The 120000-nt window shown below is 44.7% G+C and overlaps 8 protein-coding genes, 1 long non-coding RNA gene and 1 pseudogene across 18 annotated transcripts; 5 read left to right on the top strand and 5 right to left on the bottom strand.

Annotated features, from left to right (window-relative positions):
* Nucleotides 1–3441: 3441 nt before the first annotated feature.
* On the bottom strand, nt 3442–6023 carry LOC147233223 (uncharacterized). 3 transcript variants are annotated; one of them, XR_015106256.1, is made up of 4 exons: nt 5888–6023; nt 5668–5731; nt 5184–5306; nt 3442–3625 (listed from the first exon to the last, which is right to left on the bottom strand). It is a non-coding gene; the product is annotated as an uncharacterized LOC147233223 (long non-coding RNA). The 3 variants fall into 3 exon arrangements; XR_015106257.1 differs by having other exon boundaries at nt 5668–5747; nt 5888–6019; XR_015106258.1 differs by having other exon boundaries at nt 5668–5785; nt 5888–5998.
* A 389-nt stretch (nt 6024–6412) lies between these two features.
* On the top strand, nt 6413–10850 carry LOC147233222 (cilia- and flagella-associated protein 100-like). Of its 2 annotated transcripts, XM_086147833.1 has the most exons (4): nt 6413–6881; nt 7003–7174; nt 7638–7702; nt 8042–10850. In XM_086147833.1, exon 4 carries the CDS (start codon nt 8902–8904, stop codon nt 10342–10344), a length of 1443 nt encoding a protein of 480 aa, XP_086003959.1. In that variant the 5' UTR covers nt 6413–6881; nt 7003–7174; nt 7638–7702; nt 8042–8901; the 3' UTR covers nt 10345–10850. The 2 variants fall into 2 exon arrangements, with proteins under 2 accessions (XP_086003959.1, XP_086003960.1); XM_086147834.1 differs by lacking the exons at nt 6413–6881; nt 7003–7174 and adding an exon at nt 7244–7273.
* A 2728-nt stretch (nt 10851–13578) lies between these two features.
* arhgap1 (Rho GTPase activating protein 1) lies at nt 13579–27506 on the bottom strand. Its single transcript, XM_086147829.1, has 13 exons — nt 27383–27506; nt 22005–22190; nt 21586–21687; nt 21374–21461; nt 20117–20248; nt 19829–19915; nt 18331–18429; nt 18065–18172; nt 17784–17860; nt 17626–17703; nt 16881–17009; nt 16399–16502; nt 13579–14867 (listed from the first exon to the last, which is right to left on the bottom strand). Exons 2-13 carry the CDS (start codon nt 22126–22128, stop codon nt 14700–14702), a joined length of 1296 nt encoding a protein of 431 aa, XP_086003955.1. The 5' UTR covers nt 22129–22190; nt 27383–27506; the 3' UTR covers nt 13579–14699.
* Nucleotides 27507–30079: 2573 nt separating this feature from the next.
* Nucleotides 30080–38157, top strand: arl6ip6 (ADP-ribosylation factor-like 6 interacting protein 6). Its single transcript, XM_086147450.1, has 4 exons — nt 30080–30322; nt 36609–36662; nt 36968–37073; nt 37156–38157. Exons 1-4 carry the CDS (start codon nt 30154–30156, stop codon nt 37238–37240), a joined length of 414 nt encoding a protein of 137 aa, XP_086003576.1. The 5' UTR covers nt 30080–30153; the 3' UTR covers nt 37241–38157.
* A 1722-nt stretch (nt 38158–39879) lies between these two features.
* Nucleotides 39880–45801, bottom strand: LOC147233219 (zinc finger BED domain-containing protein 6-like; annotated as a pseudogene).
* Nucleotides 45802–46898: 1097 nt separating this feature from the next.
* On the top strand, nt 46899–56318 carry slc19a2 (solute carrier family 19 member 2). Of its 2 annotated transcripts, XM_086147827.1 has the most exons (7): nt 46899–48127; nt 51173–51727; nt 51871–52117; nt 52745–52875; nt 53143–53297; nt 53556–53697; nt 54482–56318. In XM_086147827.1, exons 1-7 carry the CDS (start codon nt 48005–48007, stop codon nt 54680–54682), a joined length of 1554 nt encoding a protein of 517 aa, XP_086003953.1. In that variant the 5' UTR covers nt 46899–48004; the 3' UTR covers nt 54683–56318. The 2 variants fall into 2 exon arrangements, with proteins under 2 accessions (XP_086003953.1, XP_086003954.1); XM_086147828.1 differs by lacking the exon at nt 53143–53297 and having other exon boundaries at nt 46901–48127; nt 52745–52937.
* Nucleotides 56319–58661: 2343 nt separating this feature from the next.
* On the bottom strand, nt 58662–69288 carry atg3 (autophagy related 3). Its single transcript, XM_086147823.1, has 12 exons — nt 69062–69288; nt 68182–68223; nt 68037–68086; nt 66286–66356; nt 65328–65435; nt 64765–64817; nt 64401–64482; nt 64285–64319; nt 62408–62560; nt 59689–59816; nt 59380–59448; nt 58662–58974 (listed from the first exon to the last, which is right to left on the bottom strand). The coding sequence occupies exons 1-12, from the start codon at nt 69131–69133 to the stop codon at nt 58893–58895; spliced, it is 945 nt and encodes a 314-aa protein (XP_086003949.1). The 5' UTR covers nt 69134–69288; the 3' UTR covers nt 58662–58892.
* On the top strand, nt 68882–75894 carry cars2 (cysteinyl-tRNA synthetase 2, mitochondrial). 4 transcript variants are annotated; one of them, XM_086147819.1, is made up of 16 exons: nt 68882–68958; nt 69867–70089; nt 70170–70220; nt 70294–70411; nt 70506–70577; nt 71967–72072; nt 72177–72323; nt 72394–72523; nt 72609–72742; nt 72904–72971; nt 73056–73122; nt 73550–73688; nt 73979–74102; nt 74255–74350; nt 74767–74976; nt 75058–75894. In XM_086147819.1, the coding sequence occupies exons 2-16, from the start codon at nt 69875–69877 to the stop codon at nt 75127–75129; spliced, it is 1749 nt and encodes a 582-aa protein (XP_086003945.1). In that variant the 5' UTR covers nt 68882–68958; nt 69867–69874; the 3' UTR covers nt 75130–75894. The 4 variants fall into 4 exon arrangements, with proteins under 4 accessions (XP_086003945.1, XP_086003946.1, XP_086003948.1 ...); XM_086147820.1 differs by having other exon boundaries at nt 68883–68958; nt 72177–72257; XM_086147822.1 differs by lacking the exon at nt 68882–68958 and having other exon boundaries at nt 69637–70089; nt 72177–72257.
* A 128-nt stretch (nt 75895–76022) lies between these two features.
* Nucleotides 76023–81063, bottom strand: ddrgk1 (DDRGK domain containing 1). 3 transcript variants are annotated; one of them, XM_086147824.1, is made up of 8 exons: nt 80876–81063; nt 79497–79637; nt 78556–78692; nt 78050–78151; nt 77855–77977; nt 77744–77782; nt 77565–77670; nt 76023–76455 (listed from the first exon to the last, which is right to left on the bottom strand). In XM_086147824.1, the coding sequence occupies exons 1-8, from the start codon at nt 80961–80963 to the stop codon at nt 76295–76297; spliced, it is 897 nt and encodes a 298-aa protein (XP_086003950.1). In that variant the 5' UTR covers nt 80964–81063; the 3' UTR covers nt 76023–76294. The 3 variants fall into 3 exon arrangements, with proteins under 3 accessions (XP_086003950.1, XP_086003951.1, XP_086003952.1); XM_086147825.1 differs by having other exon boundaries at nt 78556–78689; XM_086147826.1 differs by lacking the exon at nt 77744–77782.
* A 20552-nt stretch (nt 81064–101615) lies between these two features.
* On the top strand, nt 101616–113593 carry atp1b1b (ATPase Na+/K+ transporting subunit beta 1b). The gene is made up of 6 exons (XM_086147817.1): nt 101616–101821; nt 105109–105237; nt 108997–109152; nt 111075–111259; nt 111778–111861; nt 111957–113593. Exons 1-6 carry the CDS (start codon nt 101731–101733, stop codon nt 112215–112217), a joined length of 906 nt encoding a protein of 301 aa, XP_086003943.1. The 5' UTR covers nt 101616–101730; the 3' UTR covers nt 112218–113593.
* The last annotated feature ends 6407 nt before the right edge of the window (nt 113594–120000 follow it).

Genomic DNA, 120000 nt, shown 5'->3' with positions numbered 1-120000 from the left:
ATGCCGAGAGATCATGAATTTCTTTGTTCATTTCAAGCCTAAGCCATCCAACCCTCCCGCCCTCCAGGAAGAATCTAACACCCCCCCTTGCAGGGGGACTGATCTTCCCACTCAACCCTCCATGGCATCCAACACGAGACCGCCCACTCTGTTCAGAGCAAAATCCAAAACACCACCAAAATAGAGAAATGCCTTGTTGGATGCCTACTGTTGCCTTGTGGAAAAACACTTCTAGAATTCTTAACAAAAAGAGAGAATACAAGAATTGAAAAATTTAAAACAAGAAAATAATGTGGTGATACAAAGTGCAGATAAAGGTGGAGCTATAGTGATTTTGGACTGCACAGATGATGATATTGAAGTGAGGACACAACTTTCCAACATCAGACAATTGTCCCACAATCCCACGGTGGAATTCAAACGACATATACTGTACATGCTAAACTCTATTGGAAAAAGGACTTATCACCAAACAGGAACACCATTTCATGAAGACTGACTCCCTGGTAACGCCAATGTTTAAACATTACCAAAAATCACAAATAATTCACGTACATTCCCCCAGGCAGACTTATTATTCCAGCAACAGGCTCACTCACTGAAAAAATATCAGAATTATAGATCACTTTCTTTAACCTCTGGTCACTCAACTATCCTCAAACACAAGGGATACAATGGACTTTATTAAAATAATTAAATCCATTACACATATCAACAGCAGTTATATCTTGGTGACAATGAATATTGAATCGTTATATACAAATGTTTCTTTTGATGGAGGCATCCTGACCACACAGTATTTCCTGGATAGGAGATCAACTCCTAATCCCAATACAAAGATCATTTTGGATCTCATTAAGGAAATACCAAGAATTACTTTTTGTATTGCACTGATTTTTTCTTACAGACCTCCGGAGTGGCCATGGGATGCAGATGCAGGGAATCCAAAAGAGAAACGGTGTGTGCCATTCAGTATTCATCAGTATCAAAAGCCATTGAAAGGATTATTAAAAAACCCTGGCATGTCATCAACTCTGATCCTGCACTGAAGGACTGCTTTTCAGATCCTCCCAGGGTAGTCTTAAAAAGACCCCCCCCCCAATCTGTGGAACATCATTGTTAGCGCTTATCTGCCCCCAGTATCACCCCCTCATTTTTTTAGTACTATCCCCCATAGTAATTAGCCCTGCGAGCTCACATAGGGAAGAAATATAACATTAGAGATGTGATTTCATGTCCCACCACACATGTCATCTCTATGCTCAAATGCCCTTGTGGTTTAGCATACCGCAAACAAATTGACAGCTAAAAACCCACATTGTTGAACATCGAAGCACCATAAGAAATCATGAGACGTTGAGCCCTGTACCAGTACATTACAAAGAAGCGAAACATAATATCTGTACCTTGAAGTACCAAGGGATTGAGGCCGTAAGATGTCCTCGCAGAGGGGGGGAACCTGAACTCCATCCTTTTGACACGCAAACTAATATACACAATGGGAACACTAACCCCACAAGGTTTAAATGAAGATTTTGATATTTGACCTTGTCTATACGGATATCTGTTCGTTGTCTATTTGGGTTGTCCTTGACATGTTCTGTTTGTTCTGTTTGCTCTATTTCTCTTGTTCTCCTTCCCCCGTATATAGTGTATGTTATATATTGCATGCTCAAACCCACCGATCAACAATGTTAAATTCCATATCTGTACATATGTTAAGAGTATTTGTTTCTTGGGCCTGTTCTCAAAAGAAGTTCAAGATAATGTTAAAATAAAATTATATATCTAACAAGAGCTGCAAAAAAGGAGGGAATCAATCACATGATCATTACCTTTATAGATTGAGCCGCAATAACATTTTTATTAAACATATTTTGGTAAGCATCACGCTATAATGAATTTTCTGTCCTCTATGTAATAAAGTTATCTTTATTTTGGAGCACTCTTGGTTGTGCTGATTTTTTTCAAACCTTTATTCTGTTAATTTCAATAACATTACTTTAAATTGCCGTTTTCCTTTGTATAAATCAGGTGTAGAATATCCCTCTACTCCATGTCTACAGCAGAGGACAAGAACTAATTGATTAAATAATTGATGCATTAATTAATTAATTGCAGTGTACTGCAAGACAAACTTGTATGTTATACACAGAATGATCCAGCCCGAACGCTCTGTGAGGATTATTTAATCCAGACTAAACCCTCTGTGTGTATTATGAAATCCAGACTGCACCCTCTGTGAGGACTATGTAATCCAGACTGAACCCTTGGTGCGGATTAGTTAATCCGAACTGAACCTTCTGTGAGGATTAGTTAATCCAGACGATATTCCAATATCATCCTTTCATGGCCTTGGTGTTTCATCTATTTGCACACACACACACACACACACACACACACACACACACACACACACACACACACACACTTATACACACACACACACACACACACACACACACTTATACACACATTCAAACACTCACACGCAGACACATCCCGTCTAGCAGAGCTGATATGCAAGGTCCTAAACCAGACCACCTGGAGCAGCTGGGAGTTGAGTGCCTTGCTCGAGGACACTCCCACACACTCCCACTCCCTCAATATGAGGCGGGAATTTAACTGCCAACCTTCCAACTGGAGGGACGCCTGTTCCATCAGCTGAAGACAGGTAGAACCTCTTGAGACAGGTGATATCTATCCAGTTATCTGTTTATGCATTTATTTAACTATCCATTTATTTATTTTTCATGTATTTATTTATATGTGTATATGTTTATCTATTTATCTATTTGTTTTCTTTATCATTTATCTATTTCATTATCTATGTTTGTTTATTCACGTGTTTGTTTATGTATTTATCTATCAATTCATCTATCCTTGAGTTTATTTATCTGTTTCTGTTTATCTCTCCCTTAGGGACAGGCCTTCACAGTCTTTAGGGTGTGAGTCCATCGAGTCCACAGAAGGTCCCTCCTGCATATAGTCTGTGTTTGTAATTCCACCTGCTGATGAAGGAGTTTCTCCTAAACCCCTGCAGACGTGGACATGTGTTTGGGGTGGAGTGAACTTCTCTGGCTTTGGTCCGGCGTTCATTCACAAGACTGACTATTGGACCAAAGCCAGTGGAGCTCTGATGACTGCTAACTGGAGCTCAGCTGGTTCTTAGGAGGACATCTACCCTCACTCCATTCTACTCCTTACATTTGCATATACCTCACCCTGCAGGAACTTTCATCAGAGCCCAGGTGGAACAACACTTGCTCCAGCCATGGGCAGCCTTCATCTCCTGACATCTTTTTTTCCCATTTATTTTATCTCCAGCTCCCGGTGCGCCATTAGGAGTACAGATGCCTTCACGGAGCTTTGCTGCCCCCCGGTGGCTGCAGGCATACAGACACCGGGGACACCAGATCTCACATCTCAGAGGACAGAAGATGGTGACTGCACTGAAGATCATTTATTTGAGAAGCTCTGCTCTCAGATCAACACCAGAAGGAGAAGAAGCTGAAGAACCAGGCTCAGTTGCAGAGGTCGCTGGAGCAGCAGGAGGCGAAGGCCCCGGGCGTGGAGATGTAGCCCTGACACACTGCCATGCTCATGCATTGCCGGAAAGACCTGTCTGGAAGGAGAAGAAGAGGGGTTCATTATCAGGGCAAATGGAACACCCGGATGGTTTCCTGGTCTGGAGAAGATGACCAGATGAATTATGGGATGCACTGGCTTTCAGTCACGGTAATGTATCTGCATAGACGTTTGACGGATTCGAGAATGTTGGGACTAGCTGAAATATATACTCACCAGCCACTTTATTAGATACACCTGTCCAACTACTCGTTTACACTTAATTTCTAATCAGCCAATCACATGGTGGCAACTCAGTGCATTTAGGCATGTAGACATGGTCAAGACAATCTCCTGCAGTTCAAACCGAGCATCAGTATGGGGAAGAAAGGTGATTTGAGTGACTTTGAACGTGGCATGGTTATTGGTGCCAGAAGGGCTGGTCTGAGTATTTCAGAAACTGCTGATCTACTGGGATTTTCACACACAACCATCTCTAGGGTTTACAGAGAATGGTCCAAAAAAGAAAAAATATCCAGTGAGCGGCAGTTCTGTGGGCGGAAATGCCTTGTTGATGCCAGAGGTCAGAGGAGAATGGCCAGACTGGTTCGAGCTGATAGAAAGGCAACAGTGACTCAAATAACCACCCGTTACAACCAAGGTAGGCAGAAGAGCATCTCTGAACGCACAGTATGTCGAACTTTGAGGCAGATGGGCTACAGCAGCAGAAGACCACGCCGGGTGCCACTCCTTTCAGCTAAGAACAGGAAACTGAGGCTAAAATTTGCACAAGCTCAACGAAATTGGACAATAGAAGATTGGAAAAACGTTGCCTGGTCTGCTGAGTCTCAATTTCTGCTGCGACATTCGGATGGTAGGGTCAGAATTTGGCGTAAACAACATGAAAGCATGGCTCCATCCTGCCTTGTATCAACGCTTCAGGCTGGTGGTGGTGGTGTAATGGTGTGGGGAATATTTTCTTGGCACTCTTTGGGCCCCTTGGTACCAATTGAGCATCGTTGCAACGCTACAGCCTACCTGAGTATTGTTGCTGACCATGTCCATCCCTTTATGACCACAATGTACCGAACTTCTGATGGCTACTTTCAGCAAGATAATTCGCCATGTCATAAAGCTGGAATCATCTCAGACTGGTTTCTTGAACATGACAATGAGTTCACTGTACTCAAATGGCCTCCACAGTCACCAGATCTCAATCCAATAGAGCATCTTTGGGATGTGGTGGAACGGGAGATTCGCATCATGGATGTGCAGCTGACAAATCTGCGCCAACTGTGTGATGCCATCATGTCAATATGGACCAAACTCTCTGAGGAATGCTTCCAGCACCTTGTTGAATCTAGGCCATGAAGAATTGAGGCAGTTCTGAAGGCAAAAGGGGGTCCAACCCGTTACTAGCATAGTATACCTAATAAAGTGGCCGATGAGTGTATATACAGATCAAACTGGACCTGCTGGAGAAGATGTGGAAACTGCCTTCTCAGCAGGTTCCACTGAGGATAGAACACACACTACAAGATCTTCACTTCATACCCTCATCATGGAGGACTGTGGGGTTCATGACCAGGGGACAGGATCTTCTCAGGCAAACTTACTCAAGGGGGCACCCAGAATGACGGCCCCACAGGTGTTGTCCAAACGTGAACAGCTCTGGATCTCGGTGGCTGTGCAGAGCTCCGTTCCACTGGAGAAGCAGTAGTTACACTTCAGTGCTTCACCTGCAGGCAGAGCATGGAGAATATGGTTGCCCGGAACATCTGCTCAGAGACACACACCTTCCTGGTCTCCAGCAAGGATCTCAAAGACACACAAACACACCTCTTGATCTCCAGCAAAGATTTTACACACACACACACACACACACACACACACATACACACATACACACATACACACATACACACACACACACACACACACACACACACACACACACACACACACACACACACACACACACACACACACACACACACACACACACACACACACAACTGATCTCCAGCAGGGACCCCACACATACCTTCCTGAATCTCTAGTAATGATGTCTCACACACATACATGCACACACACACATACCTGGACAAAGGGCCAGCAGCAGAAGAAGGGCACACACAGAGGGCCTCATAGTTTAGTCTGGAACCTACAAACAAACATCTCTGATATTGAGGAGGAGAGGAAGTGTGGAGCTTCTGCTCTGATGTCCCACAAAGAGGAGCAGAACCAAGCCCCCGGCAAGCGCTAGTTAAATTCTGTCCATGGTAGGAAGGCAGTCTGACAAGCACCAGGGCAGCCTTACCTTCTCCGCTGCTCCTGTAGTTCTTCGTGGTGTTCTTCTTGGGTCAGCTAGAGAACATGAGCCTTTTATTCCTGCCCCACCCGCCGAGCCCAGGCAGCCTCAGGACATCAGCAGAAAAATGGAGAAGCAACAGAGAAAAAGGAACTTCTGTTGTTTCACAACACATGAGTTTACGGGGATGGAGACAGGCAGACCTTGAGAAAGCTCCACCTCCCTCATGAACATGCTGGGAATCCCCTTCAGTGACAGCAGTTTGGAGGAACCGGGCCCCATCTCCAGTCCTTTGAGGCCTTCAGGTCTCATTAGACCCAGATTGCACAAACATAGAAGATGTGAAGAAGGAACAATCCATCATCGTGCCTCATCAAAGGACACATCAGAGGAGAAATCTGAGGACACATTGGATCATTCGAAACATCATTTGAGACATCATTTGAGACAACTTAAGAGACATTGGATCATAGAGCACATCGCTGTCCTGGAGCTTCTCACTTTGTTGAGTGGGTGTGATACTTCCATCTTCTGCAGAGCCTCTCAAAAACCAGATCTCTATGTTTCTGCTCCAGCGGTTCTGAGAGCTGGGACCTTCTGCACTCGGAGCCTGGACTAGGACAAAGATCCCGATTCTCTGATCTGTGAGCTTGAATGGTTGCTTTTGTCAACAAAGTCTATTTCAGTTTGAGAAAACCTGGATCTTCTTGGTTTCCTCCAAGAAGTTTCTGTAAACAGCTTCACAGAAAGTGTCCTCACAGCAGAACATCCTGTCCTCCTGAAAAGCACTTTGGGGATTCAAATGACATCACATTGGATAGGCCACCCTCCCCCTTTGGCATTCCTCTCATTCTAACGCATCTATTACAGCTGTATGTTCTCTCACAGAGGAACTGCAGAAGAGCCAAGAGGTTCCACAAACCTGTAGACACTGGCTATGAGATCGGCAGATGTTTATGTTTATTCGGACTGTCTGGAAACCATGTAACCTCATTGTATGTTGGTAGGTACCTCCTGTAGAGATGGATAACAACAGGGTAGAGATTTTGCTTTTTGTCTGCACCCATATCCATGTCCCCTGAAGGTCCATCACATGCTCACTGTGACTTTCCCTTCATTCTCAGGTCCTTCTCTCTTTCTCTTCCCTTCCCTGGCGGTTGGCAGCCAAAGAGCTTCCTCTTTCTAGAGACTTTGCAAACGTTGGCATCCAGACCACACAGGCTCCACCTCTGTGGCTTTCATCAAATCCATGAATGGGTCATGGTTCCATTCCATCCGTTCCTGAAGGTTCTCAAGGTGGGTTCACAGCAAGAATCTCTGCTGGAGATCTTCTTACAGAGGTCTTCCCCATCAACAAGCCGTGCGGAAATGGAGTAATAATCAGGAGTAACGACTGTGAGGGACCAACACTGTGTGTGTGTTTGTGTGTGTGTGTGTGTGTGTGTGTATCCCCTTACCCAACAGTTATCTGCTATCAATGCTTAAATCGCCAACTGTCTTGAACACACACCAACAGGATCCAAAGAATAAGACATTACTGTTGCTAAATCTTCTTCCCTCAGCCGCAGGGAATCTTCAATCTTCAATCTTTGTAGTTACAGTTAACAGTTAAGAGAATTCATATTTCATTGTATTTCTTATTCTTCCTCCTTTCTACTATTATCTATTACTGTTATGTTTTTTACTTGAAACTCTGGCACAACAATTTCCTTCAGGATAAATAAAGTTGTTCTCATCTCTCTCAAATGTGTTGCGAAAGGACCTCTTAGTTTCTGCGCTCACAGTGGGCAGGAAATGGAGTCAATATCAGGAACAGTCACTGAGGTAACAGCACTGTGTGTATGAGTGTGCACGTGTGACTGTGTGTGTGCATGCAGGCATATCTCATTACCTAACAGTTATATGCTATCAGCGCTTAAACCTCCGACTGCCTTAAATATAAACTGACATGATTTAAAAAGAATTAACAGTTGCTAAATGTGTGTGCTTGAGTGTGCGTATGTATATATGTACGTATGTATCTCCTTACCAAACAGCTCTCTGCTATCAATGCTTAAAGCTCCCGCTGTCTTGAACTCAACTCACCCTGACAGGATTTCAGAATATGAAATAACTATCACAATTCCATTTGGGAATGTGTTTGTCACGATCTCCTCTCGGCAGCCGAGAGGAGACACGGCTGGGTCAAATTAAGAATCGGCGCCAGCTGCAGCAGCGGCCAGCTGCCGCTAATCAAGATCCCTATAAAGGGCAGCGGCACGCTCTGCCTGGTGCTGGGGGATTGTGGTTGCCCAACAACCCTGTGGATCCCCACGACCCCTGTCACGGCTGGACCTAGCCGTGGTGCCTGGACTTCCCCTTTGCGCAACGACCCCTGTCACGACTGGACCTAGCCGTGGTGCCTGGACTTCCCCTTTGCCCAACAACCCTGACCCTGTGAGACCCCCTGGTGGACCACCGGACCCTGACGCTGCGAGAATCCCGTTACGACCGGACCCACCCACCCACCCAGCCGGCCGGTGTAACCTCAAACCCTGACCTTGTGAGACCCCCTGGTGGACCACTGGACCCCGACCCTGCGAGAACCCCGTTACGACTGGACCCAGCCGGCCGGTGTAACATCGGACCCTGACCTTGAGACCCCCTGGTGGACCACCGGACCCTGACCCTGTGAGAACCCCGTTATGACCGGGACCCCGACCCTGCGAAGACCCCCGCATCCCATGGTTAAAAATAAAGCATCCAAACATACTCTAGCCTTGGTGTGGTTCCCTGCTCGAGTCCGCCTCCCGACCTGTGACAGTGTTGCAAGTGTATGAGACCATCACCCCCCCCCCCCCTCCTCAACAGACCTCTTCTGCCTGTGAGGCCTCAGAAGAGGCTCTGATGTTCCATCACAGTGCCGCCCACCTCATCCCTGTGAGGCTATATAAGGTGTGCAAGGTCCAAGGCTGCAGGTCATACAGAGTCCATGTTTTCATCCAAACCCTGACAAGACAGGACACCCACTGGCTGTAGTGGACATGGCGGAGGACTTTGAGCTGGAGATCCACAGGCTGGACAAGGCCATCGTGGCCAAGGAGTGGGCCATAAAGCAGCTTGAGCGGACATTGGAGAGGGAGAAGCTCAATAACGAGAAGTTCATCAAGAGGGCTGAGAGAAAGTGCTCGGAGCAGAGGGCCATCTTTGCCAAGGAGAATGATTCCAAAAACACCAAGACGGCGGCCATCAAAAAGGTAAGAGATGCCATCAGAGACATGAGCATAGAAATCTCCCGGATCGAGGAGACGCTGAGCCGCTATGACCGCTACAAGACGGTTCTGCTGAAGTTATCTCCTCCAGAGTGGAGGAAGGAGGGCTTGTACTTCACAGACCCCCAGCAGGTCCTGGATGTGATCGAGGAGCTCAGAGAGGAGAGCCTCAGTATAATCAAGAACAGCAACAGGCTGGCCGAGATGGAGGAGGTTCTGCAGAAAGACATCGACAGTGCTAGTAGGACCATGAAGGAAGAGGAAGGCAAGCTGCTGGCACAGATCCAGTGCGTGAAGGAGAATGCCAAGAAACGGAAGAGGCACGCCATCAACCTCAAGCAGACTGTTCACCGCTACGAGTCCTTCAAGAATGAGGACGAGGAGCGCATGTGGGACTCAGTGAGCAAGAAGGTGGACGACGTGTACCGCGCCTGTGTGAATGTTAAGGGGTCTGACATGAGCACTACTGAGAAGATGGCCTGCATTGAGAACCGGGTGACCAAGCTGCTTAACAAGATCGAGAGGATCCCCGAGAAGATTGTGAATGCACTGAGAAATGACAAGAACAACTACAGGCAGCGGCAGGACAAGGAGAGGAGGGACCGGGAGAGAGAGGAGGCCCGGCTGAGGAGGGAGCTCCAGAGGACCATGAATGAGAGGAGGTCCTGTCCCACAAGGACACTTCGGCCCAGGTACTTCCACGGTGCCCAGGACGTCCATCTAACCGTGAACCAGGATGAAGAACACATGGAGCAGGACAAGTTCTACGCCACAGAGATTTTCCCCCTGCCCTCCAAGCAAGACAGCCGTGTTGAGGCCAAGCCCAGTGTGGAGAAGAAAGGTGTAACCATGGCAAGCGATGACACCGACTCCTCTGCCACTCACCAGCAGCCTCCTCCCACCCCAGAGGCCCCGCTTCCCGGGAGCTCCTCGCTTCCTCTTCCCATCCCTGACTGCCACACACTGCCCATTCTGCCCGCCGTGAAGACCAGGAAGGTCGGGCCTCAGAGAACACCGCCCTCTGCAGTCGAGCTGGAGACCTGGAGCTGCTTGCCCCCAGTCCTCTTCTCGCCCTTTGTACCTTGCAGCCGCTGGTACTCCCACCCGCCGCTCTTCGTGCCCGTCGTCATCAGTAACCGACAAAAAGTCACTATCGCTTCCAAGGCCAAACTCAAAGATTGCAGTGACCCGGAGATCCAGCATGAGTCTACTTAACTTCAGGGCCTGTCACCTCCACCCAACTCTCAGGCAATCATCGCCATCTAACCCACGAGCAATTGATCATTTCCTTCAGCTAACCCTCTGATATAATGATACCTACCATGAACACATGATATTTGGTTCTTCAGCTCCATGTTTTACCTGTGATGTCACCGACCAGACTTACTCTTTGTGACATCACAGTGCCCATCGGTCTCCAAGTCTTTATTCTAAAAATAGGACCTGACCTCAGAGACGATGCCTCAGATCAGGTGAGCCGCCTCCATCCATCCATCTCAACGGGTTCTATCAACTCCCTGTCCAAGCAGATCTCCTGTGCCCCCCCTCTTTGCTTGGGTTGATTCCAACCGACCTCTGGTTGCAAGTTCGCCTCTGGCTTCTTCTCAAGTGGTCAGAGAACATTCTTGAGACTCTGAGGCGTGGGACCTTCTTCCTTGTTTTGCTGAAACTCACTTTGTATGAAAACAACAATAAAGTTTTATTAGCGGAGACAAACACAATCATGTACATTTGTTAAATGTCTGGACTTTAGTCTCCATTGAGTTACAAGGTGTTGGTCCAATCAGGTAGTGTTCCAGTGATTCTATTGGCTTGCTCGCTCAGCATGTGCCTTTGAGGAGATGCACAGCCTTGAATTTTCTTAGGGCACTTTGTGAACACAGTGTATACACGGTTTTCTCTGAGAGCCAAGAAAAGAACAGACATGGAAACATTCATGTGGTCACTGAGACTCAGTGTCTTCCAACTGTTTATTGTTACACACTGATGTCACATCATCCATCATCTCTGACTAAAACACAACATTTACAAAGCAAAGGAGAATCACTTAAAAAAAGTTAAGAAAATATCAATAAATCAGCCTTGAAACCTTTTACTTTCTCCAAGAGAGAAACATAGGTCACGGTCACCATTACAACGGTTACAGTACAAAGATCCATATATTATACAGGCCTGGAATGAATCAGCAGAGTTGAGGAGAAACCAAGACACAAATTTATCTGAGAAGGTGAAAAGCTGTTCTGAAATAAAGAATATTGTATGTTAATATGTAAAGAAGAGGAACTATAACCGGTCTGATACACATGGAGATTTGGAACCAACAGTGAGGAGCACTGAGTCATGATGGGATGTGACTGAAATGACTGACATGAACTTTGGTGTTCAGAGGCTTTCATCCTCAGATTCTGGTGGTTCCATTCCTCAAGCCGGCAGGTATTCTATTATAGCCCAGGTGTGTTCAGCCTGCCGCTTTGGGCCAGCACACCTGCTCAGCAACACCAGAAGTTTTAACTGATAGCAGAATGGGAACACTGGCACTTGGATGGTGAAGCACATTATCACTTGGGGTAAACAAATAAGGCACAGGCATGCACACGCCTTCTTTCCACTGATCAATGTTCTTGTCATGAGGTTAGACCATAACCCTGGACCACCTCTCATTGCCAGCCAATCAAAGTCACCAAAAGTGATTAGTAACGCACGCACACACACACACAAACACACACATACCTCTCTTTCTCATGAAAAAAAAACAAAGTTTGGGATGTTGAGCTTCAAGACCATGGTACTTTTAAACCACAAGGTGATGATCAATAATCAATCACAGCACTAATATTAACTGCCAATATTTGGGTCAATGAAAAAAGAAGCAGCAGGTTCAATAGACTGCCATATGGTGACAGGAGGATGGAGATGCAGGGCTGAAGCTGTGGAGCAGTCAGACCAGACACTTGTTTCTTAAGGCTTTCAAACCTGGATGCGACTCTGGGGCAACCAGGCTTGGTGTGATGAGACCTAACAATTCAACTCTGCAGAACCACAAGGTAGATGGATGGTGCAGCAACATCAGGCTGTGGGACAAAACCTCAAGCACTAAAAGGTCCTGTCCAAGACAGGGGCCTTCCTAAGTACCAGGGCCCATGGGGGAGCTTCAGGAGCTCCAGGAATGAAGTGAAATAAGAAACAGAAGAGTCAAGACATGATTGTCACAAGACAGATGGAGGAAAGAACCTAACACCTGTAGTTTTAGTTGGAAGAGGTTATCTTTCTCCCAACGTCCAGGTTGTGCCCACCGTCTCGACATGAAGCCCAAATGTCTCAACACACCACACCACTGGACTTCCTCCAAGGCTATGTCCGAGACAAGGAGCTGCTTCAGGTGACTCAGACATGACGATCCAAATCTTTCCATCCAAAGCCGGTAGGGTGAGTTTTTAGTGCTTACGAATGCTGAGCCGAGCTTCTATGTTGGTCGGCTGGAGGTCAGCAGGAACCAGACCGGGCCTAGTCTACAAGGTCTGCATCTGGTCTGTAGGGTCCATCTGCTCTGCAGAGATTTTGGAGCTCCTTACCAGTTTAACACCTTGTCACGTACATGTTCCAAACCCCTAGTCAGAAGGTGTTCCACTGAGGAACAGGGAACAAAGGCGCTGGGGGGTTTAAGTGTATTGGTGAACAGACCCGGGGGTCTGCTGTGTGGTGTGTGTGTGTGTGTGTGTGTGTGCGTGCATGACGGGGCTCCACCACAGTTTCAGAGAATATAGAATGGGCCTTCTTGGAGGAGATTCTCCAGGTCAGGGATTGGTTCTCCAACCTCCATGTTCAATGGAAACTCCTTTTTCAAAAAGAGAGGATTCAAAGATACAGCTCTGATAGGTTTTAAGACTCAAAAGTCGTGGGGCCTCAGGCAAGCATCTCAGGGTCAGGGACCAACTGAATTGTGTCAGGAAGCTTCAAGCCTCGATCTTACCTCTTCTGCTCAGCTCTACCTCTACAGAAGACATTCAGATTTTTGTTCATGTCACCATGCAAGGAGCATGGTACGGTGGCAGGGAGGAGGAACCACCACCTGACCGTCTACTACTTGAGGAGCCACCGCCCGACCAGCCACTTCCTGACGAGGGAGAGAAACACTAAAAGCACAGGACTATGAACGTTCTGGTCAAAATGTAGGAAGCAACAGGGAAACAACAACAACACAAAATAGTCAGCCTTTAGGAATTATACATCCTGATACGATACAGATTTTTTTACACACACGCACAGTATCATCACAAGCTCACATGCTACACTAAGCTAAGCTAAACTGCTGCTATATAGCACATGTTCTACCCTTTTCTTCAAAGATTTCAAAGATTGTCCGCCATGTTCTTTGCCAAGTTGTTCTCACAGAAACCTGAGACTTTCAGACCTTCTCTGACTCTTGGTTGCTCTTGGTCAACCTGCTTCTTTTCTTCTTTTGGCACGAAGCAGTGGACTTCACACATAGACCCACAATGCACAGGAAAAACTGACAGATCATCTACAGAAGGTGTTCATCTCCTGGCGGAGATGATGACCCACTTAGATAAAAAGACATGCATGCTGGGGGGGTTCTTCAGGGGGATAGCAGGGGTCAGGGGTGGTGGGGTGCAATAGTGTTGAGTCGTGTGTTACAAGTGAGACAAAGCCATTCACACCCTGAGGGAGATCCTACTTTTAACCCCTGGTGTGTGTGTGCTCCCTCCTGGCTTTTGACGGTGTTGTTCTTGTAACAAACCACCAGCAACAAGTGGCCCTTGCCTGTAGGTGTGTTCCTCAGGTGGACCATATCTAGAGGTGAAGCAGTAGAGCACAGGGCGACGGCATTGAAGGAATCTTCTCACAAAGGAACAGTCCCCCACACAGCTGACATGAAGACCAGCCCACACATTTGACATGAAGACCAGCAGACTTTGTAGCCTGCAGCCTGCTTCTGCAGGGGGGGGGGCAGCCCAACTGAAAAAGATGACTGAATGTGAGAAGATGCCTTAAAGCTGCAAGAACATCGAGGCCCTGGATGCCATGGAGTTTCAGTTCTTTCGGCCCAGATGATGAACATGCTGAAGCTCCACGGTTCCACATACACAGAGCTGGGAGGGAGGACACACAACCTGGAGGTACATCTGGCAACAAAACTAGGGGTTCCAGCATCAACTGTTAGCTGTCCTCAGTCCTCCATCCTGCTCCATTGTTGGGTCCTCTCCAGGTAGAAGGAGGAAACCCTGGAGCAGCAGAGAGAACGTGCCTTCTGGAACTCCCGCACCAAACTGAGTCCATTGTAGATGAGGGATGTGCAGTAGGTCAAGAGGGCTAGTGTGCTGCAGTTCAATTCCCCTGCCTCTGACTCAATTGGCCCAGAGCTAAGACTGTACTCTGGAGGCCACAGCAGGGGCAGGTGAATGCAAGTGGTCCACGGCAAATGTCCTGAATGTGGGTGTGAAGGTAGGCTGAGGAGCCTCAGGACTGGTTGATCTGGTTCCCTAAAGACTACACGCTGCAGGGTCTTGATTGAGGGGTTGGATGGGGGGGTGGGGGGCACACACCTTCATCTAGGTGAAGACAAGGTGCTGCTGGTCCAGCAGGGTTCGGGTGAAATTGTTGATAGGTCCGATGGCACTGAGGGACATGGCATTGTCGCGCCCCCACAGCAGGTTTGGCCCAAACACCACGGCAAGATTGCTGTTGGTCATCTTGTTCACATCACTGCTGGATGATACCTGCAGGTAGGAGAGGAGACCGTCAGATGGGACTGGTCTGTACAGCTGCTTCTCGGACTCTAAAGACCACAGCTCCATTCAGAACATACAAAATATACAGCTTCCAGCTTTCATCAAGCCCTTTCTCTGAAATAAATTTCTCCAGAATACCTCCGTCACTGTGATTTGCACTGAAGTTCCACATATTGGGGGGCCTATCCCTGCGGTGATGGGGCAAGAGGGTTTACCCTTGACCGAACAATAGCAGGGTCACATATAGAGAAATACAGCCATTCATTCACACATCTGGACAATGTCAGGCCTCCAGTGAACCAAATACATGTGTTTGGATAACAGGAAGATCCCAGGGGAACCCCATGTGGGCACTGGGACAACATGAAGACTCCACACAGAAAGGTCCCTGGTGTGAATTCAACCAGGGACCTTCTTCAGTGAGGTGGTGGAGCAAACCAGAATTAAATTAGATTAATTAAAAATTAAAAATTAAATTTAGGAATGAAGACATTGAGACCAGGTGCCTTGTGCTTCAAAAGCTGCCTATTGGGCAGCAGTGCTCTGTCAAATCTGTGTACAGTCCGTGAGGGATCCGAGAGTGTGCTCCAACCATAGGGGAATCACACTGCTCATCCGCCCTGGTAAGGTCTATTCAGCAGTGCTGGAGAAGAGGGTCCGCTGGGTACTTGAACCTCAGATCCAGGAGGAGCAGTGTGGTTTTTGTCCTGGTCGTGGAACTGTGGACCAGCTGTACCGGTCAGCCATGGTGAACAAGGAGTAGAGCCAGAAGGCGAAGCTCTCAATTTATCAGTTGATCTACGTTCCCACTCTCACCTATGGTCACGAGTTGTGGATAGTGACCGAAAGAACGAGATTGCAGACACAAGTGACCAAAGTGAGTTTTTTTCCACAGGGTGGCCGGACTCCCATAGAGATAGGGTGAGAAGTTCGGTCATCCAGGAGAAGCTTGGAGTAGAGCCGCTGCTCCTCCGTGTAGAGAGTAAGACAAGGTAGCTCAGGCATCTGGAGAGGATGGCTTCTGGACGCCTCCCAGGGGAGGTATTCTGTGCAAGTCCATCTGGGAGGAGACCACAGGGAAGACCCAGGACATGTTGGAGAAACTATGTCTCCACACTGGCCTGGGAACGCTTTGGCGTCCCCCCTGAGGAGCTAGACCATGTGGCGGTGGAGAGGGGGGTCTGGGCCTCACTGCTCCGGCTGCTGCCCCCCCACGACTCGACTCCAGAAGTCGTGGGAAGATGGATGGTCCAGTCAGTAACTGGACGCATGGACGATAGAAAGAAGGAAAGAAAGAAAGACAGATACAGACAGACGCACGCAAGCACTCACGGACACGCACACACAAAAATAAATGTGTGTATATTTTACAGTAACCCTGAGTTTTACTGATGGTTAACACTGATCCAGAGCCAGTAAGAGGAGGGTAGGTCGTCCTTCCTTCACGGACCTGTTCTCCGTTATAGCCAAAGTGTGTCAGGAAAACTCAGAGAACCTGCAGATGCAGCTGCAGCCTCACCTGTGCCAAGAAGGTGATGAGGTATCTGAGTGAGGCGTAGTTCTCCTCAGGCAGGGACTCCACCAGCACCTTCATTGCTGCTACCTGGTTATCCCCGGTCACCGCTGCAACACATGTCCGCAGAGATTTTAGCTTCTCATCCAGCTGAGTTTATCTCAAACATTGATTGACTTCTTTTAGATTTATCTTCTCAATCTTCTGTCCTGATCCAACAGAATGATGATACACTGCTGAAAAATGCCGAACACCTTCTTGTAATGGACACTGTGTGGAAAAATATCACCCCAAATGACCTTCAAGGATTAGAAAGAAAAGGGCCTGAATTTAGAAAACAAATCAGAAAATGACCCCTGGCAAGGACCAGCAAAAGAATGAGGAGAACATCTGATCTCTACTTTCATCACTGGTTCCCAAGGTCTAGTTCTGTGTTACCGAGGGAGAGGGTCAAAGTGAGGCATCAGCTAAGAGGGCCAAGGACCTACTGGAGAAGTTGACAATGTCGTTGTAGAGCTGGAAGGTTAGCAGGGGCTCGGGCAGCTCCCTCAGGAAGGTCTTCAGGATGACAGCAGCCAAGTGGACGTCCTCCATCTCCCTAAAGTTCACTGCCCCACCTGCATCAGGTCCACACATCATCATGTTCAGAGACCCACACTCATGCTTACCATGACCGATGTGTTCTTCCACCACAACAATCTGCATCTGGGTTAGAACTGGATCTTGAGAGAAGGTCTGACCTCCAGGAATCTGGACCTCAGCGAGAGGTGATAACTCATGATGGCCCAAGCAGACATTTGAGAGCGAGAGGTTCTGCTTCCCTCCTGAGCTCATTATGTGGTACCTCTCTGGCAGAGGACCCCCAGGCGACATTCATGTCCAGTGGACTTCAGAATAGAATACATGTAAAACTGGAAATGATGAGCTTCATGTAGCCTCAAATCTCTGGTTGTAACCTGACATCAACCTTAGGAGCTAGAGATTTGAGGCAGGTTGTTTTCCTTTCAGGTGATGCCTGAAAGTAGAGGCAATATTTGAGCTATTCATCTATATCTTGCATCAGTCACTGTGTGTGGCTCTAACTCTCCTACAGATGCTGCCACCACTAACCTTCTACACCAGTCCTATGAGGACTGTCTCTGTGCTCACCCAAAGACCAGAGGACCTCTAGAAAACCACACCTTTGGACCTTCAAATCCACGCACTCCCTGAAGGAGAACCTTCGAACCCTACCTGTATTGTATCTGTGCTGCACCTCCTTAACCAGGGTGACGTTGGCGGAGCGTCTGAATATCCCTTCGATCTCCAGACCTGAGGAACACAAGCAGGGAGCTGCTGGTGACTGTACTCCAACTACTGCTATGCGTGTGTGTTCATGTTTGAGACATCACCTTGCTCTGAAAGGAAGCTGATGGTGTCTCTCATTACTGTAGGGACTGGGTCTCCATCTGGATTCCTCTGTCTGAGCCTGAGGTACAGAACATAGATGGTCACTAGCAGGGTTCAGACCTCACGCTTGCTCAGATCTTTGGAGATCTTTCTTTTGTCAGATCTTGTCACCTCTGGACCTTTGTGCAAACAGTGAGGACATAGCATCCAAGGTCTGATAGTACACCATTCTTACAGGTGGGAAATGTTCCTGCTGTCTGGAGGCCCAGGGTAAGATACTTACATATCCAGTGGGACCCCGAAGACCTGATCGGGTAGGGGCGGGCTGCAGGGCGGGGACAGCGAGGGCTGGCTGCTGGGTTTCAGGGAGGCCCTCAGCTTGTTGTCATACCTACAAACAGGAGAGCGAGTGAGTTATCAAGATCAGCACCTAGCCATGACTCCAACCAGCAATCCAGGCTGAATGGCCTGGGCAGATGAGAAAGAAGCTGCTCATGACCCATCAGGATCATTTAACCCTAGGTGGAAGGACGACATTGATTTCCTTACTCTTTGACTCGGGCTGGGATGAGCAGCTGATCACATTTCACCACGTCCTCCAGCTCACTCAGGTAACTCACGTAGTTTATCTTCCTGCCGAACTTGAAGCTGCGCACACGCATGCACACACATATGCACGCGTGCACACAAACACACACACACACGTGAACAGAGTCAGCTCTGCTTGCACCACTCAATGCAAACATTCTCATCCTATACTGGAATAATGGAAAAGAATGATATGCTACACCTCATTTTGTACGAAGGAAAATGTCAAAACATATTTTTGGGGGGTTTGAGGGGTCATAACAACTGATTTTTTTGGGTGCCACTCAGTGACATCAAATATTCCATGTCCACTGACATAAGAATAATGTACTTTGCACTGATGGTGGAAGAAGGTCTGAATCGACAGAATGCAGAAAACAGACAACTTTCACAAAGGATGAGTGTGGGCTTCAGGGGCTGAGGATGAAAGGAAGTATCTGGTCTAAGTCTGAAATGTGGAGATACACCTTTCATTTCCTTTTGAAAACCTGGCCTTGAGTTTTCTGCTAGGTTGAGTTTAATGAAGGTCACAACATTGGGTTTTCGTCCTCAATGGTAGGAGAGCTTTGAGAAGATAAATGTAACCCTGATGAGGGTCACACACATAAAGCACTGAATTATAGGAAATGTTCTGTTTATTTGGTGCATTGTGTGTTTTAAAGCACCAACAGATTTTGATTATATTTTTTAAGAGGAACTTTTATTGTAAAAGGCATTGTCAATGGCTGTCAACATGTTAGTTCAGAGCACCATGTAGAACAGAGGGTTCTGCTTGGCAAAAGGGGATATGGTGCACCTCAGCACCTCAGGAGAAAAGGTAACATATTTCATTTCAGTGTGGAAGCACATATCTACTTCTTTGAGTTTTTTGAACAGCCACACTGACATCTGCTGCTTTGAATGCCAGAGACCCTTTGACATTAATCAAGGCCCTTTGGCATTAATCAAGGCAATGTGCACAGTGTTTGCTTTATTACATTTGTGATCACTTGCTCAGACAGGGAACAGATGATGTGTGACCCGTGCTCCAACTGCATGCTGTTGTGCTTTATTCATTATTTATTAATCCATTCAGCTCCTTCAATGTCAACTGGACTTAAATTAATTTATGAAATATGGTTTCCGTCATTCTTCAGAGGCTGGGACATGTTCTCTGCTCAATACTCAATTCTCCCTTGCTATTCTATTTTCACACTATCATGTTTATGAAAAACATTCAAATAAAAAACTAAAAACCAAAAGTAACTGGTCATAAACTGGACTGTGAAAAGGGGACGCCCCATGTTTACACACAGCAATTTCCAGAGTCTGCCACTAGATGTCAGCAGAAACATGTGCCTCCTCAGGCCTCGAGCTCATAGGGATTTGTAGTTTTTTAAACCACTGGGTTTTTAAAGAGGAGTGTTGAGACCCCTCACTGGTGCTCCAGGGACTGGAGATGCTGCGTGGATCATAATACCTGATTATGGGCTTGAATAGGATCAGCAGAGTCTTGATGAACATGGTGGGATGGACGATGTACAGAGCCTTGATGTTCTTCTTGTACCTGGAAACACACAGCCACACTGCACACTTTTATTTCTGCATTACACTCATCTTTCTATCCGTAATTGATTTTTGTCTCTTACAAAAGTGGGGATTTGATCATTAAATAGCACAATTAGCTCCAAAGATTTCTAAATAAAAAAGGACCATCCTTACAAAAGGACAACCCCCTTACCCTCCCAGCCCTGGCTGGGGAACTCACTTCCTGTCAAACTCTCGGTAGGCGTCTCGCAGCCAGCTAAGAGATGGCTTGTTGTCGCTGGTTAGCCCGTGGTGGAAGTAGATGAGGGTGTAGTCGCTCTCCACATACTGGTCCAAGGTCCCCTTCAAATACCTGCACACCATGCAACACACTGTTCATCACTAGGCCTTACAGAACAGTGCTACATCAACAGTGAATTGGACCTGAGCCACATTTCGGCTTTTATTTTGAAATCCTTGTTGCAGTTCCTTGTCACTGAAAGGAGGAGCTAGAGCTATTTCCATGGTTTCATTTGATATGAGAAATCATCAGTGATAACCCAGCCATCCAGATTTTAGACGATTCCTGAGAGCTATACAAAATGGAGTTGATTTTACCAATATAATACCGTTACATATTAACTTTAGCTTCTAAATCAGATCAAATTATCTTGACAGGGACAATCAGATCACAATGAAACTGCTTTGAAAACATGCAGGGAGGTCTTTGATTCCTTGGCCTTCCAGCCAGTATGACTTTATTCAACAAGTCAGTTTTACACTTTCCTCTCTCACTAATTACTGTTATTATTGTCTGTGCCGTCCTGCACTTTCAGATAGTTTAGATTTCTTGTTTTTATAGTGCTGGTGATTTTAAGTCTTTTTGCACTTTTATTTTATTCGTTGTTGCTTGTTTTATGTCCTGTGTTCACCTGCCCTTCAATCTGGCTTATGCCTTTTAAAGTGTTGATGAATAACAGATAGATTCTTGCTCTCTCTATGATGGAATCCGAGCCAATCATAATCATCTTTAGGTTTGAGCTCAGCCACAATCAGTGAAGCAGCTTTATCAGGTCTAATATGTCCTTTTTTAATTGTACATCTAAAATTATCTCCTTTTTATTCCAGCAGATAGTTTGTCAATCCTAACACTGACAGTTAGACCTCAGTGTCATGGTTGCCCTGAGACCCACATAACTGCAGTGCAGAAAACTGTGACTTATTTTCTGCTGTGGCCAAGCACAGAGAAACAGTGGTTTCCTGTGTGAAATGTTGACAAAGGTAATGGTGCTGGCTGAGAGGCTGCAGGGTCCATTTTAGAGCTCACAGACACCTTCAGACCTCCAGCTGAGGTGCGGCTTTCAGAGCAAAGACACACTGTAGGGTCACTTATGGGAATTAAAGGTGGGCTGTGAGAAGAGGCTAGATGCCTGAAGTGAGAGTTGGACTGAATGATGGAGGACAGCCAAGAGAGGGAGGTGGCCATGGTTGTTCTCACATTAGAAGCTTGCGATGATCCAGCTGGTGCTGTGGAGGCATCCGGCAGGCATTGAACACAATCACCTTTCTGCCGAAGTGGTCATCGCCTAGATGGACGGACACACGCAGAGAGAGGAGCTTCACATTCAGCTCCTTTAGATGGCTTTGAGCTTCAGGACCAACTCCGGGAATCAAAGGTCACTGACAGCTGGAGAAGGACAGGAGACTCACCTGCCACTTCAATGATCTGGTGCCTGGCGATGTCATAGAAAGGGTGGTCCCAGGGAAGGTGGGGGGAGCCCGCGTCAAACACTTGAGAAGAAAGCTCCATCTCTGAGGTGGGCGGCACACACACACACACACGCGCACACACACACACCACTGTTTAAATTGCCTAGGTTGTCTCTGTGTGGTATCTGAGAGTGTGGCTGTACAGACAAATTAGAAATATAGAAGTGCATTATGGAGGAGTCTGTGACTCAAAGCCCTCATGTAGACATCTCAGTCTCTGTCCGTTCTGAAGGAAGCGTCAGGAACATTGACGTGTTAAAATGGACACCTCAAACACAATCACTTTGTGCTCGGCACATACTACACGGTGTTTGTGTGTGTATCTCTGTCTTTGAGAGTGTGTGTGCCTGCTTTCTCACCTGACTGGCTGAGAGTGGCATCGTCAGCAGGCCACTGCTGGTCCTCGATGGGGGCCAGCTTCAACTGTCCTAGCTGTGCAGTAGCTGGGTCCTCACCCAAATCTACCAGCAGCTCTGAAGACATGGCACACTCCACAAAAGGCGCTCAGCACACAAGCCTGCAGGTAGAGGCCTCTACAGAGCGTCCTGCAACAGATGGACACACTTACTGACAGGTTCCTTCAGGCAGCATCCACTATTCAGAACACCTCCTCCACCGGTGTGTGAGACAGATGCTTCTCTACCAGGGTTCATTCTAAGACTGGTGTGCATGAGGAGGCCCATGTGGACGCCCTCCTCAACCGGCTGGATGAATTGAGAGAGTGCATGAGCATTAATGAGATACAGATGTACACATGAATGTGTCCTGGACAACCCACTGAGACATCTGATCCTCTGACCTTTGGATCGGTTTATTCAAAATCCACTTTGGACAGAATTTGCCACTCATACAGACAAGAAGGTCCACATTTACAGCTTTGTGCACCTCTACTACTTTTTACAAGTGCGTATTAGTGTGGAAGATTAACCATGGGGCTGAATAAACAAATACTGTTGGCCCTCAAGGAGTTTAACAAAAATAATTAATATATTTAAAGAGGACCTTCCATCTAAATGCTGTTTGGATGAGGGATAAGATGAGGACATGGATGGATAAGCATGACACACGCCACCATTTCCTCCTCATATCCTGTGGTGAGTGACCTGGTGGGCTGGAGGTCCCTAACCAACTCCTGAATGGAGGGCTGAACTGGGGATGATTTAAAAATGCAACAAAAAAACATTTTTCATTTCTTTCTTTGTCTCAAAGGCCTGAGTGTGTCAGAAGGGTCAGAAGATGAGAAGATATTTAAAATCCTTCATGATTCACCTCTTAATGTCATAATCTGAGAGCGGCAGACATGCAGGGAAGAGGAGGAGGATGAGGAGGAAGAGGAGGAAGGCGCAAAGCTCAGGAGTGTTTGGCTCCCATTGAGAAATTGGAGGACTGCCGTGGTCTGGCACCATGACGGAGGCGATTCCAGGTCTGCATGACCATGTTTGGTCCTAAGTGAGGAGAAGACCAGGAGCCATCCCCCCCCCAGATTTTCTCAGGGTCCTAGAGGGCTCCTGAACCCAAATGAGTGCAGAGATTTCCATCCTACAGCTCCCCTACCTTCAGTGACAGCTTAGCAACCTCCCACCACTCTTCACACATGAACCCTGGCACATTCTCACATATTTCATTGTTTTTACACGCTTTCATCTGAATTTCAAGCTACATATTTTTACAAATGATGAAATCAAAGTCTTCATTTGGCAGGTGGTTTTAAAAACAATCGTTAGTCTACCAGAATGTTCTTCAAATGACCGCTGGCAGAGACGGGATCCGAAGGCTGCTAAGGACACAACAGCCTGCTGAACAGAAGATGAGGTGATTCTTGATGTGGGCTGTGAGGACACAGCACAGAGAAAGGCAGAGATGGCAGGTATGTGAGGATGCTGTGGTCCTTCCTGAACCCCAGCCTCTGCAGAACATCCACCAGCAGCTGCTGAGCAACCACGACTCTGCTCCTGCTCCTCATCATGTTTCTTACTCTGCTTTACACATCCTTCTCTCCTGCTCACCCCCCCCCACACATACACACACGTACAGACACATACACTTCACTCTCCCCACTCAGTGATGGTATGCTCTCCGACGGAATGCTGCGTTAAATAAATATCGCAACTAACCAGAAGTCATAGTGGATTGCCTGCTTCGTGCAGCCTGCGCCTTGCTGCCTACTGCCGCAGACCGAGCCATCATGCATGTCGGCAGGAACAAGCCACTGTCACAGAGGACAGTGTAGGGAGGATAGTGATGGGTAACAGTTTGGTTCTCCTTGGCAGGCCCTAAGAGCTCAGCCAGGTCTACTCATCTGCCTCCAAACCTCCACTGGTGGTCTGCATGGCAGGAGTTCTGAACCCAGAAGGGGACATATTCACAGGGCAGGCCCAGACAGGCCGCCTCAAGGACCATCATTTCCCATATCCAGACAGGTGACAAAACCAGACGGGGCACAGAAAAGGGTAAGACGAGACCAACCGATAAATCAGGGACGCAGTCAGTTTCCTTTGTATGCTGATGAGGAAACTTTACATCTCATTTTTTATATAAACTTTATGAACATGTTCTCAGCCAGGCATCACAAACCTGATATTATTAGTATCTAATATTAGTAGAAACCAAACCACCAGCTACCAACCACATTTCTTCTTCCTGCTATTCCCTGCCATCGCGAATCAATAATCTTCCTTAATCAAACCCACATCAAATCACCTCCATCTGCCCCTCTCACACCAACTCCCTTCCTGTCCATAAACCTCCTGTTTTTCCTCTAGACCTCCTGCCTGGCAGCTCCAACCAAAGCATCCTTCTAACCAGATCTTCTCCATCCCACCAACATTACCTCCATCAAACCATCTCTCTTTATCACCAGAACAAGCGTGTGCTGTCTCCCCTTCCTGATCCTCTCCATCCTCCTCACTAACAAAAAATACCAAGAGAAACACACTGCAATCTTCTACGTGTTTCCAGAAAACATTTCCAGCATCCAGAACAACCCCATCTTTGAGCTATGCGAACCAGCTCCCCTGAGGGTCTCGTCTCCTGATTGGCCCTTGTGACTAAACACGCAGCAGCCTGATCCAGACCTCTAAACTGATGGAGGGCAGGGCATCACTCAGTCAAAGGCCTGCCTCTGATCTGGGGCGTTGGTACGAAAACTGTCAGCGACAGGGATGCCAGTGTGTTTGCATATGTGAGGCATAAGGTACGCGCACGTGCACGCGCGCACGCACGCACGCACGCACACACGCACACACGCACACATGCACACACGCACACACGCACACACTGCAAACAGCACAGTGGCCCCAAAGATTTCATGGGGGTGATTAATGTGTTCATCCATAATGTGAACTTTCTGCCTGGCCGCCAGAATTATAAGCCATGACTTGATTTGTACTCGGGCACATATAGGACCTGAGTTGGCCAGTCAACTGAGTTAAAGCAGAGGATAGGCATGCTTCACGGGGCCGAGCCGATACAAATGACAGGAGTAAAAACCATTTTCAGAATTCATTGCAATCTTGCAATGACCTATTTAACCATATTTGTCTAATATTAGTGGAGAATCTCTACTTTATGCTCTTCATCCTAAGAATTCTGGGGGTTTGCCATTCATTCATTCAATGATTGTTTGAGTTATTTTAAACGACTCATTCTTTTACCATCTGAAGAGAAAGAAGATTACGGTCTTGGAGGAATGCCCTTCAAAACTCAAATGAATGCACAAACATACTTTCAGAATGTGCAAGACGTAAGAACAAATACCCATAAATATTGACGACCAGACGGAATTTACCAGAATGTTATCAAGGAGTTTCTCCAAAATATAAAAAAAAAATGACCCCATCATCACTAGACCTCACCTCAGGGAAAGACAGAATAGCAGAATATAAAGGAAAAAAAATAACATACAGCTATATAAAAGACATTATAAGACATTATAGTATAAGCTATTTAACTGAGAATAGGCCGGTGTGTTAGTGTGTGTCTGTGAGAGTCATGTACAAATAAATTAGTGGTCAGAGGTCAGAAGAGCCTCTGATGGGGGTCAGTCTGACCCCGAGGCAGCCATGATCATCTCAGCCTTGCAGCTGCTTCCTCTAACCAGGATCTCTGACCACATTACAACAGGCCAACATCCAGATACCAGCCCTGCCGTCCCCGCACATCACCTGTGCTCCTGTGTCAACACACACATGCACACACACAATCTCTGTCTACATGGGAGCAGACAGAGTCTACACAAGGACCCAGCTCTTCCAGTCCCCTCCATCTCTCCTCTTTATCACAACACTGCAGCAGAGGAAAGCAGCTTAGTCAAAGTTGCTTCAGGGGGTTGAAAATTGGTTTGCTGCAAAATGGCAGAGAAACAAGACTGCGGAAAAGACGGCTCAGACCCTCTGTGGCCCTGTAAGACAGTAAGACAAGAGCTCTTATCACAGCCTGCATCTGTCCAGAGAGTGGGGAGCGAGCGCCCAAAACCTCCGAATGTCTTCCTCAGAAATAATTATATCGATGCTTCACATGAGAGACAGTGGTTCACTCTGCTGCACCGCTCAACTGCCGAAAAAAAGCAAGGGAGCCATGGCTGCCCCAGTTATCTCTGGAGACGGATGTGTGATTTGTCTAATCATTTGGATACACAGCTTCTCAAAATGATCCCAGAAGTCATTTCACAGCCGGTGTCACAGTGGTAGCACACCTCGGTAAGTTGGTGGTGGGGTTTGACCTGTGCTCCGGGGACAGATCTTCTCCTCTAGTAATTTTCCACTCTGCCCAGCCCTGCTGTTGCAATTCATCAAATCTAGATGCCATGGATTAACATATCTCTGTCCACCCTATACAAATACACACATTAGACCACCAGTGTGGTCAAGTCTCTTCTGCTGGAAGTCCATAGGCTTCCAGCAGAAGAAGATGCAGAAGATACAGATGTGGACAACACTAAGATGACTGTGGCCCCCGTGTTACAATGAGCTTCCAAAAACAGCTTCAGATTCATTTTGATTTTCTTGCAGTGGATGTAGGGGTGACAATTCATAAAGAAATACATACATTCAGGTATACTTGTACTCTTTGAGCAGGAGCAGCTACTGTAACAAAAGGCAATTTCCCCTTGGGAGTCAATAAAGTCATTCTGAGTCTGATGGAAATAGCGAGTTACCAATTAATAACCACTTAGGCGTCTCCTCACCTGTAGACTGCTTGTCTCTCAGTCCTGGTTCTGTAGCTTGAATTTCCGCTCAAGGGGGCAATGTATACATAGAATATGTGTTTGTTTGTGGAGCTAGTTTATTTAAATGCGCTTGACTTTGGTGACTCGTCTGATTCACAGAGCAGCCCAGGTACAGAGACTGACAGTTTTTCCAACGCTCACCTGGTTCACCTGCCCACACCGCTCACCTGAGCTGCGAGCACTGCAAGCAGCCGCCGAGTCGCGGGTGCTCAGCGCGCTGACGTAACAAGCGTTACCTTCAGCTAGTTGCTGAGGCTAAAGGCTAAGCTAACCCATTAACCCGCCGGAGGGGCTGCTTCGGTGAAGTCTCCGACCCCGCGAGATACGGCGGGGTTTTCTCCGTGGAATTGCAAAAATTAGCGATCGTATCGAGGCGAATGGACCCGGTGACAAATATATTACAGCCATTAATGAGCCCCGTGACCAGACGGTGGGTGTCTGCTGTCATGACCCGCCCTGCTAGCTTTCGTTATCAAGACATGGGCTTAGAAAAGGCATTTTTGTTTTTACCTCTTTTTCCGTCGCTCCTACGTACTCCCTTCGAGCCTCGACTAGATCGCCGTCGCCCGCTGTCTCCACGTACGCTGTTGACAATCGGTGTGAACACCTTTTCCGGTTTGGTCTTTTCAAAATAGTTTTGCATTTGCACTCCCAGCGCCCTTATCGGGGTGAAGGCTCGTACGTAGTGCGCGCGCTGTCTAGTGGCTTGGATGGAAAATTACACCTACAAGTGTTTGTGTCCGCGCCACCTGTTCTTCTGTTCACCAGAGACAAACGCAACATGAAAAGTTTTTAAAGTGACCCGTAAAGTAATTGTGTATTTGTATCCAGGGCCATTAATGTATGTCATCTAAATTTTAATAGAGAAACAAATTGTGTTAGCATCTGAATTCACCGTATTGTTTGGATTCCTTCTGAACACTCCCTTCATTGTTGAAGAATCACGATTAAATTAGTTAATAAATGGGTGTGCTAAATATGGTCTTCTCATTCACCCATTGGGTAAGCGCACACACACACACACACACACACACACACACACACACACACACAGAGGCACTGAGGATCTAACTGCCAACCACCCTCTGATCGTAGGAAAATGTAATATGAATTACAGAAGACACATCAAGACCAAAGACGGTAATCCACATGTATTGTCGCAAAAACATAAATGGATACTGGTTTTTAGATGCAACATTCTTTTTGACAGATCGTTGTGAATTAAATTAAATGTATATAATATATATGATTAAAGTATGTCTTCAGTCTCGTCTGAGAGCACAGCCTGCCCAGGACCTCCACCAAGTGTCTCTTGTAGTGTCTCTTGGAGTACAGAGGATGCTATATCCACAGCACTGCAGTCTGTAACACCTGGTATAGAGTCTGTACCACCTGCTACAGCCCGCACACCTGGATAACAATAACACCTATGCTAGGATGCTGTTTGTTGACTTCAGCTCAGCATTCAACACAGTCATCGCCTCCAAGTTAATCATAAAACTTGTGGATCTAGGAATCAATGCCTCCCTCTGTAACTGAATCATGGACTTTCTAACCAACGGTTCCCAACATGTCAGGTCAGACTGCAACACATCCACCTCCATCTCAGTCAGCATGGGCACTCCCCAGGGATGTGTGATGAGCCCCTTCATCTACTCCCTCTTCTCTCATGACTGTAGACCAATGTTTGGATCCAATGCCATCATAAAGTGTTCAGATGATACAACAGTGATTGGATTCATCGACGACAATGAGTCTGAATACAGGGCAGAGGTAAACAATCTAGCAGTATGATATGCAGACAACAACCTGCTCCTCAACACCAGCAATAATAAGGATTTATCCTTTATTAATCCCCATTGGGAAATTTGTTCTCTGCAATTAACCCATCATGGATGAACCATGAGTAGTAGGCTGCCGTCGAACAGCGCCAGGGAGCAGTGCCTTACTCAGCAACACACGAGGAGGAATTAAACCAGGAATGCTCAGTTCCTCCCAGCCATGCCACCCCCATCATTGTGGACTTCAGAAAGAAGAAAGGAGACACCCATGCCACATTAATGGAAGTGAAGTGGAACAAGTCTCCAGCTTCACATTCCTGGGGACCCACATCTCTGAGAGCCTGCCCTGGACAACTAGTACCTCCAACCTGATTAAGAAGACCCATCAGCGTCTTTTCTTTCTGAGGACTCTGAAAATGAACCATCTGTCTGCTGACATCCTGGGTAACCTCTACTGCTGTGCGATACAGAGCATCCTGACCAAATGTGTGAGAGTTTGGTATAGAAATTGCTCTGTCACAGATTGCAAGGCATTACAGAGGGTGGTGAAAACAGCCCAATGCACCACAGGCACTCAACTTTCTGCTATAGGGGATGTCTGTAAGAAGAGAATACTGCACTGGGCGCGCAGCATTCTCAAAGACTCCTCTCATCCAGCTAACAGACTCTTTCAGCTCCTTCCCTCAAAGAGGTGTTTCAGGACCCTGCAAACCAAAACAAGCAGCTTCAGGAATAGCTTTTTACCCACAGTGGTCAACCTACTGAACTCTGCCCATAGGTGATCATCATCACCCTCTTATCCTCTTATCCTTACCAGCACCTGTTGGCTGCACTCCTCTCAGCTCTGTGTAGCAATCTGAATTTCTCATAGCTGTATAAGTGGTTATAACATATTCTCTTCAATAGCATTTTGCAGCTGCTCATTTGGTTACACTACTTAAATATTCTGTAAAATTCTGTATAGTCTGTATAATTGTTCATATAGTATCACTATATTATCCATTCTGTAGTTTCATAAGACACTTGCATATTTATAGTTCCATCTGTATATTGCCATCTGTTAATCATACTAATCACAACCTATTTGTACATAATCTGCACATAACAATTATCCGCCATACTTGCAATAGTTGTAAAAAAAAAAGAAAGGAAATTGCAATAAAAAAAATGATAATAATACTGCATTTCTTTGTAAATACTGCACATTCTGTATATATGCACTTCTGATTAGATGCTAATTGCATTTGGTTACTCTACATCTTTTAATGTGTAATGAAAATAAAGTTGAATCTAATCTAATCTAATCATGAGATTTCCTCGGACCTGTGGTAGGCGAAACTAAAGGAACGGAAAGCCCGAGGGACAACCGTGTTTGCGGAAGTGCGGCTGGGAAAACACGAGAGCAAGGGCCCCCTGGGACACCCGGAAGTCAGATCACAACGAGGCGCAGGGGGCGGAAACCGGGAGCTGAACTCGGAGCCGGACACGTAGCGGGAGCAGATGGAGATCGGAGCTGCGGTTAGCCCTGCTGGAGGGGACGCGCCAGAGGAGGACGGAGCTGCTGGAGGAGGACGGAGCGGGCCCGGAACAACGCTGGCGGCGCTCGGCTCCGCCGCATTGGTGTGCGTAGCCGGCTTGGTGTGCGGGCTCTTCTACCCGGTGCTGAAAGGTAAGCGCGCGTGCGCTGAGGCTCACGCACATACGCATCTCGAGTTTGATTGGCGGTTGGCTAGTGTTTCCGGTCAGTCGAGCGTTGCTCAGCCCCCGTCTTTATTTACATAAACACCGGAAAAACGTCACCGTGGACCTGCAGCTCACGTCAGGTGGAGAAGACCTCTGGTCCGTGAGTGGCCGTGACGTCATTGCTCGAAACGTAAGAAATGGCCTGGTCTTCTGAAACCTCACCAGGAGGCCAGCGGGGCGCAGGCAGGACGTCTGATAGAAGTGTAGCACTTCTCCAAGGGGATGTATCTTTTAAAATGGCACACAACACATACCCAGCAAAAAAACATGACAAAGTTTTAGGATTGATATTGATGACTCTGGTGATTTCTGTGGTATACATGTAGAATCGATTTTATATTTATTTTACTTTTGTTTGTACTTCCAACTATTTTGATTGAATGCACAGGTCTTTCTTGATAGGAGAACTGGATTGTCACTGCAACTGCGGGATGAGGAAATTTTTCTCTCCAATGAAGACCTCACCAAGGATAAGGACTTTCTTTTGTACAACTTGTGTTGCTCTTTCATGAACTTTCATATTCACAAAAAGAAATGGATCACAGCAAACCAAACTTCACAGCCTTTCTACAGAAAATTGATCACTACAGCACCACTTTAAATGGACTTCAAAACTGGAAGGCAGTAAGAAATAATTTTATTTTGGATTTTTTTTTTTTATATTTACATTTATATATTTTTTTATATTTGTGTGTAGAAAGCATTTTAGTCATACTCTTTATATGGCTGTCTGATTTTTGTGTATTTATTTTTATGTGTTTCCCTTGGCTAAAGAGATTAGTTGTGTGTATAGATATGTTAAAGAAAAAACAACTTCTCCAATGAGATGCAGGTGCCCAGGAACAGCTGGTCTAATAAGGGTTTTGATGTGTACCATTGCTGAGAGTGTGTGTGTGTGTGTGTGTGTGTGTGTGTGTGTGTGTGTGTGTGTGTGTGTGTGTGTGCGTGCGTGCGCGTGTGTGTGTGTGTCTGGTGGTGGTGGTGGCACTGGTGGTGGGGGGGGGGCATGCTTATTTTTAAGCATAAGTTTAATTGCACATCCACAGTAGGTGGCAGTGCCTCTCTCATTGTCAGAGTGTGCTTAGAGTATTAGCTTTTTTTTTTACATTAACAAATATATATACACAAATCTGCTTAGCCAGGGAAACACAAAAATAAAAATATACAAAATTAAAAAGGCAGAAAGAGTATAACTCGTAAAACACCTACTTTCTACACGGGTAAACACATAACCAAATATGTCAAACAAATTTTTCCAAAATAAAGTCTGTTGGTTCGGGGCGGCGTGGTACAGGAGGTAGAGCAATCATCTTTGGAACTAAACATTCCTGGTCCGATTCCCGGCTCCTCCTCGTGTGTCGAAGTGTTGTTGAGCAAGACAGTGAACCCCTAACTGCTTCCCTGGCGCTGGTCGACAGCAGCCTACTGCTCATGGTTCATCCATGATGGGTTAATTGCAGAGAACGAAATTCCCCTTGGGGATTAATAAACGATACATTGTTATTGTTATTATGTTCTCACTGCCTTCAGGTTCTGAAGTCCATTTATAGTAGTGCTATGTTGATCAATTTCCTATAGAAATACTGTGAAGTTTGGTTTGCTGTAACTCCATTTCCTTTTATGAATGTGAAATTTTCCCAAAAGCAACACAAGTTGTAGAAAAGAAACAAAGTCAATTTCCCTGGTGCAGTCGTCATTATAAAGAAAAATGTTCTTATCCTGCAGCTGCAGTGAGAATCCACTTCTTCTCTCGATGAAGGCTTGTGCATTTGTCCAGAACAGTTGTGAGTACAAGCTATAGTAAAATAAATGTAAAGTAGATTCTTCATGAATACCGCAGAAATCACAGGAGTCATCAATATCAATTCTAAATCATTCTAATGTTTTGGTTTTTTTTTGCTGGGTATTTTTTGTATGTAATTTTGTCACAGACCTCCTACACAAGGAAGTCTGTAACTTCCTTGTGTTACTTCCTTGATTTTATTGTTTTGACAGATTTTTTTACGACTCAGCCATATTTTATTCAAATTTAAATCCTTATATATAAAGAGAACCAAAAATAATTTCATCTACCAAAAGATGCCTAATGTCTTTATTTGAACATTTGTCCTTTGTAGCATCCACCCTTCCCAGAAAGATCCTCATTCAGAATTGACACACGACGCTCTGCTGTGGCACCAATAAGCAGTTGCAAACACTTCTTGAAATAGCATTACATATATATTATTGTCATATTCTTTTTGTGGAACAGCAATATCAAATTTAGCAATAAATTCTTCATATAATAACGATTGACCATTAGCCTTCATAAGTTGTAAAACCAGAATGATACTGTTGTCGATTCAGCTTTTATAATATGACGATTTCTTTTTATACTGAATACTCCTGTTATTCCAAATGTCATAATTTATGGGTGAAAAATTATTTTTGTACAACCCCTTCCATGCCAGCAGAGCCTGCTTGTGAAAATTTGCTAATTTCACTGGTAGTTTATCAGGATTGGAGTCACATTTTAACAGGAGTTTGAGTCCTCCAAATTAGTTAAAAATGAAATTTGGGATGGCATTCCAAATATTATCTTCTTCATTCATTAGTTTTGTTAACCATTTAATTTTAAAGGTATTGTTCAATGTTTCAAAGCTTAGAGCCTCCATCCTCCCATTCTGTCTCATATTACATAAGACCTCTTTTCTAAGATATTGGCATTTATTCTTCCATATGAAATTGAATAAGATTTCATCCATTTTTTTTCTGAAACTTTTTTCTAATTTATTCAACGATAGGGTCAGAGTTTAAATCATTATGGGATTTTTCATTTTTCTCAATGTTAATCCCCAGATATGTGATCGTATCCTTAACAGGAATACCACTTATCTCCGATAGGTTGCATTCTTTTAATTGGGAATAATACTGACTTATTTAAGTTCATCTTTAGTCCTGATGCTTTTGAGAGCGTTCCTGTTAGTTTTCTCGCTATATTTATAGCTGTGTTATTTCGACTGCTCACATGACAGACACACAAGACAGCAGGACATGCGAGCACAAATGGTCTTCGTCCTTAAACAGGAACCTACCCCCATGATTGCAAATTCAAATAAGCATAAAGGTGTTGCAGCTCAGTGGTAGAGCGCGTGCATGAAGTCCTGGGTTCAATCCCTGCCACCTCCACTGTAAGTCACTTTGGATGAAAGCGTCTGCCAAATGACTGCAAAGCAAATGGGAACCTACTCCCCTGAGGTACTCCCCTCCAGACATTGTTCAATGATGTTCTGTATTGTGAAAATCTGGTCTGTGCACCCTCTTCCATTCCTGAATCCTGCCTGTTCTGGCCTCAGTTTGGTGTCAATTGCCTCATCAATTCTGCTCAGCAAGAGTCTGCAGAAGACCTTGGATGGTATGGACAGCAATGTGATGCCTCGCCAGTTGTTGCAGTTTTGGAGATTGCCTTTCTTTGGGATTTTTGGCAATCAGGCCTCTGGCCCAGTCCTCAGGAATTTCAATTTTTTCCCACTGTGTTAATACATATACTAATGCACCTGGGCACATCCTCAGTGATGTTCCTGGGATAATTGGGTGTTTCGGGTCTTTCAACATCATACACTCTCATCCAGGTGACCCAGCCAGGGCTGATCAGACCCCGGCTTGTGTCCAGTTGGCACGCTAGCTACCATGACTCCATGGCTCTCCTCTCTTGAGCCACAGCCATCTTGAGGCCCTCTCTGCCGCTTCGGTGGTATTGTGGATGGCTCTTCTCCTATGCTGCCCGACAATGCCCAGACAACCCAGAGCGCTGGCATAGGACCGGGCCGCAAAGCCCCTGCAGCCCACCTCCACTGGAAGGCATTTTGCCCTCCATCCTGCTTGCTGGCACTCACTGACCAGTCCCGTGTACTTGGATAGCTTCCTCTCAAAAGCCTCTTCCAGGCGGTCTTCCCACGGGACGGTCAACTCCAGCATTACCACTTGCTTGGTGGCCTCTGATACAAGGACAACGTCAGGACGGAGGGTGGTGGTTGCACTATGGCTAGGGAACTTAAGCTGTTTTTCAAGGTCCACTAGCAGCTGCCAGTCTCTTGCAGATGTCAGGATGCCTGCTGGTGTTCTTTTAGCTGTGGCCGCCTGCTCCCCAGCCCTGACAAAGCCAATGGAGTTCTTGGCAGGGCGGAACTGCTTTGCCCAAACCAACCCTGTGCTGAGTGCCTCAGTGATGGTCTTCAGGACCTGGTCATGCCTCCATCGGTAGCGCCCTTCTCCTAATGCTGTGGTGCAGCAGCTTAGGACGTGTTCTAAGGTGCCTCTCTTAGAACACTGGGCTGGCGACTCTGCTAAGCCCCAAGTATGCAGGTTCGATGGACTGGGCAGCACATCATACACTGCCCGGACAAGAAATTTGATGCGATGGGGCTCAGCTTTCCAGATCTCCATTCAGGTAACTTTCCTCGCAAGCGCATTTTCCCATCAGCTCCCTGCTGTCTCATGCCCACCGCCTTGCAAGATGTTGATTCCTCCACAGCTGCTCTTACCTCCTCCTGGACCAGGGGCCTCCTCTCCTTCCCCCTGGTGTTCATTTGGGGGGTTGGGAAGGAACCTAGGCCAGCTCGGCCCCGTGTGACGACTCCCACCAGAGTCCTATGGAGCAGCCTAGCTTCAGCTGTTTGTACAGCCTCTTCTGCCTTCCACTTTCTGCCCGTCCTTACCTGGACCTTCCACCTTCGGATCGCTGGAATCCCTGTACAGCACCACCTCTCTGGCTCTGGCTACCTTGAACTCCTCCTCCAAGGACTTGAAGGGCAATTTTTTCCCAGATGTTCTTGAACAGGTCTGTGAGGATTTTGGCTGCGGTGTTGAGGTCAGCCTTCAGCATTTCGGCGTGAATGGAATCTATGCCTGCGGCTCTCCCATTCTTTGTTGCTTTGATGGCACTCTTGACTTCTGTTACAGCTGGGGGGCTGGTGTTGATGTTGAGTGTGTTGTTTGCAGGTGTTGGGGTAGCAGGGTGTTCTGGCTCGGGGCAGTTGAGGACTTCACTGAAGTGCTGTACCCATCTTGCTGACTGTTCACTCTCTGTTAAGAAGTTGTTCCCTTCATTGTCTTTTATAGGAGCAGATTGGCCGGTTTTCTTGCCACAGAGTTGTTTAGTGATTTTGTATACAGCACTTATTTCATCTCTTGCAGCTGCCCATTCTGCTTTGCGAGCTAACATCTAAACAAAGGCCCTTTTGTTACTCTTTGCTGTCTTTTTAACCTCCTTGTCCTTGTTCTTATAGGCATCTTGGGCCTGTTTCTGGAGCCTCAATGACTTTGTGTCCAGCATCTTAGCCTTTAGCTGTTTCCTTTGCTCAACCCCAAAATCACACAGAAAACATCAATATAAACTCCAACATTCGTGACTCGCTACAATATTGTGCTCCTGAGTTAATGTTGCTGATCAATAAAAATGTATGATTTTTTATTGAGTCTATTATTTTTTTCAGTATTAAATGGTTCAGTCAGTCAAAATAATGTTTATAGTTTAAAGAAGGTTTTTTTTTTTTACATTTCAGACAAATGATACTATTTATAGTTGGGTTGGAGAGTAACTCTAATTCATGCTGGTCTAGGTTGAAGCCTGTAAAGAGGAGACTCAGCGCCCTCTTTCGAGACAAGATCCAGAGAATCCCACTGAGTTCCTTCTTGCTCGGCTTTTTAATGTGTGAGTGTGTTTATTTACATAACAACTTTCATTGGATAATACGGTTCATGCATAGTCATACAGGAGTGAGGTCAGCTCATGCTGCACCTGTGCATAGTTTTTTAAACAGTTCCTTTGTGATGTGTTGTCTAAGGATGATATGCTCAGGGAGGCTAGGTTCCTAGTTCAAGGACAACTGTACTGTGCTTCAGAAACAAAATTATGCTCAGGAAGGATATGTTCCTGTTCACGGACGGCTGTGCTCAAAGAGAGAAAACATGTCTGGTTGTCATCTTGTGAGTAATTGAAATAACATATTTATAAATATAGTGAGAAAACTCTAACAAGTTGCATGGGGGGGGTGTGAAAATTTGGTTTCTTCCTGGGGGGGACGTAACAAAAAATAATTTAGAAGTACTGTTGAATACCAACAAAAGTATACATACATGGAAGTCAAGGTACAGTAGTATGACATCTGAGCTCAGACGTTTTAAAGTCAGGTGGTTGAAAGTTGTAATCCCTGGTGACGTGCCTGTTTCAGAGCTGCGGACGGAGACGGTGAGGAGGCCTGATGGCTTGGAGGAGAGGCTGCTGGGTGAGTAGCAGACATTGAAGGTGTTCATCACTCAGGAGTTGACTGGGTTGGTGCTTAAACACCCACCAGGGGCACTGCCAATGTGCCCTTCAGCATGGCATCAGACCCCTACATTGCTCCTAGATGCCTATGAGATGCAGCCTACTTGGTGTCACCTCTCAGATTATGCAGGTTCCCCACTTGTGTGTGTGTGTGTGTGTGTGTGTGTGTGTGTGTGTGTGTGTGTGTGTGTGTGTGTGTGTGTGTGTGTGTGTGTGTGTGTGTGTGTGTGTGTGTGTGTGTGTGTGTGTGCGCGATACATGTAGGTATCTGGAGTATCATGTTGCTGTCAGTAGTGGCCGGATGTGTCTGCTCTCTGCTCTCTTGGACCCTCACATACATTAAGTGCGGCCCACCCAGCCGGGCCTTCAGGTAAGCCTCGCCATCTGATCACCGTCACCATGACATCATCACACTGACAGAGAGGGAAACCCGTCTCTGTGCTCTCCTCCAGAGACCACCACGCCTACATGGATTATGGTGTCGCTCTCCTCAACGGCGCCATGGCCATGCTCACAGTCATCTGGAGCCTGGCCTGACCACTCTCTCTCTCATACTCACACACAGACACACACACATACACAGTAGTACTTTGATAGGCTCATGGAATGGAATTAAGAGTATGAGATGAAACGGTGATAAAAAATCATTTGTTAAATTGTCCTCACCTGATTGAAAATTGTGCAGGATTTGAAAAGCAATGGACATGGTGATCTCAAAGAAGCCCCAGGCCTCAGCTATTAGTCTGCGTCCTGCAGAGTGGTATGGATCTGAGATTGGGTGAAAACATCAGGCAGGGTTGATTTGAGGGCAGCGAGGTGTTCAGATGGCGATGAGTGCCGCTGCTGAAAAGATGGTCTTCTGAATAGAAGACTCTTCAGATTCTCCCTCAAGCTTATCTCGGGAGCTTGAAGGTGTTTGCTTTTGTGTACCAAGTTACATATCAGATAGCCATTTACCTGTTGGGATGTGCACCCCGACTGTTACTTTTAGGTTGAAGGAAAAAACATGCAATCAAAAGTTAAAAAAAAAAAAAATGTCTAAAAATCATCCAAAATTGAACAACAAATGAAAAGGAGACTCAGATAAATGTTGAAGGTGGAAAAACACGAGTGCTCAGAGGCCCATGCGTATGGTACAGGAAGCAAAATAGAAGAGACATGAAGATGTGAAGTCTACTGGAGAACAGAACAGATGCCGTCTGAGCTGCTGCTTCACATGGTTCCAGGGGTGGAGGATGAAGACTCAGCAGCCTGCTGGGAACATGTGGAAAGACGTAGAACCTCCACATCTCCACAATGACCACATGGGTCAGTCCTGCATCCAACCTGTGAAATGACTGAAGAAATCATTTACTCATTTATTGATGTTCTATTCTGCACTTCATGTATTTGTATTTTTAGTTTCAGGGATTGTGGTTTTTATGTATACATATTAAATTTACTACCAAACAGGTCGTCATGATTCTGTTTTTCCTGAAGTTCAAGATATATCCAGTATATATGTCTAATTTTTAATGGCCCTCTCAGCTACAGGGGTGTTCAGTCCTATAACAGTGGACGTACTGCAATGTGTTCCAGGAATCCCCACTGAGGAAAACTGACAGAAAACCGAAAGCAGAAGTGTTCCTAAAATCCAGAGTATGAATTGAGAGGTTTCCTGTTGGCTCATCGTGAGCCTCAGAAAAAAGCCAAATAGGGTCTAAAAGATGAAGCCACAGATGTGATATGTTGCTGCGCTAGGGGAGGAGCTCACCTGGTGTCTGATGAAGCACAGCACTGCTCCATCTGAAATGAGACAGGTGCAGCAGAGTGGAGGGCCAGCACTAACATGGCCCTAACATGGTGGACAGACAAAATACAGATCTGGGAGACTCAACTGAAAGATACGTCAGAACAAACAACCACAGCATGGAGAGCTCTGCTGTAGCCGGGACTTTCGAATCACGCCGGAGATGTGCTTGCTGCTAACACCCATTCAGGTCACTTGAGGGCTCAGAGCATTTCCTGCACTGCACTGATGTTTGCTTTGTGCTTTGTCCCTGTAGGCTTCCTGAGGAGGCCTTTAGCTTCAGTGTCCTTAGAAAATTGTTTTGCTGGATTCCTTGTGTTTTCTGATCTACCCTTGAGGTGGAGGTCTAGAGGGATATGTCTGCTGAGGTAGGATTAATAAAGGAATTGGGGATAGGAGAACTATTAGAACACTGGGTTGGGAGAACATAGCATGGAGATTATAATGAGACAAAATCACGGACTGCTGAGTGAATGGATGGGCGAATGGTTTGTTTCGTTGTGTCCTACTCTTAGATCCTTTTTGTTATGCTAAATTGGCGTGATGGCATGACCAGCTCTGCCCCCCTGTGAGAACGTCAGAAAGCTGAAGTGACCTTTGTTTTTTGGGGATGTTGAAATGTTCCCTAAAGTTTCACCACCAGTTCCAGGAATCATGACTGAATGTAATTTCTTAAAATGAGTGTCTTCTCTGAGTGTGACCCTGTGGAACATGCCTTTTTTACCTTACTAGAATTAAGTATAATTGCACATCCTCTACAGTTGTTAGCAGTGGGGGTGGGCGATTCGAGGGAATTTTGGTATCGATCCGATACCAAGTAAATACAGGGTAGTATTTGAGTTACTTTATTATTATATTGTTTATTATATAAACACAGCACAAAGATTTTAGGCAATAAAAATGTTTTACTTTTTATTAAATAACTACAATGCAAACTTTAACAGTATAAAAAAATAAAATACTACAACTACAACAACTTTTTCAGAACAAAAGTCAAGAGAGTCAAACCAAAAAGCAGCAATGTAACAAAAATACAAATATAACAATGTCAACATGACAACTAAAATACCTCCTATTGCACAATGTTTTGAAAATAAAGTCATTAGTGCAAATAGTGTAAACAATACAATGTAAAAACCTTTAACAGTATAAAAAAATAAAATACTTTGACTACAACAACTGTTTCAGAAAAAAGTCAAGAGAGTCAAACCATAAAAAGCAGCAATGAAATGAAAATACAAATACTGTATAACAATGTCAACAAGACAACTAAAATACCTTCCATTGCACAATATTTTGAAAATAAAGTCAGTGGTGCAAATAAAGTGCAGACACAATCGGCTCTCATTCCCACCCTTTGGCTCTCGTTGCCATAGTGACAACGGATTTACAGGTTTTTGTTCAGGAACAGTAACATGTTTGCATTTTTCCTTTTATAGCACTTCTTCTCTGAGTCACTAACTGTCCTGCTTTTGAGAAAATCCTTTCTGCAGGTACTGATGTTGCCATCAGTCCCAGCTATTTCTTTGCAATCTTGCTCAGACAGGGAAATGTTGGCTCGTTCATTTTCCACCAAAGAAGTGGGTCTCCATCACGTGGAGTTGGCTTTTCTTCTGAGTACTGGCGCATTGCAGTAATGGCATTAGTACTAGCTGTACGTTGCTGCTGTGATGCTTGGATTTGAGTGTCAAATTCCGTCCATACTCCACCTTTTATTGCAGGTGGGGATGGAGAAGCTCCTGCAGGGTAGTGTGAGGTAGTTACAGGAGCCATTACTGGGGCAGTGCTGGTGGCAGAACTTGTGCCTGGTTCGGGAGCTGATTGTGAATGGACTGAGGTCTGGCTCTCTGATTGCATTTCAGCAGAGTCGTTTTTTCACAGTGTCAACATTTGCAGTGTCCCGGAATCCAAAATTTTTAAATCTTATATCCGGGTAGGGGCTGGTACTAAGGCTATAAAATGTTTCAATAGCCCTGAAATGGTGCTGGCACTGTTGACAGCACAGTAGCTAGCTTGCTGCCTTGGGCCTTATGAGCTGCAGTTGATCTCAGAAGTCATGCAACCAGGGGGATCACCTTTGAAACAGACACATGTTTTTTTCAGATTATATCTCCCTTTGTGAGAGTTTTCTCACTATATTTATAACTATGTTATTTCAATTACTCACAAGATGACAACCAGACATGTTTTCTTTCTTTGAGTACAGCCGTCCGTGAACAGGAACATATCCTCCCTGATCATTATTTTATTTCTGAAGCACAGTACAGTCGTCCTTGAACTAGGAACCTGTCCTCCCTGAGCATATCATCCTTGGAACACATCACAAAGCACAAAGGAACTGTTAAAAAAACTATGTGCAGGTGCAGCATGAGCTGACCTCACTCCTGTATGACTATGCATGAACTGTATTATCCAATGAAAGTTATTATGTAAATAAACACACTCACACATTAAAAAGCCGAGCAAGAAGGAACTCAGGGGGATTCTCTGGATCTTGCCTCCAAAGAGCGCACTGAGTTTCCCCCTCTGCAGACCTCAAAAGAATATTCGCTTGTCTGTGTTATTTCTTATGATAACCTCAGTCTCCTCTTTACAGGCTTCAACCTGGACCAGCATGAATTAGAGTTACTCTCTAACACCCTTGTTACTTCTTCAAATGGCTTCAAGGCATCAAGGGAGAGATCAATCACAGACCAATGTTCCTCATTCAGGCATAGTGAGCTCTTTCCAAGAAGGCAAAGTACAGTTGTAACTGCTTCCTTTTGCTCACGTAGCCTCTCAAACATGTAGAAGACAGAATTCCAGCGTGTTTCAACTGACTGGATGAGTTTGTGCTCTTGAAACTTTAGTTGTTTCTGTCTTTCTTAGAGCTTTTCTGTTACTTTTGTGCTGTGGTGAAAAAAAATACAATACCATAACACAGGTGTTGGATGTCAAGAAGCTCAGGAAGGGTCTTAATGGAGTCTTTCACAACTAGATTTATAGTGTGTGCAAAACATGGATAATGTGCCCAACCTGCTTTGCGTACAGCAGCAACCATATTGGCTCCATTATCTGAGACCACAGCCTGAATTTTGACAGTTAGGCCCCGTTCCTCTGAGGAGTGCGTGTTCGGAAGCAGAGAGAGAGGAGGAAAGGAAAGAGTCTGGGACTGAGAGTAGGGACTTTGAATATTGGGACTATGACAGGAAAAGGTAGAGTTGGTCGACATGATACAGAGAAGGAAGGTGGATATACTGTGTGTCCAGGAGACCAGGTGGAAAGGTAGTAAGGCTAGAAGCTTAGGAGCAGGCTTTAAGTTGTACTATTATGGTACTGACAAGAAGAGAAATGGAGTAGGAGTTATCCTGAAGGAGGAGTTTGTAAGGAACGTCCTAGAGGTGAAAAGAATGTCAGATAGACTTGTGAGTCTGAAACTGGAAATTGAATGTGTAATGCTCAATGTTGTTAGTGGCTATGCCCCACAGGTGGGATGTGAATCTGAAGAGAAGGAGAAGTTCTGGAATGAGTTAGATGAAGTGATGCAGAATATTCCCAGAAATGACAGAGTGATAATTGGTGCAGACTTCAATGGACATGTTGGTGAAGGCAATAGAGGGGATGAAGAAGTGATGGTCAGATTTGGTATCCAGGATAGGAATGCAGAGGGACAGATGGTGGTAGATTTTGCAAAAAGTATGGAAATGGCTGTAGTGAACACCTTTTTCCAGAAAAAACAGGAACATAGGGTAACTTATAAGAGCGGAGGAAGGAGCACGCAGGTCGACTACATCTTGTTTAGACGAGGTAACCTGAAAGAGATCAGTGACTGCAAAGTAGTTGTAGGTGAGTGTAGCCAGACAGCATAGGATGGTGGTTTGTAGGATGACTCTGGTGACAAGGAAGATGAAGAGAACAAAGGCAGAGCAGAGGACAAAATGGTGGAAGCTGAAAAGGGAGGAGTGTTGCATGGTTTTCAGGGAGGAGTTGAGAAAGGGTCTGGGTGGTTAGGGTGAGCTTCCAGATGATTGGACAACAACAGCTAGTGTTATCAGGGAGACAGGTAGAAGAGTACTTGGTGTGTCATCTGGAAGGAAAGTAGATAAGGAGACTTGGTGGTGGAATGAGGAAGTGCAGGAGTGTGTACAGAGAAAGCGGTTAGCGAAGAAGAAGTGGGATACTGAGAGGACTGAAGAGAACAGACAGGAGTTCAGGGAGATGCGGCGAAAGGTAAAGATAGAGGTAGCAAAGGCAAAACAAAGGGCGTATGATGACTTGTATGCTCGGTTGGATAGTAAGGAGGGTGAGAATGATCTATACAGGTTGGCGAAACAGAGAGATAAAGACGGAGAGGATGTACAACAGGTTCGGGTGATTAAGGACAGAGAGGGAAATGTATTGACAGATGCTAGAAGAGTGATGGTAGATGGAAAGAGTACTTTTAAGAGCTGATGAATGTGGAAAATGAAAGAGAGGCAAGGGTAGAAGAGGTGACTTTTGTAGACCACAAAGTAGCAAAAATTAGTAAAAGTGAAGTGAGGAAGGCATTGAAGAGGATGAAGAGTGGAAAAGCAGTTGGTCCTGATGATATACCTGAGGAGGTGTGGAAGTGTCTAGGAGAGGAAGCGGTAGATTTTCTGACTAGATTGTTCAACAGGATCTTAGAGAGTGAGAAGATGCCTGAAGAATGGAGACAAAGTGTGATGGTGCCTATTTTTAAGAATAAAGGGGATGTGCAGAATTGTGGCAACTATAGAGGGATAAAGTTGATGAGCCATACAATGAAGTTATGGGAAAGGGTAGTGGAAACTAGACTGAGAGCAGAAGTCACCATCTGTGAACAGCAGTATGGCTTTATGCCTAGGAAGAGTACTACAGATGCAGTATATGCATTGAGAATGCTAATAGAAAAGTACAGAGAAGGCCAGAGGGAGCTGCATTGTGTTTTGTAGACCTAGAAAAGGCATATGACAGGGTGCCAAGAGAGGAGCTCTGGTATTGTATGAGGAAATCTGGAGTGGCAGAGAAGTATGTTAGACTGGTGCAGGACATGTATGCTAGCTGTGAGACACTGGTACGGTGTGCTATAGGGGTAACAGAGAAGTTCAAGGTGGAGCTGGGACTCCAACAGGGATCAGCTCTGAGCCCCTTCTTGTTCGCAATGGTGATGGATAGGCTGACAGATGAGGTTAGACAGGAATCCCCATGGTTACAACCATGATGTTTGCGGATGACATTGGGATCTGTAGTGAGAGCAGACAACAGGTGGAGGAAAATCTAGAGAGGTGGAGGTATGCTCTGGAAAGGAGAGGAATGAAAGTTAGTCGCAGCAAGACAGAATATATGTGTGTGAATGAGGGGAACTCGGGTGGAACAGTGAGGCTACAGGGAGTGGAGATCAAGAAGCTGGAGGATTTCAGGTACTTAGGGTCAACAGTCCAGAGCAACGGAGAGTGTGGAAAAGAGGTGAAGAGATGGGTCCAAGCAGGTTGGAATGGGTGGAGAAAAGTGTCAGGGGTACTATGTGATAGAAGACTATCGGCCAGAATAAAAGGAAAGGTGTACAAGACAGTGGTGAGACCAGCGATGATGTATGTACTAGAAACTGTTACAATGACCAAACGACAGCAGGCAGAACTAGAGGTTGCAGAGATGAAGATGTTGAGGTTCTCTGTGGGAGTGACCGGGATGGATAGGATCAGGAATGAGGCTATCAGAGGAACAGCACATGTTAGATGTTTTTGAGAGAAGGTCAGAGAAGCCAGACTGAGATGGTTCGGTCATGTACAAAGGAGGGATAGAGAATATATCGGTAGACGGATGCTGGAATTGGAGCTGCCAGGCAAGAGGTCTCGAGGAAGACCAAAGAGAAGATTTATGGACGTAGTGAGAGAGGATATGAAGGTAGTTGGTGTGAGAGAGGAAGATACAGAGAATAGGGTTAGATGGAGAAAGTTGACTCGCTGTGGCGACCCCTGACGGGAAAAGACGAAAGAAGAAGAAGAAGAAGAAGAAGGCCCCATTCCTCTGTGATTCTTTGAAGTTCTGAGCAAATCCCATGAGCGCTGTGCTTACCTGAGAAACTACTGGTTTCTAGCACATATGCTTGCATTTTCCAATTTTTGTCAATGATATGGACAGTTACAGTTAAATAGGCCTCTGTGGCTCTTGATGTCCACATGTCAGTGGTCAATATAACGCTGTGAGCAGCATCCAGACACCTTTTAACTTCAGAGCAACACTTTTCGTACAATGAAGGTATTTTTTCTCCCATGAAAAACGTCCGACTTGGCATCCTGTAGCGGAGATCAAGTGTCTTTAGTAAATTCTTGAAACCCCGTTCAACCACAGAGAGGGGTTGTAGGTCCTTCACGATCATCATGGCAATACTATTTGAGAGATGATGAGATGAGAGATGAGAACAACTTTATTAATCCCGAAGGAAATTGTTGTGCCAGAGTTTCAAGTAAAAAACATAACAGTAATAGATAATAGTAGAAAGGAGGAAGAATAAGAAATATAATGAAATATGAATTGTCTTAACTGTTAGCAGTAACTACAAAGATTGAAGATTCCCTGCAGCTGAGGGAAGAGGAATTAAAATTGTTAATTAATATTTTAATCACAAATCACAAATTACATCACAAATTAATATTTGTGATGTCCTTGGCTCTTTGTGAATTATCTCGGTGAAATGACAAAATGATTAAGATGATTACGTCTGTAACTGTAATCTGAAAACAGCCTAAATAGGAATGCTACTTTTCCTTCAACAGTTAACACTAAAGAGTTATTATAGTCAGCAATATTCATATTTCAGGTTTTAGGTACAGAGCCTATCTTTATATGGGTAGCTATGTTTTTGGGTTCGAAACAAAACTAGGGCGGCAGCTATTCTTCAATTTAATTTGATTTAAATTAGGAAAAAATTGTTTGATGCCAATTCTGTTCCGTCAAGAAATTGTTTAATTATTGCTGCGTACTAGAATTACCCGTAAAAAGCTGGTGCGAAGCAGACAACCAAAACTTTTGCAAAGTTTGTTCGTGCACAGGAAGGAGACTTGCCTGGAAATGTCTGTGGGGCAGAACAAGCAAGCAGAGAAAAGGTGTTAAGATGTATCACTTAAGAAGGAAGCATACAGCACATTTGTCATCAAAAAAACAAGAAATCTGACAAACTCAATGTAGCCGGCTATCAAAAAGGACATACTAGCTTCATATCAATAAAGTTCCTCTTTTCAAATATGTGGGAGCATGCTTCTTTGTATTTTTGTTGGATTGAATTTGAAAGTTATAATGTATGAATAATCTTACGTCCCACTTACAACATTATTATAGTGCTTGTTAAAATGGGAAGACAGTTTTTAATTTGCAGATGAGAACGTTTGACACATGCTACTTTTCTTGTTTAAATAATTTTGTGAAGTACTTGTGAAGTACTGTGTAATTTAGCGTTATTAATTAAACGTTTTTCTTCCATTCAGTAAATCTATCAATCTATATTATTTTACACAGTGTAAAGCTTTACTCTGGTATTTTATTTAGTTTTATTTACATTGAATCCTCTAGTAGTATTAAAATGCAGCCAAAATAAATGTTATTTCAGGCATTAATGTTTGTTTGTTGTATACCTCAGTAAAATATTCTGAAACACTTTAATGTACATGGTTCACAATAAATTAGAGATTATGAGAGACTCATTTTTGGGGTAATAAATATTACACTAATGAAAATTGTGTTTCTTCTCATTCACTATATAACTTTTATTTATATCATTACAACTCAGACCAAATAGGAAAGCAGTCACATAAATAACGATATCAATAACATATCGTGAACATTGTGTTTTTATCTGATTACTTTAGTAATAGAATTAATCAATTGCTTGGGTAATTGATAGCTGCAGCCCATAGTAAAACAAGATTTTTTTCAACCGGGTGAACATATAACCACTGGACCAATCTCCAAAAATTGATACCCAATTACATTGTGAATATTCTTCATCTCATCTGTTATCTGTTATCTGTGATTCACTGAATCACAGATTACCTGAGAATTGTTGATTTTCTGGCCGAAAAGCTTCTGCCAGAGTACATTGTCTCTGTGTCCGCGGGGGTGTTCTGGCTTGGGGTGGGGACCCCCCCCCCGGGACCCCCCCCCCCCCCCTCCTCCTCCTCCCTCATCTTCTTTGCTTGCAGCTCGTTGCTCTCTGTAGAGTGAGCTTTTTTCATATGTTTGTGTAAATTCGTGGTGTTACCACAGTCGCGGACCACTTTATTACACAAATCACACTTGGCACTGTCCTTTTCTGTTGTTGTAAAAAAAAGTCCCAATCGTACTCCGCTTCATGTTTGGCTTTGCCATTGCTTTAGGTTCGGGCTACTCTCTCACTCTCCCGTCGCCCTCTCTGGCAGAGGTGGAGGTGCTGAAAGTGCGCCTGAGTCACTCACTCAAGCAGAGACTCAGAGTAGCGGCCGGCGCTGGGCGAGAGAGAGAGGGGGGTGCGCTATTTGCTCAGAGTAGCGGCGCTTTAAGGAAATTGGTGGAGGAGCGAAGTATAGATCCCAGGACAATAGTATCGATCCGATCCAAGTACTTGCTTCGCATCAATGATATCGATATTTGGATCGATCCGCCCACCCCTAGCTAGCAGTGGCGCTCTCATTGTCAGTTCGCAGGGACTATTAGCTCTTTGGTGTAGGGTTTGTTTTGCACCGAGCAGGCGATATGAGGTAAACAAACCCTCTAGAGACAACATGAACATTTTTAACAGGGCTGAAAAGAAAGTCGGAAAGAGACGAGGATAATGAGACAAAAGAAAGTCACCCGAAAGCTAAGACGAGGAAATATGGCGAAGCGTATGTAGCGCTTAGCTCACTGTGACTGCAGTGGGAGACGAGGAAACTTAACACTTAAAATTGTTAAAAACAATGATATTAAAGTTAATCTTTGTTATAAGTTAAACTATAATTATTTCTTTTTTGTTTTCTTTAACGTTGATAAGGATATAATTTTATGCAGAGGTGTACTTATAACAATTTTATAGACAAATTACATTATTTATTGTCGTCGCGGAGATCGGGGGGTGCCAATTGTTTTCTTCTTGTTGGGGGGGGGCATAACAGAAAATGATTGAGAAGCACTGCATAAAGGCAACATTGACAGCAGGGTGTATCACCCCAGTTGCCTGCTAGTCCATTTCTAGCCAGTTGGGGGTAGTAGCTCGTATGAAGGCTCGGTCATGCTGGAGTGAGTGAAGAAGGGCAACTTTTCGCTTCCTCCACTTCCTCTTCAGGGAGCAGGCACGCAGGCACAGGTAAAGCGAAATAAAGCAGATTACTGTTGAAATAAAATTGTGCCCGCAACTACTGGAGACCAGTACCCGGCTCAGCTTCTGCGCAGGCGCACTAGAGTACTGAAATCCTGGTAGCCAATCAGAGAAGTGGATGGGAACACGAGGTGTCTTGGACGAGCGTCCAGGGTTAAGATCCTAGGGACTCAGGCAGCCGGTCTTCAGTCTACCAACGGCCAACATGTCATTCGTCCTTCCGACACTGCTGTTGTGCATCTACGGCTTTTTCTCCAGTCTGCGGCCATCGGAGCCGTTCCTCGCTGCCTACCTGATGGGACCGGATAAGAACCTGACGGAGACCGAGGTGAGTCTACGCTTCTGTTCTCCACCGCACCATCCACGCGCTCAGCTCACTGCATATGGAGAGAATGTAACTTCAGATCGGAGAGTCCTTCGCCTGTCGTTGGAAAATCACGTTCTCCACTAATGTGCCATTGAAGGTGAATGCATTATGATGCTCGGTCGTGAAGACGACCGGGTTAGACAAATGTCCCAGTGTCGGACTGCGTTTCACGTCCACGCGCAGCTCTGCGGTCACTTTGACTCCAGCCAGCGTGAAACCTCGAATTCAAACTTTCGTGAGTCATTGAAGTACTTTCGCAGAGGACCCTTTGCCTCAGCAACCCCACACTGACCTTTAGATAATGCCATCGTCCTCTGTCCTTTTTCCGTCGTTTATTCTGCTCATCAGAAGGGAGAAGTGAATGACAGGAGTGTCCGCTGTTCTCGAGGCCAGGGGTCACACTGGTTCAGCTGTAAAGCTAAGATGCTAAGATTCTTTGTCCAATGGCACCAGAGATTGCTTTCCTGGCCTCCATTGCATTTAAAGAAGAGGAAAAAGATGTAACAGACCAAAACCTAAACAATAAAAAAGCCCTTTGCGCCCTTCAGCAGTGGCACCAGGCCATTATTCCTGAGAAGTCTTACCTGTGCTTCCAGTTTTCAGGCTGCTGGTTATGTTCCATTTTCTTCCATTACGGATTCTGGAAAAGCTGGAGCCCAAGGAAAACCTGTACACGTTTCCTCATCTGTGCTCTTTTCTTCCGTGTCTGGTGCAATCTCCTGCCACAGAGCTCAAGCACATTCCTAATACTTTTTTGTCAAGTAAAGTTTAACTTCCCTGTAATTGCTATGAAACTTGTATTGAACTTTGTTTTGTCTTCCAGTCCACCCACTAACCTTGAACTAATCGGTCTAATTGGTCTTCAATAAAGTAAAAAGAAAAAGTGAAAATAAAAATAAAAATGTCTGTTGAAAAATAATCACATTACTGACTAAGGGTTTTTCCCTGAACAAGCCAGACTTCACAACCATGACCTTATTTCATAGTGGTTCCTGCTGCACTTGCTAATCAGCGCATGTTAGTAAATGGACCAACAACAAGTTTTCGAAGTACTCCTGGGAGGCAAGCTGCCCTATCTGCAACCAACCCCCCATCTGTGCTCCATCCTGTCAGCTTCTTCTCTTTCACCTGAAAATGCCATTGACTGATTTGAATTGACAGCAGTGGACCCTGGGGTGAAACAAACAGTATAACTACATTTCCAAATACCTGTATTGCCCACATAGTAGGGAGTTTGTGGGTGACCAAAGGGAGTGTGTGTGTGTGTGTGTGTGTGTGTGTGTGTGTGTGTGTGTGTGTGTGTGTGTGTGTGTGTGTGTGTGTGTGTGTGTGTGTGTGTGTGTGTGTGTGTGTGTGTGTGTGTGTGTGTGTGCGCGCGTGTGTGTGTGTGCGTGCGTGCGTGCGCGCGTGGAGGGGGGGGCTCCTGGGGCTGGAATTGAATTACTTATATGTCATGGGGTGTTATATTAAGATTGTGACTAGCTAAACACCCACATACACACAATGAGTGGACAGTGAGATCGAGAACCAGAACCGATCGAAACATTGGAGGAAAGTATTGAAGGTGTACCTAAAGGTATTTCGAGATGCTGGAGCTTACAGTGTTAGTTACCTTTAAAACCTTTAAAAATACCTTTGAAAAATACTAAATAGTCCAGGCTGTAAACACTTTAATAATTTGATTGTTTTTACTGACAGTGGTAAAATTCCTGACAGCTTTTTCACATAGATACTGGAACTGCAGCAGACGGCAGTCCAAACAGATTGTTGACAGAAACAAACAAGAGTGCCAAGTAGATCTTGGGTACTTTGGCTGTAACTTAAGATTTCAGACCAACTGAGAAGTCATAGGCCGAAGCCTGCAGAACTTCAAGGTTACTGGCTAGTTGCAGCTAAGGTCTAAGCCTGAATAATCCGTCCTGAAGAATGGCAAGATCCCTCTGGAATTCATGGCTAATCCTCAAATAATGGTCCCCATCCAGGTATGGATGGGCTACTTGTGAGAAAGCTCAAATCCCTCACACAGCCTCCCCAGAACTTTTTTGTGGCAGTAGCTACCCCTGATGAGTCTGGTTCATCTAGGAGTCACTGCTTCTGGTTGAGCAGCATGCTAGCGAGTGCTTAGTCATGGGGCTGGTTACCTCACTGGCTGAGATGATGCAAGGAGGAGAAACTACTTCTTTTTTTGGAATTAACATGAAAAATACATCCAGGAAATCCATGAAAATGAGCCAAAATCACAAGAAGTGATTGCTTCGGGAGTACTTCTTCAGCTTTGGAGCTAATTTGTGTTCTGGAGAGGAAATTTAGAAAACCTCTCAGAGGTGGAAGTTTTCTGCTCCTCCATTTTTTTATGATAATGTTTATTTTTCTCATATTTTCTGATATTTTTGTATCCTATTGTATTGTAATATGTTTAACTGAACTCCCTCTTTCCTGTACTCTTTGTCCTGCACTCAACTTTCTTCTGTGTGCATGGAAGTGTCCCACAGTGAGGCCATTAAAGGTGCATCCTGCTCTATTCTTCTATTCTATAAAGACTATTCCACTTCTTCTATTGTGTGCTGATGACTTGGGTCCTTTGATCATTTTCTGCGTGTGTGCGTGTGAGCGTGCGAGCGATCACACATTCATGTGACAGAAGGTGGTCCACATCTATGCGTCCTGATGGCACCTGGTTTAAGCTCCTGATGGCTTCCTCAGTCAGGCTCCAGCCTGACTGGAGCTCCACCAGCCTGAATGGAATCTGTGAGCTCACACACACACACGTCGGTGGCGTGGCGCAGGAGGTAGCACAATTGTCATTGGAACGTCGTCAGTTCGATTCCTGGCTTCTCCTAGTGTGTCGGAGTGTTGTTAGGCAAGACACTGAACTGTGGTGGTGGTTCATGGTGGATGGCATGCCTACTGCTCATGGTGATGAGTTAATTGCAGAAAACAAATTAATAAAGGATAAATTAGAATTATTACACAGGACCGACTCATCCTTCTTTTTCTTTTTCTCAGGTGGTCAATGAGATCTTCCCGATATGGACGTACTCGTACCTGGCCCTGTTGTTCCCTGTCTTCCTGCTCACAGACTACCTGTGCTACAAGCCGGTGCTGATCCTTCAGGCCACTGCCCTCGTGGTCACGTATGTGATGCTGCTGAAGGCCCAGGGCCTCCTGGGCATGCAGCTCTTAGAGTTCTTCTTTGGACTGGCCACAGCCACTGAGGTGGCTTACTACTCCTACATATACAGTATAGTGGAGCCGGCCCACTACCAGCGGGTGACGGGCTACTGCCGCAGTGTGACACTCTTCGGCTCGGCCGTGGGGTCGCTGGTGGGCCAGCTGGCGCTCTCCATGGGCAAAGCCCAGCTGGTCCACCTGGTCATCATCACTCTGGCATCAGCCGCTGTTGCTTTCCTGGCCCCCTGGGCTCTACCCATGCCCAGCAGGAGCTTGTTCTTCCACTGGAGTCCAGGCATGGAGGAGGTGCCACAGGACAACAATTTACCCATGGAGGTGAAGATTCTGGACACAGAAAGTAGAATGCCCCTGACTGAGGGGGCCTTCTTGGTGAGGTGTTTACTCCTGTTACAGTACAGTGATCGGTCTGAGGGTAAAATCTAAGGAGAACCCAGGGAGGATGGGTCGGTCCACCAGGGGAGGAAACTGTTGGAGGAAAGGCTCCTGCATTTCAACTGACGTCTCCTTTACAGGTGAATGGACCGTCTGAGGAGCTGAGGAGCCACCCTGGCCTGCTGGAGGTGTTAAAGATGTTGTTCAGGGACTTCCGTCACTGCTACAGCTCTCGCCCCCTGCTGTCCTGGTCGCTGTGGTGGGCACTGGCCACATGTGGATACTTCCAGATCATCAACTATGCCCAGGCCCTGTGGGAGAATATCCGGCCATCACAGGAGTACCACATCTACAATGGCTATGTGGAGACGCTGTCCACTCTGCTAGGTGAGGGTTCCTTCTTGTGGCTGCTAATGAAAACCTTTCCAGGGGGTTATGGTGTGGCCGGTGGTTCCCAGGGTTTCCCTTGTTGGTTTGTGGTGATTTGTTTATGGAAGCTGGTCTGGCAATGTTTGGGTGACTGTTGAATTCATCGTGCTGCTGCCCAGGCAGATAAAGGGACTGTAACCCCCATCTGCCCCAGCAGGTACCTGCTGAAATGCATTGAACTAAGTGGTCATCTATTTTGCATACACATCTTCATCGCCATTGTCCCGGCCCTTGTCTGGGGGAAAGGGGCCTGAGAAGGTCACCCCAGGCTGCCCTGTCCCTGGCAGTATCCCAACTCTTCTGGGGACCATGAGAGCTTCTCAACCTTACAGGATAGTAATAGTCTTTTAGCAGGCGACTGTGCACTGAACAACTCCCGACAGGAGGCTCCAGATCAGGGGACCCTGGGACCTGAAGGGAAAGTAGCCCCCCCAATGGCAAGTGCAGGAATCAGGTCTTCGCTGCTCCTACCAAAGACCATGGGGGTTTGCTCCGCAGACATCTGGTCTCTGAAGCTGCAAATGTTCTCAGCAGCTGTAAAAGTCCTGCATTGACTGTGAACTTTGTGTGCCTCTTGTTCTGCAGGGGCACTGGGAGCGCTGCTGGTGGGCTACCTGGTTGTGGACTGGGCGCTGTGGGGGGAGCTGCTTCTGTGCATCCTCTCCCTGCTGATGGCTGCGTGTGTGTTCCTCATGGACATGCTGAAGAACATCTGGGTGTGTTACAGCTCCTACGTACTCTTCAGAGCCATATACATGCTGCTCATCACTGTGGCAACGTAAGTCCTGGAAGGCTGGGCTGGTGGTCAGGGTATCTCATGATTGTCACCTGGAGGACCTCCTGGTCTTCCTGGCTCCAAGGAGAAGCAAAGGCAGAGGAGTGTTTCTTCCTTTTCTTCTTCTCATCAACCTGTCAGATTGCAGTCCCCCATCATCTGCAAAGATTTCATGCCCATTTTTCCCAACAACATTTCCCTTTTGCAGATGTGGGGAAGCACCGATGTGATCACAGTTCCCTGCCCAACATCACCCCATGGATGTTCATCACTTACTAATACTCCAGTTCTCGAAGTACAGATCCTTTGCAGCTCAGGAATGCCAACATGCAGTTTCCTTCTTTCCACTTTATCTCATACATGGTTCGTGTCCATCTGACTTCCTTCTGATTCTCAGAGTCAGGTTTATTTTCCAGGAAGTTCAGAAAGCTCTTGAGTCCATCTGAAGTCCTGCTGCTCTAGTGCTCCACTCAGGGATGCAGGGGTTTAGTCAAATAGATACCAGAGGACATCTTGACCTCATTGTCTAACACAGAGCAGCCAGTTGCAGGATCTACTGCTGGGGGTCCCGGGGCTGCACATGCATGCTGTAATGTCCATGCACTTTTTTGTGACCTGCAGGTACCAGATTGCAGCCAGTCTGTCCATGCAGCGGTATGCCCTGGTGTTTGGGGTGAACACCTTCCTGGCTTTGCTGCTGCAGACCCTGCTCACATTGGTCGTGGTGGATTCTGCTGGACTCGGCCTTGACATTTTCACCCAGGTGAGAAGAAGCCCCCCGCTCCGAGGTGACACTCTAACCAACCTGAGTTAGTCTAGACCCGCCCTCTGTGGATCTGAGACTGTTCACGAGGACTGATCTGATTTGATAACAGTGTCATTGACAATGGTGGTTGAAGTCCTGGTTGGAATGGGGGTCCAAGACAGGTCTGATGTTCTGGGCTGAGGGCTTACTTTCTACCATTGCATGAGGGTTATGGAAACATCTAAAACAAGGCCTGTTGAGGGGCGTTTGAGGCCTGACCTTCAAAACACCCACAGACTGGTTCATCATTTTCTACTTTTTTGATTCTTGATCACTTTCTAACACCACCAAGAACACCAGGGACTGGACTCTCTGCACCACAGGGGGAGCTCAGGGCTTTGGGTCTGTCCATGGAGTCCAGAACACACATCATCACTCAGCAGACACAAGGACTGGTCAAACGACTCTATAATCAAAGGTCTGGAAGAACGGAGGAGAACCATCAAGACTGTCTTTGAGGAACTAGTACAGAGGTCAGGTCTCTTGGTGCTACCAGGACTTCCTCAGTGCCTTGTACAAGGTCACTCCAACCTCTGCTCCACAAGCATGGAGGTTCTGTCCAGTGCTTGGTTTTGTCTGCTCTGACAACCAGAACAAAGATAGCAAGGAGCAGACATCCTGTGCTATCACACCAGGATTTTGGTTTATGGAAAGCCATCAAGAGATGTTTAGATGTTTTATCTCCTCTGAGGTGTCCTTGTCCTACAGCCTGTATCTGATAAAGTCTTCATTCCTCCACCAGTTCTTCATCTATAGCGCCTACTTCGCTGTCATCGCTGTAGTCTTCCTCATCGCCGGGCTCTGCAAGCTGGTGTCCAGGAGGCGCTCTGGGCAGGAGGAATCCACCCGCCCAGGAGAACCCCCTAGCCACCATGAGGACCCCTCGCCAGAGCTGCCTCCTGTCACAGGAAACAGCTCCTCAGAGGGGCAGCAGGTTCTCTGACACCATTCTGCTGAGGTCTGGCCACCTAAGAATTGGAGGAAACGGTAACAGAACCTGGGAGAAGGAGAGTCATGGATCGACTGTAGGTCCCTCTGCACCTTCTCACCTCCTGAGGAGTGAAACCTCATAAAACTTCATTAACCATTATAGCAGCAGCTCCAGAGCAGGTATCTGAGAGGGAGCAGGTGTGTGTTGAACGTCAAACACCAGACCTGCTACACAGTGAGAGGCTGAAGCTTCTGCAAAGAACCTTCAGCGAGATGAAGTCACCTGGTGTGTGCGTGTGTGCGTGCGTGCGTGTGTGTGTGTGTTCGTTCGTTCGTTCGTTCGTTCCGTGCGCGGAACACAGTGTGGTATTCTGAGCTCCATCAGAAGCTGCAGGAGCGTCGCACTATGAAGACCAGCTGAAATCTACATTCTATTTTCCAAGAAGAAAACATGACAATCAGAAGCAACTGATATTTATGACACCCCATCGTTAGGACCAGCTCCTGGTGTAGATTTGTTTCTGTTCATTGTGTGTAATCCTGGTTCGCATCCAAGTGTGTTGTTTCTCTGCCTGCTCTTAGCCTGTTGGTCTGTCAGACCTGAGTTAAGTAGCTCTAGCAGGGATGAGCAGCAAGAACCATGATTTCTGCACAAAGTGTAGCGTTCCAATTGTGTGAGTTCCTCCCTTGTCTGATGCTGCCGGGCAACCTGCGGCTATGGAGGGCGAAGGGCTTCAGTGTGGCCTCCAGCTTCCTAGTCTGCCAACACCATGAACTGAGACAACAATGCAGCCTTTCAGGCTCAAATGTTTCCCATTTGCTGCCACAATTAACCTCCAGCTGTGCTTTCCCCTCAGAGGCTCAGACAATTAGTCCTAGGAGTTTGGAAACCATGGCAAATATTTTTAGTTTACTTTTTCTAGGACTTTCCCATGGAGATGTCCTCCAGGGGACTGTCAGACTGGTGCCCCACAAGTTGAGCAGACATTCTTCATAACACCAAACTGACCAAAAGAGTACTTTGAGAGTGTCTTAATGCTCCTACTGGGACCAGAAGCTGTACATGTGTCTATGGAGTTAGGTGGTTGGTATAAATCATCTACTTTATTCCAGAAGCTGCGAAGTCAGTGCTGAGGTCTAGGCTGTCCTTCCCAACCTAAAATGGCTGTTTAGCAGCTGCCCTTGAAGGCAGCATGGAACAGATGTGAGCAAATGCCTTCTTAGTCCTAGAAACCCTGGAGGAACTGTATCACCTGGAGGGGCAGCACAGGCTGGATCCAGGGAAAGCCATGGTTTCATGTAGAACATTTACATTGTTTCCATGTACAACATTTACATTGATGCGTCTTCCAAAGAGACAGGATTTGAGAATCTGTAAATATTTGTCCCAAACCCCTGTAAATACACAAATATTTATTAATTAGCAGGGGCTGCTGTCAACCAGGATGTTAAACTGCTGCCTTCACTGTGTGAAAGGGCTTTTTTAATGAGTCCAGCGCTCTGATGGGTCCCAAACTGACTGGTTGTATTTCATTTACAAGGACTGTTTCAAGATAGCTGTTCCAGTGTGAATGTTATTCCTGTGTGCGTGTGTGTATGCGTGTGTGCGTGTGTGGTGACTGACAGAATAAAATAAGTAGTTTTCCCCAGGGTGGTGTCTTCATTCTGAGTGATGTAACTGGTGGCCCCAGGTCATAGATTGTGTGAAGGACATGATGTTGCTAGTAACGTGAGCATCACTGAAGCAGTTTTTCTGAGGTGATGGTCGCCACCTAGATATGCTACATGCCAAGTATAATAGCATAATAAACATTTAGGAAAGGATTCTCTGACTGGGCTGCCAGATTGACAGCTGCAGTGTCCCATAATTTCTGCAGCTGGAGGCCAAGGAGGAGGAGGCTGGGATTGTGAGCAGAGAACAATCTGTGAGAAGACCCTTCAACATGGACTTAGAGAGTAATGTTTGAATCCTCAACGCTTGGACGTGATGCTGGCTTTGCAAAGTTTTTCTAAACTTTGTCGAGTTCCATGAATCAGAAGCAACCCCAGATCAACTCGGCAAAGCCTACAGGACACATCATCCACACAGCGAAAACAGACATCCACATACAACGCATCGCAACAACACACCAATCAAACAGCAATGGCATACCAAATACACGCCAATCACACAGCAACAACATGCTAATCATACACCACCCTCGGAAGAAATAAGGACCTTCAGCCAATTCACATATTTGGGAAAGTTTACTGATAAATGTACATCAGATTACATCCTTGTTACAGCCAATCAGGAGAAGAAGAGAAGCAGAAGAGGACCACCGAAGCAGGAACACCATAAGTTCTCACTAGATGAACCCAAAATCCATTACCTGGTCCACTAAGACCATGGATTGGAGGTACCGCTGACATCCAACCAAAGAAGGGGTTGAATTGATGGTTTCTCAACACTGCCGATCAACAGACAGGTAGCTCCAGAAGTTCAAAGCTCCAACAGCAGAAGCTAGTGGGTACCCCACACTGGGTCAGAATGTCAGCTTTTCAGTCTGATTCTTCTGTCAACATTGAGCCAAAGAACTCTGCCATGACCTTTTGAAAAGTCTGCCAGCAGTTATGGAGAAATCTGGTAAGATGTTTGTGGACGGAAACACGAAAAGGCCTTCACATAAAGGATCACCTGCTTCAGATTGATGTAAGGCTTTTTAACTCCTTCAGGGCCTTGTTGTCTGGTTCTCTCCAAACGATAATGGTAACCAGAACCACACAAGAAGGCAGAGCTTCCTTTTGTACCTGGTGATTTATGGAGAGAAACATGTCTGGATTGGAGCTGGTGCTGGAGCAGCTGGCCCGAGGCCTAGAAGTTCCAGTAGGACAGGAGGCTACTGTGGGGGCTTTGGGAGCAGCCTCTTCTCTATGGCCACATGTAGGAACATCTTCCTCTCCCAACAGCTCTTGGGTTCCTGTGCTGGCATGGGTACATCCCATGTGACCAACTGAACCATCTAGTGATGGGAGATCAGGCAGAAAACAACTGGAGATCTTGCACTCTTCTTTCTAAGTTTCTATTTCATTATCTGAACATTTCCCATCTTATCAGTTGACCTCACGTTTGCTGGTGAACTGTAAGTCGCTTCCTGCCAATCTTTGAGACTTTTTCAAACCTCTAAGACTGGACGTTCAGTTGTTAGTAGAGATGGAACTCTACTAGTCCTAGTCCTTGCAGTGTCATCACCTGGCCTACTGCCAGGTAGGCAGCAGGTCAGTGGAACCACAGTGAGATCTCCAGTGTTCGCCTGACCAGATCTTGGACCAGCATGACATCACTCACACCCTGGATCCACCAACACACACATCACGGTCTGGGTCCTGGAGATACATTCATCTGCTGGAAAGGAATGTGCCTCAAGGTAATGCTGCTGAGAGTCAAGTGGGGGCGGGACATATGATGAAGGTAAAGATGGAGTTGGGGTTATCCTCTTCATCCAACACTGATGAAGAGGAGGATTTAAGGCAGCAGTTCCCTGTAGCTTCTGTGAAACTGGGTAAGTTCTGCTCATTTAAGCATGGGTGGGCAGAGGGAGTTCAGTGGGGGGTCTATTCAGTGCTCAAACCCAAGGCAGGAACAATCTGTTGAGATTTGTTTTTTATAAATCCTTCCATAAAAACAGTTGAGTTCATCTTCATCACAGAGGAAAAGCATGGGCTACAACAATGCTAGAGAAGATGCTACATGGAGACGCTAGTTGGCATCAGCTGAAACATCTGGACAATTGCATTAGCTTCAAATGCGCCAACCAGCAGTGCTCAGATGTCTATCTGTTCCCAGCCGTTTTGAAGGTGAAGCTCAAACACTGATCCTGCTCTCTGGCCTTCATCTCAATGAGCCCACTAGTGGGACAGTTCGAAGACCATCTTCTTCCATCTAAAGTCCTCAGAATTCTGCACTTCCAGCCGAACACTTTCCACCGAAGGACCCGTGAGTGAGACAGCTCTGAATGAGACCAAGTTTATTGTCTTCGACACCTGGTTGGGGTTAGCAGGTTAGTCAACAACACACCCTGGTTTCTACCTTCTCCCGCTTCGCCTTCTTCCCGCCCCCCTCAGCACATGGAACCTCACACACAATACCACAAACCACTTGGAGTTGGAGTAGATGAAGTCTGGCAGGCTGGTCTGTGCGACAGCAGTGCAGAGGGGGCGGAGCTACGTGCAGGGGGGCTGAGCTACATTGTGAAATGCCTGGTGTAGTCGTACTCGATGGTGGGGATGACAGCCTGGACAAACTTCAGGAAGATCAGAAGGTACCTGGGGGATCAGGTTAAGGGAAGCACTAACAATGGGCTTTTGGACAGAGCTTGGCGTTTGTGTGTGTGTGTGTGTGTGTTTGGGGCCGTGCGTGCAAACGCTCTGGCACTGAGCTGTGTGTTTGTTTCAGACTATCAGACAAATGATGAAGAAAAAAAAATAGGAGGTGTGATGTTCTGGACGTTCCTGTAGATCTCCTGGGGGCCTGATGCCAGACTAAAGCTGGGATGGATGGGAAACATCCACTGTCATTAACCAAACACATAAAACATCTGATGAAGAACTTTGTTCTCACATGCACACAGAGGGGAACCAGGCACCTGTTCATCAGGGCGCCTGGACCCTGGTTTTCAAAGGGTTCCACCACAGTCTAATGGTTCTCTGGGTGCGAACCCTGCAGGATACATGTGGACTCCCAGCTCTCCTCCTCCTTCTGCCACCGTCTCAATGATCTTCTTCATCACTTCTGCATGTCTGAAAAGTCAAATGACAGCATGAGTCAGAAGACCACCTTTAATTCTCCGAGCAGCACAGCTGACATGCTCGAGCTGTTAGATCTCCAGTCTCAACCTAGAGGAGCCCTTCCATGGAGCAAGAAGAAACAGATTCAGAAAAAGGCTTTGGCTAAGTCAGGAGGACACACCTGTGCTTCATGTCCTGAGCTCAGGGCCAAGAGGTTGGAGGACCTGTGGGTAGTGAAGGACAGGTTCTCACCTGCAGGGGTGGACAGAGCACATTGCTGGTGGAGGCAGGTGTGGGTGGTTCTCGATGGTGACTGTCTTCTTAACATGGTCCTGGCTGATGTCCTCGTACATGTGATCAACCGTCAAAGGCTGCCTGTCCTGGGAGACGTCACCACAGAGCGGTGGGTTACAGACGGAGATCCTTCAGAATTAACCACAGCTCAGACACACAGGTATTCTCCTTGGAGAGGTGGTCCATGATTTCTAACGACACGATCTAAAATCCATCAGGTGAAGCCTTCTTGGATTTATTTGTATTTCTTATTCTCCCCCTTTTTTTATACTGTTTATACAATTTCCTACTATTATTTATTATTGTATTGTTATGTTTTACTTGAAACTCTGCCACAACAATTTCCTTCGGGATAAATAAAGTTGTCCTTATTCTTATTACCAAACTGAAAACCTCAGGGTCTAAGGTCTCATCCACAGCCAAGATTAGTCATCGTGGTAACAGAATCTGTTAAACCAGCTGAGCTAGGTAGGGAGGTAATTCTTGTTTGGTCTCCTCCTCAGGGGCTACGGCCAATCACCTCTCTCCATCTAACCCACAGCCAATCACCTGCCTCCATCTAACCCTCTCTGCTCATACAATTACCTTCCTTCCTCTTCCCCTCCATCCATAAACCTCCACACTGGTTTTCCTCTAGATCAGGGGTGGGCAATTATTTTGGCTGGTGGGCCGCATGTCTTATTTCATTTTTATGCGCGGGCCAACTCGGTACCATGTAAATCGAACAAAATGAAAATTTCATTTTAATTATTTACATTTTTTGGCATTTTATTTCTTTTTTTACTTTAAAATCATGAATGATCATATAAATGTACCGACATTATTTTCTATGTAATCATCCATACAAAATTAAACAAAGGGGAAAAAATAAGGAGTTTCTAAATTCAATATTGATTGATAATACTTCTTAAAATACCGTATTTTCACGACCATAAGGCGCACATAAAAGTCAAAGATTTTCCTCAAAACGTGCGGTGCGCCCTATCATTCAGTGCGCCTTGTGTGTGTGTGTGTGTGTGTGTTGTTGTAAGGTGGACGTAGTAGAGAACACAATGAGAATGTTAAAGGGGGAAGTGTGGGCATGGATTGTACAGTATATAAAAACACGGGTAAGGAGACCAGGTGTTTTTTTCCACGCATCACCATCGCTGTTGATCTGTGACTATGCATGCCCATCTCACAGCCGATGTGAAAAAACAAGTGAAGCAAACGAACTCTGAACTCGTTCAAAGTAAGGCTGCGAGCGGCGTGGGAGCGATGGATGACCGATGGAGACCACTCTTTTACGAAGAGTGGAAGACAGCGCCAGGCGAGTTATGCCACAATTTGCGAATGGATTGTAGATGCTTGGGCTAACGTGTCTGCTGGCGCTGTTGTTCGAGCTTTCGCAAAAGCCGGCACCATTTCCAAGGAGCCGCACGGCACAGAAAGTGACTCTAACAGTGAAGACAGTATGTTTGATGGAGATTTAGCGCAGATGTTCAAATCAGAAACCAAGGATGAAGACTTCGATGGGTTTGATTGATGAGTTACTACTTTGTAATCAATACTTAAATAAAGCACAACCAAACTCAGTTTTGCTCCCGCTCTATTTTTAAATACGCACACTTGTATGCATGTGTGAGTGTGTATTGTTGTTGTTGTTGTAAGGCGGAAGTAGAAGAGGACACCATGAGAACGTTAAAGGGGGAAGCGTGGCCGTGGATTGTATATAAAACCCGCGCCCTATCATTTGGTACGCCTTATGTGTGTGTTAAATACAATAATGGCACACATAACCGAGATTGCGCCTTTTAGTAAGGTGCGCCTTATGGTCGTGAAAATACGGTATTAAAAGAAAATAGTTTGGCGGGCCATATAAAAAAGGTAAACGGGCCGGATGTGGCCCGCGGGCTGTAAAATGCCCACGTCTGCTCTAGATCTCCTGCCTGGCAGCTCCAACTACAGCCTCCTTCCACCCAGATCTTCTCTATCCCTCCTCTGCCCATATCCAAACAATCTCAATTTGACTTGATCTCCAGAACATCTAACGCGCTCCCCCTGACAGACTCCTTCCTGGTCCTCTCCATCCTCCTCACTTCCAAAGAGAACCCTTCACATCTTGATCTCTGCTGCCTCTAGCTCTGCCCCCTGTCTTCTCTGTCTCAAAAGAAGACACAATCGTTGCTCTATCCTCTTTATTCTCCTCCTGTCCTTTCCTTCTGCCTGATAATCTTTTGTCCACTGTTCCAGCCTTCCCTGCACACATTCCTCCACCAGGTCGGAAGAAAAATAAATCAAAATATAAAAACACTTGACATTCAGCTCAACTCCAGCGCCAGGATATGAAACACAAACGCATGCACACAGTGAAGGGGGTCTCTCCTGGCACTGATGTGGACCAGGTAGAAGACTGAACTGAAAGATATTAACAATAAGCGAGACAACCTCATCGTCTCAAGCACTGAAAATAGTATTGTTCCTGGAAAAATAAAGGGAACACACACCCATGTCTGGGTGTGTGTCTTTCAGTGCCTCCTGCTTAACCCAGTCTGCTGAACTGGGTACCAAGAACCAGGAGACCAGGGAAACAGGAACCAGGGGACCAGGGGAACAGGAGAGCAGGAACCAGAGGACCAGCCAGCCTTGTTGAGGACAAAAGCCTGGTCCTGAATAAAAGGGTGCGAGAGGCAGGTACCTCATCGTATCCAAAGAGCCAAAGTCGGGGGGTCTGGTAGTATTTATCATAAGTGATGTACAGGTCGTAGGTCCGGGTCTGCAGGATAGCATCTTCACTCCCAGGCTCTGCTCGCACTTTGGTGTCCACCATCTTACTGGTGTCCAGTGTTGCCTGCAGACAGACAGCGGTCAGTGTTCGCTGGTCAGACACGGCAGCCACACACAAACACACATACAGTGGTATGAAAAATTTTGGGCACCCCTGATCATTTTCAAGATTTTCCTTTATAAGTCATTGGTTGTTTGTCTCAGCAATTTCAGTTTAATATATCATATAGCTTACAAACATAGTGATACTTGAGAAGTGAAATGAAGTATATAGGATTTACAGAAAGTGAGCAATAATTATTTAAACAAAAGTAGGCAGGTGCATAAATTTGGGCACCCCACCAGAAAAATTACATCAATATTTAGTAGACCCTCCTTTTGCAAAAATAACAGCCTCTAAACGCTTCCTATAGCTTCCAATGACAGTCTGGACTCTGGTTGAAGGTATTTTTGACCATTCTTCTTAACAAAACACCTCCCGTTCAGTCAGGTTTGATGGTTTCCGAGCATGGACAGCCCGCTTTAAATCACACCACAGATTTTCAATGATATTCATGTCTGGGGACTGAGATGGCCATTCCAGAATGTTGTACTTGTTCCTCTGCATGAATGCCGTATAGAATTTGAGCAGTGTTTAGGGTCTTTGTCTTGTTGAAGTATCCAGCCCTGGTGCAACTTCAACTTTGTCACTGATTCTTGAACATTGTTCGTATCTGCTGATACTGACTGGAATCCATGCGACCTTCAACTTTAACAAGGTTGCCAGTCCCTGTGCTGGCCACACAGCCCCACAGCATGATGGAACCACCACCAAATTTTACTGTGGGTAGCAAGGGTTTTTCTTGGAATGCTGTGTTCTTCTTCCCCCATGCATACCACCCCTTGTTATGTCCAAATAACTCAATTTTAGTTTCATCTGTCCACAGCGCCTTATTCCAAAATCAAGCTGGCTTGTCCAAATTTGCTTTAGCATACCTCAAGCGACTCTGTTTGTGGCGTGTGCACAGAAAAGGCTTCTGCCGCATTACTCTCCCATAAAAGCATGTCCTTGTGCAAAGTGCGCTGAATAGTTGAACGATGCACAGTGACACCAGCTGCAGCAAGATCATGTTGTAGGTCTTTGGAGCTGGTCTGTGGGTTGAGTTTGACTGTTCTCACCATCCTTCGCCTCTGCTTATCTGAGATTTGTCTTGGCCTGCCACTCCGGCCCTTAACTAGAACTGTGCCTGTGGTCTTCCATTTCCTCACTATGTGTCTCACAGTGGAAACTGACAGCTGAAATCTCTGAGCTAGCTTTTTGTATCCTTCCCTTAAACCACGATGTTGAACAGTCTTTGTTTTCAGGTCATTTGACAGTTGTTTTTAGGCTCCCATGTTGCCACTCTTCAGAGAAGATGCAAAGAGGAGAGTAACTTGCAACTGGCCACATTAAATACCCTTTCTCATGATTGGCTTCACCTGTGTATGTAAGTCAAGGGTCAATGAGCTTACCAAACAAATTTTGTGTTCCAATAATTAGTGCTAAAGGTATTCAAATCAATAAAACAACAGGGTTCCCAAATTTATGCACCTGCCTACTTTTGTTTAAATAATTACTGCTCACTTTCTGTAAATCCTATAAACTTCATTTCACTTCTCAAATATCACTATGTTTGTCTGCTATATGATATATTAAACTGAAATTGCTGAGATGAACAACCAATGACTTATAAAGGAAAATCTTGAAAATGATCAGGGGTGCCCAAACTTTTTCATACCACTGTATACCAGGGGTCGTGGTCCTTGTACCTCATCCGTTTCCAAAAGGCCGCTCTCCTCATATTCTGAAACGGGAACATGGCAGCACCTCAGTGTGACAGTGGAGGTCAGGTGGGGTGGAAATGCTCTCATGGAGACCGAAGTACCTTCCATGTCTGCTGCCTCTCCATCTTCATCGTCGTCATCATCCTCGCAGCACGCTGCTGACGTTGCATTCATGTTCTTGTCCTGGAGGACAGGTGAAGATCACCACTGAGGTCACATCATGTACCTTGAACATTCCCTGATGGTGTGGACCTTCTCTGGGCCACAGCGGAGACCTTTGACTAACAAGGCTCCTCTCAGAGGGAGAACACTGAGAGCCTGACTGACCAATAACCCTGACTGACTTATCTAATCCAAACCAAGGACAACTGTCAATCATAGCTACTAGGTTCTCACTGTCTCCTGGCTAGCAGGAGGGGAAGGATTGACCAGGAGGCAGAGGAGAGACAGTGGAAAGAGGGATACCTTGTTATTGTCCAGGGAGATTTCTCGAACAGCATCAGAGACTCCAGACACACCTGTAAAGGAGAATGTTCGCATGAAGGCTGGGTTGTCTTTTGCTTCTGCAGGTAGATCAGGGGTGGACAATTACTTTGGCTGGCAGGCCACAGTTCTTATTTAATTTTTATGTGCAGGCCAACTGGGTATCAAGTAAATTGAACAAATATGAAAAATGCTATTTAAATATTTCATTTTTGGGGCATTTTATTTCAACTTTAGAATCATGAATGATCATATAAATGTACTATCATTATTTTGTATGTCATCACTCTTACAAAATTAAACAAAAGGGAAAAAAAGGAGTTTCTTAATTCAATATTGATTAAAAATACTTATCAAAGTATTTAAAGAAAGTAGTTTGGCAGGCCGTATAAAAAAGCAAAACGGGCCGTATGTGGCCTGTGGGCCATAAAATGCCCAGGTCTGAGGTAGATGTTAAGGAGTGTGTTTATATGCACATGAGCTTCAGATGGCCACGAGGCCCTGGAGCAGGAATGGGCTTGACTGCATATGAGGAGTCTTCACACCTGAGTTATGGTAGGTGTCCACCCAGCCTCCGTCTCCATCGTCCTCCTCTATGATAGCTTCCAGCTCGTCTGAGTACTCCATCTGTTTGCAGCGCTTGTAGCAGGGAACTGTGCGCATGTACGCACCAACACATGCACATATTACATTAAAATGATGTTGAAGTCCAGTGTTGAAGTCTGAGGAACGTCAGGTTGTGTTTTTCATTTCCTAAAAACTCTGCTCCACCTAAAGCTGTCAATTCAATGGTTGAACGAGTCACTAAATCAATTTGTTGTCTTTCCTCAGATTTAGACGAAGGTTAGCAGATGTTCCGTGTGGAAAACACTGCCAGCATTGAAGAATCAAAGCCTATATAAATGAATGAACTCTTATTGTACATTTATGAAATCAAGACTGAAACCCTCTGGAGAGTCAAAAACGAGCCACATGTTAGACTCACAGGAACAGTTTTGACTCCACCTAGGGGTTTCCTCTCCATTATCCCACAATGGACACAATGGAAAGACAGGATAAATCCACCCACTGACAAGTGAGGAGGACGACAGGGAGACAGACAGGCAGACACATTTCTCACATGTACCACAACCTCTGGAAGTAGACTTGATTTGGAAAGTGTTACTTGATGTTGGAAAGGGCCTCCAAGAATTTTGTTGTCATTCAAACCCTGCTTCAATGTGGAGTCCAAATCAGGCTATGCTGAAGATACTGCTTTACTCACACACACACTATTTATCTACATTTTAACCAGTTTGTCACTATTAATGTTTCTTTTAAATCTGTATTTGGTGTACATGGATATATCTGTACGGTGTCCTTGAGTATTGAGTGAGGCAACTTAATAAAATGTATTATTATTATCATTACTTCAAGTTCAAGATGCAACCCTGAGAACAATGTCACTGTTCAGGACAGTGAAGAGTCCCCACAGAGACACCAGATTGAAGGAGGCCTTCTTACCATTGCGGGTCAAGAGAAATTGCTTGTCCTGTGGCAAATAAGGTTTGACTTTCACTTCTTCCCCAGTGGCCCTGAGGACAGAGGTAACACAGACACTCATCGCTACCAGGGAGTAGGTAAACATATGAAATATATGTATATGTATGAACTACAAATTTGAAGTATTTACACGTATGACACATATGTATCTGAAGTATAAATACACATATGAAGTATATATATATATATATATATATATATATATATATGACGGATATGAATTGTATAAAGCATACATGGCACACAGAGAAGATCTCTAGCTGCACAGTTGTGAGTGTAGATGTTATTGAGGGGTGGGGGGGGGGCAAGGAAACCCCAAGAGACATCTGTAGATGCCAATGACTAAACCTTGTTGAGGACGAATACACAGCAACTGCTTCAATTTCCAAAGAGTGACATAAAATTGTGAGACCTTACCAGATCAAGGGAAAATTAGTTTGTGTTTCTAGAAAATGTAAAAAATGCATTACTTTGATATCAAAAGGGGATTCCAGGAAATGTGTGAATATTTAGGAATTAAAAAGTTCAAAAGAAACAAACTGCAGAAGCAATGGGTGTGAAATCTTTAAGAGTCCTGCCCCATAGCCTCTCCATTTCCAGTAACTGTGTGGGGGTCAGCTGTGCTGAGACTATACATTTGATGTGCTCACAAACACCTCACCCATTGCAGATTGGCGGTCTTCACCAGTCCACCTGAACCCAAGGCCCAGAAACCTGATCCATTACAAGGTCTACACGATCTTGGATTCAGGTCTGGTCCAAAGCCTATTCAATAGTCCATGGAAATACATGAGTGGATGAAAGACGAGCCAGCCTTCATCAGGCACTGCTCATACTGAAGTGAGTGTGTGTGTGTGTGTGTGTGTGTGTGTGTGTGTGTGTGTGTCCAAGTGCGGGGTGTGTGGAGCAAGCCACCATGGACATATGTTTCTTACTCATCACTACACACAGCAACTGCTTCAATTTCCAAAGAGTGACATAAAATTGTGAGACCTTACCAGATCAAGGGAAAATTAGTTTGTGTTTCTAGAAAATGTAAAAAATGCATTACTTTGATATCAAAAGGGGATTTCAGGAAATGTGTGAATATTTAGGAATTAAAAAGTTCAAAAGAAACAAACTGCAGAAGCAATGGGTGTGAAATCAAAAGGCTGTCTGAGCAGGCCACGGCCTGCAGTCTCCTGTCTGCACCAACAAGGATAGAGTTGGTCTTCATTTTGATTTAGTAGTGAGGTGAGGAACACAGAGCAGAGAAGAAGGTTTCCAGAAACAAATAAGAGCTTTCCAAATGCCTGATAAATCAAACTCAGGGTCCGTTTCCTTCTAATGCCTGCCAGAGTTACATATCTAAAGGTAGCATCAACCATTTAACATCATCCAAGCACGTAACAACTTTCATTTCTGGAATATTTTCCTAAATCTGCTCCTAAAGGAGCATGCCCCTAAAGCTTCTCTTTGTCATGACCACCCCCTCATCTTCTTCCACCTGGGCTGACTGACTTGCTGCTGAACCCAGGGCCAATAAGCTGCATTGCAAGGCAAAATTATCGTTTGTTTTTGCACTCAGTTCAGTCAAATAAAAAAGGAAGGATAAACTGTTTGAAAAATGTTCTCAAAAAGTTTCATGCATAAAAGGGACTGAATACAAATACGGTCTCTGTCCCCAGAATGTATCAGGAGAACATCAGATGGATAGGTGCTGTCAAACTTACCATTTCCATGTAGGACAGTGATGGACCAAGTGATCTCCTGCTGCTACAAACTGGAATGCAGAAAGAAAAGACTATCATCTCAATTGTGTGTCCATACAGGTACTGGCAGTGTAATCAGTGTTGGAAGAGCTCTGTGCATTCTCACCTCTTCAGGTGTGATGACTCCCGTTTCTTTGAACTTTGATTCCTGTTTTAAAACAGAAACAACCAAAACCTAAGGAACAAATCTAGACAGCATAATATCTGTGACAGATTAAGTTATCTTTTTCTCAACCAGTCAAATTTCACAAATTGTGATGCAATCATGTAATTTCTTATTTTGGGCAATTCCTTTGAAATATGTATACATTTCTTCCCGTGATTTTACAGACAAAAACCCTTCAACAACAATTTCCATCCTTTAGAGGCCAGTGGAATTCAAATATGGCATAGAATGAGCAAGGACTAAAGAATAACTCAGAATTTGATGCAAAATTCTCAAACATGCTGCCTAAAAACGACGAGAAATCAGTGAAAAGTGAACAACTTTGTAGATTACGGAATAAAAATCAGTAAAAAGGTAACAAAGGTAAAAAATGCAAAGAAATTAAGACCAAATTCACAAGGACGACAAGTATTACACCTCCGGGTCCTGAAAACAATAAGGAAGAAGTTTGTGAAACCCTTCAGGACGTGAACAACCTTTCCAAGAACAACGACGGGGTATGAATGAAGACACCCAGGCCTTTCCGGGCACTCACTGCAGAGGGAAAAATGGATTCTCTCTATCCCTCATTCCTTTCTTCCTGCCTCCCTCCATTCCCTTTCCCCTCGTCGCCCTGCCCTAACTGGTACTGTTACGCAATTGCATTTCGCAAACAAACAGCGACCCGCCGCAGGTCTCCTCCAGAGGAAGCGTACGTAAAGGAGGCTTATTCTGGGGGTGAGCGCCTTCCGGAACCAGACTTCAGACCAGCCCGGTTTGACGTTACACTGTATTTACCCGTAGCTAGCAACTAGCTATCTGAAGCCAAGAGCGAGTTTACCTTCAGGACCGGAGTGAGGAACTCGGCGACCCCGAGGGCGGTGCCTTTCACTGTGTTTATGACGTTTTGCATCCTATCGGGTTTAAAAAGCAAGCGCTAAGACAACCCGCCAGGAAAACGAGGCAGTTATTGGGACATGATGCGGCTTCTCAAGCAGAGGAGCTAAAATTTCGAGTCACGTGATTAACCTAAAATCACTTCCGCATCAAACTCTCACGACACTTCAACGTATTATGTACGTTGCCAGATTTTGGTGGATTTCCGCCGTCCAGTGCGCCATTGTGGGCGGGGCTTGATAGCGTGGCCTGATGTTTTTAATGTTACTTAATCGATATTAAGAATACATATCATATACTTTTATAAACATATGTTTTTATGTATTCCTTATTGTCTTAATTTGCCGTAAAAAATATTTTAACCATGCAGGTTTCATTCCTGGTTTCTGGAAGCCTATCTAACTATCCCTCTTCCTTTGATTTGATGTGATCGGAACAAAGACAAGTCGGAATCGTTTGTCTGGCACCCAAAGAGCAGACGTTGGGTTTGTCGTGGGGGCAGGCGGCAGTCGCACCTCTGGTGTGGGTTTAGTAGCCCGTCAGTGAAACTGCAAGCTTGTAGATCTGGCAACCCGGGGCGCAGTGGGGGACGAAGACAGGGGAGGGAGGCCGGCGACCGGAGCAGGCCGGGAATCACGCGTCCGAACTGGGACTAATGTCGGTGCGCTGGTTGCTGCTGGCTTCCCCCCGTTTTGTTCCGGAAGTCGCTATGCTGCGTTCACGTTACTGTCTGCCTACGTCGAGCGCAGCGAGCACGATGTGGAGGACCGCGGCCCAGGCTCTGAGGAGCCTCACCGGGGACACGACTCCTGAAGGCTCCTGGAGGAGAGCCGCTGGGTATACGAGCTCCTGGAGGAGAGCCGCTGGCTCCTGGAGGAGACCCGCTGGATTCGACACCGGCCTGAAGACGTACAACAGCCTGACGAAGCAGAAGGAGCCTCTGGTCGTGGCCCGAGAAGCAGTAGCCACCTGGTCTGGAACATCTCGAGTGAGTTGCCACTAAGGTGGATGGACGCTGTATACTGAAGCGCTGTGTGTGCGTGTGTGTTCAGGTACAGCTGTGGACCCACCGTGTATGACCACGCACACCTGGGCCACGCATGGTGAGTGAGAAGCTCTCTTCTTAAGGTCGATCCCACGCCAGCTTTGGGTTGAAGGTACCATTCCCGGTGTCAGCTCGTACGTCAGGTTCGACATCCTGCAGAGGATCTTGTCCAGGCTCTTCGGGATCACGATCATCCACGCCATGGTCATCACCGACATCGATGACAAAATCATTAGAAGAAGTGTGGAGGTGAAGTGATGGGGACGGTCATTTTTAGGGTTGAAGTGAAGATCACAGGGTTTCTGTGTCTTACTAAAGGGTTCTTGGTTCTTTTGTCAAACAGGAGAACATGTCCTCCACCACTCTTGCAAGGATGTATGAGGAGGAGTTCAAGAAGGATATGCTGTCTTTGAAGGTGTGTGAACAGATCTTTAAGGCACCAATAGAGACACACACACCGCTCGCTCACAACCTTCAGAGGTCGAGCTACCTGTTAAGTGTAACATTGCTCCTTAGATTTCATGCTTTTAAATCTTGTATGATAATAATTATTATTATTATTAAATGGCCCAATTACGCTGGTTTATTTTCAAGGTCATCTTCCTCCTCTGCCCCCGCCTCCTCCAAAATTAGGTCGCAGGGGCAGCAGCTGGAGCAGGGAGGTCTAGACTTCCCTCTCCCCTGCCACTTGGTCCAGTTCTTCGGGGGGGATCTCCTGCTCCAATAGGCGGGCCCACCCCAGAGTCCCCCAGCTCTGCTTCCACATTAAAGGGTGTTTTGACGGATTGAGGAGGTTTCGGAAGTATTCCTTCCACCGATCTAGAACATCTCGAGTTGAGGTCAGCAGCGCCCGCTCCCCCTCCTGAGCCGCCAGATGGTGGGACAAAATCTCCTCGAGGCCCACCAAAAGTCACTTTCCATGGTTTCCCCAAACTCCTCCCACGCCTAAGTTTTTGCCTCGGCGACCGCATGCCACTTGGTCTGCCAGTACCCGTCAGCTGCCTCCGGAGCCACACTTGCCAAAAAGGCCCAAGAGGACTCCTTTTCAGTTTGACGGCATTCCTCACCGTTGGGATCCACTAGCAGGTTAAAGGGTTGCTGCCTTGAGAGCCGCAGCCGTAGTTCCAATCTGCACCCTCAACAATAGAAGCATGGAACATCAGCTCAGCACCAGGAGGGGATCAGTTGACAGCTCTGCTCTTCACCTGCGTGTCCAGGACATGCAGCCACAAATCCAATGACACAATCACAAGTCAATCAAAGAACTGTGGCCTGAGGTGCGTTGCTGCCAAGTGCACATATGGACACCTTTATGCCTGAACATGGTGTTCGTTGTGGACACTCCGTAATGGGCACGGACGTCTAGTAATAAAGTTCTGCTCAGGTTAAGATCTTGGGGGCTGTTTCTCCCAATCACGCCCTTCCAGGTCACACTCTCGTTGCCCACTTGAATGTTGAAGTTTTCCAATAGAACGAGGGAGTCGCCAGTGGGAACGCTCTCTAGCAGCCCCTCTTGGGACCCAAAAAGGGTGGGTAAACTGAACTGCTGTTGGGAACATAGCCACAAACAACAGTTAGAACCTGTCTCCCCAACTAAAGGCGGGGCGGTGCTACCCTCTCGTCCACTGGGTTGAACCCCAAGGCTGTCTGGTTCTGGCATGATTGTTTTTAAAAAGAAGCTCTCAAAGTCTGTGACCTGTGGTCACTTAAAGGTGGCCCCACTGCAGGGGTTTCTATGGAGCCATGACGAAGTGATTGACGCAGGGCACACGTGGCTGTGTGTGTGTTGTGATGTGATGTCCAGGTGATCCCCCCGGCAGTTTATTTACGGGTAACCGAAAACGTTCCTCAGATTGTGGACTTCATCCAGAGGATCATCAGAAATGGACATGCCTACGCCACGCAGGAGGGTGAGTGAGTGTGTGTGTGTGGGGGGGGGCGGGGGGGGGGGGGGGGTGTTGTAGTCTGGGGTTTTCATTTTCCCATGGCAATGTGGTTACTGATTTGGCTGCAGGTGATGTGTACTTTGACATCCGGTCCATTGGGGGGCGATACGGGAGGTTTGTGTCGGTCGCGGAGCCTCAGGAGGCAGGAGGTGAGTCTACTTCACAGGAGGACATGAGGAAACACACACCTGCGTACTTGGGACTTGCTTTTAGAGGTCAGGACCTGACAGATAACCTGCTTTTAAATCCACACCATACTGTAAGGTCATGTGATTTGTCCTCCAGACACCTCCGACAAAAAGGACGTGAGGGACTTTGCATTGTGGAAACGGTCCAAAGCTCAGGAACCATCCTGGGCCTCCCCCTGGGGCCCTGGGCGACCTGGCTGGCACATTGAGTGCTCCACGGTGGCCAGGTAAGGAACCATCTTAGCTTGGTCCTGGCCTTGAAGATGTCCTCGTGGGACCGGCTGATGTGTTGAATGTCTTCTGTGTCCACAGCTCAGTGTTTGGCAGCCAGCTGGACATCCACTCTGGGGGCATCGACCTGGCGTTCCCCCACCACGAGAACGAGGTGGCTCAGAGCGAAGCCTACCATCAGTGCGAGCAGTGGGCCAACTACTTCCTGCACTCAGGTGAAGTACTAATTCTCTTGGATTTTGCTTTGACCAAAATACCTTCAGACCTTTGGACCCACTCAGACGCTGTGGGCCAGTTCATCAAGCGCTAGGTGGTATCGGTTACAGTGATCTTGACGCTTCTTGCTTCCATGAAGTTAACTGTCGTTTTGTTTTAGGGCACCTACACCTGAAAGGCAGTGCAGAGAAGATGTCCAAGTCTCTCAAGAACTACATTACCATTAAGGTCAGATGAGCAGGAGCTACTGAGGGTGTCCTGAAGGACTGTCCTCTGCTGGAGCAGTAAAGTCCATTGTCTTCTCTTCATCAGGACTTTCTGCAGTCATACTCTCCCAATGAGTTCAGGATGTTCTGCCTTCTGACCAAGTACAGATCAGGTGTGGTTCTTGTCTTCATCATGAGTAAGGAATGAAGTTTCCTGGAGGAGGAATGCTACAGAGAACAAATGCAGGATTACTTTTGGACCTGTTCAGGCACACATGAAACATGGATCTATCATTATAACATGCACTTTTATATTGAATAAACCTTTTATGGATTTGATATCAAAGAAAATGTTAAGTGTTCCTCCTTTGAAAGGTGACTGTTGGTCAGGTAAGCGGTGACCTTTAAGCCAACCTGAATGTGGTTTGAATGTATGAACGTGGACGACCAATGTGTGAGTCAAACACATCCGATGTTCCTTCGCCACACATCTGAAAACTCAACGTAAATAGCCACAGTTAAAGATATTTGTTTATAAACCCGAGTCTTCTCCTCTCATTAGAAATTTTTCGTGAAGTATGTGTCTCGGTGTCCCGCCAGCCATCGACTACAGCGAGGCCAGCATGGCAGAGGCTCAGGTGCTGCTGGGAACTATGAGCACCTTCTACCATGATGCCCAGGCCTACATGAAGGGCCAGCTGCAATCCACATCTGTGCAGGAGGACTTCCTCTGGGAGAGGTGTGTCCCACTTTTTATCAGTGTAAATCAGAGGGATGGAACATGCCAGAGAGTCTGAGGCTTAGAGGTCACATCATTGACAGAGGAGGCTGAGTCTTTGAACCTGCTTCAATTTAGACCCAAGATTTCTAGAAGTCCCATAGATTTCTGTCTGCCTTTCAACTGCTTCTTGCTCATTGGTGTGTGTGTGTGTGTGTGTGTGTGCGTGCGCGCGCGTGTGTGTGTGTGTGTGTGTGTGTGTGTGTGTGTGTGTGTGTGTGTGTGTGCATGTGTGTGTGCCTGTGCCTCAGGCTATCTCAAACCAAGACCAGCGTGATGGCGGCACTGGCAGATGACTTCGACACCCCGAGAGCCATCAGTGCTGTGATGGGTCTGGTTTATCATGGGAACTGTCAGTTGCACCCTGTTTCCAAGGCAGGTTTGGTTAGGTTGACCCAGGGGCTTGCTCATAGCCAGACACAGAAGCACATGGGGGATTTGAATCCAACTAATAATGAAATATTCTCAAGCATCCCTGTTAAGAATGACCATGCCCTGACCGAAATGGCTGTTGTGTCCCTGTTCAGGCTGATGGTGGCGCTATCAGCCCGGCAGTGTTTGGAGCCATCACCACCTTCATTAGAGACATCCTAGATGTGTTTGGGATCGACCTACTGCAGAGGGTGAGGGACAGGATTTTTGCTGTGGGGATATTATGATGCCCGTGTTGATTAAAGAGAGACATACACTTATGCATCTATATATACTGTTTTTTTTAACATTACTGTTTTTTCTACCCCTCCCCTCCTTGGAGAAGGGAGAGGGTAGGTGTTGGGTATGGGTTGGATATTCTTTAACTGACTAGAAAGGGCTACTAATTCCTGCAGGTGTGTTTTAGTCAAACTGCACTGAGCCTGAATATTCACTCAGAACAGTTTCTTTTCCTCTCAGACTCAGTGGCATCATGATCACTGCTTTAAAGACACTGCAGAAGTCAAGAATCAATAATCTGGATCTTTAAATTAAGTTTGCAGGCGGAGAGAATGATTGTGATTGTTTAAAGTCTCACAACAATGCTATGCTCAAATGTTCTTCTCAGGAGACAGAACTGACAAGCAGTCCAGAAGGTCTTGAGGCTGTGGTGGAGCAGCTGACTCATTTCAGAAGTGAAGTACGGGCGTTTGCTCTGGCCCGGCAGGCTGACCCAGGGATGCCCCAGACATCTGGCCTTTATCCTGACAGAGTCCCTCTCCTCAAGGCCTGTGATGACCTTAGAGATGACCTAGCCCCTCTGGGCATCCTCATCAAGGTGAGCCCCGATTGTCAGGTTTAAACAGCCGACAATGCCGTCCCAGAGAAGAGCCCTGATTTGTCCTTGGTCTGCTTCCAGGATAGAGGAGCAGCTTCTACATGGGAGATCACCCGAGGAAAACAGAGAGTGAGAGGAAGGATTGAAGAGTAGCTGTCAAGCTGAAGCCTGAGGACTCCATGAATGGCATGAGACAACAAAGAAAACAGTGGTTTCACAACAGACACACTTTGTCAGCACCTCTTGTTGCCTCCATTTTCTGGATTCCTACTTTGATTACTGGGAATGGGGTCTGATCATTGCTCTAGAAACAACTTCGTAGGGTCTGCATGGATGAAGTCCACAAAGCCATGTCGGAGTTTGTATCTACTCTGCAGGTTACATGAACATAGTGCACAGTAATTAGAAAAGTGTGATGGTGTTCCAGTAATTGTTAGAAAAGGAGTCTAATCCTGTGGTCTGAAGGCAGACGGAACATAAATCGGGAAAAAAATACAAAGTTAAAGAATTTATTATAAATTAGCAAGTTTCCTGAAATGTGTTGTGTTATACAACCCGTTAAATTAACATATGGTAGTGAGATAAATGTATAAAGAAACTTTTTTTAATGTGTGAATGAATGAGGTGCCTTAAATTACAATATTTAAAAAACTTGTTTTATCAAATGATTCAGTTCTTCCTGTCAAAACTGGTACATCGCCCTGTCGATGCTTTGCCACTAGAGGGCAGCAAAGCATGCCCTGCGTAGCTGCTGCCAGGCGTTTGTGTATCAACTATCAAACCTTTGACAGTCTACTGGCGCCTGCTTTACAGTTGGGTCCTGAACCCTTACCTGAATGCTGATCTGTTTTTCAGCCCTGTCCCTTTTTATTTTCTCATGAAACTGGATGTATGGAAATAAACACAAGTATGTTCCAGCCCTGAGAATATAATACAGAACATGAATACAGATCACGGATTTGCCCCCCCCCCCCCACACATTTGAGTATTTTTTCTATTCACCTGACCAGAATTGTTTTTTAATTGTAAGAAACGAACAAACAAAGTGAACTGTATCAACAGATGCAACTTTTATTTTGCTAAGTGTATTCTAAATGTTTCCATCTTAATGCTGCCTGAAAGCTAAGTTCCCAAGAACATTAATTTGCCATAAACCTCTTAACCTTTCTTCAGAGCAGAGGCTTCAGACGGAGCGCAGGTTCTGATGCCACTAAACAGGTTTTGGCCTTTTTAGCACTTGTGGCTTTTTGGGATTTTTTTTAGCCCCACCCCAGCCCCCCACACACAATCACAACAGTTGGGTTGAGCCCAGCATCCATCAGGCACTGCTGCGGCTCTCCGGCGTCAGGTTGATGAGGGAGTTACTGGCTTGAGCCAGCTCCGCAATGGAGACCCTGCCTCTCCGTCGTATGAACTGAGCCACCAAGTCCAGCTCGGCAGGGGTTATGGAGATAAACTTCCCCCGGTCATCAATCACTCCTGCAGGAAACAGATCACATCAAATGTTAGGGACATTTAAGAACCACAATGAGGGAACCTAAGGGGAAAAGATACTTTATTAGAAAGGGGTAAAAAAAAAAAAGGCATTCGAATGTAGAGGTGACTGCTACTTTCTAACTGTTGGATAGAAAAAGGAGACTAGTTTTTTAGCTGAGCCATTTCCAACTACGAAATTTAGGGAACCAAACAGTTTGATATTGCTGATGTCACTGACTGGAGGATAAAGGTGGATAGCTGCAGTAACTCATTGCATGCGAGTCCTCCCAGCTGCATTCAAACCTCAGTAAAATAAAGAATGCATGCTTGCTTTACCGTTTCATGCTCAGTTGACCGTTAACAAAACTCCTCCACCTGCAAAACACAGTGAGGGCCAAGGCTGGAAGCAGCTCTCCAGCCCAACATGGATTTGAAGGGAAAAGATGGATGGGGAATAAGTGAACAAGAAGCTACCAGGTCACAGAGAGCATCTTCCTCTAAAAAGGCACATTCATTTCCAGAAGAGAACCTGTCACCAAAGACCTTATGACCCATAATGTATTTTTTATTTGTGACTTTATTTGTAATTTTGGTTTATTTGATCATCTTCTACAGCCATGACTCACCTGCGTCTGAGTCTGGATACAAAACCTTACAGCTCCTCGACCATGAAAATTAGTTATTTTTCAGTTTTCTATCAAATTTGATAATTTGTCAAAATTATTGTGAATGCATTCCTTTGCTAAGAGGACAGAAACTCTTTCTTTGGGTCACAAGATTTTAGAAGTGTTTGGTAAGATAAGGTCAATGTTCTTGAACTTATCATGAGACCTTGGTTTTCTTCATAGCTTTCAAGCTTCCTCCTAGTTTCTGTAGGTTTGCAGCTTTTCTAGATGGCCTGAAGAGGAGTTAGTGTGCAGCTTTGGTTCCTACAGATGGTCTGCTACCGTCCATCCTGAGGCTGGTTGTTTCTGATGAGCTGTCTGGCTGACACCCTGTTAGTCCTCTCACATGCCACCAGGTGTGTGATACGAAGTGGTCTTCTGGAACCTGAGCCCTTGTCCTGAAGGCTGAGACCCAGCCTTCTTCTGTTGACATTATTGTGCACTAACCAGTGAGGGAGCCATCAGTGAGCAGGTCCTGAAGTCTGGCGATGGCATCCTGTGTTCTCATTCCAAAGTGAGATGCCAAGTCCTCCAGCAGGACCACCTTGGAGCTCTGCAGGACAGAGGGACAGTTTAACTCCTGCTGCCTTAAAAACAGCAGGAAGGCCTCCAGTCTGGCAGCTCACCTCAATGTGATCAATGAATTCTTGCAGTCGGTTGCGAGACTGACGGGAGAGCAGAAGGATTTATTTTTCAAACATTAAGCATCAGAACAGAGGTTTCAAATGGGTCCTTACCTGGTCTTCTGTGAGCTGCTCCTCCTCACCCTGGTCTTCTACCACAAAGGAGGCTCTGAGCTTCAGGTACTCCTCCTCCTCCCGTCTCTCCTGCTCCTCTTTGGCCCGCTGCTCCTCCTCCTCCTAAACATTCCCAGAGGCATGATCATGTCAGCAGCAGATGGAGCAGGTGGGGTGGGAAGGGCAGTGTCATACCTGTTTCTGCTCCAGCAGACGTTCTTTCTCCTCCTCTTGCCGTCGTTCCTGCTCCCTCAGCTCCTGCATCCTCTTCCTTTCCTCACGCTCCTCCAACTCTGCCTGGACCACAGGAGACCGACGTCAACAGACTATTCTCAGGCATTAACATGATTTGAAACAGAAGGTTTTAGACAATCGTCACACAAATGCTTCTTTATTCTTTTATTTACGGCCAATGTGCTTTCAGCTTCTTTTATCCTCAACAAATGCTGAGTGCTTTTAAATCCGTTATTCCACATGTAACATGGCGAAATAGTACATAAAAATGAGTAGGAAATAAACTGTCAAAAGTTATTTAAAAAAGCCAAAAGAAATGGTTTGAAAATTAGCAATCTGAGAGAACTGTTGGCCTCCCCTGTGCCGGGACAGCTGGTGTTTGCAGGTGGTGCTTCAGCCAATCCTAAGAGCGGCCACTCTTAATCTGAGGAACATAAACATTTGGAATTTATACTTCTGCTTCTTACCTCTCTCTGGGCTTTCTTGGCTTGTTTCTCTTCTAGCTTTTTCTGCTTTTTGGCTCCAATCTTTGCAGTGGGCTGGAAGTTCTGCTGCTGCTGGAGCTGCTCCTCCTCCACCTCTTCTACCTCCTCATACTCCTCTTCTGACATTAACACACATTTAACTGGCTATGACAGAGGTAACTTCAAGAAATACATTTGACATATTTAAAACTTAACAGTTATATTCCAGTTTATCAATCAACTATTTAGGGGAGTCATCATTTAACAGCCAAAATATCTATAAAATAATATGTAGGAACTCATCAGTAACTGTCAAGAAGACCAAATATATACAAGTAATCCTCTGAAAATCAGAAAAAGAAGAACAAATAATTCAGGAAGTTGCCACTTTCTTAAAATTTCTGTAATAGACAACACGGCTTGGTACATTTTAATCTATAAATCCAATTTCAGATCGAATAGTGGCTGGATCCTTCCAGGAATAACTGGGGTCTTGACAATAACCTTGACAACTTCCTATGAGGACAAGGAATTTAAACACTTCTGAGAACTCCTGGTTGTGGACATGACGTCAACTTCTTCAGGAGGGGCTCCACAAAGCTGCCATGCAAGGAGTGTCCAACTCAAGTGTTTCCAGTCAAAAACAGGCTGGAAGGTGGATAACAACAGTTTTCATACACATGGGGTATTCATTTATGTCCTTGCTGCTTCTTGGGTCCCTTCCACTCTCAATTAGCCGTTCAGCTGCATTTCAAGCTAAAAAACACTGCCTTTACCTTCAAGCTTCCACACTGCTTGTTAGAGGGAGAACCCATCCATGCACATATTCCATCATTTGATCAGAGGATATTGACAAGTGGTATACTTTTTTGCATAAAATCAGGGCAGTAGATATTGTTTCACTTTCCAATGTTAAATGCATCATAAAAGTTGTCATTCTTCACCGGCATCTCTCTGTGGTCGTCTGTTAGCCATCCCTGCAGCCAGGGTCCTCCTCCTACGTGGCATGCCAGCTCCTCGCTCCTCTGCTGCCCGCAGAGGGGGTCCTGCTGCACGGACCACACGACGTTGATGCTCTTCATCTGCTGCAATGACACATCATCACAGTAGGATCACAGCATTAGCTTGTCATATGTCAACATCAGAAATCAGACAGATTATTCAATGACGTTTTGACTGAAATTTTCAATGATAAAGTGTAGTGGATATTTACCATGAATTTAGACAAATAAATACATCGACAAAAAGTATCTTAAAATTGGTTAGTTGGTTGTCAGAGTAGCTGCAAAAGAAAAGTGAATTAGGGAGACAGAATACTAGAAAATGACCTGCAGACCAATGTAATGTTCTCAACTGAGTTGGATGTAAATCCTAATGAAAGGTTTCTGAATGTGAAGTAGTTTTGCATCATAATGCTGAGAATGGATTCGGTATATTAGTTTGTCTTGTGTATGGAATACACTCGTTTCCACAATTAACAGATCACAAACACTGTCTTGATCCTGGACAATCACTATGGACACACACATGCACATACAATGAATATTAATATTATACATTTTAACATGGTAGCTAGCATGCCAACTGGACACAAGTCGGGGCCTGATCAGCCCTGGCTGGGTCACCTGCATGAGGGTGTATGATGTTGAAAGACCCGAAACACCCGATGATCCCAGGAACATCACTGAGGATGTGTCCAGGTGCATCAGTAGATGTATTTACACAGTAACAGACTTTAAAAAATCATTTGAATTACATAGTGATTTCTGTAAGACTGTAAATGTTTGAGTTTCACGCTAGTTCGTGTTCAACTTCCAAAGTGTGTATGATTCAAAACCTCTCTTACATTCACGTCGTGTAGTCACAGTATGATGGACACATGGTCAGAAGATGGGTGTGAAAGACACCTGTCAACTTCAGCATCACAGATATACTGAAAATACCTGTTAATGTAGCTGGGATTAAAAGAACCGTCTCTTCTAGCCAACAAAAGACGACTTTCCAAGTGTTAACAGTCGTCTGATCCTACTGAACGAGTCCAGTCGCTCGCACCTGCGTCGTGTCAAATGCCAAATCACAGCCTGTGTAAGAGCATACTAGTTCTAGGTTCAAGTATTTGTCGATTAGCATAAAGGCTGAGAAGTCAAAACATTTAGTTACCAGCTTTTCCGTAATAATGACCAAAGTCACAATTACACGAACATCCCAGTGTGAATGAGTGAGGTGCAAAACCTAAACAGTCACTTAACATAATAGTTTTCAGCCACTGAGCTACGCCAAAGCTAACAGTTAGCTCCTGATTATTAGCTGTGGCTCCGTTTACCTTCCTGTGTTTTCCCGCGCACTTTCAGCGCGAACGCGATCAGGACGATGAGGACGGCGGCAGCTACCACATACAACACTACGTCCATGACTTTAAATTAATACCCTAAAGCATGTCTGAACACTTATGCAGCGCCAAGTTGACTTATGCTCCGTCACAAAACCAGTGACAGTTCTTCCTCTCCCCCTGAATGGTCCTGCGGTTGACAGTCTGTGTTATGCCGCCACCAAGTGGAGTGGAGTGGAAGAGTTAACCAGTCGCTGTTAATGAAAAGATTAAAGCACGGAGACAAAGTCCATCAACAAAACAACATATTTTTTAAAACAATTACAATAAATGAAATTAATTAGACAAAATAAGGGGGAAAGACATATTAGCCTACATGTATAATAATTATTGATTAATACAAAACAAAAATAATAGAAAGTATAAGGCATCATTCTGAATGGCCATACATTATTCTAAAAGAAAAATACAGAGAAAACATGATAATTATCTTGCGGTGGCCACATAACAGGAATAGAATTATGTGGGCTTCAGTATATCAACCTTGTCTTAAACCTTCATAAATCACAGCATGTTTTTGTGGATGACCTATGCTCATCCAGATGCTTTGGGACCCTTTCTTTTCATTGTTTTCAGAAAATGTGATCTGTTATGAATGAATTGTTTGTCCAAGTATTTACTTGTTTACTATTTCTGGCATTGATTAAAATAAATGCCTGCATATCTAATTATGGACACAGGGGGCTCAGTGAGCCCCTAAAACTGCCACCCGGTCCCGTTTACAGCTCTATTTGTAACCCAAATAAAACACTTTTCAACAAAGGGTCTCTGCTCATAAAACATCACACAGAACATCTGATATCCTGTTTTTATTTAGCATGTCTTTACTTTCCAAATTGATGTTTTCTATTCAAGCATTACAAACCTGGAAGCACTGATGTAGAGTCATCTACAGGCATCTGCATGCACAGACAAGACAGTCTGGCACAAAAAGCTGCCCATTACTGGTCTGGTTTCAGTTCTCCTATGGCCCACATTTGGCTATTCAGCTGTTTAACCCAAGCCACGGTTCCACCTTCTATGGTTCAAACCTGGCCTGAACATCAGCTACACTCGTTCCATCACTCTCAGATCTGCCCACAAAGCAGTTGTTGTTGCCAAAACGGAGCCACAAATGCAAAAGTGGCCAGAATTTGCCTGCCGTCTGTGTGTCCCGTTTGTAGGCCAGCTTGTAGATGGCCAATGGGTGCATTTTAAGTAACTTTATTTTGTCATGTCCAACTTTCAGGAATCAAATTGCATTATGGGGCTGAACTTAGATTAACAACTGGGACAATGAAGGCTTTCCAAAGCTCTGAGGCTCAGATGCTTTGGGAGCACTAGAGGTTGGCTGAACCTGGAGTTTGGTAGCCAGTGGCCAACATCCATATTTGTGAGTCGTGGAAATTCCACTATAAATACAGGGAGTCTTCTGATGTTCTCCATATAAAAAGTAAAGTGCACAAGTTCCCTCAGTAAAATTTGCCAAATGCATGTTGACATTTGAGAAACATTGATGTGCAGTGACTGCAGAGATCATGTCCTCTAGAAAATCCTTGACCCCAAACTACTTGCAACAATAACCCCCCACTTCCACTTCCATGCTGATCGCTTCCTACCATTGACTCCTTTTGACAATTTGACAAATGACCACCAAGCTGTAACCCATGCAGCTCCAGTGTCTTTGTGAGATGTAGAGCAGATGATTGCAGCCTGAGGAGAAAATTAAGCCCCGACGAAGACGTGTGGATAGACGTCAGGAGAGGAATGCAGTTCTTCCAGATTCAGCAATGAGACCAGCTTTTAGGACATGGAGTCCAGCCTTCAGGACGCGCTGATGTAATTCTCTGCTCACGCAGCAGCAGTTGAAAGAAAAATGTCCAAATCAGCTTTTTCCTCTCTGGATCCAAACCACAGTGAAACACAAGATGATTACAACAAATGACAGAGAGGATCACTTAATTCCCTTCACCAGAGAAAGATGCCCCTCTGCTTTGGGTGTGACTGTACTTTTCCATCGCTGGTAACATGTGAAGGACGCAGCCTCCACCTGGAGGACCCGCTGCCATCTGATCTTCTCCCTACTTATGTTCTATTCTGTGTGCTGAAAGGTGCTGTTGACACTAATAACACTTTTTATGAAGTCAAAAAGAGTTGTGTGTGTGTATTTTTTCGTGGCTGCAGTATTTCTTATCCAGGGAGGGATATGAGAGTCTGTCTCTCATTCGGTCAAACAACCTCTGACGTTCCCCGAAGCTGTAAATCTGTCTCTGCCAATGATAAAGCTGGTTTTATTTGTTCTGTGAAAGTTCCTCCTCACCTCCGCCCGTCAGGTAGTGCCTTAAATATGCAAAGAATGTACACACCAGTAAGACGGCTTAAAGTTGAAGGTGAGCACTTGAAGGACACTCTACTTGCCGCAGTCTTCATTTCCTGGTTCAGCGCTCAGGTGATCTACGGGGAGAGGGGATTGCTGCAGCTCCTCTGGGGGGACGGCCTTTCAGAGGAGAGCTGCAATATGAACATGACTAATGTACCCTGCTTCCAACCTACAGAGGTCAGTGTGGTCTGCCGGCTCCAGAGGACGGTGCAGGTGTGGTGAGGAGGCAGAAATGCAGAGGAAGTGGTATCGGGAGGGGGCTGGACACAGAGGCAGGAAGAGGAAGACAGGCAGCAGGCAAGGTGACTCCTCTGTAGGACATGTCTGTTGGGGAGTGAAAGTCCAAATACACTTGCAATGTCATGGGAATTTCTTAGCAGAATTCTCCCGTGAGAGGGTTTTTACACCACTGAGCAGATAAGTTGGTCCCACATTCTTCACAAGACAAGATAGCGGATGAGTTACTGTAAAGCTGAAATAACCTCACTCTGGTATCTGCAGGGTTGACTTACCTTCCTTCTCTGCGATGGATGTTCATTAGCATTAAACAACCTGCATCAAATGGATGTCTCATTCAGTAAAAGCAACGAGGACATTGAAATAAAATGATGACATTCAGATCTGAAGACCACAATGATCCCATAGTTGTAGTTATTGTTGTGTTACTAAGCTTTTATTTAGAAGTAAATGCATTTGAAGTGTTTTAAGGCAGCCCTCACTGGACATGCTGGGGCCTCCATCTTTGGACTCCTATTGCCATTTCCACCAGGACAGAGGATGTGTGACTGAAGGAGAGGTAAAGGAAATGCAGTTAGCCATGTTAGAGCCTGCCATGGAGCCACAAGCTCAAGGTTGGAAACACATTTGGTTTCCATTGAGTGTACTCCAATGCTGGTGGGTCGGTGGAGAGACGGAAGGATGGTGAGCAGACCCTGAGAACAGGCAGCGGGAGAAGACCTGGACCAGGGAAACCCAGGCAGGGCATGTTAAGGCCTGGGCTCTCTCTAACTACCTTGGGCTTTGAATGACCGCCCTGGTGAGAAGAAGCCAAGAGTGTGAGGAGCAGTTTGCTCAGGTCTCAGTACAGCATCTCCTTTTACTTAAGGTGAAAACATGATGAAGCATTATCAGGCTCAGGTACTCAGAGAAATAACTACCATCCTGACAATATGGGGCGAACATGTTCAAATGGGCCTGATATAGAGTCATGAAGTGGAGTCACAATCTCCACCATCTCCACAGCATCTCCTCCTTCATTAGATGGAAACCTTTGCGTTCTCCTCAGTCCTCCTCCATCCTCTTGGGTGCAGAGACATGGATGACCAGAGACACCAGCTGTGTAATATCTGAGCTCCCCGTAAGTCTACTATCTCAGGAGTCGTACTCCCTCACAACCCATCTACAGACTCACACTGAGGTCATCTAACTGCAAGTATCTCAACAAATACACCTCCTGATCATCTGAGTCAACCAGTGGAGCTGTGGGTTTGCTGACCTCCTCCATCATCGCTGCCCAGAATGGACCAAATATTCCAGATATTTTCAAGCAAAGACTTTCACTGACTTCACGGTGGACAACAGCGTTCCTTGCCAGACCCTGTGGAAGATCAGTCCTTCAGTGTAACCCAGTCCTTCAGAACAGGCTTCTGATGGGAAAATTTTACGACCTGATTTTTGAAAGGCTGCAAACTGGAATGCAGGAGGACTGCAATCTGTCATGGATTAGACCATGGAGAAGACATCTTCTGAAAAGCACAGAATAATCCAGGGGGCTATCTCAGCCACTTTGAAAAGTCCAGATTGGCCAATTATGCTGTCATACAAATATCCATCTGCTGTTAAACTAGAGTTATATGCATGAACTCTCAAACACAGGCAAATAGATCACCTCACGTGATGGACCCTACTGAAGGTCTGAGCAGAACTAGAGGGGTTCTTGACTGCAGCTTCAAACCAGCATCCCTTCATCCAACTCTTTGGCCAAAATCTGCCTTTGCTCAACAGCAATAACTACGTGCATACAAACACACAAACACACACACAAGCTCATTTCTCAACTGCTGTCCCAGAAATAATTTGATATCTTCCATCCTGGTGAGTTACCGCACAAAGAACTTAGCTAAATAGTCGACCATAAGACGAACAAGAGCTGAAAACACACTGGCTTATGTGCGGGTATGAAGGCAGCTGCTCCTGACCAGGGATGCTGCTGATACCGTCTGGGCTCCTAGGTGATGAAGTTCTTCTCCTGCAAAATAAACCAAACAGGCTTGTGCCGTCACAGAATCCATCCTGTTAGCTCCTGGAGAGTCTGCTCCAATAAGAAGATGGTGGTTGTCAATGAAAACCCTGAGCAACCACGCCTGGACATGTCGAGTAAAGATCAGACATGTCTGGGATACAGGGGCACATGGTCCCAAGGCTTGCAGCTCTGCAAGAATGAAAACCTTTGGCTTCAAGCTGGGAAGACAGGAGAGTTTGAGGGTTTCAGCCCCATGGTGTGAGAGCTTCCTACCTCATGCCCTTCTTCCCTCTCCCTTCCTTCCTTTTTTTACTCCCCCCCTTCTTTCCCTCCTTTCCTCCTTCCCTCCCTCCCTCATCCCTCTGGAGTCTCTGGGGTGCATGGAAGCATTTTCTTTCTCTTCCAAATGTTCCCCAATTGGCCTTTGGGGACAAATTAAGTTTTTCTGTCTGTCTGTCTGACTTTCTGTCTGTCTGTCTGTCAAATCTAACCTTCTCTTTCTGAGACCGTCCCACTGGTGGCTCAGAGAGTCTCCGCAAGGTCCCTCCTCCTCCCAAGAGTAGACGACCAGGAATTAAACCATCGTCTCAGACGGATTAGCACATGTTCTAAGAACGATGGGCTGACAGTCAGAGTACAGCCTCCAGTGCATGTGACAATTCCTCTCACTCTGTCTCACTTTCCTGTTTCCTCTCACTTTCTGCAGAGTCTGGTCTTCTGCAGCCCCCTTTCCCTCCCCCAGAGGGGCTGCTTTGCTAGTTTGCCCTGTGGAGATACCTACAGACGCTGGAATGCATGTCTCATGTGTATTTTTCACAGAAAAGATTGTGAGACCTGTGTTGTTCCTGTCACTGATCCCTTCATTACATCTGAGATGCTGGTCTTCTTGACAAAAAAATGTCCTTTGCCATCAGTCTTTGGGACTTTGAGGCTCAGGATGGACATTCTGTCTGCAGGACATTGGACCTGGACCACTGTCTGTTCTGTGCCACATGTGCGTTGGCCAACTTCCTAAGATCTCATTCATGATGATAATTGTAGCCATTAACCCAATCTCCGAGGACACGGCTCACAAACTCCAGCCTGGAAGCACTACAGATACAGAAGAGGACTTCTTCATGTAGATCGTGTCTCCATATTATTGGATGGCTTCTACAGACTTGGATTCAATCATTTGTTCAAACAGTTCCAGTGTGGACTTGTTTTTCTTGTATGACAAAGGCTCCTCACAGAGATGCCTGAAGGTCTGCTGAGGAACTCTGGTGTGATCCAGACATGTCACAAATCTGTCACCCTGCCCAGGAGAAGACACTTACAGCACAAAACTGGTATTATAAAGGCTGACAAATGGAGGTGTGGAGAAGGGAGCTATTGACAGACAACCACTGAGGAACTTCTCCCTTGGACCTGAGGTTCCCTCAGCTGGAAGCAGAACCGAGGGCGGGAGCATAGGTGCTGTCTGGATCTTCAGGCTGGGTACCAGGAAACATGAGAGAAGGTGTGGTGAAGATCAATCGATTATTAAGCAACTGTCAGTGGGAGAGGATTCGTAAGACAGCCTCTGGAGACCAAATATTCTGTCTGGGGGAGTGGAAAAACATCTCCTGTCTGCTCTGGGACCTTCTCTGTCCTCTATCAGAACTTCATTGTAGTTTGGGAATGACTGTGGTTGAGTCTGGTAGAGAAATTGATTCATCTCTATGTTTTGATGAAGTCAGCTGGCTCTATTCCTCCTCATTGCTCTCTATGTTTTGATGAAGTCAGCTGGCTCTATTCCTCCTCATTGCTCTCTGGCTGCTCACAAACGTGAGGGAAATCATCTCCATCCCCCAAGAACATTAGAGGTAATTAAGGTTTCTCTAATAACGGATTGAGATGTCTGTGTTTCATTCAATGCTGTTCCTGACTACTGTCTGGATGTGTGGATGACAGGTGAAGGTCAGAGCGGAGGAGATTGTCCTGCAACAACAAGCTTTGTTGACACCATGTCCTTCTGAGTTGTGATCCATAACGACGAGTGTGTTGTCATCATAATAGAGACTGAAGATATTTTCTGTCAAATGCTCACTATGGCTGAATTTTAATACCACATGAAACATGTTACATCTGTGATCTTTATTATCCCGTAGAAACCAACCACAGCAGAAGGTCCGAGGCCTTCAGGTTAGCAGCTGCTTCACTACCTCCTGATTTACAGCATAATCTCTTCTTATCAATGTCACCGATGCTGTTAATGGTTGTGTGTTTTATACGACTGCAGGTCAGAGCAGCGATACTGTGTGTGTGTGTGTGTGTGTGTGTGTGTGTGTGTGTGTGTGTGTGTGTGTGTGTGTGTGTGTGTGTGTGTGTGTGTGTGTGTGTGTGTGTGTGTCTGCTGCCATGGTCACCTTGTGACCTGTGCTTGAAGGGCGTTCTGGCTTCAGTGTCTCCTCTTTGTCTTCAGTTTGTGCTAATATTCAGATCTATTGTATCTTTCAACAGGGAGTCATACAAGGTATGTGTAGGTGGTTTGAGGCCTGCATCTGGCACAGTTTTAACTGAGTATGAAAGAGAGACCAGTCATGATGAGTTTGATATTTAGAATTGAAACACAATAACACTCAAGCGCAGAAGGACTGCAGAAAAAAGAGCTGTGAGGTAGATGTTCCACAAAAACACACAGAGGCTTGGAATCAGAGCGAGGACATTTCTTCAAAGTAATTAGGTTCACATTATCACACTGGCTCTCACAAATCCTCTCACAAGGACCTGGACAACTGAGAACCCTCACGGACAAGAAATTCCTCAAAAATGTCTGCACGATTATTGTCCCTTCTAAAGTCATGTCTCCTAACATCTAACATATAGCATATAACATATAACGTACAACATATGACATATGAAATATAAAACAAATAATATAGAAATCTTAAATATAACATATGGTTATTATTTTTCATTAGTTTTTATATACTAAAGCCAGATACTGGACTTGCATGTGATGAAGATAAGTAAAGTATCAGCAGGTTTGAAAAATATATTTATAAATGGAAGAAATGTTAAGAGAAGCAGATAAATGTTTCCTGTGGTTTATTTTGATTTTTTCTGTTTGTTTGTGTTACAGTTACAAAGTAAAAGCTAATTTATTATCATTATGAAATGTATTGATTTTTAATCCCCCCTCACACACACACACACACACACACATACACACACACACATACACACATACACACACACACACACACACACACTGTGGGAGGGGAGGGGCGTAGGTAATCGGAGGATTGAGGGCGTTAAGGGAAAAGATGCTAACAGTTTGAAGGAAACAGAGAAGAAGAATCCTTAGAGCTTTAACTACAGAAGACCTGGGATATGTGATCAGACTGAGCGTGGCCATGTTGTTTTTCAGACATCCCGTAGTTTCCCTGCACACACCGCAGTCATGTGCTTGCCTGCAAAGTGCTGAAGCCTTTCCTTTGAGTTTCCTCTTTGCAGCTCTTTGACTATCTTAAGTGCAGCGTTATCGGCCAGGCTGCACCAAGCCCATGGGTCAAAGAGCCCGACTGGGCTGCCACAGATCTCCTCATCAAAGCGGCTCAAATATTAACCATCACATGAATTATTGGAAGGAATGAACGGTAAACTTTGGACTGGCGTGAATATAACAGACACCGGGATTAATTTGTAACTACAGCAAGGTTTTGCAAGAGCCCAGCTTTAGACCTCGGGCTCTGAAGAGGGGAGGGTTAAGTGTTTACAAGACAGTGGTCTCCAGCCTTCCACATCCACCTCAGGCTGCTCTGCAGCAAAGGCAGAACATCCCTGCTGAGATGGTCCTTTGTGGAAGAAGCAAGTTTTAGTAAAAACAGCTCGTGTTCTTACTGGTTAGTTCAAAATAAAATAAACCGCCTTTTCTCCGAAACTGCTCCTCTGACATTGAGCTTGTCTTCATGACCTTAGGTCACCTTGTCTTTGCTCATCATCTAAAGATGTTCTCCATGAATTCAACTGGAAATATCAGGAAGCCCATATGACATAAATCTGAATGGGGACAAATAACCTGAGTGTGAGAAAAACTGATGTACTCAGCGTGCAGTGACTGGATGTCGAGGCAGTTTGTGGACAGAGTGGCTCTAAGCTTCTGACTATGAAGGTCAGGACCTGGAGAACCTGAGGACCTTACCGCTCTAATACATGCAAATGAAGGATAGACAAGGAGAGAAATGTCCCTCCGAAGTAACATCATATCCTGCCTGCTGATTGGCCAATCCCAGCGGGTGAATCAGCAACAGTATCAGTTGAGTGACGGTTGAGTGACGGAAGTGTTTTCATCGACTCTCCAGGCCTCGGAGTCCCTGCTGGAAACACAAGCAGTGCATGTCCAGACAATGGATTGCCTCTGTGTATTGGCCATCCACTGATCCTGTATCCAATATCTGGACCAGGGATGTGCAGTCAGTAGAGACAGGGGAGGGCGGGCCTCACCTCATCATGGAAAGGAAAATGTAAAATGAAAAAATAAAAAATAGTTATATTTATTCAGTGATTTGTTTTGTGAAGTTATTTTCCGCTTAACGTCACCATTTTTAGTTGGGTTTTTTTCAAAATCGCTGAAAAAAAATTGCATTTAGTGTTCAAATATAAAGAAGACACATGTGGTGACACAGCAACCAGCGGGGCCCACTGTGGATTGCACAATGATTATGCTAAATGTGCTGGCATGTTATGCACTGAGACCGTATTGCTGTCTCTGTGAATGTCATGATTAAAATGTTCAAACACTTTTAATATATGAACTAAATTTCCATAGTTTAGCTGATGTGTACAATGCTTTTTGTCAACAATTGTAACAATTTTCTCATAATCATAAAATAACTGCGAAGAGACATTAAGTGAGGCACGCAGTAATGGTGCCTCGTGGAAGGGGGCACTGGTGATCCCAGATCCTTCTTACCACTCGGCTACAGAATAATAGAATTCGCAATAGCAAGCTACAGTAAACAGTTAGCAAGTCAAGTGCAGCCATCCAGTTATTTTTTCCCGATCTCATCAAGCTTTATAGGTCGCAAACGGTGAGAGAAGATGTAAATATCCTGGGCAGCTTCTCAACTTTTTTGGCCAGAAGGATCTCATCCAAACTGTTCCTGAGACGACAAAGTTGCTCCAGGTGGTGGTCACCGTTCCAGCTACGACAGCATCGGTGGAGTGGAGATTCTTAGCACTGAAAAACTTAAAACATACAGTCGGAACAGGACTGATCAAGGACGACTGTCTTTACTGGCAGTGATTTCTATTGAGACAGAGAGACTTTTAAAACTGAAGAAAGATAAGGAAGACTTCTACAAGCAAGTTATCAATGTTTTTCTTCAGAAGGAGCGGCGCAAGGACTTCATTTATAAGTGAAGGTAAGAGATAATAAGGTTTTTTTTTAAATGTGCTTTTTTTCTATGCTACAGTTTGTATATGTAAAGAATGCTGATATGATATTTTAAACAAAACACGTTAACTGCTGCCAATAAAGTGGTGAATAAGCTACTCTGTAAGGTTCATATGTTTGTAAATCTGACTGTGACGACATCAGTGCCTCACTAGCCATGAACCTTACCGCACGTCACTGATCTGGACCCATACCAGCAATGGACTCTGTGTGTGTGTGTGTGTGTGTGTGTGTGTGTGTGTGTGTGTGTGTGTATGTGTGTGTGTGTGTGTATGTGTGTGTGTGTGTGTGTATGTAGGACAATCTTTGCCTTCACGCCTCATTTCTTGTCTTACTCCTCCTTGAGGCTCTGCTATTTCTCCAGCCTCTTGTATACTCCTTCATGATGTTATTGTCACTTGGGATAAGTATCCGACACCATGGCTGTTTCTCTTGCTTGACCACTATCCAGTTGGTTCTCCATCACTTGCCCATCTGCAACTGGAAGTCCCTCAGGATCTTGGCTTGACACTCTTGACCACCTTTGGAGGTGTCTCTGGGACCTCCAGCCCATACTGGGTGCAGATGTTGCTGTAGAGGACAGCCCTCCTGAATATTTTCATTCTATAAAAAGCTTTTCCATCAGTGTGCTGTACAAAAAGGGGGACCTGAGAGTAGGAAACCCAATCAAATGCAAACTATTCATTCATACATTCACTCACCCATTCACCATCTATTCTGCCTGTCCAGCAGTCAGACCGCAGTGGTGCTTGATGTCTCCAATGAAGCTGCTGCATGTTTTCATTTGTATTTACAGTATATACTGTATGCTGTATAGAGTGCATGGACCGTATAATGTACAGGACTGTCTCAGAAAATCAGAATATTGTGATAAAGTTCTTTATCTTCTGTAATGCAATTACAAAGACCAAAATGTCATACATTTTTTATCATTTCAATATTGCTGATTATGGCTTAAATCTAGAGAAAACTCAAAAATCCTATCTCCAAATATTAGAATATCAGGAAAAAGTCTTTTTTGTTTTTTTTTAATTGAATTACAGAAGATAAAGAACTTTATCACAATATTTTAATTTTCTGAGACTGTCCTGTATGTACTGTATATTATTTGTATTTGTGTGTATGTAAAGTCCTAGCCTTCCTGCTTGCAGGACCTGACCAGGACCTCCTGGTAAATCTTGCACCTGAGACCTGGGCTGAGGAATCCTTTGTAGGAATGTTCAATTACAAAGAGACCACCAGTTGTAGACAATAATAAAGGAAAGTAAGAACGACTTCCAGGGTTTGTTTTTAGAAATTATAGATAAAAATGCATGGAAATGTTGAATCCTTGGTTGATCTTCATAATTCACTCTTTAGCAAAACTAATCTTTTGAAAATATAAAAATTGCTTCTATGATCAAGAACCAGAACTTACAAGACTACATTCTTTCATCTGGGGTTCCAACAGGAGGCTTTGAATTTAGATGATCTACCAAATTATGGGCAGCGGAATGAGAGAACACACAGTTTTGTTGTAGTACACAAAGCAGTACTTAAAGAAATATCTGGATTCTAAACACTGTGTCTCCAAAGCAGATGTTAGCATCTGCAATCCTTGTGGTCCTTTTTATCACCCAACCATCTGGCAACTCCAGTTTAGCGCATTAATACAAGACTGACCAAACGTTCTTCTAAAGCTCTACATATTAACCAGTGCCTTTGCCAGAGGACGTTTGAACTTTCCATAATGGTTTCCTCTGTCAATCATTGATCCCTAGCATTATGGTATGGCCTTGAGTGGTGGCTGACAAAGGGACCGTAGTCCTTCCAAGTGATAGAAGTTAAAGAGGAGCTTCAGAGGAAAAGTCAATGCCATGAAAACACTTGTGCTCTTTGCTCTCCCTCTGCTTGCTATTGCCATGAAACCCTGACAACCATCTGTCCTCTCAAACACCACAGCAGAAGGTGCACTGTGGATGAGATCTGAGGAGGCTGCTGCTTCCATGGGGAACACACCAAAGCAATCTGGATTTCATACCACCAGGTGTCTCTGTGAAGGTCCACAGTTATCGAGGTCCATCAATGGTGGCAGGTGGACTTGGTTTCTATCCTTGGAGACGTTTGTCTTCTCATCCCAGCACAACTATTCTGAGTTTCGACAGCCATACAGACCCGGAGTCAACACCGTCATCCAAGGCCACAAGAGAGCAGGTGAGGGGCAAGGTGCAACTAAACATAGAGACCTACCCGGGGCCTTCTTGAGGAACTGATTGGAAATAGGAGTAAAAGCCATGGGCTGGCAGACCAAGGACTGAGAGAGCGAGGAACACCTTGGTGGTGGTTCTAATTCTCAACTGCATGTCTTCCACAGGAGCAGGTCCAGGCTCAGTTTAATGTTTTTACTGCAAAATAAATCGATACCAGGAACAATTAGGACCTTTCACAGACAACCTCATGGCAGTTCACAGGGTATCTGTCCTGGATATGGACTGGCGGTGCCATGACACTTGTGGCAGCACACAGCAGGATGGGCTTCGTCACCAGATGTGCTCACACATGAGGGTCCCGCTGTCCATGCAGAGGCTATAATTCAGCTGCCTATCGTGTTTTGTCCCAGCCATTGTCTGATTCCGTCTCAGTGATGCGGTTGCAATCAGTACCTCTGCGTGGAATCCACGGCTGCATTTCACAGGGGCTCCCTTCATTCTTTGTAGACCTGAAGAACCCTGAGAGAACCTCAGAATCTTCCCGAGAGGAGGAACGCCTTCAAGGACAAACACTGAGTCCATCTGCTACAGAGGGTTGACCGACCTGAATGACTGAGAACCTTCACAGATGCTGCTCCATGAATCCAGTTCTCTTCCAGATCTTCAGCCATCAATTTACTGTCCTGCAGCCCAGCATACTATGGCATTACGCTGTGTTTTGCCTGTAAACAACCACCCTGAGTGCTTTCACGTCCAAGTGCATGGTGTGGTCAAGGTCAGGAGCTTTGTCTGCTAGCACTCACACAAGACCTGGAACACCAAGTTCAGGAATTATGCTTGGATTGTACTTAGAAAAGAAGGTTGTGGAGTACTTGTGCACTGCCCTCTGAGCAGCTCTTGCACAGGAGAAACACAGGGTCAAGCAGAGACCCGGGTCTTGGCCAAGGTCCAAGCAGAGAAGACATGGGAGGAACGGTGTGAAGAAATGGAAGTTATCAAAATTGGAAGGTGTCTACAGCAAGAAGCCTGAAGGTGAGAGAAACCAGAGGTTGCAGATAAAACTAGAAGAGAACCTTTCATCAGTGCCTTTGTGAGCAAAACCAAAGAGCCAGTGAGCAAATGGGTGAGATGGTGGAAGTCGAAATGACATTGGATATATCAGGAGGAGCTAAAGGACTTAGGATCATTTCAAGACAGCCAAACACATTTCTGTCTGGTTCAGCTCTGAATGAACTACAAATCTGTGGATTATTTCCACAGTCCAAAGTCTTTTCTGGTGGGATACTTCTGAGGGTCTTCCAGGCTTTTAAATATGTCCCATGTCTCCTTGTCATTTTCCAGCGAGCCATCGAAGTGAAGCCCTGAGCTGAAGATGCCTTTGCTCTGCACACGGAATAGAGAAAACCTCCAGGAACTGGCGTCTACCATAATCCTCAGGTCCAGTGAAAGAACAATTAACCTGTGAGACCCTTCCAGACTGAGCTGGGTGAACATTTATTCTTAGTAATCTTAAAACCCTTCTTGCAAATGGATCTGCAAGAACTGTCTCTCAGTCAGCATTTCGGTCATGTTATTATTGTCTTGAAGTTCTCCGCAGTGAAGGACCATGTGGAATGTTCTCTTGTGCCTATCACAGAATTTGGTGAATTGAGCTGGACAACAGGCTTGTTGGGGTCACAGATTGGTCTCTAGCTGTTTCTACATCCATCGCTGTTGATTTGAAACATCACAGCCAGCTTGAAGATAAACCAAGGTTTAATCAGAAGCTCCATGAGTTCCCAGTCAAAACTAGGTTTTGGATTTTTATTGCTTTTTTTGATGGGGTTTGTTTCCAGAGAAGCCCCTGAGATACTGTTCTCCACAAACAGACCACTTCCCATCCTGGCTTTTGTCTCAAACCAACAACAAAGAATTCAGGCTCCTGAAAACCAGTCTGCCTTTAATTTCCTCCGAAGTGGTTATTTTGTGTGGGAGAGGGTGTTAATTCTATGCTCTGAGAATCCCAGTCCTGATCACCATAGCAGGACTGTCACAGCACCTCCAGAGGTCGGTGTCCTCCGTGAGGTTGAGGAGCTCCAGCTAAAGTCAATACTAGATAGGATTACTCATAATTCTAGGATCTAAATATAGCCGTCAGCATCCTGGAAGCATCTGACCCTCCTTCTGCTGAAGGTGAGGATACATCCTCCTGCTCTGCTGACATAGAGCATGTCCCTGGACTTATCTCCGGTGCTGTCACACGGTTTGATCCATCCCATAATGCCCGAGGCCCAGGAGGAGGTCACACAGTTACTGATGGCGTCTTTAAATATATTAGCTCAATCATTAAAATGCTAATTTGTTCTCCTTCTATTTTGGCAGACGTGTTAAACCCAACAACATCAGATGTACTTGGAGAAGAACAAAAACATGAACAGACTGGAGTTTTTCTGTTTTTTGAAAGCAGTTTTGAAGCACAAAGGCAGTAAAACACCAACAGAAGCTTTCAAGAAAGCAAAACAAAGATTAAATAAAGATTTGATTCATTCTGTTTACATAAATTTGTACCAAAATATTAGCCAGGGTTCCAAGAACCCTGGTCTGGGACTTATCGATGTAGAATGTAGAAGGTAAAGGAGGTTGAGAACCACGGCTACAGTTGTTTGATGAAAAACATCATGTTTCAAAGCAATTATAGGTATGAAAGAACATGAGGTCTCTCGTGCTGTCAAGGAACAGTGGAAACACCAGGTCACACCTACAAACAGGACTACCTGAAGGAATAGTGAAACCACCAGGTCTCCCACAAACAGGACAAACCACTGGTTAAGATGAAGACTTTGTTAGGGACATACAGAAACCTGCATTAAGTTAAATGCTGTATTCAAAGAGGGAGACCTACTTTCACCGTGCGCTCCACACACACACACACACACACACACACACACACACACACACACACACACACACAAACACACATACAAGTGTTTGTTGTGTACACAGACTGCAGGCTGTAGATGTGTGCTTGTAGATGTGTGATTTGGCCTCTGAGTAGCTGTCATGAAAGGTTTTATCTGCTCTTATTCTGTCCTGTAAGCAGGAAAGCGTGAGATGCGCCTGCAACACCACAAAGTTGGTCGTTGTCCCTGCTTGTCTTGGCACGTTGGGAGCAGAAGAGCAGTGGGAAATCCACGTGGGATGTCAGCCTGGATTAGAATCCACTGGCAGTCATATTCAGACCACCAACATTTCACAGAACTGTGATGCCCATTATGTCTCTCCATCTTCATGTAATCTCTTTTAGTGTTTGGCGATTTCCTGCAGATTCTCACCGGAATGGTCGCACTGACACAGATAATGTTGTGCTTGGAGCTTTCTGTGTTAGCAGAGTGCAGTGGTCTTCAAGTAGCACTATATTTATCTTCTTACAACACCAGACTTACAAAGATTACATTGCTTTCAGGATTTGGCAGGCCCATCCTGCAAGGTGAAATTCAAACAGAACAAACATCTCAACAGACAGTCTGATAAAAAAACTGCCAGACAAACACATAAAAAATGTAAGCAGCCAAAAAGGGAGGTGAAGCAGCTGCAGGTGACGCAGCTGCAGGTGAAGCAGATGCCCTCAAGCAGGAGGTTCCAGTCCTGATGGGAACGAGAAAAGGCGGTTTTTCTCTTTTTGTTGACTGACGATTCTCAAACATACCTCCGTCTCTGAAAGGGTGTCTCAGTGAAAAATTAACTTAGTCTGAAGATTTATATAATTTCCCTCTTGGAGCCAATCCTCTTAAAAGGATAAAGAAACTTTCATCTTGTTATATTAAAGCAAAAGTTGAAAATTTAAACACTCGAGTGGAAATGTCTCCTGTCCAACTCTGGATGGATCCCCTAGAAGGAACCTCACAGGGATAAGTTCATCTCAGTGATAAATGCAAAGCAAAGCAATTCAATGCCTTAAAACAAGTTTCTCTTAACTAACTGATATATCTATGGCCCTTTTGGGGGGTTTCGTTTCTTTTACCTTAATCAAAGAGTTTTTTTACTGGATACCAACAGTGAAAGTGTCTTCTTTTTATTCCCGACGAATCCGAAATATCATTGCATTTCATTCTTGTTTGCGGAGACATTTTCACCATGCAATTATTGCAGCCACAGGAATTCCAAGCCGAGAAAGAGTGTGTGAATAAAATCTGTAATTAGATGTGTATTGAGTGTGTTGGATCTTGTTTGCATCTTGTGGTAACAAGCTTACAGCGCTGTGGAGTCTCATATCTACCATCTAAGACAAGCCTGTTTGGGAATCTTGTGTGCATCCCATCATGAAAATGTTATCCGCCCACATGTGACACATGGAAACATGGGCCTGGATTGTCTTTCCTCCATGATGGAGTCACACACAGAGCTGAACAACATTCGCCATTGTGACCTTGGGGTGATATTTCAAAGGTTGAAGCCCCCATGACCCGCACTGTCCCACACTGTCTATACGCACATGTTTACATCAAACAAAACAGACGCAATCACACTCAGACACACACATACATGCACGAGTTCACACAGCACACACAGCCCGACCAGCTAAAGAATCTAGTGCGTGTGCGTGTGCGTGTGTGTGTGTGTGTGTGTGTGTGTATGTGTGTGTGTGTGTGTATGTGTGTGTGTGTGTATGTGTTCGTGTGTGTGTTTGTGTGTGGACAAGGCGCAATGTTGGTGACATTCTGTCCATTTCTTACAAATCAAACGTAAAAATATGTGCAAGGAAACACAGTCACATGAATCTGCTTTGAAAGTGTCCAGAGTTTTCAGGGTAAACTGGGTCATCATTTGAATTTCTGGCACGAGTGTGAGAAACGTTCTTGGAGGCAGCTTCATAGAAGGGTTATAGAAGGCTGGATATATATTCGGGGTTAAACTATACTGGGCATGGCTGTGTAATAAGAGCTGATCATCCCAGTGCTGTGTGTGTGCGTATGTGTGTGTGTGTGTGTGTGTGTGTGTATATGTGTGTGTGTGTGTGTGTGTGTGTGTGTGCATGTGTTAGCGCGTGTGTAAGCTATTCTTGCTTAAACTGTTAATATCAGCAAAACGGAAGTCTAACAAAAGTTACAAAACAAAAAGTTTGAAGAAGCAATAAACGTCCAAAAGAGGGCTGAGAAATCTGACAATTTCATTAAAGATGACTGATGCCATTAGAATATCAGCAATAAATCTGCAACACAACACTGGAAACACCTGAAACACTCGAAAGACTTGAATCAGACAAATCACCAAAACAATAGGGGGCACCCCGCCCCCAAACACCACAAGGAACTAATCTGAAACTAGAAAGACATTACTAGAATATGGAAGAGAGTGATCATCGAATATCTAAGCCAGACCTGGGCATTTTATGGCCCGTGGGCCACATCCGGCCCCTTTTGCTTTTTATCCAGGCCGCCAAACCATTTTCTTTTAATATCTTAACAAGTACTTTCAATCAGTATTGAATTTAGAAACTCCTTTTTCTTTCTTTTCTTTAATTCTGTATGGATGACTCCATACAAAATAATGTTGATACATTTATATGATCATTCATGATTTTAAAGTTGAAATAAAATGCCAAAAACTGTAAATATTTAAATCACAATTATCATTTGGTTCAATTAACATGATACCTAGTACCTAGATACCTAGCCTAGTAAAAATTAAATAAGAAATGTGGCCCACCGGCCAAAATAATTGCACACCCCTGATCTAAGCTAAAAGCCAAAGACTACAGCACAAGGACTCAGGACTGAGTGAAAGACTGCTGTTTGTTAATCTTGGGTAATCCTCTATCATAATTATAGGCAGCGACCCTGAAATCCCTATAGATGGTTACATCAACAATTACTTGCTTCTCCACTCAGTAGACTGCTAGAACTCCCTAGAGCACGAAAAGAAGAAAGAAACCTGGATTTCTGGTTTGTGAAGCCGCTTTTGTCCCGTTCTTCCCTGAAAAATGTGTGATGAAGTCCAAAGGGGTCGTCTGGTGGCTCTTACTCTCTGGCATCTAACTGTTAAACCCCTAACCCCTTTGCAAAGATGAATGAATGACCCAGAGTCTCTCAGGGTGGAGTCAAGGAACCACGTCTCCTCACTCATGATGGGAGGCTGATGGATCACTGGACTAATTGTGTCCCCAAGGCTGCTGCTGAGAGAGGGGGGTAAGAGGTGGGGGGGTGTAGGCGTAAAAAATGGATGACTGGTAACTGACTGAGAAAGGTGAAGGGTGAAATCCAATAGATGCTCTGGAAGGACCAGAATAATCTTAGAAAAGGTAATGACCGAACACATCACAGAAGGTATGAGTTAAAAAGAAATACCTCATGTTACTCTCAACAAGCAACATTCCTCATGGCCATGGGTTTATAAAATGTTTGAAAGCTGATAAAAACGGCAGAAATTGCAAATCATGTAAGCAATGGTCTTTGTTACCTTCAGGGCCACTGAACATGTCTGTGGCCATGAAAAGCGGCAGAAGCTCCTAGGCAGCGATCAGTCGTCTGAGCTGGATCAGAACAAACTGTGTGACCCATGACATTTCAAACAAGTGACATTTAGCTGACACTTTCTTAGTTGCATTTGGGTTGTTATTATAAGTCTGTCTATTTGGACTGCTAAAAATATAGCACGTTTATGCAGCCGTAGCTTTTAATGTGAATGTGTAAGTTGCTTTTGTGGGCGTGGCTACAGTTTATTTTAAGGGGGGTTATCGCTCTTGGCTCGGGCATGTGCTCTCTAATACACCACAAATATGGAAGTGACGTGGCTCTGGGGGCAACAGCTCACCATCGCCTGTCAGAGGTGCAGTTTGCATTGGTTTATGTTGGCTCTGCAGAATCCACTGGTGGCTGAAGCTGCTAATGGAGCTGTGACGTTCATGTAAACACGGAAGTCACCACATGTGGCAACAGCCAAATCTCCTTCATGCACGTGTAAGAAATGAAAATCACAATCAACTTGCTGAACTGGAGTTATAAAAACAGATATCTATAATTCTGTGTCCAGAAAAATGTAATTTGCTTAAACAGAAAGAAAAAATGTTTAACATTGTATGATTTAATAATTTAATTTAATTTCATTTCATTTCATTTAAGCAAACCCTCATCATTGATGGTGTTTGAGTCACTTGTGGAGATCTTTGTTGAAGCCCCCTTGCTGAAGATGAGCAGCATTCGTGTGTGTGTGTGTGTGTGTGTGTGTGTGTGTGTGTGTGTGTATGTGTGTGCGTGTGTGCGTGCGTGCGTGTGTGTGTATGTGTGTAAAAAAAAACATTGCACCACAACACATTACTTTAATCACATGACTGTTTGACTGTAATGAAGTGATTTTGCACACTTGTGTTCAAACAGGAAGTAATCGAGTTATAGCAACTAATCAAATCATCACTCGAGTTATAGTTATAGTCTGTATCTGAATCAAGCTTAACTTTACAATGCTATAGAACTATTCTATCAGTTGCTACTCCATTTTATGACATTTTTTTTAATGTTTGCATTAAAACAGAATTTTAAGTGAAACATTTCATTTGTACTGTTGCACCTGCAGAGAAAACTTTACAAACTTTTGTGCCCTCTCTTTACTGAAACAACCGTTTATGCTGGTTTGCTGCCATCACAGAAAAATTGGATTCCAACTACAAACCGTGGGGCCGATCCACTGGGGCCTTTTCAAAAGCCAGTGTGTTATAAACACTTCATAGTGACTGGAGGACTGAGGAACTAAAGTGTCACCCTAGAGGACCTGTGGAAAAAATGATATCATTGTCTTGGAAGAAGTGACAATTTAATGAACTCCTACATTCATATCATATTTTAAATTTTGTAAAACATTTACATTGTCCGCCATCTTTCAGCCTTTGTTCCACTGCATTTGACTGATGAGCCTTTTCCTACACTTCATGGAGTCTATTGCTATGAATAACTGACTGACTGACTGTTCGTTAACTAATATAACATTTGTATGTTTTTACAAATATATATATACCATATATATGCATGACAGTGTTGGTTTTTAGTTGATTACAGATTCTCTCCAAGTGAAGTTTTTTTCTGTCTAGTTTTAATTCTATTACGTTATTTTTACTGTTTGATTCTTGGAAGTTGTCTCTTCTCCCCACATCTTTATTCTGTTGAACACATTAAGACGATGACCACATCTTTTTTTAATTTAGTATGGTTATTGTTGATCAATTAACAGATAGGGAGACAGGTAGTTAGGTTGGTAGACAGACAGAAAGATGTTTAGATAGACAGAAAGACAGCCAGGGAGACATGCAGCTATCTGCAGAGCTCCCCCAGGGTATATATGGAGTTCTGTGTGTCAATAAGTAGCGTCAGTACCTGTGACGCCGGAGCGACGCACGGCGCTGCAGCGCTGTGATTGGCAGGCTGCGCTCCGCCCCTCCACTAGGTAGCTTGTGGGAGTTCCGGGCGGAGTCTCGGAGGCACCCCTTAAATCCGGGAGCCTCCGAGCGGTCTGGGCTGGAACTGCTGCGTCTACGACCGGGGGAAGTTCGCCGAAGCGCCGACACGAGGAGCCGCCTTTTCCGAGGAAACCTGATCGAGTGCCCGCGCCGACATGCCTGCCAGCAAAGACGACGGCGGATGGAAGAAATTCCTGTGGAATTCCGAGACCGGAGAAGTGCTCGGTCGGACCGGGGGCAGCTGGTGTGAGTATAGCTGACAAACGCCAAAGGCGCGTCCCCGCGGCGGACCGCGCTGCGGGCGCCTCGTGCTCCTGCCACCTGTTTGATTTGACTTTGCTGCGTTCAGGGGCGGCCCGTTTTCTCCAACCTTCTGTTCCTCCGCCGCCTGCTTGTGCATTCAGGCGGCAGAGGCGCTGCGGCGGCGGGGGGGGATAGCCATGATTGGCCCCGGGGTGTGTTGTCGGGGATAAGTTGAGCAGTGCCGGTCGGCGGTGTCCCGCAAAGGGTTAAAAATGCATCATAGTCCAAGGTGAGTCAAGGTGACTGTGGGGGGGGGGGCATCGAGTCCGCTCCGACTCTCAGTGATCAGTCGCTGTCGCTGTAAACGAACGAACGAACAAACGATTATAACGATGAAGTTGTTCGCCCTCCCCCTTTTTTCCGCTGGTTTCTCCTAAAAGCGTCTCTGCGCATGTCCTTGGACCTTCTCAATGTCACTGCTTGCCGAGGCTCCCACACCTGGTGGGCAGACAGGCAGATACACCTGGGTTCCTTCGCCAGTGTGTCTGTGTCCTCCCGGTTCGTTCCGGTTCGGTCCGGCCCGGGCAGGTTGGTGAGGTTCAGCTCATGTTTGTCCTCGTGAGGTCATGGAGAAAAATGCTGATGCATCTTTAAAGAGTACCAGACGCAGTGCTGTTCTTGGAGCTGGGGATGAGCTGATATCTGGTCCTCTATAATACCTTTGACTTTTTGCCCCCTGCCTCCCTTCTTGACTTTATTTTGAAATGCTCTTCTTACTGCCCTCTGCCCATGTCTGCTCCATCCTCCGCTTCACCATGCAGTGAGGAGGAGACCCCTAGGCCTCTATAGCCTGGTAAATGAACGCCTGTTTTCCAAAGAAATTCTTACATAGTCCTCACAACATAGTCCTCACAAGAGATTTTTTTTAGTTGTGACTCCACGACTTGAACTTTTGAGATAGACTGTATACTACTGCATGCAAGGACAAGGTGGCAGCATAGCAGATGAAGTGGAAATTTTGGTTGGGCATTGTAGTTCTCCATAGATGAATCTGTCAGAATCAGCCCAATGACATCTTAGGAGACGGTCCATAGACCATCATGCTGTGACTGCTTTCACCTTAAATCAGCCCAACTGATTTGTCAGCTATCCTTGGCGGAGACTCCTGTGACCTTTTGACATTGATTTGCAGCCACAACAGTGTAAAATGAGAGCGCAAGGTCAAAACCTATTCTATGCCCTTTCCTGGTTATAGCAATTCATGATTATGAAAATTGGAGAGTTTCAGCTGCCATTGGCAGTGGTTTTTCATTTTGTACTGAAATGGTGATGAGAGATGGTTAGCTTTAAAACATCCTGTCAATTAGCTGCAACATTTGCTCCAACTACTGCCACGCTATAATTCAGTAGCCCTAATGATGACCATTTTCCAGTTCCGAGGGAAGCCACAAATGGGGGTGGTATGGGGTCATGGGTTTTCAACGGAATTTCACCTGTAGACCTTCCAAAGCCCTCCTGCTCGAATTGATTACAGTGTGATCCCTATGGTGCCCGGGGTAATTACTATCTTATATGCGCAAGGGACACTGGAATTCCTGTAACTCAGGAAAGACAATGGCTGCTACTGTTGTATTGTTTTTGATGGTTGAATGCTGGCTTTGTAGTTACTGACATCCATAGTCGGGCCAAGGTCTCCAGTGTGCAAGTGTCTGTCAGACATCTAGAGAGCCAAAGCCACTGCATGAGAAGCTTCTCAATGTTGGAGAGAAGACTGGAATGTGTTTGTCTGGAGGTGGGGGTTGGAGGGTGGTGGTGTAAAACGTTCACAATGTGGACGTGTGAGTTCACTTGGTGGGAGCGCAAGCACCATAGTTTGACTTTTAGTTGCACAGTAAAGACCAAAGTCTAAATCAGAATTTCCATTTTACATGTTTTTCTTAGAAGCCGTTTTTTTCAGTCTTTTTTTTTTAAATGAAATCACAAAGGCTGCTACAGCAGTCAGGATCTCTGCTTCTAGTGAAGAGGCTACTGTTTGCCCTCTGAAATGAAAATATTGAAGTGACTATAAATTGTGAGATATAAAGCTGTGATACAGGTGCATGAAGGGACTTGAAATTGTAATAACAGGGAATAAATATGTAAATGACTAAAATAATCCCAAGGTGGTGCAGGATCCACGGGTGGCGACCCAGGAGATAAACTGCCATACGAGTATTATTGTCAACAAAACTTTGACAATAGATGCACTCAAGGCACTACTTTAATGTCTGAATGGATTTATAACAATGAATTGACTTTATAAATATAAAAGCCTGGTGTTTTTAAGTATTTAATAACATGGTATACATGTCTTAGGGGTCAGTGCAACTCACCTTTAGAAAAGTAGATTAGCCGATAAGGATAATGAGTGGTTAAGCCTGGTTATTGGTAATCGAAGATAATCAATCACTTGCTTGATAACACAGACATTTTGATTGTTGCAGAACAGGAGGTCGTGTCATATTAATGCCTAAGTCTTTGTGAGAGGTCCAACTAACAGTTGAAAGTAAATTCATAAGTGTATAAGCCCTGGTATGAAGAATCTGGCATCTCTGCACCATCCTCAGAGTAGATAATGTTTCTGGCTGTCAGACTGCCTGTTTGTGTCACTGAAGGTGATATTGTATTCCAGTCCTTCCCAACGCTGGCCACTGGCTTCCTCTCTGCATTTATTTCCCCTCCAGCTAAATTTCTTGCCTGCCAGGTATGGGACCAGGAACAGTGTGTTCCATCTAACCTGTGACATCTAGCATGAAGCAGTCACAACTCAAAAAGTCTGAAGTTATTTTGGGGTCCAGTAAGGTCTTCATCACATCACACCATTATTACTGAATCATAATGTCTACGCAGTGTCACACATGCTGCCATATACAGTGGCCTTATGTAACACTGCTGCTGTTGCACGTCTTGAATTCTGGGAAGGGAGTGAATATTTCAGCACGGAGTGTCATGTAACCCTGTGTGTTATCTGCTGTGTTTACCTGTAGTAAAGCCGGTGTTGAAAGCCCAGTTATTCGTGCTGCAGAGATTGACCTCCTGACCTGGCACAGTTGATATTGCGCGATATATTTGTGCTGTCAATGATTCTTAAATAACTGAAATCTTAGCTGCATTTGAGACTCTAATACAGTATGTAACATATGTATAAAATACTTAATTCCAGCTGTATTGCAGCATCATGACCCACTTTTCCCTGGATTATATTTCTCAGTGATGACCTGTTCTCTCCCTCTTTTTATTCTTCTTTGCAGTCAAGATCACGTTATTTTATGTCATTTTCTACGGCTGCCTGGCTGGGATATTCATCGGCACCATCCAAGCCATGATGCTCACCCTGAGCAACTTCAAGCCCACCTGGCAGGACAGAGTGGCACCTCCTGGTAAGAAGTGACACCTACTTCCTGTATGGCACAGAACCAGCTCGGCAGCCTGCTTTCAAGTCTAAAGGTCACCTGCAGGCAGTTTGAAGAGAACAATGGCTGGTAACAAAAGAGGGTACATGTGTGAGGCCTTTGTGTTCCCCTTATGAACATAGTTCTCAAACAAAAATGGTGGAAAATGAAGACTTGCTAACCAGAAGTCTATGTAATAGCTTGAGAGACAGCTAGCACTGCTCTCCAGATTTGATTCCATAGGGTGACTACGAGGGCTGTATGATACAAGGAAAAGGTTGAATGTTGAGGCCCCTCATGTGCACCACCACAACCAAAAACATATATTGGGAATCATCAGCTTTTAAACTTCAGTCTTTTTTTGCTTCTGAATACTAAGTCAACTGGAGCGCTGATAAATCACATAATCACAATCACAACATTTGAATTAAGTGCTGCGGTTGATTTTAAAAATACAGCAGTGGCCATTGTGAAGCTGCACAAGCCATTCAAACTGTTGCCCTCAGAATACAAAGGAGTAATGATCAGAAACCTCTTAGAAATTTTTTTTCATAGTACGAGGGCATTACCATAAGAAAAGCTAACAAATAACTAAATAGAACTTGCTGAAATATTTGGATGTTTTAAAAATTTAAGAAAAAATGCTATTTACAGTATTGCTTTCTGCATCTGCAAAGAAAACTATTGGGATTGTATTTGGTATGAATTCTCGCTTCATCAAATTTCTCTTTCTCCTTTGCCAAGGGATGCCATCTGATGTGTGGGACCAGCATCCTGATCTGATCACTATTTCACTTTAGACATGACCTCAAGCTGCCTTATCAGTCACTCTTACGTTTCTGTTGACTTCACAACTGGCTCCGGTTGAACCACTTTCTTGAACGTGTATACTTGTGTCCGCGCAAGTGCACAGACACCTAAACAACATTTATTCTAATGTGAAGTATTTTCTCAGATTCTGAACAGCAAACAATGTTGTGTCAGACTTTCAGCTCATTCAGGTTATGATGTCCTCTGTTTTCATTTTTGACATCACAGTGGGGTCTACAGGTGAGATGGGGTGGTGCGCTTCACCCAAACATCATTGATGATTTATACAGCCGATCTAAAGAAACAGTATGTCTAATATCTTTTTTGTTTTACTCACTTCTATCAAATCCTGTCTACCTCCACTCATTCACAGGCAAATTTAAGGTAGAGTGGGGATATCCCAGAGATGGCTGGAACCCTGTACCACTACACAGCCACCCTGCTGCGGCTCTCCCCCATAAGAATGTCAGACATGCTGGCGGCAGGTTATGTCAGCTGTCACTCCGAGGTGTTAATTCTGTCTGTAACCTGATAACTGACGGAAAGTGACAGCCTAGGCGTTGCCCGAGTGTCAGTGCAAAGACAGACCGGGGCAGGGGCCCTCTAATACAGTGGTTCTTAACCTTGTTGGAGGTACTGAACCCCACCTGTTTTACATGCGCATTCACCGAACCCTTCTTTATTGGATCGAGGATCGTTTCATTGATGGGTACAAAGAACAGGCAGAGTAGCCTTTTCATCGAATCTGGCTCCCTTCACCTTGAATTCAGCAAGCGCTATGTCCTTGTAGTTCCCATCTCCATGCAGCTGAAGGAAGCCTTCCCTTAGTTTTGCCGGTGCTGGACTAGAATTGCTCATCTTGTCATTCCAAATCATGCAGTTAGGACATCGATTCCAATCACCTTCCGTCATACATGTGAATCCGTATTGTACGTATTCTTCCAACCACTTTCTTTTTTTGCCCGACATAATTAGTATGAAGGGATTAAAATATTAAGAAAGAAATCACATGAAGTACCATCACGACAGTCACAAGTTACTACAACTGATCGCGCCCAAATCCCTGCAACACGGATAGGCCAAGCTATGTAGCGTGATCACCTGCAGCCAGTGATGTCATCACCAATGTGTGTCTTAACCTCCGCCGAACCCCTGAGACTGACCCACCGAACCCCTGGGGTTCGATCGAACCCAGGTTAAGAACCACTGCTCTAATATCATTACCCTTCTATTTCACAAACCATGCAACTAGAGGATAGAATCTGTAATTATGACCAGCAGTGGACCTTTCCATTGCCTCCCCTCAGTTCAAGGGGTTGCCTATTGCTGCAAGATCATGCATGTTGTTTTGGAAATGCACCCTCAGCTCAGTCGCATCAGTCCCAGTGCATCGACTGCAGTGACAGCGGCCTCCTCTGGGACGAGTAGTAGCCTGGTTACCATGATGTTCTGCTGTAGCAAGGCCAAACTAAGCATGTGCGCTCACAACTGAGTCAGAAGGCTTGTGTCTCCTCACCTCTGTGCTGAGAGACCCTGTGAATTATTGTTGAAATCTACAGACCAGCCTGGAGTTTGTATTGCATGACTACCTCCTTCATAGCAAGGAAAAAGAATGCATGAAAATAAAGCCTTTGTATTCCCAGCATTCCTTCCAAAGCCCAGAGTCTATAACTTGGAAAATAACTTTTATTCAGAAAATATGTTCAGCAAACTCATACTCTTTACATCCTCAGCTCTAGCTGCATGCTTAGTTTGCAGAGACCACAAGTTCTCTGTGATCCAAGCTTTTGGTCCTTGGTGAGAATTTAAACCATCCTGTTTACTTTTGATAAGTAGGCAACAGTGTCATCGATACTTGTTTTTTTTTATCCATTAAGGACTGACTTACTAAAAATAATCAGTTTGATAGTTCCTCTTTCTACAATCCTAACCATCATTTTATGATCTGTTGCAACCTTTAGTTCTGTGGCAATGTCACTGCTGATTTCCACCACTTATAATGATGTGGACAGGAATAACTACAGAGTTTTTGCATCTAGCCTTCTCCCCCACAAAGACAGCAGGCATGAAGAAACCATAGCAACACACACACACACACACACACACACACACACACACACACACACACACACACGTGCACACACACGCACGTATGTCCATGGAAACTGACTGATCATGTAATCTGAAGTTATGAACAGGTCTTGTGTCTTTTTTTTTTTATAAATTTTAAATATGAGTTTAGGTTTCATTTTTTACTTTTCATTCCATATTATGTATCAGTGTTACTTCTTGTCTCACGGATGTATGCTGTATGTGTGTGGGAGAGGGGGTATGGGGTGTGCATGTGATGTGTTGATTCGAGTCCCAGAGAAACATTGTCACATTTTGCCTGCACTACCTGGTATGTATAGCAAAGTGACAATAAAGCTTCTTGACTCTTGTAGGTAGGGCTCAATCTGCATTTTCCTCATTAAGTCAAGTAAATGTGGAACTTGGGGTTTAGATTTCTATCTGTCCCGACAGAAACCAAAATCAGGCAACACTTTTTCATTTTCACACAGTTTTGACACTTTTTACTTTTACATTTTTTTTTTAATTTTTAGGGGTATTTTACCCCACAAAGTCTGAACAAAAAGAAATTGCCCTGAAAAAAGCTGGACTGCAATGCTTCTTCCTGAACTCGAAGTGTGTTGTGTGTCTGGCACAGCAGAGTGCTCACATTAAGTGGGTATTAGGACAGATGTAATGAAAAGGCTCTTCTCATTATGGTGACATTGCTCCTGCATCTCAGTCCTATAATAAAACTGTAGCCTGTAGGCTTTGCTCTGCCGGCCTGCTACAAACCTCAAGATTGCTGAATTACTGGCCATGGTGAAAGACTATGAAATGCAAGGCTGTCACAGCAAAAAACAAAGTTGATCTGTTTTATCTCCGCAGGCCTTTCACATACCCCACGATCAGAAAAATCTGAAGTATCCTTCAACCTCAATGATTTGGAGACCTACCTGCCCTATACCAAAGCCCTGAAGGACTTCTTGGTCAACTACAATGATGATCATCAAATAGAACAGTCCAAGTATGAAGACTGTGGAGGTGGGTTTCCTGACCTCTGTTTTCTTCAAAGGAGACATTCATCTCCAAGAGTGGTACACTAAGTCCATCTGGAGCCCCAGGACAAACAGGCCAGAAATATTACATACAGCAAAGACATAAGAAACAGCTTGCTGCCATGTGCACATGCGTGTGCACACACACACACACACACACACACACACACACACACACACACACACACTCACACACACATCCCCCACTGTAATCTGGATACACTGCGTGCACTATAATTAGGCAAGCTGTATTTTTGAGGATTAATTTTGTAATTGTACAACAAAAATGCTCTTGATCAATCCAAAATGTTAACAAACCCTCCAGCCTGAACAAAGTAGTAGTAAGAGTGAGGTTTATTAAGAGAAAAACCATTATTAGGCAACTATTTTTGTGCAGAATTATTATGCAACTCAGTGAATAAAAGATTTTTCCCATCTCACTTGTTTATCTTCACCCGTTAAAGTGAGAATAATAAACAAACTCAAAATTTACAAATAAACATTTCTGAAATAAAAAGTGAAACACAAAACTCAGTGATTAATACAGCCAAACTTCTTTTCGATAACAGTCACAAGCCTTCCATCCACGGAGTCAGTCAGTTTCCTGATCTGGTGAGAATCAACTTTTTGTGCTATCCCATTACAGCCTCCCAGACACTGTTCAGAGAGATGTACTGTTTATCTTCCCTGTAAATTTCCTGCTCAAGAAGGGCCCGAAGGTCCCCGTTGGGCTTAAGTCAGGTGAAGGGAGCCATGTCATTAGTTTTTCATCTAGAAGACAATTTACTGGCAAGCCACGCAGTGGAGTACTTGCATGTGATGAACCGTTGCTTTGCATAAAAATCAAAGTCTTCTTGAAAGATGACTTTCTCTTGTACCACTGCTTGAAGAAAGTGTCTTCTAAAAACTGTCAATAGGTTTTTTTAACCCCAAAAGGCCCACAAGCTCACCTTTAATAGATATTCAGATATTTCTCGGTCCATCCTTGGCATTTTAAATTATGTGTCTTGATCAGACGTGGTTGGGTTTCAGCCTTTCTTACCTTGGCCATGTCTCTGAGAACCAAACACCTCGTACTTCTTGACATTCCAGGTAGGTTGCAGTTGTGGAATAAGGGAGCGCTGGAGGAAAATGGGTTCCTGGTAGCTTCATGTTTGATTCTTCTCAAATCTTTGGCAGTTAATTTGCGTCTTTTCTTCTCGACACGTTTCTTGCGACCCTGTTGACTATTTGCAACAAAGCGTTTGATGGTTCTGTGAACACGTGCTGATATCTTAGATATTTCAAGAGTGCTGCATCCCTCTGAAAGACCTTTTGCAATATTTGCCATTTCAGAGTCACTTCAGATCCTTTTCCGGCCCCTTTTATCTGAGGGGAAGAATCTGCCAAATGCACACCTTGATATAGGGTGTTAATCTCATTTGGCCACACTGTCCCTTGTTACACAAATACACATCACCTGATATGCTTTAAATCCAAGATGCATTCAAGTTTATACAGCTTGGAGTCGGAAATTATGGATAAAATGATGATATGGTCAAAATAATCACTTGCCTAATAATTGTGCACACAGCGTACAGCAGGGTATTTGGGGTTGTACATCTCACAGAACTATGGGTTAAAGAGTAAGTATCCAGCACCTTCTACATAAGCTGAGAGTTTGGCTACAATGAACTGGGAAATGTAAAATAGTAATAGAAATGTGACAAAAAGATTTTGCAATAATTATGTTAATGTATCATCAGTTGAGTTGTCCCATTTTCTGGCTGCTGAGGTTATTTTCTGATTTCAACTATAAAAAAAGACTGTCTGCAGTTCATGTTTTTGGATTCAAATCCGATGAGTGTCAAAGGGGGAGTGTGTAGTAACATCTTCAACCCCACACTAACCCATGCTCACTCTTTCCAGACGAGCCCGCAGAGTACAAGAACAGGGGCGACCTGGAGAGCGATTTGGGAATCAGGAAGGCCTGTCGCTTCTCCCGCAGCCTGCTGGGCCCCTGCTCTGGCAATGACGACCCCTACTATGGATTCAAGGACGGCCGTCCCTGCATAATTGTGAAGCTCAACAGGATAGTCAACTTCCGTCCCAGGGTAATTAACCCCAAAAGAGCTTTATGCCAACTTGAACTCCAGTTTTATCAAAAGAATCTCATGATAAGAAGGAATCAAGCAAACTTATGGATTTGAATATATGTCTTTCACATGGTGAAGCGTGTCAGACCAAACTTCAATTTACATACAATGAGGGATTGGATTTCACAAAGAACCTTAATTCTTAACAGTGAAACACGACATTTGATACTCGTTCAGTTTGAGCCTACACTTCTCTCACACTTTGACTGCTTCATTTTGGGGCCCATGTGTTGGTCAGATGCTAAAAATATCTATTACTGTCCAAATACTGATAAAGACCAAATGAAATATTGTTCTAGCAGAGATGAATATAAATCTACAAATCAATGTCTGTACTCAGAGTTGCATAAAACTCCACACCTACGCAACATTCCAAACACTTAAGATAGTTTGTCTCTAATAAGGCTAAAAACGTAAGTGAAAAATAAATCCCTGCCCTTTGTCATCCCAACTGGTGACCTGCTGTCTCTGTCCAGCCTCCTGTCTCAAATGAAACTGTCCCTGAAGATGCTCACCCTAAAGTGCAGCCCAATGTGATCCCCATCTACTGCACCAACAAGGTACTGGCATGGTTGTGTTCAGGGACACAGGATCAGCCTCTCCCCCCATAAATTCAGATAATTTTGTGATTAAACCAGTTTCTTCCTCACCACAGAAAGCAGAGGATGCTGGTAAAATCGGTGAGATCAAATACTACGGCATTGGCGGTGGCTTCCCTCTGCAGTATTACCCGTACTACGGCAAGCTGCTGCACCCCCAGTACCTGCAACCGCTGGTGGCGCTGCACTTCACCAACCTCACCCTCAACACTGAACTGCGCATCGAGTGCAAAGTGTATGGAGAAAATATCAACTATAGTGAGAAGGATCGCTACCAGGGACGATTCGACATCAAGCTCCAGGTTAGCAGTTTATGACCGTTGCCAGGACAGTAGCACTTCCCCATCGATCACCCCTGGGCCTCCCTTTTTGTCCTGAACACCAACATCAAGTAGGAGCTGATTAGCAAGGGTGAGGGGGTCAAGGCTCTAGCAGTTAAATCAATCACATCTAGTCTTGAATGAATAAATTAAACAAGAAAACCTGATACGGGACCTACGTTTAATCTGTCTGCGTTCGTCACTCGCTTCTACACTTCTCTCTAGCATTAGAATGCAGTTTAGAGGAAAAGTAGCAGTAGGCCTAATGAAAACTATTTATTCTGCTGTAAGAGACTTTTCCCACAAGCCATGGGATGCCATTCATCGATGACTGTAAAGTGTAATTCCACCTGCCGCGTAACAAGCAGTCCCCTCTTCATAATGCTGCCTCGTGTGGTCTCAGTAAATATCTTCAGTGTGCTGCAGTTGTCCTTCCAAACCATCCCATTCTTCATTTTTCTAATGCGCTGAGCTTTAGCTGTGCGTGCGTGCGTGCATGTGTGTTGGCCACAAATACACACGCATCGATCGATATAGTTAGACACTCTTCTGATCTGTTGGATGAAAAAGGCTGCACTCCAGGGAACTTCTTTCCTCATCTTTGTTTTTGTCTTTTACATCTGATTGCGGGAGACTCTTTACTTTGACTTCTTTTTGTTTTATGTGCTTTGTTTCAAATCAGTCCAATTTGTGAAGGGGATTTTTTTTCTTGAGCTTATGCCTTCTACTTTTTGATTTGTGCCTCGAATGTAGTGTTTGCGTGTCCATCCTTTTAGACACTCGGGCCTCCTGTAAAGGTCAACAGTGCTAACTGGAATTTTTTGTTTCTTTTAAGAGTTTTTATTTCCTGGAAATCATCACACCACTGTGATGAAACTCTGAATGTTTTTAGCCATTAAACATTGTGGAAGAATTTTATATTTATGCAGTTGTACATTTTGTTTCTTTGCAAAATATTGTAATGTATAAATGCAATACCAAAGTGACGCTTTGAAGAGGGTCTTTATCAGAAGCAATGCAGTACAGTTTTTTTTTTTTTAAGGATTTCATCATGTAAAGTGCTAAAGTCAATGTTTTGCCTTGCAACCTTTCAGTGGTTCACTAGCGTTTTGGCCATGAATGTAGTCTGGTCTAGAAAAAGTAACAGGCAGTACCACAGTGACCTGATGTTCATGCTTTTAATTGAGGAAAAAAAAAATTTAAGTTCTTTGAGAACTCAGTGGCTTTTACGTGACCAATGATGTTGGCAATGTTCTGTAAGATCATATTGATGTAAAATACAGCCTGAACTTAAGACGTCAGTCAACTTCTAAGTAGTTCATCCACTTTTTGTCATCTGATCAGAGAAAGAAATAAAATCCTAATGGACCTTTTCTCTTGTGTGTTTCTGTCACACTTCTGCAATTCTACACCAGCAGTCTGTAAAAACAGACCTCTGTTCATGTCAGAAGATACGGAAGCTCCCCTATGGATCTTTTAGTCGCATTTTAGTCGCATTGCAATAAATAACTCAACTATCCTTTCAGCATCCTTAAGATGAAAAGATAATTTATTTTTTTAATCTTTGAAACATAATAACAATTTCCACAATAATTGTTTCCATTTTTTCTGGATAACTGATTTGGTCAGTTGTGCATGTGACATTTAGCCTATTTTTAGCACAATAACAAAAGTTCAAGTGTGTCAAAATGTGTTGGTTTTAAAAATAGATTAAATGGAGAAAATTAACATACACTCCAAGTTATTTCAAATCAGCTAATATATCAGCTTTTATGGTGCCTTTGCTGTGCTTAGTGTTTTTTTGCAAAAAAAAGAACAGATAAAATCAAATGAAAGATTCATGCTTTTCCTCAGCAAAATGAACAAAATGAATTGTATTTAGACTTGTGCTACATGGCAACAGCTTTAAATACATCATATTGATGAATTTTTCCAGCTGAAAATCCAGCCGTTTTTCAAAAGGTTTTTCCATTAGGTAATGGAAATTGATTAAAAAAACATCTACTTGGGTTATCTTTTCAACATACATCATGAAGGCTCAAAAGATAATTTGTCCTGTTCCTATTTTAACCATACAGGGAGAATTCTACAAGTGTGAAGGGCTTCAGTTCTAATTATTTTAAAAGGGTAAACAACTGGTCCTAGCTACCTCAGCACAGTGAGTCATCCTGCTTATTAATTAAACATTGGCATTGGATTCTCTCACAAGCAGTGGAAAAAGCCAACATCCAAGTTTGACACTTCATCACTAATCCAAATGCAAAGTCTCAATTTTCCTTTGAGTGTTTGTTCCATGGAAAACAGTAAGAAAATGCTATCAGTGCCCTTGACATGGTCAGTGACCCATGTAGGCCAGTGACCTCCAGGCAAAAGCATTCCCTCTATCAGTCCTTGACAAGTCTCAGACTGTCCTAATTTCCATTTTTTTTCCATTTTGCCCACTGTTCCCATACTTCAGGCCTGGGGCCAATCCCAAGTCAATCTGCACTGCCAATATATTGAAAACAGCATAATCCAGGCAGTTTATTAAAATGTAACTCTAGTTCTTTAATACCAATATAATCTACCCATTCATGCACAATTGAAATGTTTCTTTGTGGAGATGAATATGTAGAATGTGGAAATGTGCAATTTCCTTGCTGCAAAGGTAGATGTCAAAGGTGGCAGGTTTCAATGCGAAGACTTCATCCTCCAGTCCTTTGCTTCTTGATTATAAATGCAAATTTTCAGATATAATGTGTGTACTCTGTCATCCCAGTAGCCCCTTCCATCATGTAATAAACCAACAGTGGCCTCATAGAAGCTTCTATAAGAAAAAAAATAGGTTTATCTGAAAATAAGCCTTGGGTTTGGTTAAAACCTATTTAGATTGTAAATCAAAATGCCATGCCCTAACTCTCCTTGAACAAATAGGACTTTACAACTCCCTGCTCCTGATAAAACTTCTAATCAGATCATAGAAAACCAGGAAGACAATTCTAAACCCGGGCATGTCATTGTCAAAGCTGTACTGTATCAGGTCCCACCAGGAGACACGTGCAGCCGCAACACCGTTTGAAATGACTAACTCTGTCCCTATGCATTTCTGTGTCTGCTTGAAAGAGAGACAGATGAATAGGCCCTTGTTGTGCTGTGGGCCAGTGTGACTTGACCATCTCTGCTCAGATCCGGTCATTCATTCCCCCACTGCTCAACTGTATGCAGGCACACTTCTGTAATTACAGCAGAAAGGAGAAACATCAACACCGACAGAGAATTGTTGTTTTGGGTACGACAGCTGGAGCATGGTGTCATTGGAGACCAGGTATCAAGTCACCATAGGGCTGAGATGTCAATAGACAGATGGATCAGCCAATGCGGTTCGGCGTTAATGAGTCCTCAACCATGACTTCCGCTTGCTCAACTGCTAACGGCACCAAAAGGCAGAGAAATTCAGTTGAAAGTCAAACAAGTTAATTGTCTTGGCTAAACAACTTACTAGCGCACAAATGATGACACGTCATAATCCACAAACCATCATTTTCTGCTCAACAATAACCGTATTGCATGAACAAGTCCAAAATGTTTTGACACAAGTGAAACAATTGAATTTAATTTCCTGTGCTAAGAAGATAATACCACCATTATCTCGTCATCTCCTTTGAGTTTAGTTTTTAGTCAGTCGATGTTTTCCTCACAAAGTATAACTGAAAACCAGAGTCAAATGTCTTGGTCAAATGTGAAAACATACTTGGCCATTAAAATTGACTGATTGTAGGAACTTTTCAAAACTTTTCTGTTATGATACATATTTGTGTGTGTGTGTGTTCATAGCTAAACATTGTGATATCAAAATATTCAGGTCATTTTTTCCCCTTTGTGTGCTATTACACAGCAAACAGATCCAAAAAGAATTGATTCTGTGTAAATAAAAAATGCAATTCACTTCGAATCCTTACATGCATTCCAAGCCCCAGCCACTAGGGGATGCAGTAGCCTCATGCAATAAATTATTGCTATTAGTACAATTAATAATAAAAATAATGATGTAAAAAAAGCTTCAGCATACATCATTGAATATCTCATGAATTTGACATAGTGAAAGCAAACAGTAGTGAGGGGTTTTATCCCTAAAGCAGAGGCTTAAAACAGCGACGTCAATTGGTGTAATGAAACAGTGTTTCTCTGAATGTCAGTCAGTCTCGGAGATCTGATGAGATGTGAGGCAGGGAGTTGCCTGGCTCCTATCTCATTGTCACACGGTGCACCATCACAAGGTCATCCCTGCTGATTACGCCTCGGTCATGTGACTGACAGATGCCTGGGGGTTGGCCGATGGAGAGGGGGTGTCCCTGTGTCATCTGATAGGCTTGTTCCTGCCACACTGACATTGTGCACATGATTAGCAGTGGGAACAGATACTGATAAGTGCAACACAACAACATGATCTTTTATAGATATATTACATATTCCTTTTTTTTTTAAAGTTAAGTTAAGCCTCCATCCCACCACATTTATATCAATGATATGTATACATTCTAGTCTATGTATGTGATGCAATACAGAGAATAAAAAGGGTTTCAATTTAAGTATTCAGACGACATATTAAAAAACATATTAGCAGAAGTTGGACTTTGGACAGGGTCTCCAAAAGTGTGTGTGGGGGGGGGGGGGGGGGCAAATGGAAATAAATGCAATTTTAAAATGATTACAAAAATAATCTTGGGCATAACTATTCCGGGTTCCCACTCTCTTCTTGAAATCATTTTCCAGGACTGTTTTCAGTCGTAACACTGCCAGAGACAAGTTATCAGGTCACACACTAAAACATGAGCAAACCCCACTATACATTGCATAAGTGATTTTTTCTACAGTTGTACAAACATTATGCATAGTGTATAACTTCTTCGCCACTTGGATGAGAGGTGAATCGTCTTCAAGGGAAGAAAATCAAGTCCAGTTGCTAGGATAGGATTTTGACAAAAATTTACCATGACCTAGATGACTGACAACCTCCACAAATATACATTGTGCACATTTACCCAGAATGATTTGTGATCTCATTCTACTTCTGCGCCCAGAGGTTCGAATTAAAAGATGTGAAGTCTATGGCTACAACCTATGAAATAGTCTCTTGTATTCTTAACAAATTAATAACTTGCAAATCAGCACTCGCAGAACTCTTAATCTGAAGGTCATCACTTTTGTTTCTAGATACTTCTTTGGCAAAACAAAGTTTTTACTAGGCTCTAAAAAAGTCAATAAACGTAGCAACAAAGTCAAATGGAAACACCAGGTAGCAGGACAGCTCTGGGGTGACAGGGGAATGTGATTGGCTGGTACATTTGGTGCTATGGCATGTTGTCTCCTGAAAACAGAGGGACAGCAGACATGCATGCACATTACTCTGCACCCATTTGCATTCACTCAAAAGGTAAAGAGAATAAGGGGGAAGAGAAATCATTTTCCATGACAGCTTAAGAATTTCAAGGATATTTGACATTTCTGTCCAATTTTCCTTATATTTAAGATGACTGGAAAAATGGTCAATCATTTTTCAGATTTTTCAGGACATGTGGGAACCCTATTTGTCCAAAACATCCATCCATCCATTGTCTGCTGCTCATCCTGCACTCAGGGTTGTGGGGGATGCTGGACCCTATCCCAGCTGTCATCAGGCGAGAGGTGGGTTACTCCCTGGATTGGTCACCAGTCAACCGCAGGGACACATATGTCTGTATATGTGCCCCTGCAACCATTCACTCACGACCATTCGCTCACCCATTTGGGGCAATTTTCCCAATTTTTTCCAATCAAACCTGCTGTATGTTTTTGGACTGTGGGAGGAAACCGGAGAACCCAGAGGAAAAAGCATACAGATGCGAGGAGAGTATGCAATCTCCACACAGAAAGGTCCCTTTTTCAGAATCGAACAAGGGTTCTTCGTGCCATGAGGCTGAGGCGCTAGTACATACTAGTTTATATATCTATCTCATGGCCATTGCATTTGTTCTATGCATACACATCACTGCGTCAAGTAATCAACCAACACTATGCGTCTTTGTGTACCGTGAAAAGCGCTATACAAATCGTATGTATTATTATTATTATTATTACATCTTCACATGTACTTCTGACATCAGCCACTAGGCGTACTATTGAGCATCAAAGACGCGTGGGCTGCCTTGTGATTTTACCCTGTCACATCTCCATTACCAACAACTCCAAGATATTTATTTAGTACATGAAAAGATTGACTGTCAGGTGTAAAGTAAGTGGTCCCTCAACCCCAATCAAAGATTTTCAAAAAAAGAAAATATAACTTTGGACAATTTCTTGGACATTTGATTGCAATGTCCTTTCAAAATTCTTTCCAAAATCCCCCTTCTATTTACCTTTAAAATTTTTAATATTGGTCAAGTTTTGGTCGTGTCTTTCCCGTTCCCTTGCGATATTGTCCGCAAGCAGATTTGAAGTGAACAGCAGTAAATCTGCTTGGGCAGAGGGAATAGACAATTCAAGAAAAGGTTCAGAATAATTTCCTCAGTAATTTAAGATTTCTTCTGGAAAAGAAGCGCAATAATGATGACATCCCAAAAAGTCTTGTCAAAATCTGCTTGTCTTGGCAACTGGACTTGAATTTATGGTGGGGTGAAACGTCTTCCAGTGAAAAAATTCAAGTGGAGTTGCCAAGACAAGAGGATTTCAACAAGAATTTGCCATGACATGGATGACTGAGAATCTCCACCGAAATATCCCGAAAAGGCTTGACAGTCTTAAAATCCAACTCCTTAATTGCATTGAGATGCTACCTGTTGATTAAGTCTTCCTTTTCTGTGGACATCTTGTTTTGTTTTGACGGGGGTGATATTTTTTAAATCTGCATAAAAATCCTTCAAACAGACAAGAAATTTCAAAGTCAACTAAATAAAAAAATGTCTTAAAATTATTTGGTGTTAAAGCTGAAGAAATTAACTGAATTCTCTAAAAAGATAATAACCGTCATCATTGCCTGGTCCATTTCACCTGCGGTGCTTCCTCAACATCAGCTGTTTGAGTTTGTTGCCCTGGTGATACTTCACTGATTTAACCCAAGAGTGAGTGAGGGCCAAATGAAAATACTCACTTGCTCACACACACACACACACACACACACACACACACACACACACACACACACACACACACACACACACACAACACACACACACACATACAAACACACACTCACACACATAGCGGCAACTGTCTCACCTGCTGTGAGTCACATCACTGTCAGCAGCTTGTTTTCACATCATCAGCCTGGGAATTGATTCCGTGATGACGCCAGTGTCTCCGCTACCAGAGCATGGCTTCCCCAACTCTGGATCCATCAAGACCCTTTTTTGTGGGAGCCTCTAAACAAAAATACTTTTATTTGTATGATCTGATCACTTAATAATTTACAAAAAAAATAGCAAACATTCTCTGCACAAGTCACATAAGTACAACTCTTAATTTAAAGTGCATATACAATGTTGGAGGAAATGGAATGAATCAGGATATTCCGAACCTCGTCTATATATCAATGATGAACTAACTAAATTTTACTTTTTATCTTCTGTAAATGAATATTTTGCATTTTGTTAGTAAATGAAGTCGTGAGTCCCTTTAAATTAAAAGAATATCTTTTCATCTTTTCAGAATATTTTTTTTTCCCTAATCGACCTGCTATTTTCTCGTTACTGAAATAAAATGTGGTGTTACACAACAAACTGCTTTCCTGTAAACTGTTCCACTCATGGAACTTAACAAAAATAAA

The sequence above is a fragment of the Fistularia commersonii genome, chromosome 6 (genome assembly GCF_037954325.1).
Source record: "Fistularia commersonii isolate RoL2024-O1a breed Wild chromosome 6, RoL_Fcom_v1.0, whole genome shotgun sequence".
Lineage (NCBI taxonomy): Eukaryota > Metazoa > Chordata > Actinopteri > Syngnathiformes > Fistulariidae > Fistularia > Fistularia commersonii.
The sequence above is the reverse complement of the archived record's forward strand: the minus strand, read 5'-3'. Positions and strand labels throughout refer to the sequence as shown.

What these genes read in the sequence shown, in the direction of transcription:
- LOC147233222 (XM_086147833.1), top strand. Translation starts at nt 8,902, where the DNA reads ATGGCGGAGGACTTTGAGCTGGAGATCCACAGGCTGGACAAGGCCATC.
- arhgap1 (XM_086147829.1), bottom strand. Translation starts at nt 22,128, where the DNA reads ATGTCTTCAGAGCTGCTGGTAGATTTGGGTGAGGACCCAGCTACTGCA. An exon ending in CCAGATCATTGAAGTGGCAG is followed by an intron (nt 21,462 to 21,585) that starts GTGAGTCTCCTG and finishes CCGTCCATCTAG; the next exon opens with GCGATGACCACTTCGGCAGA. An exon ending in GATCATCGCAAGCTTCTAAT is followed by an intron (nt 20,249 to 21,373) that starts GTGAGAACAACC and finishes CATGGTGTGCAG; the next exon opens with GTATTTGAAGGGGACCTTGG.
- arl6ip6 (XM_086147450.1), top strand. Translation starts at nt 30,154, where the DNA reads ATGGAGATCGGAGCTGCGGTTAGCCCTGCTGGAGGGGACGCGCCAGAG. An exon ending in CTTCTACCCGGTGCTGAAAG is followed by an intron (nt 30,323 to 36,608) that starts GTAAGCGCGCGT and finishes TGCCTGTTTCAG; the next exon opens with AGCTGCGGACGGAGACGGTG. An exon ending in CCACCCAGCCGGGCCTTCAG is followed by an intron (nt 37,074 to 37,155) that starts GTAAGCCTCGCC and finishes GCTCTCCTCCAG; the next exon opens with AGACCACCACGCCTACATGG.
- slc19a2 (XM_086147827.1), top strand. Translation starts at nt 48,005, where the DNA reads ATGTCATTCGTCCTTCCGACACTGCTGTTGTGCATCTACGGCTTTTTC. An exon ending in AGAACCTGACGGAGACCGAG is followed by an intron (nt 48,128 to 51,172) that starts GTGAGTCTACGC and finishes TCTTTTTCTCAG; the next exon opens with GTGGTCAATGAGATCTTCCC. An exon ending in GCCTTGACATTTTCACCCAG is followed by an intron (nt 53,698 to 54,481) that starts GTGAGAAGAAGC and finishes TTCCTCCACCAG; the next exon opens with TTCTTCATCTATAGCGCCTA.
- atg3 (XM_086147823.1), bottom strand. Translation starts at nt 69,133, where the DNA reads ATGCAAAACGTCATAAACACAGTGAAAGGCACCGCCCTCGGGGTCGCC. An exon ending in TCTCCCTGGACAATAACAAG is followed by an intron (nt 64,483 to 64,764) that starts GTATCCCTCTTT and finishes CCTGTCCTCCAG; the next exon opens with GACAAGAACATGAATGCAAC. An exon ending in GGCTCTTTGGATACGATGAG is followed by an intron (nt 59,817 to 62,407) that starts GTACCTGCCTCT and finishes GACGTCTCCCAG; the next exon opens with GACAGGCAGCCTTTGACGGT.
- cars2 (XM_086147821.1), top strand. Translation starts at nt 69,773, where the DNA reads ATGTCGGTGCGCTGGTTGCTGCTGGCTTCCCCCCGTTTTGTTCCGGAA. An exon ending in TCATTAGAAGAAGTGTGGAG is followed by an intron (nt 70,412 to 70,505) that starts GTGAAGTGATGG and finishes TTTGTCAAACAG; the next exon opens with GAGAACATGTCCTCCACCAC. An exon ending in TCTGACCAAGTACAGATCAG is followed by an intron (nt 73,123 to 73,549) that starts GTGTGGTTCTTG and finishes GTGTCCCGCCAG; the next exon opens with CCATCGACTACAGCGAGGCC.
- ddrgk1 (XM_086147824.1), bottom strand. Translation starts at nt 80,963, where the DNA reads ATGGACGTAGTGTTGTATGTGGTAGCTGCCGCCGTCCTCATCGTCCTG. An exon ending in GCGCGGGAAAACACAGGAAG is followed by an intron (nt 79,638 to 80,875) that starts GTAAACGGAGCC and finishes GTGTCATTGCAG; the next exon opens with CAGATGAAGAGCATCAACGT. An exon ending in AATTCATTGATCACATTGAG is followed by an intron (nt 77,671 to 77,743) that starts GTGAGCTGCCAG and finishes TCTGTCCTGCAG; the next exon opens with AGCTCCAAGGTGGTCCTGCT.
- atp1b1b (XM_086147817.1), top strand. Translation starts at nt 101,731, where the DNA reads ATGCCTGCCAGCAAAGACGACGGCGGATGGAAGAAATTCCTGTGGAAT. An exon ending in TCGGACCGGGGGCAGCTGGT is followed by an intron (nt 101,822 to 105,108) that starts GTGAGTATAGCT and finishes TCTTCTTTGCAG; the next exon opens with TCAAGATCACGTTATTTTAT. An exon ending in CAAGTATGAAGACTGTGGAG is followed by an intron (nt 109,153 to 111,074) that starts GTGGGTTTCCTG and finishes CACTCTTTCCAG; the next exon opens with ACGAGCCCGCAGAGTACAAG.